This window comes from Sceloporus occidentalis, unplaced genomic scaffold (assembly GCF_023333645.1).
Source record: "Sceloporus occidentalis isolate IW3139 unplaced genomic scaffold, rSceOcc1.0.p SCAF_120, whole genome shotgun sequence".
In the NCBI taxonomy this organism is placed as follows: domain Eukaryota; kingdom Metazoa; phylum Chordata; class Lepidosauria; order Squamata; family Phrynosomatidae; genus Sceloporus; species Sceloporus occidentalis.
The window spans coordinates 1,428,340-1,572,518 of record NW_028317100.1 but is presented as its reverse complement, the minus strand read 5'-3'; the positions used below and the strand labels follow the sequence as shown (position 1 = coordinate 1,572,518).

Genomic DNA, 144,179 nt, shown 5'->3' with positions numbered 1-144,179 from the left:
ATGAACAATAACCAATAAGAATAGAGCCCAAGACCCTATATATGATCAATAGTCCAGCCACTCCTCTTTGCAGGAACAAGCCGGACAGGAACAAACAGAAACCTCCCCATCAACCGAACAGGGAAAAACCAGCAACGAGCAAGATCCACCATTCCGCATGCCTAGATAGCAGAGGACCGACCTGAAAGGAAGAATAGACATGTGAGAGTACCAGGCCAACTGAACACAGGCAAACACAGTTGGCAACAGGAGAGAGGCTGAACCATAAAGAATGGGCAAAGTGATAAGTATGAACGATAATTAACATAACCATCAAATCTACATGAACAGATACCAAAAGACATAAACCCAAGGGAAAGGTATAAAAAAGGGGGGGGGGAAATACTCGCCTCCTGTCTTTAATAAAATGTAGATTAATTCTACACCAAGGCTACATTAATCCCTAATTTTACAGCAAGACAGAAGGCTTCGTATTTTGCAATTTTAATGCCCAGCCATAAAAGCAAAAAGCATGAGAGCGAGTCCGAAACGTGGTTTCACGAGACCAATCTGCTGCCGACATAATGTCAGCAACAGAACTGCCCGTAGAGAACGTTGCCGAAGCAGCCGCACCCCTGGCATAACGGACGAACATATGAGATGAAAAGGGGACTAGGAGAAGAACGATATTGAGTTGATGAAATAAGGTATGATTGAACACAATGTGCCTCACACAAGCGAGGCCTGAGAGGGAAATAGGGGTAGACAACAGAGACCGAATGAGACTTGGTCCTGCGCGAAATAGAAACAAACTCCCTCAGGGGAAAAAAGAAAATGAATTAACGCCAAAAGCACAAACAGCCGAGACACGGTGGAATGAAACGAGACATAAGAGCAGGGCAAGCTTAGCAGACAACTGAAGCAGAGATAGCCGGTCATTGTCTGGCCAACGCTCCAGAAAACTCTAGAACCGTGGCGACATCCCAAAAGGAGTACCGCGCCGACGGAGGTCTGGAAGAGCGAATGGCCCACAAAATGCCTGACTTGAAGACTTGTCTGAGAGATTTCCGCCTTGTTGAGTGAAGTGAACACGGTGACATGGCAGTTGAGGAACTTTTCGCCGAAAAGCAAGCCGTTTGACTCAGCATCCAACTTGAAGAGTGCTGCCTTACGGCGCTCCGCAGAGAGGGCACAGTCGGCATTGCCTAGGAGGCAGAGAGCTGGTTGGGTCTATTCACACACCAGGTGTGCATCCAACGGAGTTCCCTCCACTAGAGCCTCATCCGCCATTTGGAATATATGGGTAAGAGGGCCCGAGCCACCCAGGCGCTTGTCCTGGGTGGAGCGCAGGCCCTGCTTGATGCCCTTCCTGGGGTCCTTCCCGTTTTTGGTGAGGAAGGTGATGGACTGGTCGAATTCCGGCGTATTGGAGACTGACACCCCCCCCTCGGCTCAAAGGCTGACACCCCCCCGAACGTGCAGTGCGCTACGGGAGAGAGGCAGCCCAGGCCTTAGAGCCAATCCTTATCCCTAAGTTACGGATCTGACTTGCCGACTTCCCTTATCTACATTGTTGTAACATGCCAGAGGCTGTTCACCTTGGAGACCTGCTGCGGATATGGGTACTGGCCGGTGCTAGATTTACACCCTCACCCGGATTTTCAAGGGCCAGTGAGAGCTCACCTGGCGCCGCCGGAACCCCAACGCTTTCCAAGGCTCGCACTGCCCTTGACAAAGTAAAGAAAACTCTCCCCAAGGCTCCCGTCAGCTTCTCCGGGATCGGTCGCGTTACCGCACTGGACGCCCGCGAATGCGTCAGTCTCCGCCGCTCCGGGTTCAGGATATGAACCAGACTCCCTTTCGATCGACCGACGCCCTTCCCGAACGTTCTCGCCTATCTCTTAGGACCGACTGACCCATGTTCAACTGCTGTTCACATTGAACTCTTCTCGACTTCGGCCTTTAAAGTTCTTGTTTGAATATTTGCTGCTACCACCAAGATCTGCACCTCAGGCGGCTCCACCGCGGCGGCCCTTCTACTCGTCGCGGTCTAGGCCCCAGGGCTCTCAGTGCTGGCGGCGTCCAGGTATGGACCTGACGCTCCAGCGCCATCCATTTTCAGGGCTAGTTGATTCAGCAGGTGACTTGTTCTACTACAGATTTTGACTTCCATGGCCAGCGTCCTGCTGTCCTTATCAACCAACACCTTAACCTGGCGTTCGGTTCATCCCGCAGTGCCAGTTCTTACCAAAAGTGGCCCACTAGGCGCTCACATTCCATGTCCGGCTCCAGGCCAGCGAGCCGGGCTTCTTACCCATTTAAAGTTTGAGAATAGGTTGAGATTGTTTCGGCCCCAAGACCTCTAATCATTCGCTTTACCGGATAAAACCGCGGAGCAGAGAGAACGCCAGCTATCCTTAGGGAAACTTCGGAGGGAACTAGCTATTAGATGGTTCGATTAGTCTTTCGTCCCTATACCCAGGTTGGACGACCGATTTGCACGTCAGGACCGCTATGGACCTCCACCAGGGTTTCCTCTGGCTTCACCCTGCCCAGGCATAGTTCACCATCTTTCAGGTCCTATCGCGCTCTCGCTCCACCTCCCGGCCGGCGAGACGGGCCGGTCGTGGGCCTGGATCCCAGCTCAGCCGGGGGCCCCAGCCCTCACCTTCATTGCGCCACAGGGTTTTGCTGTGAGCCCTCCGACTTGCGAGCGTGATAGACTCCTTGGTCCGTGTTTCAAGACAGGTCAGGTGGGTCACTGACATCGCTGCTGACCCTTTGGCGCCCCTCTGGTTAAAGCGTGGGCGGGGCGCACTAAGGACAGTGCAGAGGCGGTCTTCTCTCTCAGCCCCGAGTGACGGAGATGCTGCTGCCTGAGGGGGGCTGTAATGCCGGGAGGGGGTCGGCATCACAGACCTGTTATTATTCGATCTTGTGTGACTGAACGCCGCTTGTCCTCTAAGAAGTTGGACGCCGACCGCCAGGGGTCACGTAACTAGTTAGCATGGAGGAGTCTTGTTCGTTATCATAATTAACGAGACAAATCGCTCCACCAACTAAGAACGGCCATGCACCACCACCCACAGAATCGAGGAGCTATCAATCTGTCAATCCTCTCCGTGTCCGGGTCGGGTAAGGTTTCCCGTGTTGAGTCAAATTAAGCCGCAGGCTCCACTCCTGGTGGTGCCTTTCAGTCAATTCCTTTAAGTTTCAGCTTTGCAACCATACTCGCCGAGGAATCCAATGACTTTGGTTCCCAGAAGCTGCTCGGCGGGTCATGGGAATAACGCCGCCGGATCTCTAGTCGGCATCGTTTATGGTCTGAACTATGACTGTATCTGATCGTCTTTGAACCTCCGACTTTCTTTCTTGATTAATGAAAACATTCTTGGCAAATGCTTTTGCTTTCGTTCCTCTTGTGGCGTTCCAAGAATTTCACCTCTAGCGGTACAATACGAATGCCCCGGCCGTCCCTCTTAATCATGGCCCCAGTTCCGAAAACCAACAAAATAGAACCGGAGTCCTATTCCATTATTCCTAGCTGAAGTATTCAGGCGACCGGTCTGCTTTGAACACTCTAATTTTTGCAAAGTAAGCGCTTCGGACTGACGGGGCACTTGGTCAAGACCATAGGGGAGGCGCCGAGAGGCAGGGGCTGGGGCAGGCGGTAGCTCGCCTCGCGGCGGCAGCCAGCTCGATCCCAAGATCCAACTACGAGCTTTTTAACCGCAGCAACTTTAATATACGCTATTGGAGATGGAGGTATTTTATTAGAAAACTGCAACCAGCAGACGTAGAAACAACAAGCAAAAAAAAAACTAACCAAGACATGGCTAACAGACACATCTACCCCCTGTGACCCGTCCCCTCCCAGACTTGTCCCACCCTTGACATGCCCACCCATGTCATTGCTCCAATGTCCATCATGTACCCATTCACAAACACACCCACAGCAGAAACCTACCCGAAATGATGGTAAACAATAAACAACCCCCCCACCCACAACAGAAACCCACCCAAAGAATCCTGATTCTTGATGGTGTTCCGAGTGGAATCCTCTACGTGTTCTACGGAACAAACAAACAAAGGATCAGAAATCATACATGAGAACACAAGTACAAATACGAAAGTATTAATCTAAAACACGTAGTAGCCTTCCTTGAAAAATACGTACACCTTTAAACGACAAAAACAGAATGTTAATTGCATACATAAAATGAATGCCTAAAACAATGGGGGACAGAATATCAGTGCTGGGTTCTTGTAAAGAGACCATGGAGTCAAGGCGGGTGGACCTTGAGGTTTTTCCCATAAGCGTTGCCAATGCTTATCCTCCATGGAAGCCCTCTCTTTCGTTGCGATCGCCACCACCGCTTTGAGGATGTCTTTCACCACCACCTGACAGAAAAGGACCTTTTGTCGGCTGGAAACCTGACATCTAGCGTGCCACGTGAAGTATCAAATAACTGCGCTGACTAGATAAACGGTGCTCAAATTAAACCTCCGTCCCCTGCTGACCGTCTGTCCCGTATACCCACTCCGAGTATGACATGCGGGAGAGGACACCCCCCCCCCCGGTAAACATCCACGTTAGAGGGGCACTCGAGCAGAAAGTGGTCCATGGACTCGACTTTCCCAGAACTTCCCCCCAGGGCACAATTGCCATCTGCAATGTTCCGGTGCTTGAGATTCCCTCTCACGCATAGCCTGCCTTGAAAACTGAGAAACGCCACGCCCTGATTTTTTTGGGCAGTCGCTTGGAATTAAGGTTTTGCAATCCTGAAGCGAGGGTCCATGGCGCGCAGTCTCTCAAGGCTAGTGAAACGCTAAAGTGAGTGGCCAGCACCCTGGAGTCCAAGACCCGCTTGGGTGTATTCCTGACCTCCTCGACCGTCACGTTCCACCGGTGTAAGATCCTCACTCCCAGGGCTACCGAAGTTGGGAGAAAGGAGCCACGTCGGATGCGAAGGCTCTTCGCTTTCCCTCCCAGTAACCAGTCCTGTAAGAAGGGGTCACCACATTTCCCTAGTGTCTGGGGGTCATCTCTTCCGAGAGGCCCGAAATTCCTTTTCAGAAAGCTGTTTGTCAGGACAACGACCAGGTGTCGCCAGGCTAGGTACGTCACTTCCCGCTTGATGAGGTTGAGCCTGTTTCCCCCACAACATGAGAGAGGACAGAACACCCACGAGTGAAGGCTACATGGCTGAAGACAGATGTTACTGACGTGGTTAAACGGGCAGCACGTAGGTTTTAATCAGGCTCTGTAGATCAGTTTCCACCGGCAACACTCGTCTACCTTGCTGCAGGCCATGGCTAGCCGACAAAGTGGTCTCCTGGTCCGAACTTGATCCCCAAGATCTTAATTTGGTCATGGGCCACTCGACTGATCAAGTGCTAGGATGTACTTGTCCCCATCCTCTACCCTGCACCGCTCGATAGCTTCCCTGACCTCGCAGACGGCGTCGAAGACGGTTCTGCCCTTCAGGGTACGGTATTGAGAAGTGGACAAGATCTCGCTAGCAATCCCCTGCAATCGTTTGAAAAGAATCTTCGCCAACACCTTCCTGTCGACATTAAGGAGCGATATTGGTCGCCAGTTCCCCATATCGGCCGTGTCGACGACTCGGGGCTTGGTCAACATAATCACCACCGAGGTTCTCATCGAAGGAGGGAGTATTCCCTTCTCCAGGCTTTCGTTAAACACTTCGGTGAGACCATGGGCCAGGAGACTGCAGAAGGCCAGAATTCCGCCGTAAGACCGTCGGGGCCTGGTGATTTATGTTTGGTCTGCGCTAGAATTGTCTCCGTGACCACCTCTACGGTGATCGGGCTGACCAACTCATCCAGCTTTCTGTGATCAATCTCAGGAAGGGAGAGACCTTGCAGGAAGTCGTCCGCCTGATGCCGGCAGGGTCTCCTCTGTCTGAGAAGTTCCAGATAGTACTCGCGTACGACCTTCTGTATCCCTTGCGGAGTTTCCTCTAGGACACAGAGGGTGTTCCGCAGACAGGCAATGATCTTAGTAGACTCCATCCTTTTGCAACTAAGAAAGGGATCAGGTGAGTGGTAAGCCCCATGATCCCTTTCCTTGAGCAAGGAGGCACACCACTCGGACTTCATCGTGCGGGACTCTGCAAACGTAACCTGGTCGTGGAAGAAGTTCTCGAAAGCCTGCTGAACCCAGCCTTCTGTCAGGATGTCTGAATTGAGTCGCCAAATCCATTTCCCTCTTAGCGGAACCTGTAAGACATTTAACAAACAGGTAAGAATAAGGTGATCGGAGAACTCGACCGGTTTCAGCATGAGTGCCGTCACCGGGAGAGACTCCCACTTGGTCTGGGGGGCATAGATGTTAATCAGATGGAGAGGCTGCCTGCCTACTGACACATCTAGAACTACGCACCTACCCTTCGTTATCTCAATCACCCTGTTGATCGTAATGTCCACGTCTTGCAACAGGATGGCAACTCCCCCATAGCCCTTCGTGGCTAGTGAAAAGGAGTGCCCCCATCTCCATTCCCGTTTAGCGGTGTGAAGTGCCCCCAGGGTGTCCAGGCGTGTTTCCTGGACACGGATGACATACCTGTCCCTGTGCCAGTTCTTGTAGGCTATATACCAAGCCCTGCACATCTTACTAGCCACGTTATGAGTGGAAAATGACAATATGGAAAGAGTTGCCATCATGGGTGATGAGAGTGAGGAGACTTTCCCTTTTTCCTTACGTTATCACCGTTGAAGTCAGAGGGGTACCTCTTCGCGGAGAGCCCCGTGGACAAAGCGTCATCCTCCGGAATCGGCACCTCTACCAACTCGCTGTCCTCCACCTCTGCCAGTTGTTTGTGACCTGCGGTGGCCCTCTTCTCTTCCTCCCCTGCCGCCTCCTCTACCTTCATGCGGGTGCCTCAGTCCATCAGGGATGCAAACCTGTTCTGGACCGGTATGCCCCCGTACTTCTGGACGGCGTTGGGTTTAAGGGCCCCAGAGTTCCCCTGTCCCGAAGGGACTTTCTCCCCCTCTAATGCTGAGGGTGGATCCCTCCAGGAAGTGGTCTTAGCAGAGGCGGAGGATCTTATGCGACCTCTCCAATTTGCCTCCTGAGTCGAGGTCTCCTTCCTCGGACAGACTGTAGTCCACCCCGACCCATCCCGCGTGGTTGCAGCTCGGGGTCCTGATGATGGCTTGGCGACCTTGCCTGTGGAAGGAGTACAGACAGGGTTTAGTACGCTTAGTGGAACGGAAGGTAACGTGATAATGTTACGTACGGAGATGGTGCTGGAGGGGGTACCTGGGACGTCGGGCAGAGCGTTCTTCCTGTGAGGTCACCTTGCCCTTCCCAGATACTTTCCAAGTTGTGCTGGGCTTCGAGACATGCTCTGTAGGAATGTCCCAACACCCCGCACAGGTTGCAGCGCATGGTAGTGCACTCCTCTTGGAGTGTCCTACAACATCACATAGGGTGCACTTGATGACGTCGCACCCTATGCTATGATCCCGGGGTGAGCCACATTTGTGGCACACCCTGGGCTGACTGGGATAGAAACATGAAACCCGGTCAGACCCGATAAAAAAGGAATTTGGCATGTGTTGTAAGAGAGCATCAAAAGGATGTTAACCGTCCAGCCACCGTTCCAGATCCCGTCCTCACAGAGTCTTGACCGGTGTGGTCAAGATCTCCCCGTATCTGGGGGCCCACATCAAAATGTCCGCGACAGGTATCAACTCATTCCGCACCATGAAGTTCACTTTACAGACTTCCTGGCGCGAAATGGCCTGGACTGAATTGGGCCTGTAGGCTGCCCTCGGACTTTGGCACCCCCTCCCTAAGGGTCCAGAATTTCTCCAGACCCCTCGGGGTAAAGAAACTCACGTCTAATTCAGGGGTGCCGCTAACTTGTATGATGGCGAAAAAGTCATAGGCTACAAAGCCCAGGTCCTTAAGGGCCCCTACCACGGTCCCTTCCCCCACATGAAGCAAGCGGACAACGTTCCTTCTCATGGGTTGCCCGGCTGGGAGTGCCGTAGCCCGCTCGCCGTGCGTTGATGTTTGCACTCTGGGGGGATCCGCTGCCCAAGCGTTAACGGTGGGCATAACTGGGGCCACCATTGCAGTGGGCTCCATGGGTCTCCTGGGTGTCGGGTGGATCGACATATGCTTCTCTTCATCCAGCTCGTCCATGGAGAACATTAGTTTCTGGCGTATTACGTACGGCCGCTCCTGGGCCCTGCTGTCTTGTGGTGATCGGTCAGGGTCCTCGGGTGTTGGAGGGACCACCATGTCTTGTGCCTCCTGCTCCTGTAACTTGGTGATGTATTGTAACCTCTCGGTAGTGTGTGCAATAAGACGTATGATCTCAGACTCTTTTTCTTTAAGGGAGCTGATCTGCTCCCTGATGGGGCCCTTCTGTTCTTCCCAACCTGTTACTTTGGTATCTGAGTTCCTTCAACTGGCTGGAAAAGGATTCAACTCCCCCAGGGTCTGTAGTTCTTGTGTATTCTTCTCCAGGGCCTGCTGGAGGGGGTCCCGGGCCGCATCCTGGGGTTGTGCAGACTTGGGGAGTCCCACCTTAGCTTCTTGTGCGTAGGTGTCCTCGGCGATCCTCGGTGTGCATAGGTGTATCCTTGGCGATCTCCAAGGCCCTGGATCCAGCATCCCTGAGGGAGAGGGCATGCTGGTGTAGGGCCCCTAGCAACAGGAGGGTAGTAGGGTCAACCCTCAGGTTGTGGGGCAGACCAACTCCCTTTTTAAACATACTCAACTTGGCTTGCAAAGCAGATGAAAACGCCTCTAATGCAGCGATGTTACGACGTATAACTATGCACACACTTGCCTTGTCTGTATATTGTTGTTGTTGTTGTTGCGATTAGACTTGTGCATTCGTCTTCGGGCGAACATGGAAACGAACACGAAGAGTGCGTTTTCGTGTTCGTTCCGAAGACACGCCGAAGAGAAGACGGCGGCGGTAAAACGTAGGCGAAGACGAAGACACACACCACGAAGATCTTCGTGATTGTCTTCGTCTTCGTCTACCATCCCCCCCCTTCATCTTACCTTGTCTTGGCTTCGCGGCATCGCGGCAGTTCCCGGAAGTGGAAATCCGCAGGTTCGCCGTCACGGGTTACAGGGCAGTGCGAATGAGCCTACTGGTCGCCTACAGGGACCTCCTCTGGCATCAACCAATTGGTTGATGCCAGAGAAAGACCCTGCAGGTGACCAATAGGCTCACTCGCACGGTCTTTGTAGCCCCTGACAGCGAACCTATGGATTTCCGCTCCCGTTAACCCCTTCGATGCTGCGTTAACACAGCATCGAAGGGGTTAACGGGAGCAGAAATCCATAGGTTAAAGGGCCGTGCAAGCGACCAATAGGCTCACTTGCACGGCCCCTTAACCCTTTAAAAAAAAAGTTAACCCCTAACTAATTGAACAGGGAGGGAGACCAGTGGCATCGGCAGTGCCGATGCCACTGGTCTCCCTCCCTGTTCAATTAGTTAAATGTCCGTACGAGCGACTTTATTGGTCGCTCGTACGGACATTTAACCCGGCACAGACTAACTAATTGAACAGGGAGGGAGACCAGTGGCATCGGTCTCCCTCCCTGTTCAATTAAAGACCAGTGGCATCGGCAGGGCAAGTTGCAGCATTGGGGTTTTAAAACCCCAATGCTGCAACTTACCCTGCCGATGCCACTGGTCTCCCTCCCTGTACAGAGTTAAATGTCCGTACGAGCGACTTTATTGTTCGCTCGTATGGACATTTAATTAATTGAACAGGGAGGGAGACCAGTGGGATGTGCCGGGTAAGTTGTAGCATTGGGGTTTTAAAAGTCTGCATGAGCGACCAACAGAGTCGCTCGTGCAGACTTTTAAAACCCCAATGCTGTAACTTACCCGGCAGATCCCACTGGTCTCCCTGTTCTATCAGTTAATAAATTATAGAACAGGGAGACCAGCGGGATCTGCCGGACAATTACGGCACCAGGAGTATAACAGTCTGTACGAGCGACCCTATTGGTCGCCAGCAGGGGGCTCGTCTGCCATTGGTTGATGGCAGACGAGCCCCCTGCTGACGACCAATAGAGTTGCTCATACGGACATTTAAACTCCTGGCGCCAGAGCGGCTTTAACCCCGTTTTAACCCCTTAACCGGGGAAAACGAAGAAAACCCGAGCACGAAGAATGTCCGCGAATATTCGCCCGAAGAGAAGACAGGACCAGGCGAATATTCGCGGAATACGAAGTTTTTTTTTTTGTCGAAGACGAGCACGAAGACGAACACGAAGAGCCCCCTGGTGCCCAAGTCTAGTTGCGATCCATCTTCGTGGAACTGCAGCTTGTCGGTAATGGTATTTAAACAGGACCTCCGCTCTTCAATAAAAGTGGAGGCCATAGCGATCCCCCAGGAAGGTTACAAGCACCTTCCCAGGCGTGGGACACACAATGCATGCTTGTAGAGAGCTCAGAAAACGCACACCCTCACACTGCAAACTCTCAATTCAGTGTGCACGAAAGGCAGCCACACCCAGCCCTAATTGGAGCTGGAGTTATTTTATTGTAAGGGAAACAGCAAATGTCAAACAAGAAGCAAAACAAAACAGACAAGCAGCACAGCTAACAGAAAACGCCTACCCCGTGACCAGTCTCCACCCGGACTTGTCCCGTCTTCGACATGCCCGTCTTTGGCTCCCAATGTAATATACGTTCCACTGTCCATCTCGTACCCGGTCATAGGTACGCCCACTCCTGCCCACAGCGGAAACCCACCCTGTACAGAGACCCCGCATAAGGTATAAACAAATCCAGCCTACCCCCACCCGCAACACAAACCCAACCGAAATGACAGGAATATAATGATAACCCGTCCCCATCCGTATGAATTCTGAGTCTGGACGGTGATCCTAGTGGAATCCACTACTTGTTCCACGGAACTATGATTGAAACAGAGGATCAGACATGGTATATAAGAAAAGAGGTATGCATACAATAAGACAGCGACAAGGCAAGGTACACATCTAATGAGGTTTTCCTTTCTTTCTTGCGTTCTCGCCGTCCGAAGGGTACCTTTTTCACGGAGAGCCCCGCCGGCAAGGCGTCTTCCTCCGGAATCGGCACCTCTACCAACTCGCTGTCCTCCACCTCTGCTAGTTGTCTGTGACCTGCTGTGGCCCTCTCACCTTCCCCCGCCGCCGCCTCCTCGACCTCCATGTGGGTCCCCCATGTGGGGTTTAATGGCCCCAGAGCTCCATCCCAACTCATCCCGCGTGGTTGCAGCTCGGGGTCCAGCTGACGATTGTGTGGTGACAGTGCCTGGGGAAGGAGTACAGACAGAGTTAGATATTTTCTTAAGACGGACAGGCAACGGGGTAATTGTTACTTACGGGGTCGGTGCTGGAGGAGGTACCTGGGGCGTCTGGCAGAGCCTTGTCCTGAGCGCCCTGCACAACTGGCCGTTCTTCCTCTGTAAGGTCTCCTTGCCCTTCCCAGATGCTTTCCAAGTTGTGCTGGGCTTCGGGACACGCTCTGTAGGAATGTCCCAACACACCACACAGGTTGCAGCGGATGGTAGTGCACTCCTTGGAGTGTCCTACAACACCGCATAGGGTGCACTTGATGACATCGCACCCAATGCTATAACGCCGGGGTGAGCCACATTTGTGGCACACCCGGGACTGACCGGGATAAAAACATGACACATGGTCAGTCCCGATGAAAAACGAATTGGGCGTGTGCGGTAGGAGACCCCGTACCTCCTTCAAACGGATGTTAACCGCCCAGCCACTGTTCCAGATCCCGTCCTCACAGAGAGTCTTGACCACGGGGTGGTCAAGATCTCCCCATATCTGCGGGCCCACACCAAAATGTCCGCGACGGGTATGAACTCATTCCATACCATGAAGTTCACTTTACGGACTTCCTGGCGCGAAATGGCCTGGACATTGAATCGGCCCCATAGGCTGCCCTCAGTTTTGCGAGAACCGGGGTGACCTGCCAGTGGAGTATTGTGACCCCAGTGGAGAACAGCGGAACGGAAACGTCGTGGCAATATAGGCGTCCGGGAGGTGGACGTTGGGAGGCAGTGATGTGTGCTTGCTGCATGCGGATTTTGCACATCAGGGTGAATGATAATGTAGAAACGACGTGTGTTTGTGGGATGATGGGCTCCTCTTGGTTCACATCTCGCTGACTGTGAAATTGACGAGAGAGGGCATCTGCTTTGATGTTTTTCGAACCGTGTTGATAGGTAATGAGATGGTTGAAGCGGGTTAACAATGCCCATCTGGCTTGTCGAGGGTTTAGACGTCGTGCCGCCTCAATGTATTGCAGGTTTTTGTGGTCGGTCATGACCAGGGCGGGCAGTTTGGTTCCCTCGAGGAGATGGTGCCATTCCTCGAAGGAGCGTTTTTGATAGCCAGTAATTCCCTGTTGCCGACGTCATAGTTGCGCTCCGCCGGCGAGAAACCCTTCGAGAAGAAAGCACAGGGATGTTGACGGATTGCATTGTGACAGAACCGCGCCTGCTCCGTTCTCCGACGCATCCACCTCAAACGTACTGCAACGCAGGGTCTTGTTGCTGTAGGATAGGTGCTGAAACAAAGGCTCGTTTTAGCCTCTCAAACGCTTTGATAGCTTCCGCTGACCAGATCTGAGGATTAGCCCCCTTTTTCGTGAAGGCTATGATGGGAGCTGCAATGGAGGCGTAATCACGGATAAAGCGCCAGTAATAGTTTGAAAACCCCAGGAATCTTTGCACTGGTATAGGCCAGTCGGTGATCACTTTAACTTGTTGGGATCCATCGCAAGGCCGTCAGCGGATATGACATACCCGAGAAACAGCAGGTTTTGTCGAACTCACACTTTTCGGCTTTAGTAAACAGGACGTTTTCACAAAGTCTTTGCAAGACAGAACAGAGATGTTCGCGATGGGTCTCGAGGTCTGGTGAAAACACAAGAATGTCGTCCAGATAAACGATGACGTGGGAGAGTAGCATGTCCCAAAAGACATCGTTGACGAAGGCTTGGAAAACAGCAGGCGCGTTGCAGAGGCCAAAGGGCATCACCCTATATTCATAATGACGGAACGCTGTTCTCCATTCGTCGTTTTCTTTTATACGAATTAAGTTATAAGCGTCTCTAGCTTGATCTAGCTTGGTAAACACTGTGGCCCCTTTTTAACCGGTCGTAGATCTCAGTGATCAACGGGAGAGGTTATCTATTCTTCACGGTGATACGATTGAGGCCTCTGTAATCGATACAGGGTCGAAGAGATCCCCCCCCCGCGAATGGTGTAGTCGCGATGGCAACAGTGCTAACCACAATACATGCTCTGCCTGTGCTACCTCCGCGGAGGCACCACACAGGCACAACCACCCGATCGCCGCAGACATGCCGCCGCGGTCGATCAAAGTTGTCACTGGGAGGTGGGCGTGCTCCTTCGCCGCGCACGCCCCTCCATGTACGTGCCAAGCGCCCACCAGAGACGGGACGTCGCGGGATGCCGGCTGAGCAGGTAAGCGTAACACGCTGAGAATGAACCCTGTATCGCGCAGCAAAAACACCACGCATATGCAACGGAAAACACGTGATACGGTCGCGCAAAATATTCCCAACGCACAGCAAACGGTACGAGGTTCAGAATGTGGCAACCGCAGGCTGCCTTCTATTGGCGGCCGTCTAACGCGGTTAGAGCCCGTTCGGGATCTTACTCCGTGGTACGGCTGGACTTTAAGTATGTCAGTGGAACTGGAGATCAAAGTTGTTTGGTTTTTTTTGTGTATGTGTGTGGCTAAGTTCAGGGTGCCCTGTTGTGTGGACAGGGGAAGAGGTTTTAGGCTTACCTTAGCTCCACAGTCTGCAGCAGAGTGAGCAGTGAAGAGGTTAAAAGCTGGACTGCCCTGATTGCAAACAGCTCTGTATCTTGGACGGCAGACTGACTGACGGAAGATTCTGCAAGGATACTCCCGTGAGCATGGGTTTCAAGCAGGCCTCTGTTCCTAGGCCTCTCACTCTCCTCCCAGCTGGCGTCCTTTTCCTCAGGCATCCAACCCCTAACTCCTCTCCCCAGAACTCCCAACGGCCATTTTTTTCACCTTATGCCATGTGCTTTCTAGTTTGCCATCTGCTGGCCACTCCATGAGAAGTGCAGGCGAGGGGGTTCCGCCGGCGTATCCATATCCTGCTGCTGCTGGAGATGCCGGCTCCGCTTACTGCGTGCGGGGACGATCCAGGTGAGGTCTTGCCGGTGCTCGCTCTCGCGCTGTCTCTCTCTCCCGCTGCTGGCGGCGTGAACAGCCAGAGTGGGCCTGCAACAAAACAATTAAAAAGAAATAAGTAGACAGGCAAGTAAGTAAGCGAGACGGCGAGCAAATGAATAAAGGAAATCCAGGCCCGAGTCGACGTGCCTCGCTGGCAGAGTTGCTCCGACGCCCCCTTCACTAGCTCTTGGCCGCACACGCACCACCACCACCAGACGCATGCCGGCCTTAAGCCCCCGACCCCCGCCTGATGGCCTTAAGCCCTCGACCCCCACTGCTTTGCCGGGCCAAGTTGCGCCCCCCTGGGAGGCCCCCCGCGTTTCCCAGACAAAAGCTTGGCTCAAAGGATGACTTTCGATAGATCGCAGCGAGGTAGCTGCTCTGCTATGCACGAAACCCTGACCCAGAATCAGGTCGTCTACGAATGATTTAGCACCAGGTTCCCCACGAACGTGCGGTGCGCTACGGGAGAGAGGCGGCCCCATTCTGTCCACGCTCCAGTCCAGAGGCAAGCGGCTCTGCCCACCGGCCTTGCAGCCGGCTATCCAGGGCCAACAGAGGCTCCGTGGCGCTGCGGTATCGTCACGTTTAGGGGGATTTTGATTTAGAGGCGTTCAGTCATAATCCCACAGATGGTAGCTTTGTCCCATTGGCTCCTCAGCCAAGCACATACACCAAATGTCTGAACCTGTGGTTCCTCTCGTACTGAGCAGGATTACTATTGCGACAACACATCAGTAGGGTAAAACTGACCTGTCGCACGACGGTCTAAACCCAGCTCACGTTCCCTATTAGTGGGTGAACTTTTCTGACACCTCCTGCTTAAAACCCAAAAAGTCAGAAAGATTGTGAGGCCCTGCTTTCACAGTCTGTATTCATACTGAAAATCAAGATCAAGCGAGCTTTTGCCCTTCTGCTCCACGGGAGGTTTCTGTCCTGCCTGAGCTCACCTGTGTTACGGTTTGACAGGTGTACCGCACTGTCTTCTCTTCTTCATGTCTTCGGAACGAACACGAAAACGCACTCTTCGTGTTCGTTATCATGTTCGCCCGAAGACGAATGCACAAGTCTACTGGTTATATATTACCAGTTGACAAAAACCCTTTGCTTCCTACACGGAACAAAACTGGGCGTGCCGCCCGAGATATCTCCACGGCCGAAGGTAAAGAAACCCCCAGCCGCGGCGTGTAGACTGGCGAGCGATCCCGCTGTGCGGTTTAACAAAGGACAAACCGCACAACAGAAGAGCCCAGCAGGCGAAGGGGCAGAAAACGTGTGGACAAAGTAGCGTCTCGCGGTCACAGAAGAACCATGGCGCGACAGGAAAAAACTCACCCACGTGGTGGACCGGATAATGACAGCGCCGACCAATCGGGTAGAGGTAAGAGGGACAGTAAATCAAAGGGGAAATAATAGCAGTACCATGGTATGACGGTAAAAGACAATGAACAAATGTAAAATAAAACCAGAAACAAAAAAGAAAAAAACTCAAATATGTGATAATAGCAAGTAAATGGAATAATAAACGATAAAAATACAGTAATAATAATAATCAAGAGTAATAATCAATAGAATGATAATAATAAGTTAAACCATCTGAATAAACAAGCCAAAGGCAAAGTAGTTGGAAGGTTCTTACCTGGAGGCTAAGCAGCAAAGAAAAAGGAGTGGTGGCCGGACTCTTAATCATATATAGGGTCTTGGGCTCTATTCTTATTGGTTATTGTTCATTTTTATTAACTGCTTTACTGCTGGAGGTTTTTCAGTAAAGAAAGTTATGCATAATACGAAGCCTCCTGTCTTGCTGTAAAATTAGTGTCAACAATAGTCTTGTTGCAATCATCGAATATGCCCCCTACGAAATAGTGTCTACGAAGCGCATAGGGTGGGATTGCAAGCTCCACACAGCCTCCAAATGCAAATTTCTGCAATAGGTATTGTCCCATTCAACAGACTTTGGGAGAACGGGAGTGGTGAGCACAAAGTATGGGCTAACCCTCGTGTAACATCTGATGCGCCTTTGAGCAAAAATCAGTTTGTAAGTGTAGCAATTAAATGAGGGCACTGAAATATTTACTACAGTCGACACTATATAGTTTTATTTTTATTTATTCTGCAGATGTCTTTGGACACTTCAACTGACCTGGTGGTAATAAAGAGACTCACTTGTTACACTGTGTAATGATTTATTTAAATCCACAAACATTTGATTAGACTGACACTTTTCTCTGCACTGGAACATTTTAGGTTCATCCTCACTGCAGTTTTCAGCTGGTTTGACCTTACTATTGATATATCATCTTATACATATCTATATATAATATACTTTATTATTTGAGCCACCAAAATTAGGTTATAAAACATGAGAAAGGACCGGGCTAAACCAGCCACTCCATCTTTTAACCCCCTAGCCTCCATTCACCAGCTCAGATGGCCCAATGTTACCAGATCTACTGATTATTGCCTAGCTTTTATAGTGACATCAACCAAAACTCAACACCAAGTCTTAAAATCAGGCCAGATCTCCCACCCTTATCCACTCATCCCCACTGCTGTGACGACCACATGCCGATTATAGCGGCTGGAAAGAGTGTTTTGTGTTGTCTGAGCAGAGTAACTGAATCACCAGTCCCCTGGAGGGCAGTTATACCCCGCCACAGATCTGGTGACCATTTAGATGACTAGGCTAGCTTTCTCTGTCCCAACCACCAGGACGTGGTGACCCTTCGTTGCAGAGCTGTCTAGCCTTGTCATGCTACCCTTCTGCCTATATGTCTCCGGGGCTGCCTTATAATAATATATGTAGCTTGAGTGTCTGTATACATCTATACTACAAATGGCACCATCCCCAGGTACTGAATGAACACATGATTGCGTGGATATAAAGTTTAGTTATTTCTCACTGTGTGCTTTTTGTACTAGTATTAGTATTTTTTTTAATTCATTGTGCCAGTGACATCCACTTTAAGGAAAACTTTCTGTATTTTCTTTTTGGTCTCTTTGTAATAGTAATAATGTAGTTTGTACATCTATTAATTTGCCATGTCCTTTTGCACGCCAGGAAACAGATTTTCCTAAAATTAGTGTTTACTGAGTTATATGTGAATTTTATCACACATTTTAATTTTTTTTAATATCTGACATCTGCCCTGCCCCTTAATTCTATAGATTTCACTTTTTTGAGGCTTTATATCATTTCACTCATCCACCAAAGGAACTAAATGCTTTAAATATTTTGCCACTGCCCCATGCCTCAAATCTGCATACTACCCCACCAGGGATAAACATTGTGGATCTAAATGTATAGTGATTCCTTTATTACATATAAAAGGTATATGACTGGAGTCTTGCCTTGGTGGGGGAGCTAGTCCTGTTAGTGTGCGATCTACTGCTTGGTGGCTGAGCTGTTACTCCTAGACACTTCCACCTGACAACAATCGCACTTAAAGTGGACTGGAGCCGATCTAGCAGACATCTTACTTGTGGCAAAGGTGGCATTATGTGACAGTGCCACTATTAAATTAATGGAGCTCTTCAGTACGACCTGTTCTTCTGCTGAGGTTTGTCTATGGAGATGGTTGCCTATGTGCTTCATTTTATACACCTGTTAGCGATTGGTGCGGCCAAAACACCTAAACTTAGTGATTGGGAGGGGTATCCACATACTTCGTCATGTAGCATACTTTTGTAATTCAGCAATACTTATGGTAGGACCCTCATACCTTTTTTATTTTACTCAAATGTTCCTGGCATGACATTGCTGTAACCTACAGTATGCTGTAAAGTCACAAACTGTACGTCTGATGACATGATGGAGGTTTAGTCTGGAGTGCCAACTGTACCCTATCCTGATCTATAGTGCTAAGGACAATGATGGCATTTTCTAAAATATTAGTAACAGTAATATATTAGAATCCTATTCTACATGATTTGTTTTACTTATCTGAAAATGTTAAAACTAAAAAAATTAAAGTTAACAAGTCAACAGATAAAAAAAAAAAAAAATTCTTGTAAAATCACTTCTCATTTATTTTATTCACAGTACATTTCAAATGATTAGCAAAAATGTGTTACTCTGATCCCACTTAGAACTGTAAACAATACAATGTATAAATTCATAAAGTGCAGCAACTGTGTACTTGGAAAGCATGGCACATATTTATTAAGCTGGTTGGTGACGAGAACCAGATGCTCCTAAAGCCCAAAATCTTAAACACGCCACTTTTACATGTTACTTACAGTTGCAACCATGTAACTTGTGAGCCATTTTTTTATTTTTTAAAAACATACATAACCACGTGTTTTAGAGCCAGAAAACACTCCTCCAGCCCGGGAATGAGTATATCTGAGAACTCTCCTAGGTTTAACCTGGAAGGATGCTTCTCTGGGTCTCTTGGCCACTCTGTTCTTTGGGCAGTGGACCATCATTTATCATCAATTCCGACTGTCTTATTTTTCCCTCCACTCTCAACACATTTTAGGCTACCTTGGGCTAGCTACCCCATCACATGGCTATCCCTGCCCCCTCATGTAGACACTACAAATAGCCTAGCCTGAGTATTATTTGTAGGTATGGGTGTGATGAGGGACTACCTGGTGCGGTTTCATATTGTTTGACATGTCTGCACCCAGTTTTTTGTCTTGTGTGCTACATCCATAAGGGTTCCTGTTCCTGTTCCAGGTAAGTGCAGTTGTGTATCATTAAATGTGTAGCTCCCTATAAAGATACACACTTGGAATTGCCACATGTGAAATTTGTGTTTCCCTAATAAGCCGTGTATATAGTTCTTAGTCACCTATGATCATTTTTACCGAGATCTTTAAACACACGTCCACATTGTGCTCGGGTGACCTTGGTTTGGTGACAGGTTTATTCGTCGAACGTTAAGCTCGGATGCAAAAGTTCTGGCTTTCTGGTAAAAATAAAGAGATTTTTCTCGATCGATGAGGAAATTATGGTAGATAACGGCAAGCCTAGTGTAAATCTTCAGCTGAGTCTTTTTGTTTCCCAAATCCATGGCTGCTGCAAGTGCCAAATGGTAGTACCCGGACGCATCAAAGGGATCCTGTAATAGATATTTTTATTAGAACAGCAAAAAAGACACAACCCGCTCTCATGGTGCGATGTCAAAAGGAAAATATTTTTTTGGAACGCAATAATTATAATCTCTTTTTTGCAGTTATTAAATAAACCAAAGTATTTTTTACCGGTTTCTAGAAATGCTGACATTATATACAAAGCCTGTAAACTAAAGTGCAAATCTTCTATGCATAATTTATTTTATATTTTGGTAATTAATATAAATCTCTTTGCAAGTTTTTTGTTTAATATTTAAACACCATAGTTTGGAATAATAAAGGTAGGCTAGCTACATAAAAATACCTATATGCCTTCCTACGCTTTCTCATTAGAAATACTCGCAAAGTATGGGGAAAATTCCCTGAATGTGGAGCAACCACTCTGCACCAGCACCGATGGTTATAAATTTGCCAAAGTGTTCCTTGTAAAGTCATCTGTTTAGAGAGGATTAAAAAACTCAACTCTATATCCTACACTCCTCAGTATAAAATGACTGGTTTCGAGTAGCGGATGTACTGCTCAGCTAGCAATGTACTCAATTGCCCTAAATTTCTTCCTCATCCCCTTTACAAATATACATTATGGACAGTATAATTTAAATATCTTCTGTTCACTATTCTCCTCTCTTAAAGGGCATATTGGCACCTTACCCAAATACGACCTTTTATACTACACTGTCTTACCTATGTATTGGGATATATTCTAAATGCATCCTAACTCCCTGTTCTTTGGAATCTACATTATTCCTACCCAATACGTCAGCTCGGACTGGCCATCTGGCAAACCAGCCCCTTAGTGGTGAGAATATACATGAGTGGTGTGTAGCAGCACATATGTCATTTATATGACGCTGGCCTTAAAGTGCCAGAACTAATTATCCCCAGTCGGTCCCTGCGATCGATTCTTTTTTCCCAAGAAAAACTGTTGATTGGCTCTGGGAGGCTTTGTGAGGAGAAAGGAGAGAACTTTCACAAGGTAAAGTAAATATCTCCAAAATGACGACACTGACAAACAATGCCCAAACTGATTCAGTGTACCTGTACCCTAGAACTGAATCTAGAGCTTAGGGCAGGTAAACATACAAACAATATTAATACTGGGTTCTAACCGTTTCTAGGCTGGGGTTTAGGCAAATGAATTCATTCTAAAGACGTTCAATGCTTGAGCTATATTTACATAAAACAAGGATATATGTAAAACCTGTTTACCTTAAGATGATAGAAAATAATATCTCCTAGAATTAAATACACTTTCATGTAGTATACTGCTTCCTCTTCAAGTTCCAAAGGAGACGGACAAAGAGAGAGAGCTTTCAGGTAAAAATGTTCTGCTAGTTCACACTGACCCAGATGTCTGTATACTCCAGCTAGTCTGTGATAGGCAACTCTTTCATTCAACCTATTTTCTGATGAAAAATAAAGTGAAATTAATGAATTAAATAAAATACCCTTAAGTACTGGGGCTTTTTGTTTTTGTTTTTTTTACACTGAAGGACAACGTTTTTTTTGTTTTAGTGCTTCCTTGTTTTCAGGCATAATCTCTCTTATGGTATGTCTTTGGACGTGGCAGTGTTAAAATGGGATCATGTACATCCACATTTTATGGCATCCTAAATCTATGGACCTGCACGGAGATCATGGATCAGGGGCATAACTAGAAACCACAGGGCCCTGGTGCAAAAATTGTCAGGGGCCCCCAAGTTCAACAACTGGTCTGTGCCATCATTGTCCCCAAACGACCTGTCTGTGCCTTCTTCCCCCCCCCCCGCTCAAACACACACACACACACACACACACACTGCGGGAGCGGGCGGTAATGGTCACAAAATCAGCGGGAGGGCTCTACCCCATTCCTCCCTGCTACCTTCAACACCACCCAACACATGTCCCGGTTTGGACACCCGAAATGTTATGGGGTATGTTATAGAAGAAGAAAATATTTCAGAGGGAAACCTTCAGAATTCTTACATTGTATAAAACTCAGTGATTATGTTAAACTGGATATGTGAAGTGTTTCCCGGACAGCTTGATATAGATATATTGTGGGGTAGTCCCAATTCATGGGCACTGACACCCCCCATACCTGACCCACTGTCCCATGGGGATAATGGGCTGGGTGCAGAGTTCTTCTGAACTTCCTTTACATAGAAACAGAATCTGACGGCAGATTTTTGGTGATGTAAAGACTCGGCACTTAGTCCTTGGTTTTGTCTTAAATTTAGGATAGCCTATGCATGTAATGTCACCCACAGCACTGGTGTCTCAATTTGGACACCTGAAATGTTAGGGGTATGCAACTCTAAGGCATCATTGTTTTTATATTGCTGCCCAAAGAAGAATAAAATATAAAGGCATTAGTCTTACCTAAACTCACACTGATTGCCAGAGATTTTTTTGCGTGTTCCAGACACTCTTCATAATTTTTCATGCTCGTCAATAACTCTGCGAGTTTATTGCACAGCCTGAGCTCTGTCTTCATGTTTCCCATCTTCTCAGCTAGTGGAAGGGCATGATCCTTAAATGTTCGAATGTTCGAGAAAAAAAAAACCAATGAGGTCACTCTTTTTTTTTTTTTTCCTATGCTTGTCTGTCATTTCCTGTGACATCACTCTATATAAATGGGTTTCCCATCTAGCTTTGTGAGAATGTTTGTAATGTTTGTGTTGTGCAGACATCTTTTCGCACTAGAGAAACACATACCGTATCTACAGAAAGACTGGGCACAAATTTATTTTTTAATATGTTTGTCAAGATTGCTAGACGTCTGGATATTGAATAGGGTCTACACGCTACAATATTTCGGCCTCATATAAGCCCTTCACATCCATGGCAGTTAAGGTCCCAATAGTCATACGTTACCCTGTAGAATGACACTGCCTTATCTCTGTCTGTGATACCATTGAAGAATATGTCTCCAGCAGCCTCAAATAATTGCATTCCTAAATTTGGGTCCCCGGTAGAAAGAGCTACGTTTTGAGCAACCTGGGAATGAAAATCATAGCAGTGTGGATATTAAGAAGGAAGGGGGAGATGGGGACAAGTCTTGAAAAGAAAATGGCAATAAGTTTTAGAATGCAAAGGAATATGGATTTCAATGGTGGTCTATAATCTCAAAACATTTCATAACTGCTAGGGTAAGCTTGGCTCTAGTCGTCATTTTATAAGTAATTTACATTACTACACTTCTACATTTACTTACCTGAACGTAAAGGTCCACAAGTTCATTCTGACCAAGGATATAATAAATCTTTCCAGCACAGAGCCAGGCAAACGCCTCCTTTTCCTTTTTCTGAAGATCTATAAAAATCCCTAGACTTCTCTTTGTGTATTCCAGAGCAGATTTGCAGGCCCTGCATGTTACAAATTGTATTAATAACTTGATATTTGTGTGTTAGAAATTAGATTTAATGTCAGTTGCAGTGTCTTCTATTTAAAGTGTCTATACCGTACGTACACAGAATGTGTGAATTGTAGACCATGACATTTCTATATTAAAGGTAGAGCTGCAAATTAAGGACTATGAGATGTAATGCGCAATGAGATGCACGCTTTTTAATAAAAATAAACTATGCGTTCTTTGTGACAGAAGGGATCTGTACAATTTATTGGATTTTATAAATGTTGGTTATCTATACATTGCTTTTTATATGCACATATAACTTACCTTTCTGTGCCTAAGGATAAATACAGTTGACTTATTGTTTCAAGGACTTGACCTTCCAATACTTTATCTGACATCTTCCTGGCCAACGAAAGCTGGTATTCGTTGTAGATAATACATTGTGCTTCATTAATTACAATGGTATTGTAGAAATGGCAGAGTAACTGGGTGGCTAGAAGCTGACCTGTTGAAATGCAGAAAAACATAACTGAAGCCGCCTGATAGCTAATTTATTTGCACAGGTGCTCTTATCTTGGCATTTGAGTTTACAATGAACATGCTTATTGAAGAGCAGCAAGTAGCGTGTTCTGTGGGATGGCGTTCACATAGGTTCTTGTCACAAAACTGACTTCCCTTACGAGGCCTGTTTTTTGTCAACACTAATGAAGACCTTTTAACGCCTGAACGTTGGCAAAAAAACGCCCTATTTGCCTATTGCTTTACTTTGATAAAGTTATGCATTACAGAGGCATTCTTTCATGTACATATCATGTATGCTGCCTGTAAGGCCCTGTGATCTTTTCACAGCCTATATTGTCCTCATGAATAAGTTTCAGCTCATCCTATTACTATACTTATCCTATTCCTAGGACAGGCTACTTGGCGCTCTCCGTTTTGTGAGAGTGTGACTTGGGGTTCCCAGGTATGCTTATAAGGCTATGAAAATTAATAAATAACATCTTCCTAATACAATAAAAGTCAATGCACAGTGTTAATAAAGTGACTTATATTCTGAACATGAAACAATTTTCTCAATGCCTCTAAACGGACGGGAACAAAAAATATTGATAATATTTGTAGTGGAAAAAAGATACATACTTTCCAAATGACTTATTTCAATTGCCACAAGTAATGCCCACTCGTAATATAACCTTCCAGTTTCCTTATGTATCCTGCTCACGTAAAAGTGTCCAAGAATAAGCAGCACATGAATGAAGTCCACACCGCCGTCGGCCTTTGGAACTGTGGAATAAACACTTACTGATTTGACTAAGAAATGCTCTGACAGCATATGGGCATTTAAGTGCAGGCATAATATACCGAAGTTGGCTAAAGCAGCAGCTGTGTTGTGTTGAGCGCCTGTGTCCCTTGAAATTTGCAGAGCTTTGGCATAATGCTCTGCCGCCTCTTTTACTGCACACGTTCGTCTCAAGGCAATGCCCTTTAGGTTATACACGATCCCCAGCTGATGCGGTGTACAGATACATACTGATTCCACACCATTCAAGATATCCAGAGCCAAAGAGTTCGCTGAATCCAGCATACACAACCAAGCTAGTGAAACACAAATATCCACCCTTGATTTTGGCGTCGTTGAAACACTCTCCTCAATGGCTTTCAGAATATATAATTGAGCCTTTTTATACTGTTTATGGCCAGTGCATAATTGGGATAAACCCAAGTATATCGAAGTGGAGAGTGTTTGCTCCTGTTGCGTGGCTGCTGACACCAATGCATTCCTGAGGTAGTGAGCGATCTGTGTTGGAAACGTTTGTTTCCCTCTCTTTATCTCACAAAGCTTGTTCGCATTTTCGATGACAAATTTTGCTCCCTTCAATGAGTCTGTGAAACTACGCGGTCCTTGGGATGCCACTTTAACACAGCTCAATGCCATGTGGGGCAAGCACTTGTTACTATACATATCCGCCAGCTGAAAGTAGTATTCTGGTGCGGAGCTCTGCTGGGATCCCACCGTGTTACTTAGAAACTGTAGGCGTTCTACAAACGGTAAGGCCTCATCATGTTGTCTTAAGTCAGTGTAAATTTGGGCCAGAAGGGAACATACTCGGATTTCACAGCGTGTGTCCTGACTCAGTATTGCTTTTTTCAAGGCATATTTCAGGATCACTGGTTCCATGTCTGAGCTACTGATATAACTTTCAAGTCCGATGATGAGTGAAGCGGCTTTATCAATCATGTGAACGCATTTTTCTTTGTGCTTTTGTTTCAGATATACTGCAGTCAAGTTTGCATATACAGCACCGATGAGGAACAGGTCATCAAAAGCACCATCGATAACCCCCAATGCTTCTTCAAAGTAGACCCTAGCTTGGGAAAACTTGTGTCTCTTGACAGAGAGCCTTCCCAGGAGGAAACAAATCCTCGTCAATGCCCAGATCATGTTGGCTTTCTTTGCTGCCTCCCGAGCCATACTGAGATATCTAACCAATTCTCCCTCTTCACGATATCCATTAAACAAGGTATGTAAAAAATCATAGGAGGTGTCATACAGGTTTTTGAAACTCGGCAGATATTTTTCATTGTTTAAGAATAAAAGCAGCGAGTCCAGCGCCTCTTGTCTATCCTCTTCCTCCCGGATACAGAAACATTGGGCCTTGTGTTCTTCATGGGTGACCTTAGCTTCTTTGGATCTTGAGAGTGTGTGAGTTTGCAGGTTGTCCCTGATATCCGGCACTTGGTTTTCCTTGGTTTCAGCTAAGAATTTTTCTATTTTTTCTTTCAAGTCATTTGAATCGATATTAGTTGGTGGCCTTAGTTCTGAAAAATAAAAAGGTTTAGTTTAGAAGCAAAGCACAATATTGGCATTAGAAAAATAAATCAATTTAGTAATTTCATTGCCTATGGCAGGGTAAGACAGAACTGCTTTCTCCATGGCATAATCTCGACTGCTTGTGGTGGTCCTAGATACATTTGTAAAGTTATTTGCAATTTCTATCTTACCGCTATGCTTGGGATCTCTTATCTCCTGAAGTTCATCTGAAAGAAAAAAAAAATACAATGAACAGAAACCATAAAAATCCAACCTCCTCACACATAATTTGTTGAAAAATTCACTTTCCAAAAACTCATATTTCTCAAAGGAGAAGACAAAAGTTTGAAAGGGACAAACCAAACTGAATCTAAAAATATCTTAATGAGGATCACAATTTACTTGGTTAATTACTAAATATTTATTTTTTTCAAGTGTTTTTTTCTTTTCTTTCTCATAACTCATGAAATGTGAAATCATATTACAAGATGAACTAATTTTTAATATTTGCAGAGTCTTTAAATGAAATGTGTGTTGATAAAAAGGTGTTACTGGTTAACAATACTAAGACAGGATCCATCCAAATACATTCCTACAGGCAGTATTATTCCTGTATATTCCCTTTTGTTACTGCTATTAAAAATCTAAATCATACATCAAATCTCTGTTTCTTACCCACTCTGTATACATTACAAACGTCTGAATAGGATATTGTATGTAGTAATTCCTTTGCATCATTCAAATCAAATTCTTCTTTGCTTCTGTAGAACATGTTTTCTTCACTTGTTAAAAATGCCAAGGTTTCTGGTCTACAGTAAAAGAAAAAAAAAACAGTTCTACAAACCTTGGAAAAGTCTCCTATGATGTGAATATGTGTCCGTCAGTTTCTGTGTTAATATATTTAGATATATTGGGGGGAAAAGTCTAGCTACAAACAAGAATTACATATAATATGTGACTAACACCCATCAAAGAATTACATGTAATGAAACTCCACTTGTGTGTCTAATTATAGAACAGTAAACGCCGTACAGTTGGTAACCAAGCTTCGTTTAAGGATGACTTGGCAGGCGTTACAATGAAGGACATCACTGTTTCCATGGGCATTATTAGCAACATTGTCATGCATTTGACATAACTAATGTCCCACACATGCAGGCAGGTCCACCTAAAGGAAAAGACATCTGAAGTCCCAAAAGCCTGTGTAACGTTACATGTTTTTCTATGATGACCCAATAGAAAGTATCAACTTAAGCCAAAGACAGTAAAAGGAAAGACACGGGCCTTCGTTACATTAATATCACCAATCATAACAATAAAATGATCTGCTGAGGTTTATTTGATTAGCATGATACAGAATGAAATAAATATTTTATACGTAAAACAACAGATTTAATGAGGATGGGGGGGGGGTTTGAAAAAAAAATCCTTTAATGACGTTCAGAATATAAATGCCTCACCCTGAATCTGATAAGGAAAGGTTCACATTGCTGGTCTTCACAAAAGCAATTTGTCCACTTGTCTTATTTCTTCCGAGAAACCACTCCATACATTCAAAAAAAGTACCGTGTGTTTCAATGATATCTCCACTTTTGTAGGTCATCTCATCAGCAACTTCACTTTTATAATCAACAATTGCTTCACACCGGCCTACAGCTGCCATGCAGATATTGCAAATGTTAGATTAGGTCTAGCACTATATATAATATGAGGATGAGTTTTTATTTTAGAATATTTCGCAAATTTATGATGTATCTTGCGAATAAAGTATGAGACTAAGATTTGTTTTGGACCATTGAAATGTACATGTGTGGTCCGTTGGCTTGCAATGAGTTTCTAAGATATATATATTATACATTTAGGGTGCTAGAAATTCCTTAATGGTACACAGGCATGTGAAGATACTTATTATGATTAAGGGGATAGATAAGGCTGTAACTACCAAATCATAAATGTTCTTACCAATTTTATTTCTCAACTTTGATTCAGCAAAATCCCCTAAGTCAGAAGCTGCATTTGTCTTAAGAAACCACCTAATAAGAAAAAAGTAAATACATAAGCACTTTTCACCAAGAAATTTCTTGTGAAGAGAAGATTTTCCTTAGATATGATATGCATATAATATGGTTAGATTTGTTTTATTATTTTATATTTCCAAACATGAACTAGACTTCATTGATAACTTAAACTGTCTATTTTGCATCCACATATTTATCATATAACTGCTTTTAAGGTACTTGCACTCAAATATTTTGTTACAGAAATTAATTGTAAGAATGGATGAAGTGGACATGAATAGAAGAATTAAAATCTTCACAGTGTTAGCGTGAATAGGAGTCATCTTACTATCATCTGTCTAGCTGAAGCACTGGCTGGCACTTTTGTAGGTTTCAACCAAACCAGACTAGTCATTGGGGCTAAATTAAAATATTTTGATGGACCTATGACGTTTACCTTTTTAATTTAAACGTTTAACTTACATTTTAATTTAATTTTGTTTTTTTTGTTTTTTTTATTGGAGTTGATGTCTTACAGACCTATCTGGCTTTGTTCCATTCTGTATTTTTGCTATTTACTTGTGTGTTATATCTTGGGCCGGTAACCAGTTTAAAGCAAGTATACAACATAAAAAAAAAATCCAACAAATTAGTACTGCCAGGTTCTAGCATATGTACTGGTTCCCTGGGCATGATAGGAGTGTGATTGGTGTTAGCAATTTTATATATATATATATAATTACTATTATTGTTATTTAATTTTTCTCGCCAATTTTGGTGTGTTACTTTCTTTTAATAAAAGTGTGGTTAACACACCAAAATTGGACAAGAAAAAATTAGCAATATTTATATATATATATAATTGCTAACAGCAATCACACTCCTGTCATGCCCAGGCAGCCAGTACATGCTAGAACCTGGCAGTAGTAATTTGTTGGATTTTTTTTAAAACTCCCCCTGCTAGGTACGCTACTGAGTACTGCCAATAAATGAGAGGCACTGAGTACAGAAGATGGTTTTCTGGTGAGCCAGTTAGTAGTTCTCAGGACATTTAACTCCACCAGTCCCCCACCCCTTTCACACTTCATTAAAATAAAGATCCCACTCAGCTGTTGCTGACCCAGCCCCCTACTAGTATTTCTGCCCTTTTTGAGGGTACAAGAGCAAGAGGAGGTCTTTAAGAAAGAATGGAGATATCAGTATGTTATTTGTTAAAATGTAACGAAAACACTGGAAGGCAGCTACCTACTCATGGAAAGGACATAAAGGTTCCGCTTTACAGCCAAGTAAGGGGTCAGCCGGTACAGCGTGTCCATCCTGTGTCCATTCAACATTTAGTCCTTCAGGGGAACTGTTTGATTGGAAAACCTGCAGCGCACCGTCTACCACACCAGCCTGCCTTACGTGATTGTCAGCACAGAGGACAAAGAACATCCCTTAAGTACAAGAAGGAAAACAAAAACATTATGTCAAAATGTTTACACTCCATGTCTTTCTGTGATTTTTAAATTAATAATCAATAGAATGTAGGCTTGGAGGAGCAGAGCCTGGTACATCCACATTAAGCATGTCTTGATGTGTGTTAATCTTACTGCTCTTTTTGTATAGTCTCAGTTCTCTTTTACTTTTGAAACAGCACTTGCTGGCATTATATATATATATATATATATATATATATATATATATATATATATATATATATATATATATATATATATATATATATATATATATATATATATATAATATAATGTTGTCTTTTCATTAACATGACCCATATAGCAAGTAAGGCATATTGCTTTAAACATATAAACTAAGAGAAATATGAGAGACATTCAAATCCTTCAAATTCACTACTGAAAATAAGTATTACTTTTGTGAAACAATGTACCCAGTTTAAATATGCAAAAATGTATAAGAAAGACGCCTACCTTCCTCCATTAAAAGACTTTTATAAATAAGATTTAATGTTTCCTCGTTAACAGAGACTTTCATTTCAGCATCACCTTCCTCTGGTGAAGATAGCCAGAATAACTGGTCTTGAAAGATATTTTCCATACAGTGATTTAGGAACCCTGCATTAAAAAGGTATAAGAAGAAAAAAGTCTTAGATTCATTGATAAAATTGGAAGTTGCTTGGTACCCAAAGGGACTCAACTCTACTGCCAGTTTAATAGTCCACCTTTTTCGAAGTCATTCTTTTGCTCCCATTTTCCTCCTCTCCCTGCCTGTACTAAAAGCACAAAGTGATCATATAACATACAGGCATCTGGCTGTCACCACTCCAGCCGTTTTCAGTTTCAATTTTATTATTAACTTTACATTGTATCCTATTGCAATAGCACTGAAGAAAAAAAAAAATACTCGAACTTCTAGCTGAATGTTCCAACTATGCTAGTTTCTTAAGTGTTAATGCAGCTGTGTGCGTAGACATACAGAAATAAGTATTTATTTGTAATTCATAAAACTATTTTGTGGATGACCCTTGAATTATTGTGAAAATTAAAGTCCTACCAGCCTCCACATGCTCTGAAACCATTCAGCGGTCACTTGGCCCTATCCTTTTTATAGCCAACTTTAATATGCAGAGGCAAGTATAGTTACTGTTACCAAGAGAATAGTAGGTGGAGAATTTCCATATTTCTTCAAACGTTTTGAAGGTCACGGTTATCAAATCCTTATCACTCTGAATAGACAGCAGCCGTGCAGACAATTCCTGTATGATATACAAAAAATTACTAAATACTGCTAAAAACAGCAAAGTGCCTTCTATCCTAGACATTAATAAATATTCACAAATGTGTGTCATTAGTTTAATTATTGGAGATTTTTTTGCCTATGCTATTATGTGCATTTTAACAGGATGGTAATCCTTTTCTCAATGTGATAGTGTAGGTTCTGGAGTGTACCTACAATTCTCAGTTCATATAAGCCAGAGGTCTCCCACCTTTAATGAGCGATACTGATGATAATTAAGGATTTTGGGAGTATATATTCTGATGTTTTTTTCCTGCTCACTCGTTCTTCTAGAATACCTGTACAGCATACAGACTACACACCATCCACCTTCTCCAGACGTTACTTCTCCAGCCGGTTTCTCCAGAGCTACTCGGCAGTAGCCAGAGAATTACCGGTCACCATGAGCCACCGGCTGGAGACCCCCGGTCTAGAATAAGGTCGTGAGCTTGTTTGAGCAGGTCTTCTCAACCTTTTGTTTCTGCAAGTCCAAACGTTTGTATGATGCTCTACGAGTTAAGCCTTTTTTACCTATTCTACGGCACTGCAGAATACAATGATGCGATATACTGTAAGCCAACAAAATACTAAATGTATAAGCGTTATCGCTGCAGCTTTCTACTGCGTTATTAGTTAATTATCCATAAGTTCACAATTAAATAAGAAATCACAGAAAAAATATAATGACCCTCTTAAAATAACACTAATTGAATTTGCCCCCGATTTCTTACTTCGTTTTATTTCAAAAAGGCAATGTTTCCTCAGAATCACTTATAATGTACCCCTTTAAGTATATTTCTATTGATTACATACAATCATGAGTGTATATTTATCAATCATTGTATTTGTTAGGTAAGTCGACTTACATTAAATACAGTTGTGACTTCCTTATTGTCATTCTCTAGCAGCCGAAGTCTGTTCCTCAGTTCTCCTTGGAGCTCTGGGTCGGGAAGTCCATTCCTGACCATCACAAGGTGGATGCAAAGATCTGAAAAACAAGTCAATGAATATCATTCAGCTGTCCACAAATACATTTTCACCGGTTTAAACTATGATTTCAGTAAGATGCATAAAAAAAATAGGTATGGCATTTTAATGAAATTTATTTGGTATGTCAAAACTGTTATGATTGAACAGAACTATGTCATGTCAATAGTCTTTTGATATCATCAACATCTGTATAGAAATGTAATGCGTTTATCTTTACTTGTTGGATAAGTATTCACCCCTTAACAAAAATAGCCTTTGGGTTTCTTGCACCCTAGGCAAATGGTGTATGGTGCCCAGGGGCGGGCTGGGCCGGGGGGCAGGGGGGGCAATTGCCCCCCAGGCCGCCCTAAATCCGGGCCGGTGGGCCGGACGGACGACCGGCAGACGAGCATTCAATGCAGTCGCAAAGTTAAAAACTAAGCGGCCGCGAGCAGGATTGAATGCGGCCGTAATGCCAGTAGCGTACCTGGCGGGGGAGAGGGGGGTGGTCCGCCCCGGCTGCCGCTCATCTGAGGGGTGCCACCATGCTGGCACGCCTTCAGAAACGATGTGCGCGGCAACTGTGGCTGTGCGTCGGGACTTGATGTCAAATCCTGGCGCACAACACTGAAGCCACGCCCACTGTCTTCAGCGCTCAGTGCACCGGAAGGACAAGAAGAAGAAGAAGAGGAGGAGGAGGAAAAGTGAGAGTGAAAGAAGAAAAGGTAGGACAAGATTCAGGGAGAGTGGATTAGTAAGTGTGTGAGAGTGATGGGTGTTATGCTGAATGTAAGTGTGTGAGAGTGATGGGTGTTATGCTGAATGTAAGTGTGTGAGAGTGATGGGTGTTATGCTGAATGTTTGTGAATGAGGGTTTCAGATAGCATGGATGTGTAAGTGTTGGGGGATAGCTTGGCATAGGGAGTCCGTAATCACATTCCTTTCATGCCCAGATTCCAGCATGTAGTGGCTGCCTAGGCATGATAGGAGTGTGATTGCTGTTATAAATTATTTTTTGGTCCAACTTCGGTGTGTTAACACTTTTATTGGACAGAATAATTCAATGACAGTATTAACATATATATATATATATAATTGCAAACAGCAATCACACTCCTATCATGCTAAGTCAGCCAGCACATGCTAGAACCTGGGCATGATAGGATCGTGATTGTTGTTATATATATGTGTGTATATATATATATATATATGTTAATATTGTTATTGATTTTTTTGTCTAATTTTGGTGTTACTTTATTAAAAGTATTTTAAAGTTTTTTTTGGTTTTTTTTTTTCAGTTTTGGCCAAGTGAATGCTGAATTTTCAGTTTCAGTCCAGAATTTTCATTTCGGTGCATCCCTACTATATACTTTGCCAGTCACTAAAGTGGTAAGCCTACACCACATCAATGTTTGGCTTAGTATATAGTGATAGGGGTTGTCAGTGTCTGGCTCAATGTATAGGCACACATTGACGGTGGTACCGCATAATCCCTAAGTATATAATAACAATTTTGCTGTACCCCTGTCAATGTTTGCCTAACCATAGAAACTATGCAGTTTTAAAGTGTGTGTGTGTGTGCCACATACAGGATCTGCCACAGGTGCCAAATACTCTAGGAGTGACTGCCGCACGACGGCCGCTTTCAATGTCGCTCGCAGCCGCTTTGATGGTGCAATGGGCCAGTTGACTAGACTTGCCCCCAGGCCTTAGGCTGCCAGCCCTCCCCTGATGGTGCCCTTCCCATGCATGCATGTTACTGAATAACATTGGAGAGATTGTGGTGGTAGCCCCAACAGTTTAGCGTTCAGAAAGCTGCCCAGATTGTAGTGGCATAACTACCAGGGTCATAGGGATCGCAGCCTCTCTAGGGGGGTCCCTAGATTACAGATTATCTACAACGAAAACCCTGTTTGGATTCAGGGACTTTTTCAGGCAGTTTCTGTACAACACAGACCTGTGAGATTAGGGAAACAGGACTCAGGAAAGTTAATGTTTTTGTTTGCTTTACTTGCTTTAAGGCAGGAAATCTGCCAGGATATTGGCTTTTTTGGCATGTCCTGGAATGACAAGACTTTTCACAGTCAGCAGGTCTAACACAGGAATAAGTTCAGTCACCTGACACCAAAACTGGAATAATACAAATATTCATAGAAGTCGCATATAGACTGGACTATAATGCATCAAGGCAAATGGAGAGACGTTTGTAGGAATAGACGCATAGTGATGATATCCCCATTGACTAATGAAATGTTCCCAATTGGATCAACATTGTTCTTTGTACAATAACGCTCAATACTTTGAATTGAGTATTGAGCGTTATTGTACTTTGAATTCCAATACGTTTGAATTATTCCTAGTTTTAAGGTTTAACCCTTATGGTATTCACAATTATGAGATTTGATTATCAAGGTGATTTCAGCATGGACCAAAACAATAACCATTGCTAAGGGATACCTGTATGATTCACTAATCAATCCCCTTAATCATGTTAATGTAAATGTGCGCACATGATTTACAGCATTCCCTCTAGTTCTACATACATAACCTGGTAAATCAATTTTTAAGTTATAGGATATTCAAATATATATGCAAAGAAAAGTGAATATTTTGTCTCAATAAATTTCAGTATTGACAACTGTAACAATTTATAAAGGGAAGACGGCACTCGGATTTTGGTTAAAGTATTACATGAATAAAAAAAATAAATCTATTTATTCCATGCACATTTTTGAAAGACATTTCGCACAAGCTGCTTAATCATTACTTCAATAGAGTTCATGTAAAATTTTTTACGGAATCCGGGTGCTTCCTCCCCTATGTGGATTGTCCTAATAGACTTGGGAGATTGTGTCCAGCCCCGTAGTTCGTAGAGTACCGACTGGCCTTTAGTGGGAGCCTTGATTGGAGTGGAAATGGTTAGCCATCGTGAATATTGAGGACAATTGTAGATTCCATTTCAAATTGTCATCACTGAGTAACAAAAAACAACTTACCTGGTATAATTGTATCTGTCTGGTCAGAGCAAGTTTCTGAACTGTCCTTTAAACAGTCTGTGATCTGAACAAAGTTCTCAATGGAGGAGGAGGCTGTAGAAAGAAAAAATGTTTTGTTCTATAATATAACACACAAAAACAGTAAAAAGAATAATTAACACACCATCGCAACTTTGAAGACAAGACTGCATCCTTATGTTCACCCATCGGCCCATTTAGTCTGCCCATTTAGTTCTCGCGACCCCGGTGATGATTGAACTATCATTTTTATTTTTAATCATTTTCAAATATTACTGATCTAACATCAAATGCATTAAGAATTTCTTCCGGTATTTCATACCTCATTTTTAGTTTAATCTCTGTATATTGCTATTACTATGCAGAAACTGAGTTTATGTTTAAGCTTTTCTGGTACTAACATATACAAAACCTAAAATGTTTAGACTGGGCGTTTTTTAAATCCCATAGTTAACCTTTTGATATCTCTAAAGAATACAATAGTAAAATCAACTGTAATCAGATATTTATATCTGGCGTACACGCAGGACGCAGGACCGAAGCCAATATAATCTATCTGTATTTTGTGTGCATGTATGAAACGGGTGCGTGCTCTTATCTGTTTTCACCCCACCTACTCGCTAACCTTTTTGTTCTATTGTTCATTTAACACGTTTGCCAAAAACGTCTTTCCAAAAACATTCTGCAGACCTATGTCGGCTTTGAAAACAAGCAGCCCCTGGGAAAAAGCTAATATTATACAAGCTGTGTCTGATAACAAGCATACTTCCCAAGTGTCCCTATGTAGGACCCAAATCCTTCTCCCCCTGCCCCCCCTTCGCCCCCCCCACCCTCGGTTTTGCTGTTTTTTTTCTAGGCAGTGGTATTTTTACCCTTGGTACTACCCTAGGCCTGACCAGCTGCCCCCCTCCGTAACTGGCGTCCTCAATAAGTGCCAGTACATGATGTCATATCCCAGTGCTCGGTGTTCTAGACGCACATGCTTTTTACTGCATAGTATGGAGGCTGTGCTCCATACCGTAAATAGGCCAGATGGGGAGATCGAACATCTCCTTTGTAACTGGCCCGGGACCAGCCACCCTATGCCAGAATAAGCCATTGAATGTTGGCTGGGTATGACTATATGACAGTGTTCCCTATAAATGACTTTATTCTTAATTCCTTACCCACTTATATAAACAACTAAGAACCGGTTTAAATGAAAGCACCCCTAAGACAAGAGTGCTGCCTATGGTCATACCCAGAGATTTTAAAACGTGTGACATGTAAACATATACGTGGTGTGGCATACCATTAGAGCCTAGAGAAGAAATGGCCTTCTTCACCGACGCAACCAAGGAGTTTGAGTTTTTGGCAGATGTAGCCTGTCCGTCTGTAGGATTTTCACGTGGGCTGTACTCTTGTTCCACTTGTTTCAATTCAGCCCAATACGTTGAGCCAAGTTCTTGCAGTTCTTGGTGCTCTCTCTCCTCCGATTCATCTTCCTCAATACGATGCAGGGTGCGAAACACAGCGCGAGGGTCGGCGGCCATCTTTTCAATGATTTATAGGATCTCTTATATTAGTGGGCTTGCATTGTAACCCTTCAACAGGTTAGATTTACCTTCAAAACAAAAACAGAACGTAGATAAACGTTTCTTTTTCAAGCGATAGCTTTTTTTTGTTATAGGTTATGCACTTACAGCATAGTATGAAGTTTAATATTTTAATTGGGTTTCTGGCTCAAGCTAATTGGAACAGCAATCCATAGTTAACACATCGGTCAACACTTTAACAAGACATGTTAAACGAATCAAGAAGAAATAATACCGGATCAATACATAGCTATATATTAACATTAAGGCAGTGATCAGTGCACGGTGCGTGCTTGCTACCGTGCCATCAATGTTGCAAAAGAAACATTGTCTCTGCGTGTTACCGGCTCATCTGCACTTGGATCAGTCAACTGGAATGCAGTAAACGTTGTCTGATCCCTGCTGCCATGCAGGGGATTGGACATTTTCGGTTTGAAAAGGCACAAAAAAATAAAAAATCTGCCTAATTTTGGCAGAGACTGGTAGATAAATGGCTGCATGGTAAATCTGCTTTGCATCAAAATATATACTTTCAAAATGCAACATGTTTGGGTTTCTCCCCCGGAACTTCACGTGGGGTATTTCTGTAATCTGGAGATGCAGCTATATGGTGGATTTCTCTCCAGTTGTATGTTATATACAAGAAATGCTAAGCAATGCAGACGTTTTGATAAAAAAAACAATCTCAGAGATATATTAATACAGCTGACATTGGTAGAGTTTGGTAGCCGGATGGCTGTATGACAGGAGCTTCTAATGAAATACCCCGGGGGGGCGGGGGTTCTGCTCACCAGAAATAAACTGTCAAAGCTAAAAAAAAAGTGGGTTATTATCTTAAACTAGAGATGCATCGGAATAGGTTTGAGAAAAAGTCTGTGAAAAAAAAATACTAAACAATGTGGAAACAGCTTAAATTATTTTGGCTAATTTTGACAGAGATTGGTGGCCAATAACTAGGAGCATTACCAAGGGTCCAAATGCTCCCAGTAAAATACCCCAGGGTGTCTGCTTTCCAGTAACATGTATATCTCTTGAGGCAGTAGGCATATAAACAGTCTCAAATGAGATGTAGCGATGGAAAATTAATTGGTTAAAAATGTATGCGCATGTTTCCTTATCTGCCCTGTAACTGCCGGAACATGAGAAAAAACTATGCATTATTTCTGTACATTTTGATGGACTTCTCTGCAGTTGCAACAAAAAAACAAGAACACCGCACATGCTGAAAAAAGCAGAGAAATGTAATAATAAAGTGAACTTTGGCAGAGATTGGTGGCCAAATCGCTGGATGTCAAGTGCCCAAAATGCCCCAAGTAAAATACGCTGGGTTGTCTGCTTTCTAATAATATATACAGAAATATTTTTTTTCTTTTTTCGATTACAAACCAACATACTAACTGTAAAAAAAGGCAAGGCTTTCAAATGGCAACATTTACCTTATAATTTATAATTTCCAGAAAGAGATGAGAATTGCATATATAAAGACACACACACACACACACGTGTATATATATATATATATATATATATATGTATGTATATATATATATATATATGTATGTATATATATATATATATATGTTGGTGAACACTAGTTTAGTGACAATTTTCATAGTAAAATCATTTTTAAATGTATTATTCATACTAAATGTTTGACTATACAGCTAGAAGTGAAATCAAGAGAAAGCCCTATGTTTTCCTAAAACCGTAATAATACGGTAAAAATGCATAGAAAGCTCCAGATTCCATAGTAAAGAAGGGGTTAAATAATGATTTCTGTTAAATAGAACTGGTACAACAGCACCTTTAACCCTTTCCTTGCCCAAATAGTGTGAACTTTATATGTCGTTACGTTCATATCTTTCCTTTCCACGGATTATTATCCAAACTGATATTCTGAAAACACAGTTCATCCAAAACGCGTCCTTTTAACCTAAGCGACTGGAACGGAACACTTAATGGGTTAAACTGACATCAGTCGCTGGAGCAGGGCACTCCTCACCTGTTTCTCTAAGTCAAATTGTTATGTTATTTACTACTTATGTCCTGTACACCCATTGTACAGCGCTACAGAATATGATGGCACTATATAAAACAATAAATAATAGTAATGATCTAACCTGAATTGTTTTCACTTCCTGGTGTGAATTCCTCCACCCAACGAAAGCAAATACAAGCGGTAGATCGTTTACTGAAATTAATCTTTCACACCAGGCGCTTGCTAATATTTTCTGCGTCTAGTTACATTTTAACTATTTTGCAGTGGCTTTACCCAGCCGGTACAACAGCAGAACATATATGTTATATCTGGCAACGTACCTTTATGCCGACAATATATGGAGTTCTTAAGCTACAGTTTCCCAACTTTACTTACGAGGGTTATGGGAGTTGTCACGTGTCACACGTGCCACCAAAAATAGGAGACAAAATATGTGGTGGGCATTTGTAGGAGTGCAATAATACGCAGGAATTACGTTTATATAGCGCCAGCAGATTCCGTAGCGCTGTAAAATTTAAAATCACACACAATAACAAACTAGTCCAAAAGGAGAAGAGAGCTTACAATCTAGAACTGTTTGGAATTAAGAGACAATATAGTGCAAAATTGGTTAATAATTTGGGGTATACTATGATTTTATTCACTTCGTTCCCCTATTTTTGGGGGATGGTGCATAATGCGATCTAACCATTTTAGTAGCTATTTAGTAAAAGTTACATTTTATATACCAATTTATTTTTCTTTCAATTTGATGCTTGGTGTAGACAAAGCCAATTGGTAACGCTTTATTTTGTGAAAGGGTTTATCATATAGAGAATTATTAATGATATGAAAGCATCATGTTTCCCTATCACTTGTTACATTTTTCCATCAGTTTTTATTATAGTTTTTTTTTCTAAAATAGCCATTTGAATGAATAGCCCGTAACATATAGTATGTGGTTCTGAAAGGCGATTATAGCTGTTTATACTATAGCGAAATAAAAAGCAATGAGAAATGGTTCCAGCGCTTACCTCCGTGCAGCACGCTTACTCCTTCTAACACCGTAACGTCAGTCAGACTCTGTTCTTTGTTGGGTGCGGAACTGCCCTCTGATACATCTTTTCCTCTCTGACCTCTTTACCTTTCCTGTTGACTGAACAACCCAGAGCCCAGCTCTGGACTCTCTAAACCAACAAAGAGTTGACCATTAACAGTTTCTTTAACAGAAACTTATGTTTACAGCTACAGTAGACATGCTTTTTAACAAAATTATTGTTCTATTAAAATGCTTTATGGTTAGTGTAATGGCAGTGAATCCTTTTATCGGGTTCTTAATAAGAATAGAGTTTATAGGTTTGTTAGCAATCTGATTTACACGTCTCATGGCATTTGAGTCCCAAAGTACCCGAGTCAGTGGGTCTGGGGTGAGTGACCACATCAACCAATTATTAAGGAAGCATATCAATTTGACGTGTTCCTGATCAGCGTATGTAAAGTGCTGCCGAGTATATTATACAGTTCGTATGAATTTACACAAGAGAAATTCGTTAGTTATACATTACACATACATCAGAACCGCATTTTGTGAATTGTATAGGTGTCCTGATTAGTCGATTAGTATAACATGATTCTGGGACGACTCTAGGTTTAGTTTTCTTGCCCCTAATTTATGCTTCCTCCTCTTATAATATATTATATCTATCCTCAAAGTATGGTGGAGTCCCTTGCGCATGGAGATGCATCATGGACTACTAGTCCACAAAGTCTACTCATCATATTTATCAAGGTGAAATGCCAAATGTGGAGCAATTACAGTGGTAGTCAATGAAATGATCCTACTGAATGTTCCATAACACTAAGGGACTCATTTCAGGCATAAATATTTGCTGGGTTATTACTCCATTAACAACAAATGCAGATGTATGTGTAACGGCCACGATTTAACTTACTTATAACGCTGCTAGCAAGATATCAGGCATTGCACATATCATACTCTTAACGTACCCCCTGGTGAGTGTTCATGCAAATTATTAAATGTGATCTTTATTTTAGTTCTTGATTTAGGGGAGTTGTTAATATTGAACAGTTTATTTAGCTATATTTAATAATATTTTGGTTATTTTTTTTGCAAGATAATTAATCAGGCTTTCAGTCATTGCCAACTAAACTTGTGGTAGTTCTATTTTTCCTGTCTCTATACACGTTACTTAATCCAATCAGAATAATTTTTCTCAAATTCCGTTTTACTGATATATTAAAAAGTGATATTTATTTAACTCTTTGAAAGTTTATGTAATATTAATTATTACATTATAATCAGGGACGCCATACTCATAGCAATACATTTTGTTATTTTAATGCTCAAATTCTACCCATTTTTGGCTTATTTTGAAGTTTTGTAGAAATGTGACATATTTAAGTAAATCTAAATGTTTGGCAACCCTGTCTAATATCAGTTAGTAAAATAGATGATTGTTAATATAAAAGTGCAAATACAAAGCTTTTATCAGTCATCATTATGCTGAATATCCATACATTGTTCTCAAAGCCCTGAAGTCAGCAAATAAGCCAGAATTTGCAGTTTAGGACTGGAAATATCTTCGAAGTTAAATAAACAGGAAGGCAGATCATCTGAGCTACATCCTATGTGTGACACGCTGTTCCAAAATATGCAATCCAGGCAGCTCAGCCGGATTAAGTTTCCAAGCATTACTCATTTGAATATGGTGAATGCCCATCGCAGAAACTAAAGTTATGCAAACTGGTGAAACAAAGCAACAAAGTTCCTTTAACTTATTGTCACCCCCATTGATTAATCTTAGAACGCCAGCAAGTATGGTGCAGGAAAGCTGATTGGTCCCCTCGCCCCTTGAACCCCCTTGCTAGTGCATACTCAACATCCACACTGGTACACACTTTTATGCTAACACTTACTCTATCACACCATTCAAACCATCACCCTTACATTTACTGCAGATATCTATGCAGTATTATGTGACCTCATTCCCTCCACCGCGAATGGGCCTCTCTAAATGCGTACAACCAAAGGGTTCACTTTTTATGCAACTGTAAGGAGTTTTGCATCACAGAACAATTTGGACTTGCAGAACACCTGAATGGTGCAGATGAACAATAAGTGGGGAGGGGTGTTAGTAGAGATAAATCTGGAAGCATCATGTGTGATGGATTGTCAGGGAGCAAGATGGGTATGAAGGAGACCAGTTAAGTTACAGTAGTCATGATGGGCAATAACGCATGAAAAAAGCTTTATTTGCATCTTGTTAGGTGTGAAGACAAACAATGTTTTTTTTTAAATGTAGGCCACAGTTGTTGGAAACAGATAATGTGAGGGGTTAATGAGCAGTCAAAGGCAGTAATAACAAGCAGGCAGTAGACATGGCCTAAGGATACGTTTGCACCATTGACATTATGGAGACGGTTGAAGGCATGTTCGCATTGGAGGGAGAAAAGGTAAGAAGTTCAGTGTTGACAAGAGTTTTAGGCATCATGCAGACATCCTGTTAGAAACAAAGCATGGCGATTAGTGGCACAATCAAATAGGAAAGATAAAACATGATATTTTCCTATGAAATAATTTTTAAATATCACAACAGTGGGCTAGGTCATGATATTTATTGCATGAATTGCTAATTACTACTGTTCCTTTTGTATTATAGAAAAAAAACATAATACAGTCAGTGTAGATTTGCTTTAATCTGAAAAAAAAATTATTTCCATGTGTAAATTGTTGGCTCTGTATAAATACAACTTATTATTATTATTATTATTATGTCTATCAATGGAGATGGTGTATATTTTACACTTTTCTATATTTCCACTAGATGGCAGCCTTTTACTTGGAAGTTTGTGTGCGAGTTGCCACCGATTTCTTACGGTAAACCACAAAGTTACAACAGTCTTCCGTAAATAGTAACCAAAATAAAATAGCCTTATACCAGTATGTGAATGTCTAAAAACAAACCTGCTTTTAATTCACAGTTTCGAGAGCACTCAACAGAGGCATGTCACTTTTTGAATCCTTACCCATTGTTACATGGGCTCCTTTATTTGCTTGCAGATTTAGACATATTTATTGGCGTAATTTTGTAAATAGAGATATTAGTAGCCAGTTGCCTGGGGTGCCCGAGCCAGGGCGCCTCTGTCTGTCACCCCAGAAAATGCCCTCAGTGTGTAGAAGTAAGTCGGTACTTGTCAGGGGTGCAGCAGAAGCCTCCACAAAGTCTTGGGGACATGCACAAGTCATCTATGTCTTAATTGACGTTCTAAACGTATATATAAAAAAAATTGCCTGGGGTGCTAATTGTTCCAGGTTAGTACTTTAAGGTGATCACAGTATGAGACAAGTATTGTAATGGAACAAACAGTACAAGTATTATTATAGGAGGCACTAACATAATTTTACTTATGGAAAATATTCCAAAAAAGAAAATGTCATCATTTGTGGGAACAAACCCATTCTCTGCTTTGCTATCTTTACAGGAAAGGAATTCGCTCCATTATCTGGGTCACTGTGGAAGTGGAACGTAAGAAAGGAAATCTATAGTGTGAATACTATGAGGAAATCCTGACGATAGTCTGAAACTCATGTATGTGAACCAAAAACATATATATATGAGCAGTATACATTTTATATATTATATATATGGGACATTTTCGATATATTTAAATAAAATAATCAGTCCACAAAATGAGTGCACTCACAAGCAGGGCCGGCCCAAGGCAAAATGCCGCCTGGGGCGAATTTTAAAATGCCGCCCCCCCCCTTATCTACCCTTCCTCTCCCTCCGTCCCTGCCACCCCCCCCCATTATCTACCCTTCCTCTCCCTCCGTCCCTGCCGCCCTCCCCTCCCTTGTACTTAACTTTCAGCAGTCCTGCGGCGAGTCTCCCTGTTCGGTCTCGGTGCTGGCTTGTAATGCTGAGCGCCGGAAATCTTCCAGCACTAGGCATTACAAGCCGGCACCGAGACCGAACAGGAAGACTCGCCGCAGAGGAGAGAGAGAGGGGCGCCGAGCGGGTACTGACAGCTTGGTAAGCGAAAACCACTCGGCGCCCCTTTCTCTCTCTTTCGCTTTTAAAAAAAAAAAAAAAAAAAAAAAAAAAAAAAAAGGGCTTGGGGCGGCAAAGTGCCGCCCCTTCAAAAGTGCCGCCCCTTCAAAAGTGCCGCCCCTTCAAAAGTGCCGCCCCTTCAAAAGTGCCGCCTGGAGCGGTTGCCCCACTCGGCTCCATTGTCGGGCCGGCCCTGCTCACAAGTCTGGTATCATTAGGTTAACCATAAATTCTTTAATTCACTGATCAGCAATCATATCAATGTTTAGGAACACGTCGTGACCCTTTGTCAAGATAATCACCTTGTCAGGAAAATAGATATCAATGTGCTGGTCTAACTATAATATGGGGTATTCTAAACGTGTAGAATACTCCATTGCAAAAAGAACCACGTCGCTGAAGGAAACTATACAGGACTGTGCTGCCCCTCCATGGTATTAATGGGCTGGTTGGGGAGAGCAGTGATCTTTTTTTTTTCTTTTATCAGCTTAATGGGGTGATCGGGGTCCCTGTCATGCGGCAGAGAGGCTGCCGTCCCCCTGGACCTGCTGCCCTAAGCCTAAATATATTTATATTTATTAACCACTTTTTATGTTATGATTGTGAGGTTGAATAAACTGTGTAATGTGACAGATTTCTAACTCTCTTGCACCCTCTAGTGTTCAATATATGACACAGCTTAGGAGAAGTTGCATAAATAAAGGCACTATGACTTATATGTATAATTCATTCACAAGTGTAAAAGTGTAGGATGGCAGGAACTCTAGTGCAATAAAGTGTTATAAAAACTGTTATGTTTTCACTTTGTATTAAAATGATTTTCAATTCAACATAAATATAATTTCTAAAAAGTTGTTAGTCATGCAGTTTTTTTTTTTCAGCCATTCATACAGTATCTTGGAAGTAAATTTTCAGTAAAATAATAAATTATAGACAGTTAATATCACCCAAATGGCATGAAAAAAAAGTAGGGCCATACAGGCCATTGTTAAATGATGCCCTTGAACCCTCATCTTTAGCCCATTAAATTAAATTAAAACAATATATGTATATAAACAAAAAACTACCTAATGAAAAGAATACTAATCTGACAGATTCTAGTGCAAGAGGGGTGTGGATTTTTTGCTCTTGCATTGATATGGTAAATTCAACGCACCTTTGCTCTATTATTCTGTTACTAGAATATATGCCCGTCATAACATTTTCTGCAATTTTTTCTTTCTATTCTATCTTCCGAACCAACTCCCTCTTTGTTTCTTCCATCTCCTTTACATTTTTCTTTCATTTTATCTCCTCCTCTATCTTGCTTCTCTCGTTCCCTTTCTTTTCTCTCTCCACCTCTCTTCTATCCCTCTTTCTTCTACCTCCCTTTTCTCTCACATCCTGTCTTTTTTTATCTCCCCCACTCTCTTCTCTCCCATTCTTCTCTCTTGTCTATGTACCTCTTCCTTCTCTCTCATCCCCTTTTTCTTCTTTCTATCACATCTCCTTCTCAGCATGTACACTCTTATTGGACTTTAATCATCACCAAGGGTGACCAACAATTCTCATGGTGACAAAACTATTATCTACATTGACATCTACCTATTTATGCCTGGAACCAGTCTAGTGACCGCATGATGACATAAGTCACAGTTGATTCCTATGTTTGATAAGTTTTTATGCTCACATAAGGTGAAGCAGTGCATATCTTGTGCCCAGTGTGCCAGATGGCCGGTCCCGGCGTGCCTGGAACCCATAAAAAAACATCTGTGCTTAGCATTGTCTTCTGTGTGTAAACAGTGCACATGTGTGCTCCACCTGTCTCACTTCAAGCCCTGCTTCTCCTTTATTCCATAACAACTGAATGCCCATCAAAATTATTGAAGACTTAGCTCCACATCTGGCTACGTAACCAGTGTGAACGCATGTGGCTGGATGAACAAAATCTCCTCCACAACTAACCAAACAACTCAGATTCAAGAATTTTATCTAATTTTACTGAATTAACCCATTCAGTGTCCCCTGACCCTTAATCTGGCCCTAACACTAACCCTATAATTTGACACCCCCCCCCCCCCGCGATACCTAACCAATTTCCTAAAGCCCTTACTGTTCAGGCACCAGAGAAATTACCAATAGGTCATGCGTATGTAATCCTCCCAGCACCCCTAACATTGGCTGCTGTGCCTTCGTGATGGTTCTGCCGACTTCCATAATGGCCTCATCAATCTCATTGCTTCGGATGCAGTAATAGAATTTCCTTTTAAAAATAGTTTGCAATTAGTGGTTATATACTCCACAAAGAGCAGTTAACATGCAAGAAAAATGGGGCAGTTACCATAACAACTGACATAAGAAAGAATCTACCTTCTTTCACCAGAATTGCTTTACATTATCCCCTATTTCTACATACAATCCCAGAGCAGACAGTCTAATCCCGTGACACGCAAGTAATGCAGTCTCTCTGGAGAGTAGTTTTAACAACTGCAAATAAGTAGATATCTAACTATTATATGATAATATTTTTGCATACTTCTCACTGTGCGAATACATACTGTACCCTTTCATCATTACAGTGTTATCTCGTATTATCGCTACCCGAAATCTATTTTCGCTGCAGCGCTCTATCTTGTGACATTGTGTACGCACCCATCCCTGCTGTGGCATCTAACACTCTGCCGTCTCAAATACTTGGCATGTGACGACAACTTTACTGCGAGTAATGATGGTATGCCGAGTAACCGGACACCATGGAGAGCTCATCTGCTGCTCTTAGACACTTGGGCTTCTTCTAAAGCTACTAAGGATATCCCTACTCGACTTATATGTTGCTAAATATATATTTTAAAGACGCTCAGCTTGGGCCTTCTCATGTTTGCTGTTTAACTTTTCACTCTCTGTGATAAACAGCTAGACTTGATGATTTGATCAAGAGAATCTCAAGGGTTCTCCACTAGCAACTGTGTTCACCAAAAAACCCAGTGGTGCCATGTTGTGCCACCGGCAAGCCAATGAATGCAAACAATCTCAGGTCACAAGGAGACTGAGGGACCATTGGACCTTTTTTCAGAAATTAGATGTAAAAAATAGGCAAAGTAAAAAAAAATAAATAGATATATAGATATACCTTTAAAGACTGCCAATGCCCCAAGAACCACAAGACAGCCCAAGAAAAGCACCTGGTGAAATATTTAAAAAGTTAATCAAAAAATATTTATCTAAAATGACTACTGGGTAGGTTGGAGCTGACTTGAACCAAGCGCCTACCTGAAAGGCATGGGGAGGACCAGTAGCTAGAAGCTCCTTTAATGATTCTCTATGACTCTGGTGGTAGATCATTGAATTCTAGTGGGACTAAGCAGTTGGCGTGTCCATCCACCATTACTACAAAACAAACAGAGGTCCCAATAGAAATATCTCTGAAGATATATTGGGGATTATGTATAATAAGTCATTCTGACATTTTTCAAAAGTGGTCCTGTCACCATAGCAACTAATTCAATGTTCATGCTGACTGGAACATCCCCTTGGTTGTTATGGCGATAAGACCTCTCATCACACTTCTCACCAGAATCACTTTTCCACATTTCATTCAGGTTTTTCAGAGACAAAGTCATTAACGGAGACCCGAATTGCAATTATAACGCAGGGGAAGCTGACCAGGGGTCATTGATTAGAAGCCACCGAGAAGACTATAATACAAACAAACAAACCAAGAAGCATATTTTTAACCATAGGCATCTAATCTGCTTTATGGTACAAGATTCTCCCTACAGATATCTCTGTGTTACACCAAACGCTTGCCTTCACATGCATTTTGGAGCATGTGTGATGTGACGTCCACCCCAGAAAACATGGCAGGTGGCAATAAATATACCATTGGGTATTATGTGCATTAAAACACCCAAATCACACCCCAATTCTGAACTGCGCATTCAAAGGCTGTCGGCAGCAGGTTTTTGAATGAGCCTGGATGTCGGGACTGTCCAAGCAAATTTAAGACTGTTGGAAGTTTTGGTCTGTGTCATATATATAATATAATTATATACTGCAATGTAAGAATAAAATGTTGCAGTTTTATGTTTATTTGCATTATTTACTCATCTCCCCCAGTATTCAGCCCCGGGTAACCTGTCTTATAACCGGTTACTGTGATGGCATTAAGCGAAGTCAGAGGTAAAGCCATTAAGGTGGAAGAGCTCCCTCTAGCAGCTTTCGGGCAAGCAGTGTGTTCACCGGTGCATCATGGGTAATGTAGTTTCTATTGCGTTAATCCTCTCGTTCAAAATACCCGCAGGTGTCACGTGATAAAACTACAATCCCCATGATACCGCCTGCCTCCTCTCCCTGCGCTATAGCTGTCCCACAGTCATTTATCAGCTCGGTGCTGAAGCTAAAGAGGAGGGGATCGGGAGGAGAGGAGATCAGGACGGGGCTCATCTGCCTCCCGTCTCAGTTAGGGCAGAGCTCTTGAGGCTGCTTGGATGTAATAAGAGGGTGACTGCTGGTCTGATGAGCCGGGGATCTGCCCTGAGCTCCGGATTACCTGCTGCAGCTGGATGAGTGCCAGGGGCTAGCGGATCCGGCATGAGTGCGGGTGAGTACCCAGTCCATTTAAATCAACAGGCACGGCACAGGTGCTCGGCTGGCCGTACGTGCCGCGTATACACAGCCCCCTTCATGCCTTTTCACACATCTGATTGCAGCGCGTTTGAAGGCTACTGATTTGCGTTTTGCGCAGCTCTGAAGAGGTTAATCATCATCATCGTGCCCTACGTTAGATTTAAAAGCCCCACTCTGCCGGAGTCAGGGTGGATCTGCCCCTGGCGAGCGGGATCAGCCCGTGTGGGTGCTGCGTCTTCTTTTCGTTGTGTATGCGGAGGTTCCTTATGGATCGCATTGGGAGTCTCATAGCTCATCATCACTGAGACACAGATGCTTATGTATGAAGGATGCCGGGGACGGGGCCCTAGTGCCGGGCAGATGGGCCCCTCGGTGTGCATCAAACGTATTGGGACCTAAAAGTGCGAACTCAGTGACAGGTCAAAGCATGAGACTTCTTATTGATGGGAAAAGCTGTCCCAGTTTAACCAGCACCACCCATTTGCAGATCCAGTTGAGATTTCCCTTGGCTTTTTGCCCTCATCTGGTGGGTATATACACACAGGAGCGCATCCATCCTCTGGCTGCTGTCATTGAAGAATCACGTGATCACTTCTCATCATGACTTCTAGGTTTTGCCATCTACCCAATTAACCTCTTAACTGCCAATTTTTGAAAAATGTATAATGTATGTGATATTTGTCACACTTATTAGTGATGGTTGCCTTCCATGCACAGAACACTTCATTAGTTTCATATTCCTCTGACAGTATGCATATGCTTATCACAGTAAGGGTTAACTGCAGTTTGTTACTTACACCCCATCCATTACTGGACGTACCATAAGGATGATGAGACTTGTGGCCCCAAAAAAGCATTTGACAGACCCAAAGATCTTCTGTCCTTGAGCATCTGCCAATTAGATCGGTTTGGGTTTGGCTGAGGATGATAGGCAGCTAGATTCAGAGAGTGATCGGTTTAGGCTACTAAAGCCACATAATAATCTCCATTCTCTCATCTGGGCATTCCTGTAACGCAGACACAGCATGACAGAGACATTACCTTCATAATTAAATGGGTTCTCTATTCATTTACTGGGGGCGCTGGGAAAACGCAGTTTATTGTCAGACAGATTTCTTAATGGTCGACGTGTTCCAGTATTTAGTTTACAAGTGTAATTAACAAACCAGGTTTGATTGGATTTAGATGCATTCCCTTTGGAATTTTTATATTATACCGGAGGAACCTTTTGGCCAAACGTTTTATGTAATTTTCTCCAGAAGGACCACGGCTGTTGAATGTCTGGACTATAGGAGAATGATGGATCTGGGTCTTTTTATATTCTAAAGGTCAGTCTTAGCGCTCACACGGATGTGATTTAGCTTATTGAATGACGTACCGCTATCTGTATTTGTCGATTTGTTTGGCTGAGTAACAGGGGATGACTTTTCAGAAGTAAATGGGCTCTCAAACCAAGGAATGATGGAAGCTTAATATAAAATTACTCTACAGGTTCAGGGTCTGGCCAGGTTCTAGTAGGTAGGACTTCGCTACTTTCGGATACTTTTTGGGTTTCCGAATTAGCTGGTATGTACTCCTGAGGTTGCGTTCTACAAATTGAGATTCCTTAGTCTTGACCGATCATTTTTATCCTGCAAACCATTCACCATTCACCCTCCTCTCTCTCCAATGTGTCAATATCGTTCTGGAGATGGGGTCTCTAGATGAGGCCTGACCAGAGATCTGTAAAGAGGCAGAACCACCTCCCTCTTCTGCTCCTGATGCCACTTGCTATATCCACCAACACCCTGCTTGCTTCTTCTGATGCTGTATTGCATCCTTTGTCTGCTTATCTTTGTCATCAGAAATGATTACCCCCAAATCCTGACAGAACTGTGTCCCAAATTTTGTATTCTACTTAAGGATTTTTACATCTCAAGTGCATTTTGTTAGATTTATCAACATTGAACTGCAGCTGCCACCCACTCAACCATTCTTCTAATTTGATTCTTCATACCGCATTTCCAAGGCATATCCGGGAAGTTTATACTGTTAAGTTTACAGGCCCCTGGGCCACCAGAGGACATGACTTCCTGCATTTTCATGTATGTCCCGGATATACAGTACACAACCTGCTTTTTTCACCTTAACGTGATGTAATGTTGTATTTCACACTAAACGTGTCATTTCACAGAATATTCCAGCCTGTGAATCACAGACGGTGCATTTAGCTTATCTCTTACATACCACGCGAGCGGCTGCATGTAATGCGAGGGTGCGTACATTAACACCGAGCTGGTACTTCTGGGGGATAATGTGAAATGTTTCTTCAGCGTGTCACATTTCTCTAGCAGGCTGCACTTTGACAGCTGATGCATTTTTATTCTTTGACTTGCCAGGTATAAATATTTTAAAATCCAGAATAAGAATAGAGTAACGCGCCTCCCCGATGTATGACGGGGGCATTACTTCACTAAAGAGAGCGTTCACAGGAGAGCGGGAGATTCAACTCCCTCATTTACCTATTCATTGTCAAGAGTCAACACTGGCAGGTTTCTCCAGGAGGAAGTAGAGAGCTGGCCCTGTATTATGTATAATTCAATGCGTAAGGAAACTAAAGAATTGGTTTAACTATACCTTATACACTTTATACAGCACAAGCTCACGGTGGTTGGTTCTTTATAATGTATGGTGAAGTCAAGGAGCTGAAAAACATCTCTGCTGTCAACTCTCCCTCTTTCTTCGTCCAATTCTTCCCTAGTATCGGCTGTGTGTACCAGGCCTCCCGCAGTACTTCTGCAAAAGGGCGGAGCCACAGCATGCACCACCTGGACACACTCTTCCTCCAATCAGGGGAAAGGATGTGTGCAGAGGCTCCTCCCTTTTGAGGAAGAGCTCCGTGAGGCCTGGTCAGCAGAGCTGATACCGGGGAGAACTAGAAGTAAGGAGAGGCAAGAGAAGAAGTGGTTGGCAGAGAAGGTAGGGAGACATCGAGAGTGTGAGTATGAGTAAGCGTGAGTTGGTGAAAGTGTTGGTGTTTTTACATTTTAAAATTGGGAGGGAGGGTGGTGCCAAAAATAGGATCCATCCAGGGTACCAAAAACTCTAGGTACACTAGTGCTTTAAAGCGATGCAATTTTACATTTCAACATCAAGCCAAAGTTCTTTATATTAAAAATAAAGTTCCCACACTCATGTAAATGTGCGGGGAGTGTACATATCTTATCACAAATTAACAATATAACAATATTAATCTGTTAAAAAGCAAAGCTACTTACCTTTTGATTCTCACTTTCTGCAGCATACCTTCTGTCTGTCATGGTGGGGAGGGTTGGTCACCGACAGTACAGGTGCTGGCAGTGTCCATAAGTATGCTTTGCTTATTTTATAAGGACTTTGATGTTTATAGTTTCTAAGTAAAGAACTTGGACAGCTTTAGCAGTGGCCCAAAAAAAGGATCTCTGTTGATTAAGTACAACAATGAAAGTCTGCCTGGCTTAGCTACTGGCACGTGTAACTACACAAATCCTAATAACCGTGACATTTTCTTGCCGTTTTCAGTTTAATAGAAGCACTTTGTGTTAAATTTGCATTTTAATCTACGTGTCTGGTAAATGTGGAATTAAATTAGAAGATATTTGCTGAGATTCCAAAGTTTAATGACACGGTACATTCCGTCTAAGACAGGAGAAGGCACCAGTAGTGCTTTGGCTGCTGCTGACTGATTTGCCAGAAATAAAATATGACATCAAAAAACAACCTGTAAAGAACTCTGTAGGAGTAGCAGAAAGATCGACTGATCACTCAGCTCCGTCCAGCGGTCGGATCATGTTCTGATGCTCTTTAAGAGTGCAAATGAGTGACTGTCTCCTTAACAAAAGCACTCAAATTAGAGTGGAGGAGATCATGACACTGCCCCCCTCTGGCAGAATTGCAGTATTCCAAGCTGACCCAAATTAGGATTTGGTTTTCTTTTGAAGTTTTTGAAAAGCTTGCATACAATGTAACCGTGCAAGTTTCAAACATTTGCCAGCCACGAAGGTCGTGATGCTTGTGGGGAATCTAGATTAGTAAGTGACAGCTGGGGGGTGCGATGTGTCTTTTACAGAAGAGCATCAGAACTTTACTGTAATTACTGTATAATTGGCCTGTGTTGTATTAAAAAAAGACTATGATCGGTCCTATGTACAGGGTTGTATCCTATTTGCAACGTACCATTTCTGGTTTAACAGTACAAATAGGAAACATTTTGGTGTTCTATTCTATTGAACCATTTATAAAGGGACTCAATAAGGTTTTGTTATTAGGGAACTACTTGCCATGACTATGTAGGAGTCCTGATTATGTGCAATGAAAACTGCATATTCACAGAGATCCGTAGCCAGGCTGTTGCTTGTGATAACCTGTTTTACAAAACTGATGTAATCTGTGTACAAAGGAACGGAATAAATGGCCAAATATGACCCCGTTTGGTTTTGGGGTCAGGCTGGAGGTCTGGCTTGGGTATGTAACCGAGTAAAGCATACAGAAGGACAATATGTTCGACTTTCACAATTCTGTTGAGCAGAAGACCATGTAGAAGACCATGGAACACACACTCATACACTCATAGCCACCAAACATTCTGAGCTCCTAGAAGGAGGACATTTGGGAGGTACGAAAAGAGTGACTGGTAATGTGGCGTTGTGTTTCATGGAGATTGCTGGGGATCTCCAGAGGTTAGTTCTCACGTTCCATCTGGTTTAATAGAGGATTCCTTTCATACCTCACTGCACCTCATGCGCATACTGCTTTTCAGCTTTCCCCCTTTCAACTATTATTGTTATTTATTGATTTATATAGTGCTATCATCTTATCTTAGAAGATGCAATCAAACTGCTGGGAAACCTGTGGGCGAGAAAGGGATGAAGCACTATAAGTCTCAGAGGGAAAAATGATTTGCACACTACAGGCCTTTTAATCTTACAGACATAGCCAAGATGATTAAGCTACAAGCTTCACACTCGGCCAAGTGTTTGCTTGGGACCTTTGGAGCTGGGAAGCTACATGTTGGGTACCTCTGATATGGTAGCTGAGTGGTCCCTTTAAATGTTCACATGTCTTTTTCTCCAGCACCTAGGCTAGCAGGAGATACCGTAAGTTCAGCTGAACACATCTCCTGCAGCCTTCACCCACGTGGCATACTCACCTCCTGTCAACTCCAGCAATAGTTTAGTGAGCATTCGGGAGAAACTCTTTCTCTGATTTCCTGTCACTTATTGGCTACATAAGCAGCCAATCAGTAATGGGGAAATGGGATCACGGGGGGGGGGCATGGCACTGTAAGCTCTGCAGCTTCTCCTAAAGGATTTTTTTTCATGCAGGGTGCAGAATGCGTACTAAAGTACTTGCATGCATTCTTTGTCCCATTTAATTAACAAAGTGAGCTAAAAAAAAGAACTATATCACAGTTTCTTATTTAGAACTAATCCAGAGCTATGGCATTAACAAAATAACTGTTAGAGATCGTTCAATATGCGCGTATCTTTTGGCAGCCCCTTTAAAGAGGGTAACTTTTGATCATAACACTTTGTATGCAGGTTGGTGAGTAACACATTTAAAAGATTAAGATGTAACATTTCGGGACAATCTGTAACGATTTAGTCGTAAGTCACACTTGTCTAAGTTCTGTCTGAACAAGATGTCCAAAATAAAATAACATAAGTAAGCCAGTGACATTTGTAAACTGAATAAAAAAAACCCAACTTAATTACTTCTGCTTAATTGGATGCAGCTAGTGATATGCCACAGGGCTGCGGGTATACCAAAATAGATTCCAGAGACCGCCCATGTAGCGTCTTTTGCTTGTTATATGAGAGGTTTTACAATGAACAGAGTACAGGGGATACACGATGGTGGCACAAGATGTATGAATTCCCACCGGCAGGCGAGATCTCATCTGCTATTTTATAGAGTTAATGTACTAAACCAAAGGATCCTCGCCTACAGCTTATCTATCATTAGAATTTCTCACTATTGTCAGGGTGGGTGCTTAAAGATTGCAGTTGTGTGTTTATTGAAGACTGGAAAATGAGAGCCTCGTAAATGAAAAGTATAATTCAAGTAGCAAAGATTATTTTGTAAACAGGGTTAGGCTGGCCATGACGAGGTGGCCATGTTTAAGACCTGCAACCAAATGATGATGTAAGTGTGGCCGATAGCTCCAGTGCTACCATTTTATGATCACAGTGTGCCACCAGCGTATCCAGCTGCTGCAGCACCCGAGCTGCAGTGGCAAATTAGATGAGTATGTGGTGCTGTCGTCAAGTGGCCCACCAGGCATTTGTCCGGTGTACCAGATGGCCAGTCCGAGCCTGGTTGTAAACGAAACCCTCATTATGCTTACAAATTTGACGGTGAAAAAGAAACTGGAATCTAGATATGTTATATTTTTATTATTTAATCGTTCAATTTCTTCTGATGCTCAGAGTATTGTATAATTTTTAAGTGGAAATGTCACCTACACAGCTTCTAGCATCATTACATTTATTTGTTTAAGGAACGTTCCAGCCATATTTCCCGGGGAGCAGTACTTCTTGTCCATGGAGCGTACTCAAGAATACTTCTTGCTTCTTATCCCGCTAAAAAGTGAGAATGCCTGCATAGATTTCAAAATGTGAAATGCACATCTTTGCTTTAAAATAAAGAAATTATTTTACCTTAGTGAAGATCAGTTCTGTGGCGGATGATGTCAAAATTAGTTTATTCCCAACAGAAAGGTTCTTCCTTCTTCAAATCTGCCAGAACATCCAACTTCCACCATAAGTGAAGGAATATAAATCATGGATTTGGAGGGTAAGCTCGCTGTTGTACACATAAGCATACTTGGGAACATCCAAGATACCCGTATGGCAGTGTTTTTGGGAAGGATCAAGGCTAACCCCATCAACGGGAATAGCTAGTAACAAGTAACAAACTACTCCCTTAATCTGGACATCAGAGGCTACCCCTGAAGCTACTCATTCCACCATGATACGAACAGATTTGTTACTTTTCCTAAATCACTTGGTACAAATAAACATACATACCGTATTGGCCCGAATATAGGCCGCACTTCCCCCCCCCACTTTAAGTCTTTAAAGTGGGGGTGCGGCCTATATTCGGGGTCTAGCGCCCGACGCCTGGGACATGCAGTTCCGGGCGCCGGGCAGGCAGCAGGGTTAGGATACAGATCCCCCGCAGCGGACCTGCATCTTACTCTCTGATACGCTCAGACAGCCTCCCCTGCCGGCACCTTCCACGTGCGGACGTTCACCGGCTGCAGCGATGCGCACGTAAACGACCTCCACTACTGGCACTTCTGCTCGATGTGCTTTAACAATCTCCCTTGCCGGCACTTTCTATGAGGGGAATCCCGGCAAGGGAGATTGTTAAAGCACATCGTGCAGATGTCCCGGCAGTGGAGGTCGTTTACACGCATCGCCGCAGCCGGTGAACGTTCGCACGATGCGTTTTACTTCTGCCCCGAAGACTTACCAGAGCAGACTCCCGGGTGTCTTGCGGGGCCGGCGGGGGACATCTACGCAATACGCGTATACAACTTCCGGTGCCGGCACTGGGAGTTGTATATGCGTATTGCGTAGATGTCCCCCGCCGGCCCCGCAAGACACTCAGGAGTCTGCTCTGGTAAATCGGGGGGGGGGGCAGAGTGGCAGCATATCTCGGGGGTGGGGGGACAAAGTGGCAGCATATCTGGGGGGGAGAGTGGCAGCATATCTCGGGGGGGAGAGTGGCAGCATATCTCGGGGGGGAGAGTGGCAGCATATCTCGGGGGGGGAGAGTGGCAGCATATCTCGGGGGTGGGGGGGCAGAGTGGCAGCATATCTATTACAAAACTTTTTCCTTAAAAAAGCACCAAACTTTAAGGGTGCGGCCTATATCCGAGCCAATACGGTAATTAAGATAAGCAAATTATGGGTTAGAACCCACCTTGTGAGAATAGTATTTGTAACGTTGTTTTCTCAGGACCCGCATTAATGTCCCTCCCCGTATATTACCTTTTCCCTATTGATAAGTTGCTGATTGCTATTAATGATTGGCTGAGGAGACAGGAGAGACGTTCAGGAAAGGAAATTGTTTGGAAGAACTAGTTGTGCCAACAAATGCCAGAGTTCTCCGCTTCCGAGTTCTCCCAAGTACATTTGGTAAACACTGATAATAGCTTCATTGGTAATTATCTTTTATATATCACCATCATATTCCGAAGCGCTGTAATTAAAGAATATTTTTGAGCTGTGTGGCATTATTGAAGAAGTGCTTGGCTCAGACCACTTATTTCCCACTCTATGGAAATATGAAATTGCTAAAGCATGCGTTTGTGTATATTTACCCAACATGAATGGTAACAATGTTGAATTACTAAGATGTAGAGTATAAAATAAATACAGCATGGTGGGCACCCTACAGTTCAGCAGATATTTTTTTGGCCAAACCTTTCATCTTTTCGCATGTGAACATGTTGTAGATGCACGGAGGCCTCGCAGAACATTCCTGTCCCCTCCACACCTTTTTGGCCCCCTTCCCAATGGCTGTTGAAGAAACAGACATCAAAAACAGGACTTTCCCAGAGGTAAAAAAAGTAGAATTCCTAACAAATTAAAAACAGTGCACATAGAGATAATAAAAATGCATTTTATTTTTGTAAAATGACTGAACATCTGTTTTGTAAAATGCATTCGGATAAAATCAGAACTCTATAGAGAAATAACTTCATAAAAGTGATTGAGGGGAGTCAAAGATAAGAAGTCCTACCTCCTAAGTATGGGTAATCCCAAACCCCTAATATCTGCCTTTGTAGTTTAGACATAATTCTAATTGTCTGGACAGGAACTGAAAATTGCAACACCTTTAACAATTAAACTACAACTCAATTATCCTCGCGGCCACATCAGCTTTCTTGACACAAAAATAACACATCACCTGCAAACCAATGGAAATACCAAGTTACGCAATAGCAACCACCCAAAAAATCTATCATCTGGAGCCAAGCCATAGAATAGTATTGCACTTATTCTGATACAAGGAGACAAGGAGATACAATATTCACAGATGGACTAAACGCATAAAAAAACCACAGGTTTGGCTTATCTGTAACCCACAACTTGACTTTCAAAATAACTGAAACAAAATTATATGAACAGATGGTACTTTACCATGTATTTGAAAGAGGTATGAAACCTGTGCACACATTCATTGACGGAGAACCACTACCTTATCTCCATCATGAATCAATGGCACCTTCTCCGAATCACCCAATGTGGTTGAAAGAATCATGTACATACCATATACCCCTCGTCTTAAAATCAAGGTTGTCTTCTAATCGGACCTCAAACAGAGGTCTGACTATGAGAGTAAGATCCAGATCCCCCGCAGAACTGCAGGGGACCTGGATCCTGAGCTGCTGCCGGCACTTCCAGCGGGGCTTCTATCACCGAGCGCCGGCGAAAGCGTGGGCAGCAGCGAAGGTTGTCTACGTGCGCTGCGTGGAATTCTCTTCTCTGGGAGCCGGTGAACGTCTGCTCGATGGACGCAGACAACCCCTGCTACTGCTTGCACCTCCACCAGGGCTTCTATAACGGAGCACCGACGTCACATGACACATGTGATGCCAGCCTCCATCTGCTGCCCCCACCAGACACCAGGGAGTCAGAAGCACTGGTAAGTCGGGGAGTGTCATATGGGGGGTGGAAGGCTTTTCTGCCCCATGATAACCCCCTTATGCCACTCTGCCTCCAGAAATGCCTTTTAACCCCCTGTATGCCAAACATACATCCAAAATATACTTTTATTGGTATTTTCTGTATCTATTTTTCCAATCAGTGTGTTTTTGAAAGACTAATAATTGTTCTTGGGAAAAGTTTGATTAAAAGGAGTGTGAATAGGGACACAAAGAGTGAAAAGGTGAAATTTTTATTTAAAACAAAAAATTTATATATTTTCCTACAACATAGGAACTAAAGGCACTGGCTCCAAAATAGGGCTGAAACAACTAATCGTTTTTCATTATCGATTAGTCGAATCGATTTTTATCGATTATAAAAAGAGGTTTTCCTCTCCTTATATAATCCGACCTCAGAGATCGTATTATAACCATAGAATCCAGATCCCCCGCAACGCTGCGGGGGACCTGGATTCCCCTCACTGTCGGCCGGTCTCTCACTTCCGTCTCTCTCCCCCCTCCCATACATCACTCTGCCTCTCTCCGGACTCCCTGGTGCTTTGTGAACCTCCGCTGCTGACAGGCACTTTCACTGCAGCTTCATAGAAGCCTCAGCGTAAGTGAAGGGCAGTAACGGAGGCTCTCTGTGCGCATCGCGCAGACCCCCACCGGCTGACAGAGCATCGAGGTCTCCTGCAGAGGATCATCCTCTCTGTCAGCCGGTGGGGTCTGCATCGCACAGACAGCCTCCGTTACTCACCTTCACTTACGCTGAGGCTTCTATGAAGCTGCAGTGAAAGTGCCTGTCAGCAACAGAGCCGGGTAGAGAGGCAGAGCGGTGTATGGGAGGGGGTTGGAGTCAGAGGGGTGTATGGGAGCCACCCTCCCATACACCACTCTGGCTCCTCCCCCTCCCATACGCCACTCTGCCTCTCTACCCGGCTCCCTGGTGTCTTGTGAACCTCTGTTGCTGACAGGAGGCAGAGTGGAGTATGGGAGGAGGGAGGAGGCAGAGTGGAGTATGGGAGGAGGGAGGAGGCAGAGTGGAGTATGGGAGGGGGGAGGAGGCAGAGTGGAGTATGGGAGGGGGAGGAGGCAAAGTGGTGTATGGGAGGGGGAGGAGCTAGAGTGGTGTATGGGAGGGGAGGAGCCAGAGTGGTGTATGGGAGGGGAGGAGCCAGAGTGGTGTATGGGAGGGGGAGGAGCCAGAGTGGTGTAAGGGTGAGTTATAGTGGTGCATGGGGGGGTATGATGAATTTCAGGGCATATAGGGGGTATAAGGCATATCGATATTAGGCATATCAGGGGGGCATAAAACATATCTGGGGGTAAAAGGTATATCAGGGGGCACAGTGGAATCTGGCATATAAGAGGTATAAGGCATATATGGGGGCAGAGTGGCAAGCTGGGGGTCAGATGTGCATAACTGGGGGCAGTTTGGTAAATAAAAGAAAATATATAAGCAAGGCTTTTTTCTCATAGTTTTTATTAAATATGAAAAATAGTTAACATATGAATTAATATTTACTAATAACTTTGTATTAAAACCTAGTTTGAGAAACACTGTGTTTGGGTTCTTGTAGCTTTTATTATTATGTCAGTAAAATAAGAAGGTGAATAGAGAGAGGCCATTGTGATAAAGAGATAAAAGTGTAAATTGTACATTTTTTATTACATTATTTTAAATTTTAAAAAATTGCATTTTTTTTTATCCGATTAATCGAAAAAATAATCAGCCAACTAATCGATTATTAAAATAATCGTTAGTTGCAGCCCTACTCCAAAACTATACCCACAGACAGGATAGGCCGATACCCATCCAAGTTATTACCGTATTGGCTCGGATATAGGCCGCCCCCGTATATAGGCCGCAAAAAAAGTTTTTTTCTTTAAAAAAGCACCAAAAAAACATGCTGCCACTCTGTCTCCCCCCCCCGAGATATGCTGCCACTGTCCTCCCTCCCCGAGATATGCTATCAAAAGCATCAATTTCGGGATCCCATCACATTATATGGCCATGTATTGCTTAGTCCTCGCACTATGTCAAATTACCCCAGTCTTGGCAAATGCTAATATATATTTCTTACAATGAAGCGGAATCAGCGGTACTGTATTACTGTTAACCCACTGTGACTCTCCTTCAATTTAACACCGTCTATGGACACAATTAAGGATTTACATGTGTGATGGGGAGGGTGTTAGCCCAGAAGAATAGTCGGGACCTCAAAGTGTACACACAAATACTATAATGGGGGTACTGCTGAAATATGTTCATACAAATCATTGAATCAGTGCCTACCCAGCAACTATGCATAAGTAAATTAATTAACCTCTATCTGTTAGGGATCTGTTCCATGTATCTACCACCTTTTATATGACCTAAAACTTCCTTACATTACATCTAAGCCACTGACCTCTCGTCTCTAAATGTTTCCTTCTTTGAAATGCAATTCCCTCTTGCACTTTAAGTCCCTTTTATACAGTATATTGCAATGCTTCTATCAAATGTCACTCTCTTCTGTCATCCAAGCTATAGATATTGAGATCCCTTTGTCTTTCCTAATCGATACATATTATATAGAGACATAACATTTTTTTATAGCAAATGACCTATACAACAGTGTATCCATGCTCCCAAGATCCTTATCCAAGTGTGGCATGATGGAGTGGTCAACCGTATATGGTTTCCAGGGCCGGACTGGGAATGAAAAGCAGCCCTGGAAACATTTGGAGACCAGCCCCATATAGTTTATCTCGCGGTCGAGCTCTTATACCCACATGCACCCCTTATACATACCCGAGTCACGCTATTTGCCATACAAACAACTATAAAACATTATTTTTAGCACATTATTTGTATTAAAATACCAGAAAGCAAAGGTGTGAAAAGGTCCTAATAAATAAAATAAATTAGACATAATGGAATCAAAACATTTGCTACTGCAAAAAATTTTAGATGAAAAAGTTCCATTTTATTCAGTGGAACAAAACAGCGATCACATTTTTCTTCACAATATTCTTGTAAAACTTTTACCCCTCTATACCCCTCTATATGCCACTCTGCCCCATGATATGCCCCCATAGGGGGTTAAAATGCATTTCTAGAGGCAGAGTGGCATGAAGGGGGTTAAAAGGCATATCATCGGGCTCTCTGCCTCCAGAAAAGCCTTAAGCCCCCATATAACACCCCCCCTCCCCAACTTACCACTGCTTCTGGTGTCTGGTTAGGGCAGCGGGTGGAGGCTGGCCCGGCATTCATGAAGTTAAAGGGGCCGGTCTTCGCGCACCGCGCCGCCCAATGGTTGTGCCTCAGCTCTTCATCCCACCCCTTTAAGATGTGGGACAAAGTGCTGAGGCACTGCCATTGGGCGGCGCAGTGTGTGCACTGGCCCCCTTAACTTCATTAGGAGCCGGCGGCGGGAAGAGGCGCTTTCAATACCGCTCGCAGCGGCTGTTTTTGAAGGTTTGTCTCCCGTGACCGGCCCACGGAGCGACTATCCCGGTGGGCCAGTCCGGCCCTGATGGTTTCCTGTCTGTCTTACAGCTAAACACAATCTCACTAATGACGAGCAACCTCTCATCTCAAAGTTACATTAATATTGAGCAAGACATGTGGAGGAGGAAGGTAGGAGGTGTGTACAGCGTCACAGCAGACAGAAAAAACGCAGATGTGTGGGATGCACACGGTGACTGTGTCTGTGATAAGTTGGAATAAGAAAAGAATTAGCGAAAATATTCATCATGCATACAAAATATTGAGTTTGCTCTTAGAATTATTTTTTAATGGAATGGAACCGTTATCATATTTTAGTTTTCAAAATTCTATAGCTATTACGTGTGCACATTCCTACATTCACTTTGCTCCCCACCTACAAAAGGCTCGCTGATGCTAGCCCAATCCTCATGCACAGCTAGCCCTACCTTAGGCAAAGCCACTCCCCAGAGGAGCAAGAACTTCAGGTAGCCTACACTAGGAAGTTACCAAGTATGATTTAGTGTGTATCTCGTAGAATTATTTTTTCTTGCAACAACTACGGCACCACCCTATAAATTCACTCAATCCAAAAAACCTTAACATGAGTTCCCCCTTTACAATAAATAATCTTCATTTTCCATAGACTCATCCTATTAGAGTTGTGTTTCATATATTTTTGTTTGTTTCGTGTTCCAGGTTTTCCTAGACCAGAAAGGGGTTAATAGATTGTGTATGCTAATGCAGATAATTATAGTCTTATGAGCAGGGAAACTGATCACAACAACCCACATGTAACTTAACATCAGCTGTGGGATGTGAATGCAAGACTTGTTCATGTTAATGTTGGGGGAAAAAAAAGGTTACTCAGCTGGGCATGAAAAAGAAAAATTCTGCATCCCTACCATCCATTTAATGAAACCGTAATGCAATTGCGTAGAATAATATCAGAGCTTTCAATTAACTTTGCATTTCAGTGACCTACATGCACTTGATTAGGAAGCTTAGGGTTCATTTGAGGCCACTACAGCTGTTCTACAAAATGAACCCCTTTCCATGTTTGACCTTCATTTTTAAAGGAGCAGTCACATAAAATTATGTAGGTGAGACAACAGAGCCATATGAACTCTCGTGAGGACCAAAATCCTAAGCAAGGTCTGAGCTACTCTAAATAAAATGGCAATTATTCCATGTTTAAGCAATAATCTATCTCCATTGTAAAAGTTGAAGGTGGTATTTTAATTGCTTCATGTACATAAACCACTTAAACAGCAAGGTTTAGCGTCCCCAAATATTATGGCCTATAGTTATGTTTGTTGTTACCTTCTTGGCCATTAGGGCGCACTGTTAGGGATGGAAGTCCACTGGTAGAAAAGAGTTCACAGGGCCTGGCTCAGGGCAACGATATTGTCCATGGAGATTAAATCCCCAGGCACCAGTGCTCTAATTCCAGACACCAGTAATAATAGGGAGGGCACAGGATGGAAACCGTAACTGAATGGTCCAAGGGTAGGAGTAGATGGTGCTATAGTCAGGTGCAGATGGTGAAGCAGGCAAGACAGACTCACCGCAGCATGAATGGGCATAAGCAAGAACACAACAGAACGTTAAGAGACGCGCACAGGACTAATGAGCCTAGTCACATCTGATGGCCATGGCTGCCGCCTCACCAATATACCTTTATATAGACAAGTCCTGCTCAGGTCAATATAACATACATACATACATACGTACGTACGAACACCAATAAGAGGACTAGCTGTAGCAGATAAAGGAGGGGTGGGGGACTGGACAAACCGATCACCTGAGCAAAAGTGCATTAAATACCTGAATATCAGGCACAACAGCAGAACACAGAAAATCAGACCAAGAACAAAGCAAAAGAGCACAGAAAACTGGATGCAAACCCCTGCAGCAGCATAGACCATAGCACGGTCTAAAGCCAGGAAGATTAACACGACCGTTCAAAAGTTTTGTCCATTCAAATAACATGAAATGAATGAGAAATCCAGCGCAGACTTTTTTTAATGGAATCGCTTCATAGGCGTACTGAGGCCCTTTATCACTCCCATCACTCCTGTGTTCCAATGGCCTTTTATCACTCCCATCACTCCTGTGTTCTAATGGCCTTTTATCACTCCCATCACTCCTGTGTTCCGATGGCCCTTTATCACTCCCATCACTCCTGTGTTCTGATGGCCCTTTATCACTCCCATCACTCCTGTGTTCCAATGGCCTTTTATCACTCCCATCACTCCTGTGTTCCAATGGCCTTTTATCACTCCCATCACTCCTGTGTTCCGATGGCCCTTTATCACTCCCATCACTCCTGTGTTCCGATGGCCCTTTATCACTCCCATCACTCTTGTGTTCCGATGGCCCTTTATCACTCCCATCACTCCTGTGTTCCGATGGCCCTTTATCACTCCCATCACTCCTGTGTTCCGATGGCCCTTTATCACTCCCATCACTCCTGTGTTCCGATGGCACGTTGTGTTCCCTAATCCAAGTTTAAGTTATTTAAATGATTATTAGAAAACCCTTTTGTGATTATGTTACAGCAAAAAATGTCCTTTTTTTCCATGAAAACAGCTTATGGACTCCAAACTTTTGAATGGTAGTGTATATATTATGGTGTTAAATTTTTAATTAAAATGTTAGAATTTTATTTTTCTGTCTGTTAGTTGAATTAAGGTGTCCTGCTTAATAAAGTATTTAATAGCATGGTTATTTCTCTACGGTTGTTTTAGAATTGAAAATATTCCAATATTTTCTTGTCCAAAACAGAAATATTGGCTTATATTAGTTTAGTTTTTCCATTGTTCCTGATAAAATAAGTGCTTAACTTTGCATAGGATTTTTCTCGTTCACTGGCTCAACATGCAGGAAACATCTGCACTTATAAGGATCAAACTCCTTTGTTTTTGTTTGAGACAGAATAGAAAGAAAATTTAAAAATGTCCATTAGTACTTGAAAACCTAAAGGAAAATTATGATTTAAAAATAAGTTTACGCGTGACTCATTTTATTGAAATTCAGCGTGTGGACTAGTTGTTTCAGATCTATGCGGTGTACAAGTTAAAGGATCTCGATATATGAGAGAAGGGAATTGTGGATTTAACAAAGTACAGGAGGGAAGTTTATTTCAAAGAAGCAGAGATGTTAGAACGAGAGGTCATAATATAAAACTATAGGGTCACTAAAACAGCCTAATTAACTCCTTTAGGACCAAGAACAGTCCATATATTCTATACAGCCATTATTAAGAAGGAGATGCCTACTGTTTTCAAACAAGCAGGACATCCAATGAACAAAAATATATCTGTGTGTAATACTGCTATTACTGGTAAATCCAATAATTTTTATGCTATGACACTATGCACGGCATGTCGATTCGCTAGAACTTTTACTGGTGTGGAAGACCCGATCTGTAATAGGAAGGTATATCGGTAACGGGTGTAAGCAGAAGATCCGGTGTAAATATTAATAATGCAATAATATCTACAAAATGGAAATGAAGGATGCTTTTTTACAGTTATTCATTTTATTAGTCTATTAGTTTGAAGCCAAAAGCTTAACTAAAGTTGCTGTTTTTGTAATTGGCAAGTTTTATAAGTTTATATTTAAATCCTATGGGCTAGGCTTCATTTGGGATATTCCTTGTATCCATCAGTAATTCTTATACTTAGCATTTCTTTCAGCATCCACGTGACGTCTTCTCCTAGATTTAATTTGTGGACTTGTTTTCTCATTTTGGGTCCTTTTGATAGCGGAGACGGTAAACTTGGTGTGTGCCCTAGATATCCCGAAGAAAATATGGGCTCCATGACCGACAGGCTGAAATGTAAAATATAAAACTATATTTTAAGTCAAAAACCTCTCCGTTCCGTAAAATAGATATGTTAAAAAGCACGCCCATTCATTGATATACTTACCTGTTGTGGATGATGAGATAATACAAAGCTCGCACTTTGTTTCCGGCTGATCAAGTATTCTAATCATCCCTGGGGTTCGGTGCTTGTCAGACCCAGTGTCCTCTTTCGTCCCGTATTGAAATTATCTTTTGAAGTAAGATCGTGTAATTCATAGGGGGAAATTCAGTACGACCCCACGGAGAGGAATCCATGCCTTTCACAGACTAGCATTTTGGGAACAGACAATGTGTTTGTCTGAGTCACTATATTATCTGTGTCCAAGCTTAAAAGGAAAACAAAGAAACTTTTCAGTTCTGAACATGGCAATATCCTGGCACAATAACAGAAACAAAAGCTGTTAAGAAACGACTTGTCATAACTCTACTTTAACAAAGGATGCTTGTAAAGAAGAGCCATGGTTGGGGCTATTTTAACGAATGCAGGTTTCGATAATGTTTGTTTCTAAACAAATTTTAGCATTGACCCATCAAAAATAATGTCTTATAGCATTAAAACGGTATTTTAAAATGTGTTGACGTTGGTTTAAAAGTTTCGGTGATTGGTGATTCTTTTTAGTTGCTTTAGGTAGTATAAAAAATGGAATAAGGGAGAAAAAGTAGATATTTAGAAACTTAAATATTATTATTGGGTATATTCACCAGCTCCCTACTGTGTTTTGTGGAGTTAAATTGTTGAGATGCCTTTTTAAGTGCCAATAAACTTGAAGAATAACTTTGGCTTCTTAAATATTTGAGATGGCAGTTTGTACTTCAGAAGTTACACGTTTTTCTATGAGGGCAACTGGCATTGCTTACTTGCTGACAGCCAAGATTTCTACCCAGACTGGTAGAGAGGATCTTACCTAGATCCCCTCTACCATTTGTGAGCCACAAGAAGTGATCCTCACTGCAGCACTCGGTCGTAGCTCATTGGCTGAGATGCTCGCTGACATCATCTACAGCCCAAGAACTATCAGCTGGACAGCTACAGAAAATGAGGTGTTTCTCTCTAGATATACATTGTTCTCTGAAAATACCAACGCGAGATGAAGAATAACTTTGATTCTATATGAAGCTCTTTCACTATTGCATATTAGCTGAAGTAGACATGGAGCTAACATGGGATTCGAATCATATTTTTTTCATTTAGTCATTGTTATTAATTACAGAAATGGTCTGTCAAAGGCCCTCCAGGCCTGCGCTTTGAACCTCCTAATGAATGTCTAAAAATGCACTGTTAAAAAAGAAATTCTTTGATCTATGACATGTTTGAGCCATATGATCATTTTGGTATTAAGTTTACCATCTCTGTATTCCATGCAATAAATCTACAGTAACTATATAATTGCAAGAAAAGAAGGTATTCTGCTGTATATTGTGTCTCCACATATTTCCAATTAACATACTATGTTAATGTTGTGACATGAAAAGGTGTTCAAAAACATATAGGCGGTATGATGTTTAGAAATTTATTTAAAACATATGAACAAGTCGGCCCAATAAATGCAAATTTAAGAGAGAAAAAACTCAAGTAATGCAATTTTATATGACTGAGGTAATAGGGCAGACGCTCTCGGTGTTGGAGCAGCATTGCAGATGTTTAAGGGTTAACAAGACATCTTTCATGAAAAGGAGAAAATGGTAGTTTTTTTTTTTTCTCAGGCCACATCCTGCCATAGTTGTTATCTGGAATCCTGGCCAGAACCCCATAAAGTTAGTGAAACATGAAGAGCATCCAAGCAGGGCATCTTCAAAGGGTGCCAGATGTCCTTTCTTGGGTGCCATAAAATCCTACAGGGACCAGGCGCTGGGGTCACACAGGGGGCGACCATCTTCTGAGTTATGATTTGAGAAATATGGTGAAGTTTCCATAATAAAATATAAGGTGAAGAAGGCGGACAATGTGACCTCCAGAAGGTTATGAAACCTGACAGGAGAGGGTCTGAGAAGTAAGAATAGGTCAGCTAGCTATCGGGTTAATAGCGGGTGTTTGGTATCTGTATGCTTGCAATGATATGGATGATGAGATCACCCCAGAGTTATTAACATACAAGGTACCATAAAAACACAATACAACATATTAACATATCAGTTTGCTGGCAGAGTGTAAGGCCCAGTTCATTAGGAAGTGCCTGGGCTACGCGCTACTCTCCCCATGTGACAGTGAATGGCCGTCTCCCAGAGACAAAGGAAGAAGATTCATATAAGAATGGGAATCTGAGAGAAACACTTTGAATTCGAGAGTCAGGAGATATGCACAGTGGAGCAGCAGGTGAAGAGTGATTACTCTGGTAGTCGTGTTCAGAATGTCAGGAGAGGGTGAGGCCAAGTACTAGAAAGTTGCAATAATCCAGATCCTCTGATCTCCCAGCACTCCCTACTCTCGGTCAAGGCCCTCTGTGTCCTGATTTGGCAGCAGGATTTGGTGAATGACTGAAGGTGACGGGGTAAAAGAGATTGGGAATGTAACACCAAGGCAGCAAACTTGGGTTGTTTGGTAGATTGTAGAATTATCATCCATTATGGAGATATCGGGAGCTGGGGATAGAGAAGAGGATTATGATCAGCAGCGCAGTATTTGATCTTCAACTATTAGGATGCCATCCAGAATGTAATTATAGAGAGATAGTTTGTGAGATTAGTTGAAAGATGGTGTGAGAGGTCGGAAGGTAGGTTAGTTTTATCATCACCATAGATGTTGTACTGAAACCCAAAAGCAAGAATTATCTTTTCGAAAAGAGGAGTACCAGCCCCGGAACAAGGAATGCTCAAGGATGAATAACTGCTAAAGTCTGCCATGTGTATTATTCTTTTTCATGCCAACTACTTATTACTGTCTGCTTTTATATCCCATGACAATTAGACAACAAGATATTAATCAACTGAACATATTTCTTGGTTCCATGTTGACTAAAAGCATGTTGTTGGATTTTCATTCAGTTCTGTTAGGCATCTACTAAAGTCATATTCTTCAGTGATAGATCTCACACGTGGCATTTGGCTTATCCATTTATTTCTCCTTTTAATTCTCATTTTATTTTGACTAGTACAACCTTGTGAAATCAGTATTACTTGCATGGAGTACCCACTTCACTAGATTACCTCCTCAACGTCTGTTTCTGGAAGTCCAAATTGTGATGTACTGCTTGTTATGTCCTGTTTACCCATTATACAGCGTTGCAGGATATGATGGTGCTATATAAATCATTCGCTAATAATAATTTCATACGAATGCGTTTTCGTGCCGAATCTTCGTCCATTCGGTGGTTGCCATTTTATTTATATTAAGAGGCGGAGGCGCCCATATAATATTATATATATTATAATAATTGTACTGGAAGATACCTTGGTCATTGTTTATGCTGCTCCGTTTTCCACTGGAGGTCCCATCTATCGTATTAGCACCCTTAATCTTATAGCCCGTGGCGCCCTAGTTTGTGCTTTCTAGTGGTTCACAGCAAAAGTTTGATAAGGTTTATCTATAAAATTGAACAGCCTGACTGCTGGAATTAAGCCCCATTAGCGTCACAAAGATTCTGTCTGAATTTCAATTTCCTTTCCTTAACACATTTCTGAGAAACTCCATTCATTATTAATTGTGAAATAATTTATACAGCTGCGGGTGATCATGCCAAGATTTCTCCTGGGTTTTTGCTATTATGATAATAATCTGGTACGGCATATCGTTACCATTGCATTTCACATTTCTATTATGGTATAATCCTTGCCTGTTTTAAGGTGAAAGCATGCGCACCTGTGGGGTATAATCAGAAAAAAGGCCGGGAAATTAAAATAATGGCAAAATATAGGATCAAAATACCCCATTTCACTAATCTCACTGGCAGGGTTAAAACACTGTCCGGGATAATGTATTCTGAATTATTTAGAAAGGAGCGTGATTGATTATATTTATAATGTATTTACTACACAGAAAAAACAAATGCAGTGCAGTATTAATATGTTTTTAAAAAATATTTATGTTTTTTTCCTGGCTTTGTGTTTGTGTAAGAATGCATTTTTCTGTTTATATGCACACTAAGGACGTTGGCCAACCATTTATGTGAACCATAATTCTTATTAAATTGATACAAACTGTGAATAAAAAAGCTCTTGCTGTTAGCTGATGTGTGTGATGGTCATGCAGAATAACACCGTGTTTAATCATGTATGCAAAGTAGCTAAGAACAAAATAAAAAGCAAATCTTTTGCAACTATTTCTTTTTTTCCCCCAGCATTTGGCCCTTGAATCACGGGAAAAGCAGTTCTAAACATATCAAACAGGATAGCTTTATGCCTATCCCATGCATGTTTAAATTATCTTACTGTGTTAGCCTATACCACGTCTCCTGGGAGGCTGTTCTACTTATCTACCACCTGCTTAGACATAATGTAAGGAAGTTTTTACTTTCCTAATCTCCTTACCCAAATCTGATGCAAAATATCAGAAGAATTTCTTGTGAGACCAGCATCTACTGGTCAGATTTTATCAAATGGCTACAAATGTCATACTGAACCCCCCAAATTTTTTTAAACACATGATAAAAATTTGTAAACTTTGAGTACAGGTTGAGTTTAGTCAAACATGGGCAGTGCTGAAGTGGCTATTAATAGGACCCTGCCAACATGTCCACTATGGCATGTAAAAGGTGGGAGAAACGTTCCTAACCTCGTTAACGGAGTGCGGTAACCTACCAGCTATACCGGTAATACATGTCATCAGCGAGGCGCTCCTAGGCTCTCTAAATGCCTTGTGGGTCAGCGGTCTTCATCGAGGTTCCTCTCAGCTCTAAGAAGTATCACGATTCCCCAGCATTCATCATTACATTTGGCATAAAGTAGAAATGATCGAAAACATATTTTTCCCATAAATATATATATATATAATTATATATTTTTTTTTTGCAATCTCAATCAAACTTTAGGTAATTTAAAAAAATATTATTTAAATTCCAAATGTAGGCAAAAGCTGGATGTACGCTGAAGCAGCTGCAGACTCTGATAATACTCAGGCAAACTGGCTGAGATTGCTGGGATTTAAAGTTCAGCTGCGGTGCCAGAGATTGCATATCCCTAGTGGGAGGCTAAACATATTTTAAAAACGGTTGACTCTAATATTAGAAAGTTGGCCGAGCCTCTTCTCGTGTGTGGGAAACGTAGGAGTCGAATAACCGTCTGCAGCGAGGAGAGGACCACAAGCAGGGTTGCTGTTACTCCGTTAGTCTGCTGCGAGTGACCTTCCAACGGGCTGCCTCCATACGCCGTGGCATTCGCTCAACTTCGAAGGTTGGCTGCTGAGGTTTCTTGCCCCTTGCCAGCGCTTTCCGTGATAACGACTGCCAAGGTGTGTCTGGATGCCGGAAGAAGATACAGGTACTCTGCGAAGGGTATTTCTTTTCTCAAATGTTTTGTGTCTGGAAACCAGTAATTTACTTTAATATAATAGAATATTGGTTAATGGTTAGCAGTAGGTAGATCAGTAAATCATATATGTCATTGATTTCTATTATATAGATCGCATACTCTCACATCATCGGTCAGCACATGGCACCAGAAGATGAGAGGATTGGTAAAATGAATCAATCAGAATTATCTGTGACTGTGTTAATGGAAATTAATGTGGGGCTATTTACCCCAAGTCTATGAATTCACCAATTTTGTTCATAAAAAAGGAGAATATTAAATTAACAACTACATAGAGAACAGAAAATAGTCAGAGCATGCTAAGAGCGCAATATCCGGTGATTTATTGTGGAAGGAGCAAGGGGTGCGATGGCATCACATGTTGGAAAAGATTGTACTTTTTAATGGCTAAGTAAAGTATAATAGATTGCAAGCTTTTGAGACTACCTACGTCTTTTCTCCATTCATTATGAAGAAGACACCTAGATAGATTCAGATAGATTCAGAAGCTGGCATCCTATGATACTTCAGTTAGCCAATAAAAGTATCATCTTTAGCAAATTTACTATTTTTGTTTTAACGGCTAACACACTACAGCTCTATTCTTTGTCAACGTGTGTCCTCTGCCTTCACCATTGTGGACAGGCAAGGGTATTAGTAAATAGAGCTCATTGCCTCCAAAGGCACAGATGCCCTGTCACTAACGGTGGTTCAGGCTGTAGATCCTCGCTGCAGTACAAGGAAAGGCGCCCCAAGCGGTGATGACGAGTAATGCAGGAACAGATGGTATAGGAGCAGACAATCGGATAGTCGGGGTCATGAGCAGAGATCAGGACTGGCAGCAAACACGGATAGTCGGGGTCACGAGCAGATGTCAGGGCAGGCAGCAAACAACGGATAGTCAGGTACAAACTGAGTTCAGGTAAAGGCAGGCGGCAAACAACGGGTGGTCAGGTTCAAGCAGAGTTCAGGCAACAAAAAGGCAAATAAGATACAGGAACGCTAGTGTAGGCAATAAAGGCTCTATCACAGGCAAGGTATAGCTCTAAACTGAGGGTTTAAATATCCCTCCATCCCTAGATCCTCCTACCCACCTAATTAAGGGGGAGGAGGAAAAAAGATAAAAGGTCTCTTTAATCCCCCTAATGAATATTCATGCGCGAACGGCTCTCATGACGTCTCGGCGCGCGTCCCGTCTAGATCACTCGATCCACACGGGGGCGCGCGTCCCGCAGCAGGACGGACCTCGCCGCGTTTCCCGCGAGGGGGACGAGCCGGGAGCTGCCGGCGCGAGCTGCGTCTCGGTTCCCCCGCACGAGGACACCGCGGATCCGCCGGCGAGGTAACATGCCCCTGCTCCATGGCTAGACCTCCAGGGCTCTTTGGTACTCAAAGGTCACTTCACTGCAGTCCTTTGACGTTATGACGTATCTCTCTATGATATATTTCCTTACAGAGTCTCATGAGCTATAAATACATTAGATATCAGTCTATAATATATGACCATTATTAAATGTATTCCATAAAACATGTAAGAACATGTATGGTGATTTGGCTGGTACCAGTCCTGTTTTTCATTGATTTCACAGATTAAATTGAAATAAATCCTGAATGTAAAGAAACATTATCCTGATTTTACTAATCATTTGTAGGAAAAACCTGCATTAAGAATATTGTATTTCACCCAATGTTCTATAAGATCTGAGTTAAATATAGCATTTATTATTAAAGTGTTAAACACGAGCTAAAAATACAGTTGTAAGTAACACTAAATAATCCCTGAGAAATGTTTATGACAATTGGAGAAACAGTGTTGTTCTCCCATATTAAGCTTAAATCTATCTATTTAGAGGACATGGGCTGTTATAGGAAATGTAGCTGCTATTTGGGGATAATCTGTTTACCGTTGGAATGGCACGTTAAGAAATGTCATCTGATTTATGCAGTGACAAACAACTTGTTTACGTGCAAGTGGCACGAAATTTCTGTAGACACAGAGGTTAAATAGAAATAGAGAAGAAGAAATGAGAAGTGAGTCAGAAGTAGTGAAAGCTCTGTCACCGCATACAAATCAGGAAAAGAACTACTAGAGGAAACCGAGGAAGGTGATGGAATTATACAGAACGCATTCTTGTCAAAGAAATCTCTACCAAAATAGTGTCAAAACTGGAAGATCTGGATACAGTAGGTGACAAGAGCGCTTCTGGGTTCCACGGCCCGTGGCAGCTGTGGCAGCCATGGTCTTGGTGTGCCCCAATTTATATGGCGATCGAGGGCTGGGATCCATGGATCCCCCTGAATATTTAGTAGAAGACAGCTTGCTATGCTTATAAGACCAGCTTTCAAACTGAAATTACTTTTCTACAACCCCGATGTTACCAATCCTAGGACACATTCAGAAAGTGGTTATTGCTGAATTACAATCAGTGCTTTCCTGCATCAAAAATTAACCATAATTGTATTATTTCTTATTTGTCTTTTGGTGAAAGTTGATGCCTTTTATTAGACCAACATAAAACATATGTAAAGTTACATACATACAGACTTTTGGGACCTCAGATGTTTCCATCGGAATAAGAGACCTCTGAGGTCACAAAAGCTTGTGTAACTTTACATCTTTTTCTATGTTGGTCCAATAAACTTTGACTAAAGACTCCATATTCTTTTGGGCTGTGTCCATTTCCCTGATTATTATCTATTAAAGGGGCCATCTGGTCACCGCAGGTCAGTGCTATGTAGCAGGACCATGAAGGCTTGTTTAGTGAAAATTAAGAAATAAAGCCTTTCTTCGCCAGGGCTTGGTTCTGTGTATGCGCACACGGAACATAGTTGGAACACCATTACAGTAGAGACCGATGGCTATGATGATGTCATTTGGGAGATTAGAATGATGGGCAGGACAGTGTACACCAAAAACTAAGGAGAGAACTCCTGCATTTGCATGCAGTAAAATGCATTGAAGTTCATAGAAAATTGACTGCATTTGACATGAAAACAGAGCTGGAGTGGCCCTTTAAGCTGTCTGTAAATTGGATAGCGTTCTGTGCATTCCCACGGCTATATCTGGGAACCTTCCAAGGCCAGGCTCCCCCTCTTCCAGGGGTGTGGCTAGTCTTAAGGGGATGGGGAGTGGGTGTGGTCAAATGCAGCTGTCCTGCTTGGAAAAAGAGTTACCACGAGACCCCAGGATGAAGGATTTCACCCGAAGACTCTGGGTAGTGTTCCCAGGCTGGGGAATCTTGTTAGACCCCAGTTACAAGTCAGATTGAGCCATAATGTTCAGCTGTGGTACCAGGCTAAAGTATCTCAGTACAACTCCCATCATGCTCACTTAGCCTTTGTCCATTCCTGAAAAATATAAAACATTCTCTTTAATGCATGATAGTTTTTCTTACATACACAATTATTCTACCAGCACAAGATCGGTTTTGTTCTGTGGCCCAGCGATATCTCGTGTGATACTAACATGTTAACATAACATAATTTTAGAGAAAAACATCTGTTATGGACCACTGTTCCCATCATGCCTCGGCCTCTTGGCCTTTTGGCTAAGATCAAATGAGTGCCTGTGAGAGAGGAAAAGCAAGTTTTTTTGACCTTAAGGTCAAGCAGGTTTATGAAGCCAATGGTGCATTTTTGGACCCCCCCCCCCCCAGTTTGGGGCTGTCTTTGGTAGGGGCCCTCTTCAGTAGGGGCCCTAGAAGATCCAGTCCTTTCTTAGTTTCTACCAGGGCAGGGAGATAGGAGCTGCATATTCCCCTGTAGGTACTGTAGCCCCAGAAGAAGAACATTGAGACTTTGTTACTTTCATTGATAATATGAAGCACAAGAAACGATGGGCTTCAACAAAGAAATGTCTGTCTAGCTAAGCGTGATGGGATCAGTTTGAGCAACAGTAGTTACCAGTCCCTTTTTATTAGCATATATTTATGTGGCCTTTCCCAGTCGCATTATAGCAGTGCCAGATCTCAGCGTGTCGAGTATCTGGCCAGTTCAGATGACAGCTATTTCTTCTGGAGCCTGCATGACTCCTTGCTCATGTTGCCTTGTTACTTGTGGTTACCTTCTCATTCAGAAACACAAATACATTCCCATTCTTTCAGTGAATATTCTCCTGCTATTAATTTGAAGGGTCCAGCGGTTTTGTACATTCAGATATTTTCTCTGGCTGCTTTCTGATTGCATTCTGTGCTCAGATATCAGGAAGTAATCACCATGCGAGTTACTACAGCGAAGGATGATTGTGAATTATTCATTTCACTGCCCATCCGTGGTTTCTCAGGTTTTGCTAGCACAAGGGATGTTCCTCTCTTTATTATTTATTAAAGGGAGAGTCTAGTGTCCCATAAAGCCCTACCAATGAAGAATGCATTGTAAAGTACTTAAAGTACATTAATATGCACTCTTTAGTGCACACAGGGGCTCACATGAGCCATTACTGGAGCTGGCTGGTGGTGAGTGTACCACTTGTGTGATTTGGCTGCACACCTCTCCTGGTAGTCTGAGAGCAGGGAAAGAGGTGAATGCATAGGATAGGATCCATGAATTTGCAAGAAAACCCTACTATAGATTTCATATAATAGCTGGAGTGTACCTTGAAGCTTTAGATACATGAACATCATGTCGCAATTTGGAAACTATGTAGTCTTATTTAGAAGCTAAGATGTTCTTAGGAGCCCTGGATATGTCCATTTGGGTCTATATACAAATCTTCGAAAAAATCTAAACGCTCCAGATTTAACAGATTTGCGGGCCATGCTTAGTGGTTCATTGAGACTTTTGAAGTCAGCCTTTAAGCTAGATAGAGATATGTTTATTATATGGTGTGGTTTTTTTTGCATGTGTGTTGTGTGCGGTAGTAATTTTTATCTTTATGAAATTTGCTATGGACTCAAACCCCATATCTTGTGTTTGCTAAGGGGGAGAGAATAGGTAGATCTTGGTGTCATCAGCATACAGGTAGGATGTGAACCAGAAGAGCGCAGTGTCCCAGAGACCAAGATCGTGAAGAGTTTCAAGGAGAAGAGGGTGGTCCACAGTGTCAAATGCAGTAGAATGTTTATAGCAGAATCCAAATTGAAGAGGGTGAAGCAAAGTGTTGGAGTCAAGAAACTTAGTTGGGAAATTGAGAAAAAAGAAGCCCAGACTTTGAGTATTATAAGTGTCACTTTGGGGTGTACCATTTGAGAAATAACCCATGAGACAAAGGAATTCACCCATCCTGCTTACCTTCATTAATTTCCTGGTAAGTTGCATATCAAAGCTTTGGCTTCTTTTCTAGAGTTTTCAAAAGCATGTTTGCTCTAATCCAAATGTTGGGCATATTGCATTAGATGGTCTTATCCCTAGACCAGAGAGAGCAGTAACAGTGTGACAGAGCCTTACAAGTCAAATTGTGTAAAAGTCAAATTGTCCCAGAGCGGGAATGAGGTAACCCTGGCCTTTATGGGCAACGACCACCTGATGACATAACTGCTGCCGGCAGCTGGAAATGCACGACCGCATCCTCCGTTATTATTCTCGTGTATTGTGTGGCCAGAAGTATCCGGCCGCTGGCCACACACTGAGGGAAATGTGCCGTTGTCAGGCAGTGGCCCACTGTGCTAGATGTCCAGTCCGAGCCTGCTTTAAAATCCAGCTACCAATAAGTCACATAAAAGGTCTTAGTTAAGCCCCACCCGCTGGTCATGCCACTCCCCTTAAAAAGTAATGTCCCTTTTTAACCATTTGTAGTAACGGACGGAAGGCAGTGACTAACCCTGTAAGAGTAAATGTTGTAGGAAGCAAAATCCGTATATAACACACACACCAGATACTACTGGTATCCATGACAATGGGATATTTTGTTTGGCTCCAGATCTGACAAACAATTAAAATACCAACCTCTGTGAGTCATTCTACATGAATCCAAGTTGCCAGTATGAAAATTAGACAGGTTTGAGAGGAAAATTGAAAATAATCATAAATAAGTCAAATTATGAAGTAGTTATTAATTATTGATTTATAAAAGCACCATCGTGTCCTGCAGCGCTGTATAACAGAACATAACAAATAGTACATAACATAAGTTTTCACTTACAGAAAGAAACGGTAAGTGGGGCCCTGCTCCAAGAAGGGGCTAACCTCTTATTAAATAGAGAGAATATTACACAGGAGGTAAATGTGCCATTTGTTGTGATAGGCTGACAACATAAACACTAGATTAATAATAATTATAATGTATAATAAATAATATTGCTGGCCATAAGTACAGTTCTATTGCAGGAGAGCGATTGGGAAAGGTGAGCTAGAGGTAGGCAGGAGGAAAGGAGTTAATCAGTAGATAGACGTCAAACAAGAAAAATGATGTCCAAATTACCGTAATTATTTGTTCAATGTGTTATGCATTAGTAATAAGAATATCCAAGACCATAAATAGTCCTTTAATGTATAGCTGTGAAAAGTATAACTAGAATTCCTCATTTAAATGGTTGCTTGTAGCAGTTTCTCAATTTAAAGAGTAGACAGAGAGAGAACTCGTATAAAGTTGAAGAAAGAGGTAAAGGGCAGAAGAGTGTAGTAAAGCACCGATATGGAGCAGGGAATGGTTCGGCTCCAGTACAGGGAACGAGTAGTCTGGTATGGGGCAGCATGATTATTCTGTGGGCTTGCTTGCTGTCTCTCTATAATGCTATCCGTACAATGCCCCCGCACAATGGCTCGGCTAAGGCCGCTTCTTACTTGTTGTGACCCCCAGCACTCCATTTTGTGTGCCAGCCTGTTCCCAGGCCATGCTCACCGCAAGTCTGGTCTCAATAGATGGGGAGAAAAGCTGCTTTCATTGTGAATCCTCTCTCCCGGACACCGTCAGTGACGGTGGAGTTCTTGCTGCTTCCTTGGCTCTGCCTCATGTTAGCCCCGCCCCTTCCTTGGCTCCATCTGGTGTTACTTTGTTACCCAAGTCTGTCTTATTATGGAGATTCTAGCAAAAAAATTATTTTTTTTCCTTTCCACTGCACAATGTATTTGCTCAAAAATACTTAGTTGCCAGTGCACAAGCAAGCAAATATTTTCTCATACGCACAGCAGGAATACCTGCTTACCTTACCTAGCTGGTAAGGATTCTTAAGTAATAATGCAAACTTGCAATTTTTATTTGCCAAAAGCCTTACAAATGAAGATTTTGCCCATCACCATATCAGTGAAGCAGAATAAAGGGACAGGTTACTGTTCCTGACACCGCATCTAAAGAAGAATGCATATCTTTGAATTCTTCCAAGAAAATGAACGTTCTTAACGGATGTAGAATTTACAGCCCTCCTCTCTGGGTGGACAATTCTTGGCACTGATTGGCTGCTTGATCTCAATGGGATTGCTTTCTGCACATGCGCACAGGGGTCTGAACCCTGGCGGCAGTGTTCTCCGAGCCAGTGCTGCAGCTGACCGAAGGTGAGTATATAAGTATATCCTATACAGAGATATGTATTCAGCCGAAAGCATCCCCTGCACGTCAACTATCTGAGATAGCGGGGAAAATGCGTATGGGGGGATTCTGTAACATAAAAATGTAAAGGGGTCACGCAGCTATCCTATGCATTAAAGTTCATGTAATGGCTGGAATGCCTTTTTTAGGGTTCTTCACAAAATCAGTTTAGCTCTTTGAAGAATGAGAACATCGGTGATACAAAACATGCGTGGGCGAGGAAATGAACATCACTTAACCAGCAATCTCCAGAATAGCTCACGATGTGCGAGTCACAATGGGAGGCAGGGTATAATTTGTCACGACACACCTGTGCAATGCTTACGGCAATAATCGGTAATTTTACCATTGTTACAAGCTGATGTAATAGTATGGTGAAGTAAGAGAAGGTATAGATATTAGTTTGTAACAATGCGCAGAGGTTCTCTATTTATAAAGACATGGGCCACCATATGTCATTGGAGAGTGGTAGAGTACGTGCTTGGGTGTGATGCTTGCCTTCATCTCTTCCTCTGCTCAAGAGATTGAGAACTACAGGAAGAAACTTCTCTATGGAACGAGTTCATCTTAATAAGAAAAGGATTGAGTTATTTTCCTATTTTCCTCTAGATGGGATCTGTAGTCAAATTTGACCTTTATTGGACCAACCTAGAAGATGTAAAATCACAGAAGCTTTCAGGACCTCAAAGATTTGTTCTCCAGATATGTTCAAAACAATATTTTTCTAGTTTTTTAATAAGCTGTGTCCAAAAGAATTTTTTTTTTTTCTTTTCATCACATCACAAATATCTTAGACGCTCGATGACCTATGATAACAATCAAGCAGTCATGTTCATGTTAGCGCAGGAAGTTACAGAAAACGGGTGGCCGACTAAAATGTAATTTTACATTTTAATAAAATATGCTACAATTTCAAATATACAGTTTAAATAGCAACGCTCAAAATGAACATCTATTATTTAAATATCAAATTTAATCCACTCCATATTGTCGACACTCATTTCTAAATTACTCACCTTCATTATTCTGAGCGGCTTGTAGAAAATTGCTGTCCCTTTCCTGTAGGAATTAATGAAATGTTTCTATTTTGGATTCTTGGAATTGTCTCTGATGAATTTCAATATAACTATTATGAATAATTTGGTTCAGGCTCCCCGACATTTGTGTTTCATTTTATTGCTGACTTACTACGTCCGTTCTCCTAGATTTGTTGATACGCTGTCCTTTCCTCAAGGTCAAATAAGAATTCAAGGTTACCATGAAATGTTTTTTAATGTTTAATAATATTTTTAATGTCCTTTAGGTAAATGTGGTCAGATTACATAGAATGAAACACCACTCCTCTCCTCACCACTGCCCGTTCTCCATTCTGTGGGGGGCAGGGGGGTGGTCAAGGTAGATATGTGTGATGATCATTCCCAGGGTAGACTACCCAGAGCCCTCCTTCTTCTGGGTGAATGCCTTCATGAGGGGTATGGCTAGTCATGCGTGGGGCAGAGAAAAGAGCTTCCCGTTGCAGTTCACAAATGCATATTAAAGTACTTTGAGATGCCTTTATATTTGCTCAGGCTGCATGGGATTAATCCTTTCACAGGTGAACAAGTATAACCTTTTGTCTATGAATAAGTTGGCGAGTGCCCAAATTGCCCATGATATCTCTGTTGCAGTTATCAAAAAAATTTAGACTATTGTTAACATCGTTTATATTCTATTGAGTCGTTTACTGTTTTTTTTTTCCCCCCAGTAAATGCTGGAATTGTCAAGTAGTCACCCAAAATCTGAGCTACCCGGGGTGTAGTTGCCTCTTGCCATGCCTACCCTGTTGATCTCGCTTCGTTACCCAAAATTCACTTTCTAGCACACATTGTCCTTAGATTGTTAGATTGAATAATTTGTAAAATCCATTAAAAGTAAATAGTAAATATTTCTCATATCTCTCAAAATCTCATATGATCTATTATGTCTATTAAGACAACATTTAGGTAACATTTATGTTATGGTGAATGATCACCTTGCTAACAAACTTCTTCTTGTCTTTTCTTCCTCCAACAGTGTCCCAGCACCAGGCTGTGCAAAGCCAGCTCGACAAGCCACCCGGGAATGCGATCCTTTGCACCAACTGCGGAAGCCCCTGTAAAGGGGAGGTATTGAGAGTGCAGAATAAATACTTCCATATCAAATGTTTCACATGCAAAGGTAGGCACATCTAATAAACATATTGCGTAATAAGTTCAAAAACTATTATTGCCCCCCCTAGGTTAATCCTTGCCCCCCCCCGTTGCCCCCCTGCCGAATTTGGAATAAAGTCGCAACGCAACTTTATTTTTTTTTTAATGCGGAGGAGAGAGAGGGGCCCCTAGCAACCGCTCGGCGCCCCCCATTCTCCTTCACGAGGCCTCTACCTCCGTCGCGGTGCCGGTATTTCATGCCGAGCGCCGAAATAGGACGTCATATTTCGGCGCTCAGCAGTGAAGCAGCGGCCACCGCAGCAGAGATCTATACCTGCTATCGGCAACTGGGGCTATATGGGCAGCAGGGGCATCAATACACAAGGGGCAAAAACACTAAGGGGGGTATAAACGACAATGCAGTGTGAAAAATCCATCCTGATGTAGACGTCGTGACGTAGATTATGTCCTGCTGTTTGTGTGTTCTTGGTTATCAGTGTAGCAGAGCCTGTCCTGGTGTATGTATTTGGGTGTTGGTGTGGCAGAGCCTGTCCTGGTGTGTGTTTGGGTGTTGGTGTGGCAGAGCCTGTCCTTGTGTGTGTTTGGGTGTTGGTGTGGCAGAGCCTGTCCTGGTGTGTGTGTGTTCGGTTGTCAGTGTGTCAGAGCCTGTCCTGGTGTGTGTGTGTTTGGATGTGGGTGTGGCAGAGCCTGTCCTGATGAGTGTGTGTTTGGATGTCGGTGTGGCAGAGCCTGTCCTGGTGTGTGTGTCTGGGTGTTGGGGTGTGTGTTTGGTCATCTGTTTCCTGGCACTTAACTTACAGTAGGAATTATTTAATTTATATTTATCCAGAGATAAAATGCCCTCCTGAAGTTGTAGTGACTTCAGGGGACAAAATGTTCAAGGCCCTAAAATCATTTAGTGGAAAAGTTATTTATTGTGTTATAATATTTATTTCAAGGATTAGTCGCACTCAATTGTGGCTTCAGGCTTCCCATGTTGAATGATCAAGTATTATTTTAGCCTAATAACAAAAGTATAATTCCATAGTACATTACTTTTGGAAATTATGAATGCCCCCCCCGTTTGACTGTGGTATCTTGTGTGCCCCCCGTTATATATTGTTTCTAGAGTCGCCACTGCAAGCAGACCCTGCTTCGTCATCTTCCTCACGTTGCTCTTATTATAAAGGCTGGGTGATGCCCATTAGAACTTGGGGCCATCGTGACACTTTAGTTGCTGTGGGCTGTGGACAAGTCTGGATTAAGGAGTTTTGGGCCCTGGAGCAATTACACAGGAAGGGCCCCTTTTCTGGATTTCCTGCCTTTTCGCAACATCTTTTTTTCTTTGCTTTCTGTCTCTATCTGTTGCACCTCACTTTTTTCTACCTTTTTTATTTTATCTTGCTTATCTGCCTTTTACATTTTTCATCCTCTTTCTAACTTCCATTCTGCCAAAAAAGAAAGTACACCCTCTTTGAATTCTATGGTTTTACATATAAGGATATAATAACAATGATCTGTTCCTTAGCAGGTCTAAAAATTAGGTAAATACAACTAGGGCTGAAACAACTAATCGATAAAATTTTCATTATCGATTAGTCGAATCAATTTTTATCGATTATAAAAAGAGTTTTTTTCAGAGCAAATGCTCTGAAAAACTCCTCTCCTTATATAATCCGACCTCAAACAGAGATCGGATTATAACACTAAAATCCAGATCCCCCGCAACGCTGCAGGGGACCTGGATTCCCCTCACTGTCGGCCGACGGGTGTCCGTGCGATACGCACAGACAACCTCCGTCTCTCCCCTTCACTTCCATACACCCCTACGACTCCTCCCCCCTCCCATAGACCGCTCTGCCTCTCTCCCGACTCCCTGGTGCTTTGTGAACCTCCGTTGCTGACAGGCATTTACACTGCAGCGTCATAGAAGCCTCAGCGTAAGTGAAGGGCAGTAACGGAGGCTGTCTGTGCGATGCAGACCCCCACCGGCTGACAGAGAGGATGATCATTTGCAGGAGACCTCAATTCTCTGTCAGCCGGTGGGTGTCTGCACGATGTGCACAGACAGCCTCCGTTACTGCCCTTCACTTACGCTGAGGCTTCTATGAAGCTGCAGTGTAAGTGCCTGTCAGCAACGGAGGTTCACAAGACACCAGGGAGTTGGGAGAGAGGCAGAGCGGTCTATGGTAGGGGGGGAGGAGTCAGAGGGGTGTATGGGAGCCACCCTCCCATACACCACTCTGGCTCATCCCCCTTCCGTGGAGTATGGGAGAAGGCAAAGTGGTGTATGGGAGGGGGGGAGGAGGCAAAGTGGTGTATAGGAGGGGGGAGGAGGCAAAGTGGTGTATAGGAGGGGGGAGGAGGCAGAGTGGTGTATGGGAGGGGGAGGAGCCAGAGTATACTATGGGAGGGGGAGGAGCCAGAGTGGTGTATGGCAGGGGGAGGAGCCAGAGTGGTGTATAGGAGGGGGAGGAGGCAGAGTGATGTATGGGAGGGGGAGGAGACAAAGTGGTGTATGGGAGGAGGCAGAGTGGTGTATGGGAGAAGGAGGAGGAGCCAGAGTGGTGTATGGGAGGGGGAGGAGCCAGAGTGGTGTATGGGAGGGGGAGGAGGCAGAGTGATGTATGGGAGGGGGAGAAGGCAGAGTGGTGTATGGGAGGGGGAGGCGGCAGAGTGGTGTATTGGAGGAGGCAGTGGTGTATGGGAGGGGGAGGAGGCAGAGTGGTGTTTGGGAGGGGGAGGAGGCAGAGTGGTGTATGGGAAGAGGCAGAGTGGTGTATAGGAGGGGGAGGAGGCAGAGTGGTATATGGGTGAGTTATAGTGGTGTATGGGGGGTATAATGAATTTCAGGGAGGCAGAATGGCATATCTGGGGGAGTTAGAGTGGTGTATAGGGGAGGTAGAGTGGTGTATGGGGGGTATAATGAATTTCAGAGTGGCATATCTGGGGGAGGTAGAGTGGTGAATCAGGAAGTATAATGAATTTCACGGTGGTGCAGGGAATTTATGGGGGGGCGGAGTGGCATATCAGGGTGCACAGTGGCATATAGGGAGGTATAAGGCATAAATGGGGGGCGAGTGGCATATTGGAAGGTATAAGGCATATAGGGGGTATAAGGCATATCGATATTAGGCATATCAGGGGGGCATAAGACATATCTGGGGGTAAAAGGTATATCAGGGGGCTCAGTTGCATATCACTGGCATATAAGGAGTATAAGGCATATCGGGGGCACAGTGGCATATCAGGGGACACAGTGGAATCTCTGGCATATAGGAGGTATAAGGCATATATGGGGGAAGAGTGGAAAGCTGGGGGTCAGATGTGCATAACTGGGGGCAGTTTGGTAAATAAAAGAAAATATAAACAAGGCTTTTTTATTAAATATGAAAAATAGTTAACATATGACTTAATATTTACTAATAACTTTGTATTAAAACCTAGTTTGAGAAACACTGTGTTTGGGTTCTTGTAGCTTTTATTATTATGTCGGTAAAATAAGAAGGTGAATAGAGAGAGAGAGAGGCCATTACAATAAAGAGATGAAAGTGTAAATTGTACGTTTTTTATTACATTATTTTAAATTTAAAAAAATTCATTTTTTTATCCGATTAATCGAAAAAATAATCGGCCAAGTAATCGATTATTAAAATAATAGTTAGTTGCAGCCCTAAATACAACCACAGATGAGCAACAACACATGAAATGTTACCCCGTGTCATAATTTATTCGACAAAACTAAAACCAAAATGATTGCAATTCTGTGTACTTAGTTTTTCACACATGGCTTCTACATTTTGGCTTTATTTTTGTTGATTCAATCATGTAATGTATCATGTGTTGTTGTTTTTAGACCTGCTAAGTAACAGATGATTGTTATATTGTCCTGATATATAAAACCATAGAATTCAAATAAGCTGTACTTTCTTTTTGACACAACTGTATATATGTACGTATGCAGTAAATTGCTGCAGGTTTCCTCAGAACGCTGGAGGCCCTGGAGCAATTTCTCCATGTGCTCTGCCATTAATCTGGCCCTGGCTGTGGAACCCATGTTACTCTGTTATCTGTTAAGTATCACCTAAACTGATTGCATGTCATCGCCGTTCTACTCTGCATTCTCAGTAGAAACAGTGACGTCAGGTTATCAGAGGGTCCAGACCCTTTTTGGATGCAGTCGGGTTGCAGTATTCCCTTTTGAGACCGCTGTATATATGTACGTAAGATGGTGGCCACACCAGTAACTGGAATTGCTGTTCCACGTATCAGGATCTGATAGAGAAAACAGAGAGACGATCAAATACTATGTCCAACATTCATTATATTATGTGAGATACATCAAAAAGAGTATTGAATCAGAAACCGTAATTTATAGAAAAAAATAACATAATTTATTGCAAGTTCATGTAAGTGTAGAAAAAGTCCTCACACTCAAGGTAACTCAACCCACTCTTAATAACCCACGGCTTAAGAAAATCCAACAGATACAGATGTAGCTTCTAAACGAGGTGTTCTAGCAAAAGACTGCGTCACCATTAAGGCAAGATGGTGGATGCTGCACAGCTGTCTTAGAGGTAGATGCCTCTTAAGAATTTCTGACACATTACGCATTGTGAATTCGAATAATGGCTTATACACAGCACACAGCATCTCAATAATAAGCAGCACCCCCTTCCAACACTTTAGTTACATTAATGCAGGACTTATAATAATTCATCTGATTAATGAATCCACTCAGAAGCCTTAGATGTTAATACTTTTATAATCTGGCGTTCACAAACAAGAAACGGTAATTGAAACAGTTATTGACTCTGATGCTCTGTGTTTGCCGGACAGGCGGTGTTTTCATTAGACTTGTGCATTCGTCTTCGGGCGAACATGAAAACGAACACGAAGAGTGCGTTTTCGTGTTCGTTCCGAAGACACGCCGCGGAGAAGACGGCGGCGGTAAAACGTAGGCGAAGACGAAGACACACACCACGAAGATCTTCGTGATTGTCTCCGTCTTTGTCTACCATTCTCCCCCCCTCTTCTAACTTACTTTGTCTTCGCGGCAGTTCCCGGAAGTGGAAATCCGCAGGTTCGCCGTCACGGGTTACAGGGCAGTGCGAATGAGCCTATTGGTCGCCTACAGGGACCTCCTCTGGCATCAACCAATTGGTTGATGCCAGAGGAAGACCCTGCAGGTGACCAATAGGCTCACTCGCACGGTCTTTGTAACCCTTGCCAGCGAACCTATGGATTTCCGCTCCCGTTAACCCCTTCGATGCTGCGTTATCTAACACAGCATCGAAGGGGTTAATGGGAGCGGAAATCCATAGGTTAAAGGGCCGTGCAAGCGACCAAAAGGCTCACTTGCACGGCCACTTAACCCTTTAAAAAAAAAAGTTAACCCCTAACTAATTGAACAGGGAGGGAGACCAGTGGGATCTGCCGGGTAAGTTGCAGCATTGAGGTTTTAAAACCCCAATGCTGCAACTTACCCTGCCGATGCCACTGATCTCCTTCCCTGTTCAATTAGTTAAATGTCCGTACGAGCGACTTTATTGTTCGCTCGTACGAACATTTAATTAATTGAACAAGGAGGGAGACCAGTGGGATGTGCCGGGTAAGTTGCAGCATTGGGGTTTTAAAAGTCTGCACGAGCAACCAACAGAGTGGCTCGTGCAGACTTTTAAAACCCCAATGCTGCAACTTACCCGGCACATCCCACTGGTCTCCCTGTTCTATCAGTTAAATGTCCGTACGAACGACTTTATTGGTCGCTCGTACGGACATTTAACTGATAGAACAGGGAGACCAGTGGGGTGTGCCGGGTAAGTTACAGCACCAGGACCCTAAAAGTCTGTACGAGCGACCAACAGAGTCGCTCGTACAGACTTTTAAAATCCCAATGCTGCAACTTACCCGGCAGATCCCACTGGTCTCCCTGTTCTATCAGTTAATAAATGATAGAACAGGGAGACCAGCGGGATCTGCCGGGTAAGTTACGGCACCAGGAGTTTTAACAGTCTGAACGAGCGACCCTATTGGTCGCCAGCAGGGGGCTCGTCTGCCATCAACCAATGGCAGACGAGCCCCCTGCTGACGACCAATAGAGTTGCTCATACGGACATTTAAACTCCTGGCGCCAGAGCGGCTTTAACCCCGTTTTAACCCCTTAACCGGGGAAAACGAAGAAAACCCGAACACGAAGAATGTCTACGAATATTCGCCCGAAGAGAAGACAGGACCAGGCGAATATTCGCGGAATACTACGGTTTTTTTTTTGCCGAAGACGAGCACGAAGACGAACACGAAGAGCCCCCTGGTGCCCAAGTCTAGTTTTCATTATAGAGACATACACCTTAAGTACAGATAGAAGAAGTAATTTGGCCATCTGCTCAGTTTAGCCATAGCCGTGAGCTCTAACACTGGCTCCCACTGTAAGAGTTCCTGGGGGTCTAACTAGACCCCTTGTTCAAAGTAATATTTTCTGTTCCAGACTGGTCTCTTCAAACATACTTACACATAACTTTAGTTTGCTTTCTTTGTTAATGAGGCTGAATTATAGATTTGGAGGTAATTGGCAGCAATCGCCCAGCAACCCAGGGTAACATCTAAATGTTCCCAAACCAACTGTACGAATTACTGAAACGCTCCAAAACAGGATCCATCTGGGAAGATTCTGACCTTTCTCTGCTGCTGTTTGGCAGTATGGTGCTTCCTCACCTCTACGCCAACAATAAAGCTCTGTAAAAACTGTGATAAATGCCATTATTTTCTTACTGTTTTCATGAGCAATAATACATATTGTTTGTGCATGAAAACCACATCACCGATGAATCACCAAGAAAACGTGTTTTTTTCATATTTTTCCCTTCTGACGCAGGGGTTATTATTGAAATTGGTAGTATTTCTGTATACACACACGTATATAATATGTACACGCATAGTGAAGCGTGCTCTGTCTAGTCACGAAGTGGTATGTTCACGTTTGACATAAAACACGCAACTGCAAAGTAAAATATATATATATATATATATATATATACATATATATCACTGTTTTGTAACATATGCAGGATAGCCAACCACAGAAGTAGAGAGACTCTTGAGTGGAGAGGGCTCTAATTGTGAGCTAGGCTTTTACTTCATTATTATGTTTTCTGGGTATTTATTCAATTGCAAGTATTAAAGCACGGTTTATCAGAATATGGCGTTCTGAGCCATATTGCCTTAGATGACCATGCTTTCAGACCCAGGAAAAGTGACTTTGCTAAGGGATTTTGTTAAAATAAACAGTATATATAAAAACTGATATACCATCAAATAAGATTAAAGACTAATTTTATTAGCGCTTCATCATCTAACGTCCTTTTAGCACCATGGAGTGAGCCATGCTTTAGAAAGGAAAAACTGTCGAATCAGAAACAGCAAATTATACTTGACCTAAATGACCTAACTGTTTCTTCCCGCTGAATGCGACACATTTTATGGCCGTCCTAAATTTATCTCTGACGTCAGCTTTGGTCCCTCATATTTTTATCCGAATGGAAAACTCAGGCTCAGGGGAGTGTGACGTGCACCTGAAGGTACAGATTAGGATCGGCGCAATAATTTGCTACGGTTGGTTTGAACATACTCCATACACAAAAACAAAAAAAAACATTCAGTCTCCTTGTAAATCTATGTGAACACATACATATGGTCAGTGGCATGGGGATGATCTGGGATTTTCTTGGGGCAATCGTCAGTCTGTCCACACTTACATGTGTGCCTATTCACTAAGAAGGTGATTGCTCAGTAAAGTTAAGGGTTAACTCAACTGACCCACCTCAACTTCTGTCTCACAGTGTTAGGACCTACTAGGTCCCATTGTTGGAGAACTTAGGGTGCTGAAAGCTAGCAGATGGCTGGATGCTGGCAGACTGCCGGATGAGCAGGTATACGGCAATGTGATGGCAGATGGCATGAAACCGGAAGGGTACAGGAAGCCAAACAGACAATATCAATCAAGCCGGGCAGACTAGTAAATGAGGTCAGGAGAAAAGCCAAGGTCAAGATAGGAGATATTATCAGACCAAAAGGCTAGGCAAAACTTGTAGTCAAGAACAAGTCAATGGTCAATGCTGAAGGGTCAAGCTAGAGGTCACAGGAACATGATACAAGGGATATCCTTGCTGTGGATGCCCCAAAATCCATCCCCATTCTCAATACGTGATGAGCTGGACATGCTATGAGAGCGATCTGGATCTAATGATCCTCATATGCTTATTAAGTATTCTTAGGAGAACATTTTCCTGAGCCGCAATACACTGTTCTGGAGTTATTTGGCTGTCGCTGTGTACTGTGATCTGACAATCCCTTTCTTATTTTTAGCCTTTAGTTATATATTATAACAGATACTGATCTCTTTTTAATGACTGAGCTATTTACAGGGCATTTTATCAAAAATAACTCAATACTTAAGACAATCCACCTTAAATATAGTATTTATGACATATCCCAGATCAGTTTCCTGGAAACCAGATCCACAAAGGCCTCAGGAAACAAATCTTATACCAGCAGCTATTCTTAATTTTATGTTTGCAGTAAAGGCTCTTCGTAATATTACAAATAGCTTATTAAGTCCAGACAAAAGAGACCATAAAAAAGGAGTAACAAAGGCTGCCCTAGCATTGCTTACTGAAAATTGCTAGAAGAAACTGTTCAAAACATAAACTATTAAAGACATTTTTCCCCACAAAAGTTTGGTCAGTGCAGCTTCTAGCCCTCTAAACCATTTATCCGGAATCCACACTTGTGAGGCAGACAAAACAAACAAAACCTGCGGGAGAACAATCATCTTCACTAAACTCACTCTATCTGCCAACGATAATGGGAGTTTAGCCCAAATCTCCGCCTTTTTTTGTATCTTTATACCTAATGGGATAAGATTCTGCTTCATAAAAAGCTCGACTTTACTCGAAATTTTAATCCCCAAATATTCCACAGGATCCCCCTGACTCAAAATCTTAGAGGAAGAGTGCGTATGAAATATGCCAAGCTTACATCACCGGAGGGTGAGGGTGGTTGGGCATTACCCCATTTCAAATTATACTTTCTAGCTACGAAGATTCAGAATTTGAGGTTAGACGAATATGGAAGATTAATACGGTTTCTTTTAGAAACTAGTGGGACCTCTAACCCCATTGAAATGTTGGAGATGGATTTACAAGTGGATGGGGAGGTTGGTTATACAACTTTGGTGAAATTATAAAGGAAAGTATGGCAAGAAACTAAACGTATTTGTAAAATTGAGGGAAGTTTACCCCATACACGTATATGGCACAATTTAAAATTCAAGGAGTTTCACAAGGGTTTAGGGAGAGACTTAAAAAAGGTATTAATTTTGTTGGTCAGTTGTTTACTACTGGCCATATTAAGGGCTTTGATGAGCTTAAATTTGAATATGGTTTGGATAATGGTCATAAATTTTGGTACAATCAATTATTACATGCATATAATTACACGGAAAATAAGAAGTTTTTTGTACTTGAGACACATGATTTGTTTGAATTTTTACAGATAAGGACTATAGGGAAAAAGACACTTAGTATTATTTATAAAATGTTGCTTGGAGAAATGGATATAAGGTTCCGAGATAAGATTAAAAGGAGGTGGGAAGAGGAGATCGCCCCGATTGACGAGGCCTCATGGAACCGTATTCTAATTAACACAGGGTGTTGCACTTTAAATAAACAATATCAATTCACTCAACTTAAAATTATTTATCGGCTATACTACTCTCCGCATCAGCTATGGAAGATTAATTGTAGAGACAATTCAGATTGTCCCAGATGTGGGGCCCTTAATGCGTGTTTATTGCACTTATGGTGGCAATGTGATATGATAAAAAATTTCTGGGACGACATATTTAATTTTTTGAAGATTAAATTTAATTGTAATGGTGTAATAGATCCAAAGGTTGTAATACTAGGTGATGTAGAACAGTTTGGCAGGTTAAACAAACTCTTCAAGAAAATCTTTTTTTTTAGGAAGATTATTGATTTTGAGGAAATGGTTTGATAAAGGAGCCCCCGCACTACCCCAGTGGTTAAATTTGATTGACCAAATTAAAAAATATGAACAATATAGAAGTGGAGAATCCAAAAATAAAAAGAGGGACTTCCAATTTACTTGGGGTCTATGGTGATATATAATTATTTATTTATTTTTATTTTTTTTTATTTTTTCCTTGCAGACACAGGGCGGGTTGGGAGGGAGGTTATAAATTTGTGAATACTGTTTTGTTTTTGTTTTTTTTTTAAAAGAAGAAAAAAAAAAAAAATTTTTGGTTACCTAGGAGTTCAAATGTCATCCCCATTTTGTAATAGATCAGTAAAAAGCAATGTATGAGATACAGTTTGTACTTAGAGGGGCAGGCCGCTCATTTAGTTTATTGTTATTTCAGGACGTTATTTATTATACATAATATATATAACATAAAAATAATTTAGCGCACACCCAGGTAATACTATTCAATTAAAAACCCTTCTGAGGCATATATAGGGGATTCGGTCACACTATATGCAGTGGCATCTCCAGCTTTCATATTTAGGGGGGGCACATGGGGGGCCAGGGACCAAAGTAGGGGGGCCGATTATAAAACGGTACATATACACTATATATAAATATATATATATATATATTTATATATACACACACATTAGACGAGCATTTTTAACTACATAATATGTACTTAGTTATTTTTCAATCTTTAATATTAGCCTGTGCTGACAATATAAATATATATATATATATATATATATATATATATATATATTAGACCCTGCTGCCGAAATATAGAAATATTACACCCTGCTTCCGATATATATTGATACTAGCCCCTGCTGCGGATATATACTTATATTATGCGCTGCTGCTGATATACATAAAAATTATATCCTGCTTCCGATATATATTAATATTTGACCCTGCTGCCAGTATATATTAATATTAGCCCCTACTGCCGATATATATTATTAGTCCCTGCAGCCAATATTGTCAAATATTAGCCCCTGCAGCCAATATATATTAATATTATCACCTGCTGATATATATTAATATTAGCCCCTGCTGCCAAAACATATATAAATATTTGCCCCTGCTGCCAATATATATAAATATCAGACCCTGTTGCCAATATATTTTAGAGTGAAAAAATTGGACCCTACCCAAGCATTTCCTTGGGCCCCGCTCAACGCTCCCTTGCATGCAATCACTCTCTCCGCTACCACTCCAAAAAAAAAATATTTGCCACACTGACTGCAGATCAGGGGAAGACTGTGAGAGTCTGTCCTGCACCGAGAGGTCCTCTCCCCTGTAATCATCCCCAGAGTCCCTTTGTCCCCTCATTCACTAAACCATACCGCTCTTTTACTTACACCCTGTAGTTCATGTATAGATCAAATAAACAACACATGGAAACAGCACATGCAACTGAGTAAGATAAAAAAAAAAACTTGTATTTGCAGGTATACATAAATAATGTATGGAAACATAGCATTGCAGGTATAAACCAAAAGAACACACAAACCCAGCATTGCAGGTATAGATCAACTGGAAATCACATGTACACTCAGCACTGAAGGTATAGATCAAATAAACAACACATGAAAACAGCACTCCAGGTATTGATCAACTGAAAAAGACATACAAATCCTATCTTTGCAGGCAAACATAAATAATGTATGGAAACATAGCCGATACAGATCAACAGAATAACAAAAAACCCAGCTTTGCAGGTATATATCAATTGGAAATTACATATAAACTCTGCATTAAAAAGGTATAAACCCCCCTAAATTACAGGCATAGATCACTGGTCGCACACCCCAAAGCCAACCCTGGCGTCCACATTGCCCACATAGAACCTGACCAGCACCTAAATTACACATACATAGGACGTGCCATCTTTGTCGCCAAACAGCCCAGCATGAGTCAACATTGTCCCCAAACAGCTGAACGTACGCCATGTTTGTCCCATAAACACACTACCTGTGCCATCTTTGTCCCCAGTGCTTAAACACCTTGCTTATACCTTCTTTGCTTTTTTGACAAATCAATAATATACCTATGATTCACACAAACACTTTTACAGCCTCGCGGGGAACAGTGAGAGGCGCCGAACGGTTGCTGAAAACGTATTCATCAACGACCGCTCGGCGCCTCTCTCTCCTCCGCGTCCAGGGGAGGGCTGGCAGCCTAAGGCCTGGGGGCAGAGCCGGCCTTAGGCGGTGTGGCGCCCTGTGCGGACTACTCCTCTGGCGCCCCCCCCTCTGCCCCTTCAAACTACCCCCCCCTCTGCCCCTTCAAACTACCCCCCCCTCTGCCCCTTCAAACTATACCCCCTCGGCCCTTCAAACTACCCCCCCTCTGCCCCTTCAACCAACCCCCCCTCTGCCCCTTCAAACTACCCCCCCTCTGCCCCTTCAAACAACCTCCCTCTGCCCCTTCAAACAACCCCCCCTCTGCCCCTTCAAACTACCCCCCCTGCCCCTTCAAACTACACCCCCCTGCCCCTTCAAACTACACCCCCCCGCCCCTTCAAACTACACCCCCCCCTGCCCCTTCAAACTACACCCCCCCACACACACTTACCTTGTTGCCGGAGTCCTGCGGTGAGAGCGGGAGGCATCCGCCTTCTCGCTCTGCCGCGGTGCCGGCATTTCATGTTGAGCGCAGGAATAGTCCGGCGCTCAACATGAGATGCCGGCACCGCGACGGAGTCACGGAGAGTAAGGGGCGCCGAGCGGTTGCTGAGAACTTCACGAGCAACCGCTCGGCGCCCTTGCCCGGGACTTAGATTAAAGCATCGTTTTTTTTAAAAAACTTTATTTAACATAAATGATGTTAAATAAAGTTTAAAAAAAACCCGATGTTTTAAGTTAAGTCCCGGGCAGGCGCCCCTGTTACCATGGCGCCCTGTGCGGTTGCACAGGTCGCACACCCCTAAGGCCGGCCCTGCCTGGGGGGCAAGTCTAGTCAACTGGCCCATTGCGCCATCAAAGCGGCTGCGAGCGACATTGAAAGCGGCTGCCATGCGGCAGTCACTCCACCAGCGCCTAATGAAATTAAAGCGGCCGGCGTGCACGCACCACGCCGCCCAATGGCCGTGCCTCAGCTCTTCATCCCACCCCTTTTAAATGTGGGACGAAGAGCTGAGGCATGGCCATTGGGTCAGACTGCTGCATGATGCAGGGGCGTACCGAGAGTATTTGGCACCTGTGGCAGATCCTGTATGTGGCACACACACACTTTAAAACTGCATAGTTTCTATGGTTATGCAAACATTGACAGGGGTACAGCATAATTGTTATCATTATATACTGAGGCATACATTGATGGTGGTACAGCATAATTGTTATCATTATATACTTAGTGATTATGCGGTACCACCGTCAATGTGTGCCTATACATTGAGCCAGACACTGACAATACTGCAGTACAACCCCTATCACTATATACTAAGCCAAACATTGATGTGGTGTAGGCTTACGACTTTAGTGACTGGCTTAGTATATAGTAGGGATGCACCAAAATGAAAATTCTGGATTGAAACTGAAAATTCGGCATTCACTTGGGCAAAACCGAATTCTTCTTCTTCTGGGTCCTGTCCTTCCGGTGCACTGAGCGCGTAAGACGGTGGGCGTGGCTTCAGTGTTGTGCGCCGGGATTTGACATCAAGTCCCGACGCACAGCCACAGTTGCCGCGCGCATCGTTTCTGGAGGTGTGCCGGGGTGGTGGCACCCCTCAGATGAGCGGCAGCCGGGGCGTACCGCCCCCCCCCCGCCAGGTACGCCCCCCTGCTGCGTCTATTACAAAACGCGTCTATTACAAAAAAAAAGACGGCGTTTCAACTGGGGGCACACGGGGGGGCACAGCATGATGTAGGGGGGGCCATGGCCCCCTCTGGCCCCCTGCCGACGCCACTGACTATATGGCCATGTATTGTTTAACCTTTCACCTAGTCAAAGTACCCTAATTTTGGCAAATCCTATCTAATTTTTCATGGCTATATTGTGTACCAGAGTAGCTTTTCTGTGTATTTTTGCTTAATATGTGTGTATGTGTATATATATATATGTTTACATATACCATTATTTAATATGAAAAAAATTGGAAAAACTAAGAAAAAAACACACAGTACAGTATAGCAATATCCACATGCAAGCATATGGCATGTTTTTCAGAACATGTGCATTTCACTTTTCTGGGCTCATGTCTTATTTGAGGGGCAATAGAGGCACCATATTTCAATGAAATCACACAAAAAGCATGGAATCTGATGAATGGCATATTCATCAAAGTTATTTACTTGTATTTAGCACATCTCCTGCACGAAAAATAGCTAAGGGAGCAAATGCAGAATCACCCCATGCATTTCCCAAAGGGACACAATGGTGATAATAAAATGTCACCCGGTACCAAGTGAGACAGAAGGCACTGGCCAAAGCAAGGGCTGTAAAGCCTTATAGTAACTATGGAGGTGGAGAGTGGAGACTGCCGGTACCATGGAGTCTTTAAGGCATTACCTGTGTTCTTTTTTCATGACAGAGTATTCATTTGGTGCACATGTTGATGTAAATAGGGGTTGATCTGGGTAGCATTCTATTCTGTATTTCATGAAGAAATTTCTCCCACTCGTGCCCAATTGACGTGAATGTAAGAGTAGTGTTTGGTTTTGGGATCGATGCAATTAGGAATTTATTGTTGAGGTTGAACTGGAATCCATACTATCTACCATACACAGGGCCATTAAACACTGCTGCAATCCATCAGAAAGGGTTCCTCTGACATGGCCGATAGCTACAAAATGTTCAGGTTCCAAAGACTAAGTTACAGATAACCACCAGTGAGACTGCCTATATATAAATCAGGACATCTTCTTCAGTAGCGCCTTGACTACAAACAATTTGTTCTAGCTTCCTATTGATTTTTGATGTATTATTTTCTCTCTTCCTTCTAGTATGCGGCTGCGACCTTGCCCAGGGAGGATTTTTTGTAAGACAAGGAGATTACATTTGTACTGTAGACTATCAAAGGCTGTACGGCACCAGATGCTTCAGCTGCGATGAATTCATAGAGGGAGAAGTCGTTTCCGCTCTAGGAAAAACCTATCACCCAAAATGTTTTGTGTGTGCTGTTTGTAGGTAGGTTTCCTTGCGTGCCCGTTGTGTTTTTTGGGTGCTGTGTCTAGGGGTAACTAAAGATGAGTGATGTCTTCGTTCCTATGGTGTCTTTAGGAAGCGACTTGGAGAACGGTGGTGTTTTTGTTGATAGGTTACAGAATGTTTCTTGAAATGAAAGCACTGTAAATCTTATAAAATCTGATATTGGTCTAATAGCATCCAAAGTATATTTGATGTAATATATTTTTTGGAAACCAGATGCACAAGAATATAATTTCAAAAAAATCAAAAGGAATTGTGCAATAAATATTTTTAATTTTGGGAACATAAGTTTATTTTCCTTTAGTTTTTGATACAGTTTTTGAAATATTAGCGTATTTATTTATTTACGCATGCATTTCATCTCTTCCAGAAACCCGTTTCCACCTGGTGACCGAGTGACGTTCAATGGCAAGGAGTGCATATGCCAAAAATGTTCGCTGTGTCCGACAGTTGGCAACACTAACTTCAGTATCCAGTCTCTGAGAAGTAAGATGATATCTTCCTGCTACGCTGTTATAGTACGACCTTTTAAATGCTGAGAAGCTATTGAGGATCTAAAACAACAGATTACAGTGGATATTAGCAAGTAGGATACTGAAAATAGTCTTTACAGGGTAGGCTTTTCATAGAGAGACACCAGCTGCTATCCCTTTCTACGCACACCTAAAATATCTGAAATTCTGTAAATGAAAGATCATCACAAAAATAGTATGTCTAATGTGTATATCTATACATCTATATATGTGTGCATATATATATATATATATATATATATATATATATATATATATAAAAAGATATAAACAGATGTTTTGGGTTTTAGCGCAAAATTGATCCCACCACAAAGGCTGGTAATTCTGTTTTGGGATATCATTATTATCGTGCCTATTATGCACCTGGGGTACCTTTATCTATGGAAAATATATATTTCCATATTGGTCCAAGAGATGATGGAAACGGTTAATACATTTAATTGGAAATCAGATAGAATCGCATGAGCATTTATCCCTCTAGATTTGTAAGCTGGTTTGAGCAGGACCCTCCTCCGCTATATAAAACAATAAATAATAATAATAATAATAATTTGAGGCTTTACATTATTTCGCTGTGTAGTCAGAGGAGGACTGGCACCTTATGGCCTGGGGGGGCAGGCATGGCTAGCCCTCCCCAGTAAAATGTATCAATTTGGGGTAAACCAAGCTAAATGTGCTGTAATGTTTGTAATTATCTCATCCGTTAAATAAATGCCTATCATTGGAAAATGGGATTTAGAGGAGAAAAGAAAAAAAAACATTTTTGGTTGTTTTTCTTCTGTTAAACCAAGATTCGATGTAGGATGTCATTGGAATTCTATGGTAAGATAAAAAAATAACTATTCCCAATGATATGATTATTAACTACTAAGATAAAATGTCAGGAGACAACATTTCAACAGTTAGAAGCCATTTAGCTAAATAGAGCATCTTGGACGTAATAGTATAATATATAATATAATAAATAATATATAATATGATATAATGGACCGTAATAATGGCGAGTAGACCCGTGCTGGAAGGCATTCTACATGTTTGTTGGACACATAATTAAAGCTGCATATTTTTTTTATAATGACTCATAAATGAAATAGATTTTTATTACTATATTTATTTCAGACTGCGGGGGCTGCGGATTAGAAATAAAAAATGGACAGTCGCTGGTAGCGCTGGATAAACACTGGCATTTGGGCTGCTTCAAATGCAAAACATGTGGCACGCTTTTAAAGGCAGAGTATATCAGCAAGTAAGTGAATCCATATCAGATGAACAATCATTTGTAGTAACCATAACATGGAGAACAAACACACAAAACACTGATCTATGTGTACAACGCTGTGGACTATGATGGCGCTATGTCGATCAATAAATTATGGGATCTGGATTATATCATTTGTATAGCCTGTCTGCAATGTTTTGTTTCCAGAGATGGGATTCCGTATTGTGAGACGGATTACCACGCTAAGTACGGCATCAAGTGTGATCATTGTGAGAAGTTCATCACGGGCAGAGTGTTGGAGGTAAGCACTTTCGTTCGGTAAAAGGGTTTTGGGGGCACATCCGAATGGACCCTCAACAAGGAGTTTAGAGAAAGAATAAGAGTTAATAAATAAAAGTATAAAGTCATCTCCTGCTTCCCTAATTTCCATACCAATAACATAAGTTATGGTGGGTAAAGGTGAAGGAAACCCCTTCGACTTAAAATTAAGACACCAGGCAAGCCAGAAGGCTTGTTTTTTCCCTGCCACAACCACAAGGGATTCTGGGTAGGCGCATGCAAAGAAGGTCAACAATGATCACCTTTTGCCTGATGCGGAAAATGATGTACAGCGCTATGGAATATGATGGCACTATATCAAACAATAAATAACATGATGACAATACTTACAGAGGTCATAGGAACTTTGTCCCATCATCACCTATGGAAAATATCCTAGGGGGTCCCAAAGGCCCTGGGATCTCAGACAATAAAGGAACTTCAGAGACCTTTCTATGTAGACGTTAGACAAGAGCAAAGCAATCTGTCTGCTGGGTTAATAAATTAATGTGTTTTATAATATGGAAGTTTTGTGAATCAAAATGTATTCTTTTCAGCAAAAGAAAAATAGTTATAGGTACAGAAGAAAGGGGAAACAGGGAGGTAAAAATGGGAGGGAAGAAAGGGCAGGAGGATAAGATGCCGGGAGAGGAAGGGGGGAGTGGAGTAAGGTGAGACTGTGAGTAAGGCTCGTGACGAGGCCTCAGCTATGAATTGGGACCAATAAAACCATGTTTGTCTGTGTTTTTCATTAAGGGCGTCTGATCTGGCGACCAGATCTTCAAGGACTTTTATGTTCTCCACTCTCATAATCCATTCCCAAAAAGAAGGCAGGGAAGCTTTGCCCCAATGTAGGGGGATCAGCGCCGTAGCCTCGTTTAAAAAGTGCCTGACCTCCGATTTTTTTTTCTATAAACAGAAAGCGGCAGGGGAGTGCGGTGCAGCAAACAGCTAGCGGGATGAAATGGTGGTGGATGGTCGGTGGAATAGAAATATTATTTATTTAGATTACTCTACAAGATGGAGGGCTAAAAAAAAAAAAAAGGAATATATATGGGCATTTGGTGTCACCTGGAAACACTCCTCAGATCTCAGAAAATATGACTGGCTATGGTATAAACGGAATGTCTGGAAACAGGATCATGGACAGACAAGTTCCGTGATACTGATGGACAAGGTAGAGTAGAGCAGCTGGAGGGTGAGAACGTTCTTAGCGCCTGGAGTGAACACAATCACCATTTTTTTTTTTCCAGGATTCATATAATGTTCACATATTTCGGCAAAAGGAACCCACTGATTCATATCATGAAATGTGATGACTTTTATGCTGAGATAACGGCCAAAGGGGGCTTGGAGTAAAAAAAATAACTTATTTAAGATTGCGTGTGTCTTTTTGCTTTTTTTCACCTAGTATGTTGCTCTGCATTTAGTTTTGGAAGCTCTTACCTCTCTCTCTCTCTCTCTTATTTATTGTTATAGCTTTAGTTATTCTTGGGCAGATATAGTTAAATAACAATAAGCTCGGAACACTGATGATTCACCCTTTCCTTCTTTCTATGATGTTTGGAAAGAACATTTATCGGTATCTTCAGTACAAAGATTGTTGTTGGTTTGACAATGATGAAAAAACATAAAATGAGTTAAAATATAAAATTACTAATAGAGATACCGGGACAATCCTGGCTGGTCTAAGGCAACCGCAGTAATGTCCCACACCCAAATGTTAAGCATTAGGAAGTAGATACAGACTTCACATCTCAAGGGTCTGGGTGTGACTGTAATTTGGGAAAAAAAACAATTTTGTTCTGCTTTTCCCAAAATAAAGTGCCTGCCATGATCTGAGACGTTGGTTGGCTCACTAGTGTCCAGCAGAAAGTTACTTAATCCAGTAATTGATGTGATCAGCTTTAAGCACCAATGCATCATATTTATTTCCTCCCATTCTCGGTGATCACAATCTTATTTAAGCAGGTTACATGGAAATTTATAGTTAAAGACAGTCAAGGACTGGCCAATGGGACAAATATCTGGTGGGTCGTGCCAGATGGCACAGGTCATTTCTTACTGTTGCCATTTGCTCAAAGGATCTGATGCGCTAATGTATGGCCACGGGCTGGATACGTGTGACCGCATGATGTATGAGTGTAAGAGTCCTTGTACTCGTTTATTGGCCACTTGCCTTAAAGTGCCAGGGTCCCATTTCTTCCCACGTCTGGCCTTAATGTTATGACTGTAGACCACTATGAACATTCTGAGCTCATAGAAAAGAGGGGCATCAACAGATGAACATAGGCTTAAAGGAGGGTCTCGTGTGCCTAAAAAGGCGGCACTTGGGAGGTATGTTTTAACATTTCATACACTATTTTAAATATTTTGATACATTTTATATTGTAATACTTTGGGTGCTTTGTTTCATTTATTTGGGCTAAAATTTTGTGTTGTATGCTTGCTTTCAATAATAACATAGTCATATAGCAACATAGTAATTAGTAAAAATGTCCATCAAGTTCAACCCTTCTACCTATCCTTCCTGCTTTTGATCCAAAAGAAGGGAAAAAAATCAAATTCAGCTATTTTTTGTCAGAGTTTGCCGCTTGAGGGAAAACATCATTCTTGACTTCAAAAGGCAATCGGATTTCTACTTGGATCTAGAAGCTCTGAAATATTAATGTTTATTCTATATTTTATTGCCCAGTATATTCTGCTTTTTCTAAGAAAAATAATAATAAAAAAAAATATCCAGACCCAGAAAATCTAATTTTCTTTTCAGTAAGTGCTTGCACACGCAATACTTCCCCCATTGCGTGAAAACATTTGTTTATGTATGATTTTCAGTGTTTCAAAATGATGTAACGATGGAGAAAAATACATTAGAATTTACTGCCCTTCATAGTTACTGCTTTTAAGCAATTTATCAGAAAAAAAGATTATTATTTGCTATGCATGATGTATTGACAATGAGCTCTCTAGCACGTGGCCTTTATGAAGCAGCACAGTATGAATTATGAATGTTTTACTAATGGTGTCATTATCTTATTACCGCGGTCGTATACAGTATGGTTAGAGTGGTAAATGGAATAATGAAAAGCTCGCTTTTCCATTGATTTACTTAAACTACAACAATATGAAGCCGTAGCTTTCCGGACTATCATACCTCACCATTTTTTCATTACTAGAATTATACCTTTTCGTTATATTTTGGAGTTTTCTTTTTTAAAACACTTCTAGTTTTTCGCATTATATGATGATATCAGATAGCTACATATTAGCCTACAGTATGTGTTCTAGCTCTGTTATCTAAACCCAACCTACTAGACAAACACCCGAACTACTGTCACCAAAACCTATGTAAGGCATAAATATTGGGGATTCCGTCACCCTACATGGCCATATATTGCTCAGCCTGCCGCTACGTTAAAGTTCCACTATTTCGGAGAGTCCTAAGTTTACATTTCTATATTGCTTACCAAAGAACTGTACTTTTTTGTCATTATTATACGGTATTAGCAGCAACGTGGGAATCTGACTGTTCTGCCTTTTATGCTTTTTAGGTTGTACGCACCCCAAGTTCTGACCAAACCTTAGGGTTGAGCCGCCCCTCCTGCCACACAGGCGCCTCGTTAATGGTCTCGGTGGGGTAAAACGCAGAGCAGTCCCATTGATTCAGCTCCTTGGCGAGCAATATAGCCATGAAAAAAGATACGACTCACCAAACTTGGGGTGCTTTGACGTGGTGGCGGGTTAAGCAATATATGGCCGTATAGTGTAACAGAATCCCCAATATTTATGCTGTAAGTTACTGTATACAGCACTGGGTTTTACACTCAAGGAGAAAAGTATTTTTTTTCATAGGAGTTACCCTTTAACTACAATTATTTCAATAAAATATGTGCTTTAATTGGGTTTACTGTGCATATTAGTAAAGTTTTGTCAAAATACTTCTTTAGTGTACACAGCTACAACTGTAGAAAATGTTTGTATTTTTCACTAGTGTTGGATGTTTTCTGTCCTTCTTCTCCACCCTACCATGTTTGGACACGATCCAAAATGTTTGTGGTCATTTTCTGCGTCATCCTCCCTGTGCATTGTAGATCTTTGTTGAAGGACATGGGAGGACAATTCTGCTCTATTTAGCCAAATTAGCCCCATTGTAAAGAACCACCGCAGCAATCATTTTGGGTTCTAATATTTTTCATTTGCACCTGGTATTTTTTTTAAACGAGGTACAGCTTCTTTTATGCAGCTGTCTAGATGACAGATGATGAGGCTGGAGCCTCAAGCTGATGCTGTCAACAAGCATCTTAGCTGAGGTTGCTCCTCCACCGTTGTCCACCGTTGTCCAGCGCTGGTCCAGGTAATTTTATTATGAACAAAGGCATCCCATCCCAGGAGTCAAAACACGTACCTTTGACTTAATGTTAAACCTTTTTGCCGTACTGGCCACATTTAAAAGAACCCAGTGATGTTTGCTTTTCTAATAAATGCTAATGCCAAATCCTGTTCTTCTTGTAGGCTGGAGAGAAACATTATCACCCAACTTGTGCGCGGTGTGTCCGATGCAATCAGATGTTTGCAGAAGGCGAGGAGATGTATCTTCAAGGTAAACAAGCATCCAATGTTTTGTTTAAGTGACAAAATCGCCATACATTAATATAAATCATGTACTTATAGAACAAACTTCCTGTAGGTCTAGGTCTTCGTACTATTAGCTCATAGGCGTAAATACAAAGGACAATTAATGGTACAATTAATGATAAAGATCTGGGTGGTGCTAATGGCTCTCTATTTCCATTTTACATCTATAGAATAGTGCACTGTGGATAGCTGGGAGATTCAGCTACTTGGAGTAATACATTGTTAATAATCATAACCTAATGTATTTTAATCAGTGGTATTATGGAATAGGAATGGGGAATTACTTGTATATAGGCTTTAGGCACATTATAAAAACACATGTTGCTTTAAATCACCTTGGACGAATAATTGGTAACGCCATTGCGTGTTCTCTTAACTGTGATTTTATTATGGGAGTTACTGGTTAGTGAATTCATTTCCCATGATTAAATAATCACAGGGTAAATAATCCACAACATGTGATGTACTTGCCATGCCAGCGCATGTATTCAGTTCTGTTCAGTGAAAATATTAAATGACTCTGGCCTAAGAATGCTGTGCTTGCTGCAGGTAATTCAATATGGCATCCTATATGTAGACAAGCCGCCAAGACAGAAGAAAGGAATAAGGTATGTACCTTCATCTATCTAATGGAGATTCTGGATATTTCTACTCAGAATATGTTGTCATCACCAGCTAATAAACGGATTTCCATGCATTTTAGAAAAATGCGGGGGCTGATATTTAGGGGGAACGTGGCTACAGACCAGTCAATGGAAATAAAACAATAAACAGTAAACAAATAGCCCTTTGTCTACTCTTGTATTGCCCCACCTAAAGCATGCTATGGTATTAGCTGTTGGTGAATTGGATGTGGGTTATGCCCACTGCTTGCTTCCACTTCTTCCCATCTTGCCTGTGGGATTAAGGGAACCCAAGTACTATATATTTTATTGGGTGCTTCATGTCTGAAAGTTAAAGGGCCACTGCCCTGGTCCAAGCACACCCCAACCCACCTAAAAAAAATTAGGCAGTGTCCTCCCTCCTGTCCTTAGGTCCAAGGTCCAATCATCCAGTATTATCCCATCGAGTGTTAGGTGAGTCATTGAGAAGAATTGTCTACCTGCCCAGCACTGACAGAGTAAAGAAATACGATCCTCCACTTTGTTTAAACGTCCAATACTTTAAAATGATGACCTCTTCTCATCATCCAATAATACTCCCCAACAATAAATAAACCCAAATTCCAGACGGAAGGTTAAAAACTAACCGACACATATAAAACAGATACAAAACATATGATACTCTGTACATGGCTATGAATCAGCCCCGCATATAATAAGTGTCCTGGCTGAGCAACCGGTGAATGCTTTATTGCACAATTTATTACATTTTATTCTATGAGAGATTCTGTGGTCCTTAATTGATGATGGGATTCATGGCAGTTTGTATGTAACACGCTCACATATTTTCTGTTTTGTGAACAGAAAACATCTTTACTTGTTGTGTCGGTTATAGTTCGTTGGACTTGTTACCGTACTTGACAGCTCTGTTTTACTGAATTTCCCTACAGGAAACAAGGACATCTTCAGAAAGTATAATTTCGGTTCCTGCATCAAGTACTTCTGGATCCCCAAGCCGAGTTATTTATGTAAGTTTTAACGCTCAGAAATAATACTTAAATATAGTTCCCAATTCCCATTAAAAATAACTTAAAACCTGATCAGGCAACTTTAGTAATGGGATGGCATCTGAATGAACCGAGTGTGTTTCATTCATGATCATGGAAGTGATCTGCAAGAATGAGAAAAATGTCACTGTATACTATTACATCAGTCAGGTCCTAAATGCTGTCCTTTGTAGTTTTACATTGAAGGGATATATAAAACTACTTTGAGAGGTTAATATACTGCAAATTGAAAAAATTGACCACGGGTTTAAGCAGTGCACACAAATTGAATGAAAGTATATCTAAGAACAGAGAGCACTTATTGATGTACTTTTGTCCTTTTTAATTGAATATGAAGATCCTTACCTGAGAAATAGAGACTTTAGAGTACCTAGTATAGAGTTCTATTCCTTAAAAAGATAACCCTAAAAGATAATGCTTCGAAGTGGGAGACTGATACACTATGGATATACAGAATGTTCTTGGAATTTAGACAGGGGGCTTTTGCTTCCTGGGCAGCTTTGGGTTTAACATTTTGGGCCACTTCCAGAAGCATTATTTTCTTATAGTTCAGCGCATGAGTGTCTAGATTAATATCTAGATCCTTTCTGTGCTTCTATTGCAGTGCCTGGTTCTATGGACCCCTCTTTTGGTAACTCTATGTTGTATTTTACTGAGAGGGTGGCAGATAAGTAAAACAGCCCCCAGCAGAAGTGGTAGATTAAGGGTTAAGTCTTTACAGCAGGCTCAGTAATTAGAAGCACTCATCATGCTGATGTCTTTACAAAACATCAGTTGTCAGTTGCCCTTGGCTTGAAGAATTATAATTTTTTATAGAATGTCATATCCTGGTGTTCCACAGTGACGAGGGCCTGATTTAGTTTATTCAAGAACTGAGCAAATATTACATACAGGCAAGACAATATACAGCAACACTAATCACATCATACGTCAACAACATTTAACAGTTCCAGAAATAGTGACGTTGCCGCATGAAAAACACCTAAAGATGGGGGGGAAGGGTTCATGACAGAAGTTACCTTAACCTTCGTAAGACTGTCAATGATGGAGTAGTCTCTTAGCAAGCAGAGAATTAGCCTACGACAGTCTGAGGTGGCTCCTGGCAAACCACAAACCTTAACACATTAAGTGCCAAGCTTCTTCTATGGCACCCTCCATGTGAGTTCCTGGAAAGAGTCCATACAAAACAAAATGGTAGGAGAGAAACTTCCGATCCTCTGGGTTTCCAGGGATCTCAACAAAGCTGTGACTGCACAGAAGGCAGCTGTCGAGTAAGCGCCTTCTGAACAAGACCACGCTCCGGCTAGCTTTAGCTTGGCTACCGCAAGCGAGTCTCCTATATGTGACAGAAGTCTCCTCCGATACGATGCACCGTGGGCAATATCTGCACACAGGCCTTGCATGCGTAAATGTCCTTAGGGGAAGGCTTCCCTTAATTGCCATCCATGCCATGTTGTTAAGTCTATTGGTCAGCCTGCTTGATGCCACATTAGCCCAAACCGTCTCTGCTATGGCATTGGGAAGTCCTGGTATCTGCTCCATTGTAGCCTTGGCTATGATGAACTTATAGATCACCTTCTTCAGTCTCCTCCAGGGCAAGTAAAACGTGGAGGCACCTGTGAGGAAAGAGGCAGTTGGGTGCGTTGGCCTGGGTCACACTTAGGGCAAAGCCAAAACTAGCAGAGTTGTATCAGCGGCATATACTTTTATTAAATACTACTTTTGAGATCAATGAAAAACATTTTTTTATATTTAAAAGTACAGTGGGTTTTTCGTTTGTTAAAAGTTTATTTGCTGATAATGAAAAACAGGTTTGGATTTTACGAGTGGACCGATTTTCTTTGACTGTAGTAAATATTTACCGCAAACACTTATACACGGCCTGTAATATCAGTCATATTACTGTGCATTGTTATGGCTGAGAAAATCATATTAGTACAAAGTAAAAATAAAATGTAATTATGTATTTTTTTCGAAAAGGTTGTTGATAAAAGGGCGTCATACATGTTTAACCTTCTAACAAATCCTTAGTAACGGCTCATCATGTTATCCTGGCGATGGTATAGACCTGGCAGTGGTTCAGAATTAATGAAACGTATGGGAAACCGTAATAGCTAAATTTAGTGAAGGTATTATTGTTCCAGGGGAAAAAAAATATGGTTGTCTTGGTAAATACAAAATATTTTTTTTTGATTAGAGGAAATAGAGATTAGAGGAAATAGAGATTGGAGGAAATAGAGATTAGAGGAAATAGAGAAAAGTCAGAATAATTTTGTTCCAAAAAAATCAATGAAACGGTTGAACTGGATGTTGATTAGAGAATAAAAAGCTGGGGAATGGTATGATGAGACAATATTGAATTGGATGGTTATGTTTTTTTGGATACAGTGTAATTAATATTTTATAAGTACCGGAACTGAACTGACTATGCAGATAATTTACTCATAGGGCATAATAAATGGGAGCCAGTGCACTTGCGTTAACATTTTAATGTGTAAATGTGGTAAATTCAGTGGTATGGCGGTCTAAAGCAGACATTGTCTGATGGGAAACAGGAAATTGAAGTACAGACTGAAGTGTGTGATTTAATTATCTAAATTGGGAATACATGGCATCCTATTATCAATTGACATACTCGCAGTCACTTCAACAAAGAGACCAAATTGGTTGTTTAATTCAATATTTTCCTCAAAACAACTATGGACAGCATTAAATCTCATGAACTGTAAACTCATACTCATACTCGTCACACTTTGTAGTAGCGTATCTCCCAAATATCTAATTTGCAGAGCATCTCCTGGCTTCCGAAAGATGTCCAGGGTTGTGTTTGTGTCACCATTGATATTGATGGGGAATCAACTCAGCCTGTGAAGAACTTTTTGTTCCTGGGTCCATTTCCATCAAGTTAAACAACTCAAGAAAACTCAGCTCTGAATTATGAGACCCTCCTGTTACTGAGACGCTGATTGACCGTGATTTCTCTCTACAGCGGATGGGCCCTTGAAATACCTTAGTAAATAGCAACGTGAACATCATGTCAGGACACAGTAAAATGATGACCACTGTCCATGAGTTTTCTATTCAGTATGAGGCTTTTTGAAATTTCTTGTACTTTCTGAGATCTGTGCTTTGCTTTTCTGCCGCCTGTCTTTCAATCCTTCTATTTCCTGTCTTCCTTAGGCAAAGCTTGGGGATGAAATTCTTGACTACAAGGATCTGGCGGCTCTCCCTAAAAACAAAGCCATCTATAATATTGACCGTCCTGATATGATCTCCTACTCTCCATATATCTGTTATACTGCAGATGACAGGCATAATTATGGGGAGGTACTGAACACAGAATTTTGATTTTTCTTGCAAAGTTCAATTTTCCATGTGAATGATGTATACTTTATATATTACCTGGGTGTATTCTCCTGAGCGAAATTCTTAAACGTTCTTACAGGAATACCGATATTTGGGTGTATTAAGAATTAAGTTGCCCTAAGAACCTTGGTTATTCATGGCTGACAACACAGAATATTCACTTAGGATATTTATTAACATGTATTCAAATGCCAACTTCAACAAAATACATTTATTAAAAAATGGTCCTACCAACATAGTTATGGCGCAGTCTTCCTGAGTTGAAGTCAGTAGGGGTTGCAGTTGGGACATCTAGAACCATTTGAGGTCACATTCCATCTTATGCTGACTGCACCTGAGTTTAAAGACAGCTCTGAGGATATTAAAGATGCATTTTTTATGTTACACCACTAAGGGTTTCTTTTTTTGGTAAATCATTTTTATTAAGACTGAAGGTTGTATAAATCGCATGTCACCAATATCATAACAGTCGGAATATACTATAAAACAGGAATAGAACATCAATATGCTGAGTATGTTCCAATAAATTGTAACGTATTGTGACAAAGAAAATCACATAGGAAAAATGTCCACAGTCTAAAAATTTTGTCCAAAGGAAACAAAAAAGAAAATGAAAAACAAACAGTTAACCAGTCTCACATTCTCCCTCTCATTTTGTAAGTTGTGGCATTAAAATGTTAATTTTGTCCATCTGAAGTAGACTGTCAACTGTCCATACTTCCGGCCCCAACAGGATCGACTAAGGGTTTCTGAGTGGGCTTTTCAGACCCTAGAGAAAATGGAGAAATTACTTTATTTTTTTTGTCATAATTTGCAAACATCTGCAACTATTCTTGCCTAATGAATCACCTGATAAATCTAATTACGGAACCAAGGCACCGGGTCATATAAAAGCCTTTTGTTTTACACCCGCTAGTCGCAGACACTGACCCTTTTTATCTTTTAAAAACAAGGAAACTTACTGGGTTGGGCATAGCTGGGAACGGATGATGAGGAACTTTAAAATGTATCATTGCAAGCAAAAGGGCAGACTAGAAGAACCACTTGGAGTTTTTCTAACTTTACTCTTTCTCTTTCCCTGTGCAAGAGTATAGTTTTACTTATAGCCAGGCCCGGACTGGCCATCTGGCACGCCGGGCAAACGCTAAACACTATATAAATACTATAAGCGTGATATATCTGTTTATACGATTAGAAATGCATTTCATCCAACTACAGTCTACATGCTGCCACCAAAAGAAAAATTACACGCTACCTACTCGATAAGCGAATCAACCCCCAACGTTGGGAGAGAAGTACTTACCGCTCAGACATACCTGGAGGTTTAGCAAGTGTAACTTCTCTCCACAGCTAGCATTGGCGAGATTTGTTCTCCAGTGGACCATACCAATTATCAGTTTGTTGTATACCGATGTACTGCTGCCATAACATCGCTAAAGCCTGGCATGAGCTTAATCCATCTCGAAGCAGTCATACCACCAAGGGGACATTGGTTGATTAAAAGAGCCATCCCTTATAAAAACTTTTATTTATCACATTTTTAAGTATTTCAGCAAATATTAAAATAAAAATACCTTACAGTGAAATCCATACAGCATTGAGTAAGAGAAAAAAAAAGCTAGTAGGTAACTACCTACCCTACTAACGGGGATTATTCTCCCCATTAGATTATCTCTGTCCCGTTGTTAAATTGCTGATTGTTGTTGATTGGTTCAGGTGCCGCTTTTAGACACGGATCTCGGCTGCGTGAGCAGTAGGTGCTTTTGGTTAATGAGTTATTATAAATCGTGCTGCTAGGATCATGCATGGGTTCTAATCACTAATTTTCCTATTTTGTGTTGCTGTTTGCAGTCACCTCTGCTGTTTTCTCCAACACCTACCGAGGTAATGGCCATATCCGATTTATTCATCACAAGCCATACATTGAACGACACTGGTTTTTTTACATTTTTTTAATCCTTCACGCTTAATTACCCACCGCAGGGAGTTCAGCGATATTATTTAGAAATAAATAATATTTACTATGTTTCACCACCTCATTTACATCTAATGGCATACATCAGGTTGAGTGAATGAGTTGAGTGCGGTTCTCCCACCCCAGCAAGGAACTCCAACAAGAAGTATCTTGAGTGGGCATTGAACCGTGTGCCAACAAAGATATCTGGAGACTGAGGATGTAGTCAAGAATAGTGTTTGGTTATTGCAGAACCCTGCATCCAGAAATTACTCTATTTTTATATTTAAACTTTTATATTTAAAGCTAGAACTGTAGGTGTGTTTAATAGAAGCTAAAATCTGAACGGCTCACTCATCCACCTTTTTAAGCAATACAATAGTGTTTGCTAGGTCGGGTTTTATAAACCACCGAGCTCACGTTTTGGAGTTTAGGATAATTTCTAGCTCTTCCGTTTGCCTTTTCTGTACTTACACTAACCTCAGACGTCAACCCATTTTTTTATTTTTGTTTTAGGGAGACCAAGATGACCGGTCGGTCAAGCAATACCGGGCTTCCAGCCCAAGCTCAACTGGGTCATTAGGCTATGGACGTTGCACCCCGACTTCCCACTCTCCTCAGCACTACAGCAGACCAGGTAAAGGGAATTATCCATGTATTCTTGCTAACTTCTCACTAGTGTGTGTTTGGTCAACAATATCATTTATATTTGGTCAATTAAAGAGATTAACATTTTGCCATTTTTAGTACAACCGGCTTTCAGGGGCTCTTTTAGGCTATAACAGACTATATTTTTCTGTGGTCCTTGGCGTACTTGTAGGTTAACCATTAACAGTTTTGATACATTTCTGAGCTTTATGCCAAAAAGAATCTCTGTTCAACTAAAATATCCCCACCAAAGGTATGTATTAGTTGTACGTTTCTCAGCAGAAGATCTATCATGCACTAAATTAAAGAGAGCAGTAGGGTGTGAAAGTCTGGACTAATATATCACACATGGTACATTTTTTAATGTAATAAAAAAAATGTTTATTATGTGTTTTTCAGTTATTATCAAATAATAATAATAATATCAGTAGCATAAATTTAGTGTGTAGTAATGAGAATGCAGACGCTGAGGTTCGCATATCATTTAAAAACATCTAGTTAGTGTTAAATAAATATCTGAATGTAACTGTTTTGTTGCAGGCTGGTTCATTGTTTTGGTATCTTTAGGCATAAGAGCACAGAAATCACCTCTGTAAATTAGATGTTTTTTTGTTAAGTAGATTTAATATTTTGAAAATGCTCCTTCCAGCATGAGAAAACACCTCCACCAAAAGTCTTATCTGATATTATTTTTTCTGCGTCAATTGATCATCTGCGTTATTTTATTGCGGCCTCCTGGTTTGATGGTCTCAACAACACAAATGGATTGATTATGGTCTGAGCCCTTCTATTTGGTGAACTGGGCAGGCTAGATCCATAAAATTCTTTGTTTCTATGTAAATAGCTCATATTCCCAATGGAGCTTTGTATTATGTATGTGGCTAGAGGCAGGCAAGCTAGTTGGTGGCACAGCACAAGCCAAGTGGAAGCCCAGATCGAAGGACCAAACTAAGTGCGAGGACACGTTTAAGCATACTTAGTTCCAGCTTTTACTTCTCCACTCTTCACAAGCCGGGCTCAAGCTAACACTGGCTCGGTTGGACATGTCTTCATATGACTCCCTTCCTTACAGTCATTACTTGAAAGATAGCCACGCTTTACTTTTCTGTTTAATCGCAAGCCCAATATTTCTTAAAATCCTGTAAACCCACTGGGATAAGTGATAGCGGAATATTAATATATTTTCTAACGTTTTGGCTTGTTTTCAGCTTTTTTATTTTGTTTTGGTTTTTTTGCTTTTCCATCTTTCCTTTTAGAAAAGAAAGGTCATTGCTTTTTCCAATTTTGGCTAATTATGCATGAATGTCTATGATTTTTGGAAAGCTGCAAACATATGCACATCATATTGTTTACAATGCTTTGTATATGACGGCTGCTGGTAATGGCGCATGGGGTTTGATAAAGAAAAGGCCCTAAACATTTGTTTTCGTTTACTTTTTATTGGCTTATCAGCTGGTACTGAGCCTTTTGGTACCAGTAGCTGCTTCTTTCTATCCCAACACACAAGTCCTACATCTACATTCAGGCATCATTACATCCCGTTCTTCAAAGGTAAGGACAGGAATGTCATGTGTCATGTGATTCCTGTAGTCGGCCTGTCATTTTTTGTTATTTTTATTAAATTATGTTTTTTGTCTTTGTATTTGTAAGCTTGGTTGCTTTATGAAGCACTTTTGTGTAGCTTGGGGGTAGCCAACCTAGGACTCCAAATGGCTTATTGGGATGCATGTCCAATGCTATTGTTGGAAGATGTAATTAAAACACAAATTAAATCAAGGATTGGCTACTCTTTGTGCTAACATATGTATTTTTTGTCCACCCATGTGTCACGTTATCCTTAAAGCAACATTTCATATCAATGGAATAATAGCTATGCTCTTTGTAAGCATGTTGAGACTTATTGACTCCTAGTTTTGCCGGACACTGGCTTTTGGGGATTAAGTACGGTCACTTTGTTCTTTCCCACTCTATATTTTCTGTATCAAAAATAAGAACGTAGTCACTGCACTCTCTACAACAGAAATAAAAACAACAGATCCAAAAAAGTATTATTGAAAATAAAAGCCTCTGTTTTCCTTAAATGTTCTTAAGATGAACAACAGGTATTTTAGCTTTATGAGGACAGCAGATCTCTCACCATAAGTATGATAAAATAACTTTAGATTTCCAAATAAGAGTTGGTTATTAGTTTCATTATTACATAAAGATTCGCTGCATCCACAAAAACTGGGAAGATATTAGTTTGTGGAGGTGTCTTCTCGTCTTTTTGATGTCTTTGTCCAATGTGGGGCATCCCATTACAAGACAGATACAATGATGCCTACAGTGTCTACACTAGAGTTGGAGAAACACATCCGTTGTGACATTATAAAGAACGATTCTAATGTCATACCTCCATGAGTTCTTTTTAATTCCAGTTGTCCTTAGGTGAGTTGCCTGTGCTTTTCTCCTCCTCACTCTCTATAAAAAGTAACGATATATCTGTTATTCCTGGAATTTTAGCAGTTGGTTACCCGACTCTCCCAGGACCTTGGAAGTCGTCATTGCAGACAGCGTAGTGTGATTTTTTTTTTTTTTGTTACTGGTCATGAAATGCTGCTTTAATCGTGTTTAACTGTGTAGCGTAACCAAAGCGTTAACCATTTGTTATAACCTTTGCAAATGTCAGTGTGCTTTATTATTGATCTGGACATGTAAATAGCAGTTTGTATTGTTAAATTATTCTAATCTTAATTAGTCTAATCTGTTTGTTTTCCATTCCTCTTTGTAACTGTATTTGTGGGGTAGCTGTGTGATTGGGGGGGGGGGATTAAGGCTGACGAAAGATCGATTACTTATCTAGTATAACAACGATGCTCAAGACCTTTCAATTAAGCAGAAACTTGGCCAACCGAGAGTGAGTGATGCTTTCGGTAAAAAATTAAGGGTTTTTGCTCATGACGGTAGCTGGAGCAGATCACCAGCATATAGCAGAATAAGGGTGCTAGGAGGTAATAGTAATGATATCTATGTATCTCCACCCCATACCACTAGTCTACCACGGAGAAGCCTCTTCTCCTAGGAAAATGCCGGAGACACATGGGAGTTCGGTGGCCAAAAATTTTGGGACTGGTGGGTGCTGCCATAAGTTAGTCCTACGGGTAATATTATAATGAAGACATCCATGCTAAGACAATTATACCTATCTGTCCAGTTACTGGCACCCATTAATCGTTTAAATAATGAAATCCTTTACACATGTTTTGTTCGGAGCTGCCTAGAAGTATCATAAAACTTCTTGGCAGTTTCCTCAAGTCTGACAGTAAGGACAAGCCTTCTTATTGTTGAAGATGTTTGTATGGTGCAATAAATCTTATCTACGCTTCCCTGATTAATGCATGAGTGGAATCTGCATGACAATCTCGGATAGCATCTGGCTCATCTCATAACTTTTATCAACATGATTTCCAAGAGATGTGGGAAGACAGGAGAGAATAGGAAGGAATGAATGGGAGGAATGGGGGAGATGGAGCTTAAAATGGTATGTTTCTTTCCAGCAAATGTCATTATGTTTGGTTTAGTGGTATAACAGATGCTGCAAAGTCAGATAGATAAGGCAGATTAGGTTTACGTATGATGCGCCATTTGTGTTGGAAATAAAACGAAGGGGCTAAACCTATTATATAATTATTCTTTTCATGCCATAGCCATTTGCCACCGATGGACTTCCTACAAAGTCCTGTGTGTTGGGACAGGGGTGCTAGAGCTTGAGTCTAGGGCAATATGTTTGTGTGAGCTACCTATACAAAAACATGCTCTAGGATCCAGCTATGGCAAAGTTGACCAACATTTGGAAAGATTTAGGTATCATTTTATATATTCACATACCCATTTACCACAATATGCCATGGAAAATCCCGATTAGTGGAAAAATATCTTACTGATAAAGCCAGGAAACCCTGGATGTCATGAAAAAGTTATATAAAAAAAGAGACTCCGTTTGTCCACATTCCATCCAAAGCATGCATCGGTAAATGTCTACATTTTCTGAAGTTCCGTTGTGTAGTCATCCTAATGCTAGATTCCTCAACAGAATTTCATGTATGTTGCGGTTCATGAGATGTGTACGTTTCTGCTGAATAGTTCTAACGTTGGAATTCTGCTTTTATCCAAACCAACAATGGCTGAATAATGCCCTCTTATTCAGTGGTTTTCACTCCTTCACAGCTAGTGAGGTCTCATGAGATCCTGATGGGTCTCAGGAGGTCCTTCTAGCGCTGAAGAGGACAACGTGCTTTACTCTTCTCTCTGTCTTTGATTTTATGTGCTATCTTTGCTTTTCCCTCTGGAGGCAGTGAAAGTGGGCGCAGCACCCCAAGCTTATCCATGTGCTCAGACAGCAAATCGTCATCTTCTACTTATCAGCAAGCACCCAGACATTTCCACGTCCCAGGTAGGCTGGAATCTCCAACAGCTTGTCAGTCCACCGCCGGAGTGCTGTATCTCATACATTTTAAACCTCAGATCTTTTTCTGATGCCGTCAACTCATATTTAATTAATGTCGCATGTGTCTATGTTTAGAAACGACAGATTTTCTCATTACAGAAAATGCCTAAAATTCAGTGCACATTTTGAAAAAATATTTCCTTTAACCTAAATATATAAAATATTTGTTTTGCTCTTGAGAGCAATAAAGGGAGTATAATAATCATATAATTTGTAGCATTTAATTTATTGTTAATTATTTTTTTTGCTGCTTTTTCCATGCTAACTAACCTTTTGGATGTAGGCCATTAATATCACATTATCTATGTGATATCTCACAAGCATTTGCTTTTGCTCCGATTGAAAAATATAATTAGCTGCGCCCTATATTTTCTCATTCTTTTGTTTTTTCCTATTTTTCTTTCTTTCTTAGACACTGGACTTAACGATAACATCTATAGGAAACCCCCTATCTTCAGACAGCATGGTACAGTCTGCTTTCTGCTTGCTGCTAACAATCTCTTGCATGCCCGTTCACAGATAAACCCTGTTTCATTCTCATGCGTTAATTCATTCTCATGCGTTAATTCATTCTCATGTGTAAATTCATTATTCACAAAATATTAACAAACCAAGGGAACATTTGAAAGTTTTTTTTTTTTGTAATATATTTTTTTAAATCAAGTATAAATGGAATATATGGGTATATTGAAAATAACCCATTAAGTGCCAGATTGCTGTTGGCAGTTAAAGGGTCTTGTCCCATACAGGGACAATAATGCACAATAAAGTACTTTGTAAATATATGAATATGTGTTCTTCAACCTTACAACTACTTACCTTAAGTAGAAGCTGCAGCTCAGAGGACGCTTAGCTATCATATGCATTAAAGTGCATGTGATGGCTGAAGTGTCCCTTTAGGGACCAGCCAGACACTGCCTCCACTGGTCCTTGAGAATTCATGAAATCTGAAAAAACATGTTTTATGTTAAAAAGCCAATTCCATTTTTAAATCTGGAAAGGCAATAAATATTTAATTAAACAGCAAGGTATGTAAATATAGAAACATCGGCTCTCTATGGAATCTCATGAAGAAGAGCTAACTAGAGGCAGGGAGAGAATGATTGGTGCAGTGATCTAACGGCTAGATCACGATGACTCCGATGGTGTTAAATGTCAAAGCTAATTGTTTGGCAGCTGCTTCCTAGTTTAATGCCGTGTGCAGGTATCATGCTTCAGACTAAGAAGCGGCTCTAGAACTACATGTAAAATAATCTTTTCCCAGCTTGTGCCAAGCAAGTGGCTAGCTGAGGGCCATGTATAAAACATCCTATACACGGATGTGAGATGGCTCTGTAAGCACTTTAGTATCACTGGGAATCCACCATAGTCTGGAAGCTCGGCCGTGCTTGGTGATAGGTTGGAAAGTTAATGTTAATTTGGTAAAGATGATGCTTTTATTGGTTAGCTGAATTGCATTAGATTGCAAGCTTTTGAGACTACTTAGGTACCTTCTTCAGGCAAGTTACGTCACCATGGCCCTCTGCTTCATAATGTCCGAGCAATGACCAGCTGCAAATGCATTGTAGCGAGTCAGGCGCTTGGAGAGATTAAACCCATTAAACTACTCAATGTCTTTCTTCTAAGTCTCATCCTGGGCCCTTATACCGTATTTGCTCGATTAGAGGACAACCCCCCAAAATCTGAATATTAATTTAAGGAAAAAAGAAAAAGCCTGAATGTAAAACGAATGTAAGACGACCACATCTGCCCCCAGGCTTGCCACTCTGCCCCAGAAATGCCTTATACCCCCTATATGCCACTGTGCCCCATTATATGTCCTTTAACCCTCTAAATGCCACTGTGCCCCATGATATGCCTTTTAACCCTCTATATGCCACTGTGCCCCATGATATGCCTTTTGACCCCCTATGTGCCACTCTGCCTCCAGAAAAGCCTTATACCCCTATATGCCACTCTGGCATTAAGGGGGTTAAAAGGCATATTATGGGGCAGAGTGGCATATAGGATGGTATAAGGTAGGCAGAGTGGCGTATAGAGGGTTAAAAGGCATTTCTGGAGGCAGAGTGGCATTAAGGGGGTTAAAAGGCATTTCATAGAGCACTCAGCCTACAGAAATGCCTTATGCCCCTCATTTAACACTCCCTCCCCCTCCCTCCTCCAAACTTACCGGTGCTTCTGAGTCCCCGGTGTGCAGCCGGGGCAGCATGTAGACGTCTACGCGATTCGCGTAGGCAACTTCCGCTGCAGCTGGAAGGAGGTGCGGTTAGCAGCGGGGGTTGTCTGCGTCCATCACGCAGACCTTCCCCGACTCTCAGAGAGCAGAGTTCTGGTGTGGGGAATTCTCTCTGAGAGTCGGGGAAGATCTGCGTGATGGACGCAGACAACCCCCGCTGCTAACCGCACCTCCTTCCAGCTGCAGCGGAAGTTGCCTACGCGAATCGCATAGACATCTACACACTGCCCGGACTACACAGCAGGGAGTCAGAAGCACCGGTAAGTGTGCTGCGGGGAATCTGGATCTTAGTCTCATGGTCAGACCTCTATTTGAGGTCTGATTATAAGATGACCACGATTATAAGACGAGGGGTATTTTTGGGAGCATTTGCTCTGAAAAAAATCTCGTCTTATAATCGAGCAAATGCGGTATATATGTATAGAAATATATACCAACTATTGTGACACTACCCTATGAATTTATCTTAGCATTAATTCTCTGATAATTCTCTTATAATTTTAAACCCAGGTGTCAGGGCTATTTGTTTCTATAATTTTTGTAATTTTCAGGTTGGGGTTAAGAAATTGTCTTATAATACCGTGAAGAATTGCTTTTGAGTTTATCTTGTTAAAAGTTCAATCTCATAGTAGTTATTCTAGTGAATAATGTGTATCTTTACATGTGAATAGGGGGGTAGAGGATCAATGCGTGATTTAGTCTTTTTGGCCACCTGTGCAAATGAAGGAATCACCTGTGATCATGTAATAGTTCTGTACTAAAATCTATTTGTTGGCTAAGATTCTAATGACCAAAAAGTATTAGCGCCGCCTAGTGGTGGAAAATATACTACTATACAATTTAAACACCTAGAACTAGGAAATTGCCCATTGCATTTTTATATTATTAATAATATTAATATATTTTTATATATTAACCGTTAGCAAATTATGCGGTGGTGTACAATTTAAATAGGGATGTTAACACATAACAAATACATTATTTCATACATTAATACATACAGACATAACAGGAGATGAGAACCGTGTCTGTGAGCTGCTACCTAGCCTTATGGTGCTTTTATACAAAGTTTCTGGCAGGAATGGTGGGCTTTTGGGGACCCCGCTCGTGAGCTTACAATCAATTTTGATCCCTTCCCTTCCATGATCCAGACTGATGTGATAAAAAATATTAGGCTAAGATTTTGAAAATTTGCTTTAGAAGAAAAAAGTAATGATAGTTTTGCCTTTGAAGTTTAAAAAGCACAATCTTATGCATATTCGGAGGTGGCAACCCATTCTTTGACTGTGAATATTTATGTTAGGTAATGTTTCACTGGTACCCACAATCCACAGAATGATTAACCTGTTCCTGTCCAGAAAGTGGTCTGATTGTTCATTAACTAAACGTAAAGGAAGCAGATGTTAGGTTAAAAAGAAATGGCCATAGGTCAAGATAGGCGCCTCCTGAGCGCTGCAATTCCTCAATCCTCGGGGACAAACAACAAGCCCGTCTGTGAATACAAGTACAAAGCATTTACATGATTGGTCCGAAAGAATTCAACCTTTTTTGGTGGAGGGAATATTTTTTTTTTAACCTAATCCTTGAGGTTTTAGAATAAAAGTATACATTTTCTGACAAAGTACATACAACAATTTCAGTTCAACAAACACGGCAGAAAATGATTACTGTGGGTCATCTGCCGTGGATATAAAAACACACATAGTGGAAACGCTCTGACTTTCCAAAAAAAAAAAAAAAATGTCTGAAAAAAGGGAGCGGATTCAGCAATCTGAACCTGCTTCTGGTTATTCTTCATTTTTGCTCTATTACATGTATGAATCATCAGCCTCTCTATTAAAGAACCGCTGACTGATGCGATACATATGATGCTGCGCATGTCGCCATATGACCCTGAATAAAAATGACTAATTCATTTCTTAAATTTTCTTTAAAAAGGATTGACGGTTCTCTTATGTTATCATGTTGAATGGCATCTCTCTTTTCAAAGATGACAGGAAAATGACTATTTTGTGCATATGTTACAATACTTTATTTATACTGCCTTCTGTAATACTTTGTTAAAAAAAAAATAACACTCATATTTTCTGTGGCATCTGTTTCTTTTCCAACAATAGTTTGCACATGAAAATGTATCTTTTTTTATTTTTTTTTCTTGAAAGTTACATGCGAATCCTGTTATTTTTGGAGGCAACCGGTTCCTTAATGTGTTTCGTGGTGGCAATACATAAAAAGGCCAGTAGTGAGACCTATAAAAGTCAAATATATTCATTAATTTACTGACAAATGACGTAGGATGGCAGATCAGTAGTAGTTGCTGGAGCCCCCCCCCTCCACTTCTAAACCACCTTGGAGAATATTTTACTTGCTTGATTTGTAAAAGGACTTCCTAGAGTTTCAACAAACCAAAGTCAGGTTTAATCAATAAGAACTCTGCAGCGGCCAGACCTATTCTTCAACCTATTATGGGATCCAAGTCTACAAGAGTTAAAGCCAAGTCATGTAGAAGATACCCAAACTGGCAATTTTCCAAAACGCGAAGAAACTCCCAACGCGAATGTTCATTAAAGGTCATAGTGGCTGACGGAATTTTATAAGATGTTATTGTTTAAGTGTTCCGTTTAAAGACAATTAATAGGTTAATTGACAAAACTCTATTATTTATTTTTCTTATTTTGTATTTTGTGATATATATATATATTTTTTTTTTTATAACCAAAATCAAGACACATCCACCACTAGTAGATCTCACTTCATTCTTTATTTTCTGGTCCATCTGCATGAACGTGTGCGTTATTTCATGTGACAGTACTTCTCATTGTGTTATGCATGTCGCCACGCGAGCTTTACAGATGAGTAATCTGCTAAAGAACACGCAGGGTTTTGTTCGCTTAGGGTTCTAAAACACATGGGGCTGGATTCTATAACCCAGATTAATATATGAACAGTAACTAAACCCCATCTTTGCATTGACTGCAATGGAAAAATATTGGCCCAGAATAATCAAATAAAATATTTTTTCCCCTACTATTTGTGCAAAGATTTATCTCCGGCATTGATTCCTACCCACGTAGAAATAAATTATACAAAAGTAACTTAAGGAATAAACAATTTACTACCCAACTTTCACTTTCAATTCTCTCTTCTCTTTAGGTATGCCTTCAAAGGAAACTAGGCTCAGGAACTCAGCCGAAATTGAGCTGATTGCCCGTTTTGTGTTGGGCTTTATTTACTAAAGAGAGTTTGTAGGAGAGTTGTGTTTTATCTCCTTGGTTTACTATACATCATGAAGGTCCAACCCTTGTGAGCTTCTCCTGGAGGAAGAGCTTGGCTGGCCCTAGTTTTATTAAATCGGTATTCTCCAAAGTCTCATCGCCCATTGAATTATGCATTATGCAGGGCCAGCTCAGCTCGTTTTGCTTAAGAGCCTTGCCAGTGTCCTCAGCTTCGTAGTGAAGCTGAGGAGTTCAAACCATAACTCTCCTGCGGACTCTACTGCCATCTATTCCTTTAGCGAAAATACCCCATATATTTCGGTTCCTGGATCTTTGGGAACCTTCAGTATTCTGTACTCAAGAAAGCCTGAGCTGAGTATTTTTGGTGAATGCAGGTTTTCAGGCCAGAATTACCATTATTCCTGTCTATATTAGCAAACTCATGATTTAGTGAATATACCCTGCAGTGTTTATGCAACACAATGCAAAAACATATTTTCATAGCCAGCAAACCACATGATTAATGCCATATTTTTTTATTAACCATTTAGTGTATAATTAACAGCTTAAGTTAAGGTCTCTTATATGGAACTGGATTTTTTATTCTTTTTAATTCACCAAATGTTAACCAAATATTATTCCTTTACTGACAGTGGGGCAAAAAAATAGAAATGCAAAACAACTCATCTTTTCCCTGTACAGAAAAAAAAATATTTGTTTATTTTATTTTATTTCTTTATATTTTAATTTCAGCATCAAGAAGATCTGAAGGAGATGATATTAATATAGATCCAGATAGTAGGAAGGTAAAGTTCAATTGTGGCCACATCTACGTGTAGATAATTACATTTACATTTTTATTAAAGATTTCAAGAATTAAAGATGTATTAAATATGTTTACTGTATCTGTTCAATGCCAGATTTATTAATTATAATTATTAGTTTTAGACGTCAACAATCCATATTCGAGATTATCTGGATAATTATTGATTTTTCATATTTTATTGCACTTTATTAAAAGGTAAAAAAAAATATGTTTTTCTTCAGGATACATCCAAAACAGTATAGTTTACCCTTTTTATTTAATTTAAAAAAATAAATAATTTTACTTTTGTGGTCAAAAATCATAGTAGTAGCGCGAAGGCATTATAATCTGAATCTAAAATGAAGGACAGGTGTGAGTGTGAATTGCTGTAAGTTCAGTAAAGTAAGTTTATTTTAATATTTTCCTGTTCAGGTGAAGACAAGTTGGGTCATACTCAAAGGAGAGATGGATGCTCAGAGTAACTCCGACCTAGATACCCGGTCATTGACACACAGCTCCGGCGCCTATAGAGACGGGTTAAAGGACACTCCGGGGGACGGAACGTACTCCAGTGAGTAATGTTCAAAAGGTTGCTAGTTGAAAAGGTCTTATTATTATATTATTATAATATATTATATGTCTAATACTATGTTACATCTTAACAATACTGGGAGGGTGGTAGATAAGTGGTACAGCCTCCCGTTAGACGTGGTAGAAGCGAGTACATTACTAAAGGGACTTTAGTAATAAAGATTTCCTGATTCTATGTTTCCATGTTACAGGGTTGCTGTACTCCAAATCTGCGTCCCTGCCTGGCTATGGTAAAAACGGTCTGAATAGAGTGAGTATGTTACTTTCCGCAAGTAAGAAGGGTTTGGAAAATCATGTACGTTGTCATGGGCCGTGCCCACGCTCGCAGCGGGTCTAGCTGCTGTTGGTTTGCAGTCCATAGACCCGCGGTAACATTTGTATAGCAAGCAATTTTACTTTCTTTTTTCATGAATTTAGAATAAATAATTCAACATATGGTGATTATTCACATATCTCTGTTTTACTACAATCTGCTGCGCTCCCTCCTGGGTATATTAAAATACTAAAAGAGAGAGTTTGGGCCATCTGTTCGTTGTCATTTTGTTTGGTATATTCCACTAAATGAGCTGAAAGAGACATTGTTTTATTACGTTTTCTAGCAAGATCTCAAACTCTGTAGATCAGGGAACATTTTGGGAGAAAAAAACCCCCACATAAAGCCAAGGAGAAACTTGCCGGGGTTGGGCGTGTATAATGCAGACTCAGGGACAGTCAAAGACCGGTTGACACCCCAGGCAAGACTACTGTCATAAGGTAAATAATAGAATGACTCAGTCTTATTCACCCAGCTGGACACTCTGACTAGTGAAGGTCTATGGAGGAATGGACTTCATTTGCATTGCCATAAAGAGCTCAGCGTGGTGTTTGGGCAGAAAAATATCACATGACTGACAACGGTGGCCTGCAGGACTGGAGATAATGGGAATTTATGGGTGCAAAAAGAAATGAAACCAGGTTTTCTGCAACGCTGATCTGAATTAATGGGCTGTATACTGCGCTGTATTTAGTGCTCAAAGAAAATCTTACATTTTCCATCTAAGGGTTGGGTAGAAAAAAAGCCTTTAACGTACCAGTCGACACTGACGGCCGCCTGGTGTCTTGCCCCTTATATTCACCGCACAAGCCGGTCTCCGGCAGTACAGGAGCTGGCTGTGTCCAAAAAGCGTGCAGACGGCACTGGTTAAAATTAAGAGCTGTCAAAAATATTAACTTTATTAAATAAAGCTCCTTCAATGCTGAATCTAAAATAAGTGGAAACATTATTTTTCATTCATATTGGTTACAAGCATGAGTCCAAAAATACAATTCAAAGCTATATTAACTTCTCGGCGCAGTGTAATTTCAAAAAAATGCTATTTTACAGAAATCATATAAAACAGATTGAAGTAGAATGTCAGTGGTGTCAAAACTGTAATCCCCAAGAATAGATTCTCCAATATTAGTACATTTTGGGTCACTTGTGGCAAGTTGCGGATCTTAATTCTGTTAATGTGGTGAGATGCTCGTTCAGCAGTTTAGTGAGTCAGTCCCTCGCAGGACGAATTCTTCTGAAAAACTATTTTATCCAACTGCAAATAGAAGGTAGAACTGATATCATTATTTTTGATTATTATTATTCCGTGCGTCACACTATTTGGTTTTATTTTATTCATCTATGTTTGTATATATAATAATACTATTTTTTTTGTTTTCTAGGCTGCCAACTTTGGTCAATTCACTTTGGATGACGATTCAAGCTGGGGAATGAGAGGTACAGCATAATCGCAAATGCACAAATCATTATTAACCTTCTTATTTTAACTTAGTACCTGTCATTTTACTATTTATCAAAACTACACTACAATTCAAAAGTTTGGGGTCACTTAGCAGTTATCATGGAAAACAATTACATTTCTAGTTGTAACGTACTTGTCGACGGGTTTCCTAATGACTAATTAGCCTTGAAACTTATTTATTGAACACAATGGGACATTAGAACACAGGAGTGATGGGAGTGGTAAAGGGCCTCTGTAAGCCTATGAATATATTCCATTAAAATCAGCTGTTTCCAGCTACAATAGTCATTTACAACATTAACCCCGTCTGAGCTGTATTTCTAATCCATTTCACGTTATTTTAATGAACAAAATTTATGTTTCTTTCAAAACCATTTATGTGAACAGTAGTATATGTTGGCATTGTGTGTATTGCCAGAGTAGATTCACACATGTAGTAGAATAAAACAAAACTAGCTAACCCTTAAGTAGTAGACATGTGCAAACGGGCCAAAAACTATTCTGACAAATTTTTCAATTAATTTCTTGGCCAATTTGTTTTCAAGCAACAAATTTTATCCTCTGCCTATTTGGTTCGGCCGATAATTTGGGGTCGTTTTTAATTGGGGAACAAACACTCTCTAAATGTTTGTCTACCTTCTCTGCCGACCACCTATGCATCTTCTTATTGATCTTCTATCTTTCATCTTCTCCCTTCTCTTCTCTCTCTCCTCTTCAATCTGCTATCTTCTGCCTTCATCCGCATCTCCCCAGACATAACCCAGTGGGAATTTCCACCAAAACGGTAACGTTTGCAGGGACGTCCCCTCACCGATCCTCCAATTGGGGGAGAGGATGTCACCAAAAACACTTTAGGTGGCAATCTCTCCCCGGAAAGGAGGAGATCTTGGCGGAATTTGCCAACGGCTTATGTGTACGGAGATGCAGACAAAGATAGCAGATTCAAGGTAGAAGGGAGAATGCAAAAGAAAGTGAATGAAGATGCCCAAGTGGTCAGCAGAGAAGGCAGGGAAACATTTAGAGAGCATGAGAGAGAGAGTGAATGAGAATGAGGGTGTGTGAGAGTGAATGTGGACCCATGAATTTCGGATGAATCGGAATGCTGGGGAAATAGCAACATGAAGCATACTTGAGTTCAGATGTCTCAGGGACACAATTGGCTGAGACATCCTTAAGATTACGTTTCCTATTAGTCTGATGAGATTTGTAGATTAGATATAATGATATCTTCTTAAATTCAAATAGACTGATTTTGTGGATAGACTGATTATGTGGCTTTCATAAAGATTATGCTTTTTCTTACAGATTACAAGGTAAGAAGTTGGAGTCAATCACAAAAAGATTTTTCTGTCCGGCACAAGGTTAAATCTGTCTCTTTCCTTGTATTGATCACACAATGTGCTAAGTTATATGCGCCAAAAACTGGTATGTACGGTTAAACCCACTTGGTAATAATTTTAACAAAGGCCAGTCACATTACTGAGAACTGCTTTGTGTTCTTTGAAAACAGATTTATCCGTATGAAACGTTGATTGTCACCAACCAAGTGCGAGTGAAGCTGCCAAAGGATGTGGACAGAACCAGACTGGAGGTAAACCAAAATTTACATTAAAATGTACAACTTGACAGCAGGTAACAATCATTTGGACCCCCCTGTTTTCTCACTTCTCCACACATATACATATACAGTGATATTTGCAGGTACTTCACTGGATTAGCAAGCTAGACAAGAGTTTCATCTTTGCTTTCTTTAGCTTTTTGGTTACTCTGTCTTTAGTCCCGGTATACCAGGGCTTGACAAATCATCATCAGCCCACTTACTAAACTCACAGCATTTGACCTGGAAGCACCCTGGACTTTTAGGTCAGTGCTGTTTTTTTTTATTATTATTTTTTTGATTTTTTTTTTTCAAATCTTTCAATGCTGATGTTCCATTGGAGCACAGCATTGACTGATATTTAACCCCCACAATGCCACGAATGTGTCATACACAATTGTGGCATTGAAGGGGTTAACGCTGCACTGTCGCTCTCATGGAGCGATCAGGCAGCAGGGGGGTGTTGGGGCTGGTCTCCACATGAGACTCATCTCCCCTGTCCCTGAAGCTGCCTCTAGCAGCTGGGACGCAATTGCTGGTCTATAGACCAGCCATTGCAGGGGGAGTCTCTTTGATGACTGCTGTAGGCTTCCATGCCTACAGGAGTCAAAGGGCTTATGGAGGCTAATTTTTGCTGTTGCTGGTCTGCCTGGGCTTCCAGGCAGACCACCAGCAGCAGAGCCCCATACAAAATGGGAATTAACCCCTAAAATGCCGGTAGGGGTAGGGGCCTGGAGCTGCAGCTTCATCAGCCCCTAAATCAATCCGGCCCTGCCCCGGGCCCGGTCGCAGTTGCTGCTTGCTCCGGCAACAAGGTAAGTAGGGTGAGGGAGGGGGGTGCAGTGAGAAGGGGCAGAGGGGGGTTAGATAATGAGAAATGGGGAGAGGGGATAGATAGTGAGAGGGGGTACATATTGAGAAGTGGGGAAGGGGGTACATAGTGAGAAGGGGCAGATAAGATGGGGAGAAGGGGTAGTGTGAATGCGTATGAGAATGAATGAATAAATGTGTGGATGAATTGTGTGAATGTGTATGAGAATTAATGAATTCATGTGTGGATGAATTGCTTGAATGATTTGTGAGACAGCATAAATGAATGTGTTAATGATTTGTGTGAATGAGTGAGTAAATGCAAAGATGGTACATGAAGGGTGGGCTTTAACAATAAATAAATAAATAAAAATGGGCTGCTCAGGCTTAAATGCCCGGGCCTATTTTTTGTCCCAGTCCGGGCCTGCATACATTGTATATATTATTGATAATAAATTCATTTTTGTCATTTAATCTTTGTTAAAAGTATTGTGTTAAAAACACTTTTGTTCTGGCGCATGGGGGGGTTGACTGTTTTCATATACATAAAATATAATGTAATATGTAGAAGAAGCAGGCCACTTGGATACTGTGATAACTAAAACATACCAAGCACATCCTGAATTGAACACTAGGGGGCACTGTAGAACTTAATTCACTTGAAATAGTAAAGTGTTCATTTTTTGGTTTGATGCCGGTTTACAAACAATGGATTTGTTAAGATTTTATTTTTAATTCCAGTACCGGAAATCTTTAAAATAGGTGGGGGGTTTCTGTATTATCTGAGTACATATTAAACTAGTCAGATTCCCAAAATATTGCCCACGGCCAGCTTCTGGACTTTAGGACATTCCCCAGATACCTTGAGGTGTACTAAAGCTATTGATTAAGAATTTCACCAGGTGTGGATTGCCTTAGGCACGGTACATTACTGCAGAAACCTAGAATTTAATGGCAGATAAGAACCATTCAGCCCGTCTAGTTTGCCAATTTTTCCTGATATAAAGACTTAGACCTTAATCAGTCCTCAGTCTCGTCTCAAATTCAGGAAAGCTTTATCCCTATCCCATGTATATATAAAGCCCCCTAGTTGTAATAGCCTCTACCACCTCTGCTGAGAGGCTGTTCCATTTATCTACCATCCCTTTCAGTAAATTAAAACGTCCTTACGTTACATCTAAGCATCTCACTCTCTAGCTTTAGATTACGTCCTCTCCCGTATACAGCACTATATTGAAGTCTCAAACATAATGCTTGATTTTTTTTCCATGGCATTCTTTTAACATACGTGTGTTCAGATAACCCCACCGCTGTGGTCATGCCTGCTCTTTAATTTGCCTGGAAAAGACAGAAGGGCTGTACTGATTATTATCTTTTATTTATATAGCACCAACAATTTCGGCAGCATTTCTTACAATACATATATTCAAGGGGTATGACAAAACTAGAACTGACAGACAAAGACAAACCGATACATTGGGTTACAGAGGTCCCTCACAAGCTGACAATCTACAGGGTTGGATGGGGTATATATTGGTATATATTAATATCATCGATTACTGATAGGGTAGCCCTAATATGTTTCATTATAGGCATGTCTAAGTACTCATTATGTAGACTATAATAATTGTATAATTACGGGAGAACGGATGCCCTTCGTAAGGACATTCAGTTTGTTTTATTTATTAAGAAAATTCCACTGGAAGACCTTCAGGTGTGCAGGAGGTGGGAACAAGAGAAGCCAAATGTTTCTTATCTGCTGTCACATTCTGTGTTTGTGTGTCAATAAAAATAGTCACTTATAAACCTCTTACAATGATATTTCTTCTATTTTTTGTTGCGTCTGTTGGAATTGAAGAGACACCTGTCAGTGGAGGAGTTTCGGAATGTCTTTGGGATGACCATTGAAGAGTTCGATCGCCTGGCGCTGTGGAAGCGTAATGACATGAAGAAGAAAGCCTTGCTTTTTTAGCATCGTCCAAGACACTCGATAGGGGGACCTCTGTCTGCTGGGACTACAACATCCTACCGCTAGGAGTTGTACAGCTGAAGAGAGGGTGCAGAGATTGCCCGCGTCAGTGTTTATCCTTGTTGGGACTGACAAGAATAAACACCATTGCTCGTTATCGCTCTTACTATTTTTTAAAATTAATTTTTGAAAAATAAGTGACGAAAACTGTGTGTAAGCCAGAAAAGGTGAGGAACGAGCCAGAGCCTGGCTGCAGAAGCTGGCGCCTCAACCAAGAGAGGAGCCTCTGTTTGCCGGTAGAAATATACGCTGCGTTGGCCATCTGCCGTAGAGGGGAACGTGCTTGGCTGCCAGTTCCATCTTCAGCTTGGCTCTGGCTCTTGCTCAAGTCTTTAGGCATTTGACTCAGGCCTACACCATGCTTCCCGGCCTAGTGGGGAGAAGACATTTCCAGTGTGACTATGAAGTCATCGCATTGTCCGCTGCGTCTAAGCCAATGTCTATCATTCTTTATCAACTGTACGTCCTGCATTTAACCAATCCTGAAATACATATATGAATACATATAAAAATACTATAATCAATGGCAAATCTGTCCCGCAAGAAAGCAACAGTATGCATAATTCAGTTATTTATTGCTGATAAATTCTCTAAGGGGAGTACATTCAATAATTTGAGTGATTTATGGGGAAAAAAAGACCAAAGAATAGTGTGTAATTCAGTTGTAAGACCATTTTCAGGAGTATTATTTTAGAAATGGAATACAGACTGATAATAACACATTTATTACAACTAAGAAGCTCCCATTCACTGGCGTCTCTGACAGTTATCAGGTCGATATTAGCCTATCATACATTAGTAAAAAGAAAAATAATATTTCTGTGTCATTTACTAGATTAAACAATACAATTTAAATACCGCTACATATAGCTGACATCATTCAAATCAGCCAATATATAGTTTTTTTTTTAATTAGAAAAATGTATTGCCTGGTAAAATAACACACTCGATTATGCCAAGTAAAACTGGAGAATTAATTTATTTTTCAGGGGAAAAAAGTATTTTTGATTAAACTTTTATTAAATTGAGAAAGGGTTAATTGAGGAATGATTCATTTCCTGTTGGTAGAGATGCTGTGTGTGTAAAGGGACAAAATTAAGTTAAAATCCATCATGTTCAAAATGTGGGTTTCTTTAAGCCTCGTTAGAATTCTAGTTATTGGGTGCCTTTGCAGCGTTCTGGAACTGTAATACTTCTTGTTATTCGGTGTAACAGGAACAATATCTGGAACTTGACAGCAGCTTAACCAGAATCGGGTATCAAGGGGATTAGGGAAAACGGATAAAGGCCTATGGGTGTTAAGTTGCATATCACTACTCAGAGTCCCTGCGAGCTCTACATATACTGTATTCATCAGTTACTTCAGACATGCATGTTATTGTATTAGCTCAATTGCAGTGATTAAGACCATTTTACAAGCTGCATCATTTAACCCTTTCAGTGCCAACCCCATATTAGTGTCCACGATACCAACCATGTTATCGCTTACGTGAATGCACACAAGGGTTCTCTCTCCCTTAACATGAACAGTTCTAAAAAAAAATAAAAAAAAAATGATGGGGAAAATCCTTTTCAGGGGCTGCCAGTTGGCATTTGGGCCAATCTATACAGTTGTTACTTTACATTAATGTTATTGTCTTATTCCCTGATGTTAACTTATTTGCATATGTCAGGCATGTACTTTTGTTGTACGGATAAGAGGTTCCTGCTGTTAGATAGAGGTAATATCTATCAATGTCCATTATAAATGAGAACACGTTTACCTATATATTTAGACATATTTTTTCAGATTGAAAAAAACAAAGATACGGCGTTAGTATGGCTGTATAATGTTTTTTGGGCTTTTTTTTGTATGTCAGCTGCATACAGTGAATAGTGTATCCTTAGAAGGCATAGAAGTTAGATGATACCGTATTTGCTCAATTTATAAGACAAGGTTTTTTTCAGAGCAAATGCTCTGAAAAATACCCCTCGTCTTATAATCGGGGTCATCTTCTAATCAGATCTCAAATAGGTCTGACTATGAGACGACTAAGATCCAGATCCCCCGCAGCTGCAGGGGACCTGGATCCTCCTGTCTCCCCCGCCCCACTTACCGGTACTTCTGAGTCCCCGCTGTGTAGCTGGGGCAGCGTGTAGATGTGTCCGGGATTCGCGTAGACAACTTCTGCTGCAGCAGGAAGGAGATGTGGCTAGCAGCGGGGGTTGTCTGCGTCGATCGCGCAGACCTTCCCCGGCTGTCAGAGATCTGATCTCTGACAGTCGGGGAAGGTCTGCGCGATGGATGCAGACAACCCCCGCTGCTAGCCACGCCTCCTTCCGGCTGCAGCGTAAGTGCGTGGGATCTACACGCTGCCCCGGCTACATGACAGGGAAGTCAGAAGCACCGGTAAGTTGGGGGGGGGCGGGGGAGTGTTAAATGGGGGGCATAAGGCATTTCTGGAGGCAGAGTGCTCTGTGAAATGCCTTTTAACCCCCTTAATGCCACTCTGCCTCCAGAAATGCCTTTTTAACCCTCTATACGCCACTGCCTCCTGAATGCCTTAAACCTCCCTATATGCCACTCTTTCCCATAATATGCCTTTTAACCCTCTAAATGCCAGAGTGGCATATAGGGGTATAAGGCATTTCGGGAGGAAGAGTGGCACATAGGGGGTCAAAAGGCATATCATGGGGCACAGTGGCATATAGAGGGTTAAAAGGCATATCATGGGGCACAGTGGCATATAGGGGGTATAAGGCATTTCTGGGGCAGAGTGGCACATAGGTGGTCAAAAGGCATATTATGGGGCACAGTGGCATATAGGGTTAATAGGCATATCATGGGGCACAGTGGCATATAGGGTTAATAGGCATATCATGGGGCACAGTGGCATATAGGGGGTATAAGGCATTTCTGGGGCAGATGTGCATAACTGGGGGGCAGGTTGGAAAATAGAAGGAAATAAAACCAAAATATTTTTCTCAATCATAGCTTTTATAAAAAAAAAAATAGTTTAGATGAATTAACATTTACTGGTAAAACTTTTTTCCTATAGGGTTGTCTTATATTCAGGCTTTTTCTTTTTTTCTTAATTAATATTCAGATTTGGGGGGTCGTCTTATAATCGAGCAAATACGGTACTTTTGGCAAAATACTGCAGGGTTATTAGTGAGATAACCAGAGGGAAAGATGAAGTTGGACGAGATGATTCTCATCTGGATTTGATTAATCTGTTGACTAAGAATGTTTGCTCATGGAATGCCAGAGCATGTTAGTGAAGGGTATAGACAATGATAGGACGGGTATACACAAATAAACACAATTACAATAATACATTTATTTGTATAATTAGACTTTGCGGTAATTGTGCAGCTTCATTAATGCTCCCCCTTGTTAACTATTCTACATTCAAAGGCCAAACAAAACAAACACTAGAAAAAGTGAAAAAAAGAACAGACAATTAAACTGACAACAGGTCTGTCCTGAGCGCGGGGAGATTAGGATTGTAAAACAGTTTTAGTTTATTTGGTTAAGTGAAATAAACTGAATCAGCAGTTGGTGCCTTTTTATACGAATGTAATTCTAAAAGGCTGATATTCGTGTAAACATGTTTTCACGTTTTTTGGCCCCTTTCCTCTGCATAGTTCTCGCTGGTTTGGTAATATTGTTTACCCTCATCGGTTGTATCGTGTGGATGCTCCATTTGATGGCCTTTTTGTAAATGGAAATAGTTGTTTTTATCACTTTATCATGTTGGAATGATTTAAAGTATACCTGCTAAATGAAGATATTCTCAGCTTGAAGACTTATTACTGATTCTTCGAGTCTTGCTGCTTTGATGCCCTTTCTTGTCCTCTATCCTTATCTGGTAGTGTAGGAACTTTATAGAGTACATGAGTGATCAAACTTGTAGCTTAAGGGTATAATGACCAATTCATTGTATGGGGTGTTAACACCCTGACCATTTTCTATGATGGACCTAAATAGGGGAGCGTACAATATCCATTTTCATAACTTATAGAGAAGGGCGAGAACGTCTTCTCCAGTTGGCATCAGCGTTTCAAAAGTTCTGGGGAAACCTTATTTTATATTTACAATAATATTACTAACTAAACCATTTCTTATAGATGATAAGTTAAGAACTCGCTGTGAGCAGGGAAAACATAGTTCTAGAGGTCGCGTTTACCCCCTCAGACTAAATTATGCAGCTTGTGGTTAACAAAATAGCTTTCGATGTACGGTCACTACCCACAATATATCTTAATTTGAACCCATAGTCTCAAGCGAAGCCTTTTCACTATAAAGTACAGATTCTTTGTGGTTTTTGATTCTATAAAAGCATTTAGATTTTTTTTAATTATAGCACATATATCCCAAACCTTGCATCTAGAACAGAGCAATGAGACTGCATCGAAATCATCACAGACGGTTCATGTACGGTCTTTATTGTATGGATTCACAAGTTTCATTCTGATGTAACTGTCCTTTTTTGTTGTTTTTCTTTTTAGGTTCTATAAATGCCCTATAAATATTGTCTCCCCTAAAGTGGATAATCTGTGCTGGTTTATTTTATTTTTTTCCGACATACATTTTCTTAATCTATAAGAAAAAAAACCCCTATGTTAAAGATGAATTGAGATCCATACCTGCTTTTTTATACTATGCTTGTGCAATAATTATACAATGCGTTAATTCACGCCAATGCATAATGTTATTGGGATTCACAAAACAAACATCATCCCCTAGAATTCGCCTTCATTATTATTTTATGATTTAAATTATAATGACACCCGTAGAAACAAGTCAATGCGATCATTTAGAATTTGGGTTAAAATGTACTTGTGTTGCACATAAAAAATAATATATATACACTAATTTGAATTGTTTGAAATATATATTCTTGCGATTGATAGAATACTACAATTATTAAGGTCTGTAATCTTAGTTAATATTGTATATTAGACACTTCTATTGATATATAGCCTCAGAATGGCATAATATTTATTTTTTGGGATATACAGTGGCAAGAAAAACACAACGTGCTTAAGCTAATAAGACAGAAGGAATGATCATCATGCTGCATCACCCAATTTCTACTGAGCTTCAGCTGGCGGACAGCCACTCTGAAATTACCCTGTATGATACCTTAATAAACTTGAGAATTCATTGCCCCCTCGATGGTGGCAAGCTGTCCAGGCCCCAACAAAACAAAGCAGCCACAAATCACGATGCTCCCTATGCCGTCCTTCACCGTTGTGATGATGTTTTAAAATTGGTATGCTTGTTCCTTTTTTTACACCATACATAATTCTGCGTTTTCTTACCAAACAATTCAACCTTAGTTTCACCCGTCCACAAAACATTTTCCCAGAAATGTTGTGGTGTGTCAAGGTGTTCTTTGGCAAACTTCAGGAACGAAGCAATATTATTTTTTGGAGAGCAGCACCTTCCTCCGTGGTGTCCTGCCATGGACTCCATGCCTGTTCAATGTTTTGAGTATGGTAGTCTCATGAACAGCACTGATGACCAGTTCCTATGATTCCTTCAAGCCTTTAGCTGTTACTCTAGGGTCCTTTTTTTACCAAGCATTCTGCGTTGTGCCCTTGGCGTAATCTTGGCTGGGCTCTCACTTCTGGGGACAGTAGCCACAATACTAAATTGTCTCCATTTATAAACAATTGGTCTAACTGTGGACTGGTGTATATGTAAATTCTTTGAGATGGCTTTGTAACCCTTTCCAGCTTTATGCAAATCAACAATTCTTGATTGTAGGTCTTCCGAGATTTATTTTCTTGTGAGGCATGGTTCACATCAGCAGATGCCCCTTGATAATAGAAAACTCAAAATATTAGTGTTTTTTATGTCAAAATAGCTTTAAAACTAACATCCAATCCCATTTCCTTGATTGCACTGCAGGTTTGCTAACTCTTGACTCCAATTAGCTTTTGTTGAAGTGATTAGCCTAAGGGTTTGAATACGTTTTCCAACCTACACTGTGAATGTTTGAATGATGTATTCAATATGGACAAAAGCAATACAATAATTTGTGTTATCACTTAAACAGATTCGTTGTTCATTATTGTAACTTAGATGAAGGTCATATCACAGTTTAATAAATTTATACATAAATCATGGTAATTCCAATGGGTTCACTTACTTTTTTCTTGCCACTGTAATATCTATGATAAGTTAATGTTATTTGTTAATCATTATAAAGGCTGGATCATGGATCCTAGGCATTGTATTACTAAAAAGCTAAAGTTTTTCACAACTCTGTAGGTGGTGCGCCTTGCTTCTCACCTCTTTCTTAACTTTCTGACACACAACGATGTCTGTTCACCAAGTTGAGAAACTTGTGTCCTAGATCGGCTGATCTAGTTTGCTTCTTTTTTTCTTTATGTGAACACTCACACCTTAATCAGTCCTTGGTAGTGTAAGTATTAATGGAGACAACCGGTTTTACCAAAATACGGTACAACTTTATGCTGATGCGTTATACCGAAAAATATTTTATTTCATAAGAACCTAAAATATATTTATTTATATAAAACTATAAGAATAAAAAATATATAATATTGAAACCTCTATTCTCTAAATCCCAGCATGCAGCGTTTGAAGGGCATTGTGATGTTCTGTTGTGTTGAGCAGTTTGATGACTGGCCTGGGTCTGAAAATGCGTGAGACTCTGAGGTCTATCTACTAAGGGGAGAGCTTGCAGCACAGTTGGGCTTTAGCATGACTTCACAATACCTTTTTGATATACCAACCCCAGTGAGCTTCTGTTGTATGAAGAGCTTGGCTGGACCTATATAATGTATAGATTAAGTCAGTGAGATTTCTTCCTTGCACATTAAACAAGGCCTGCTCAGTCCTTCAGGCTGCATAAATAATATGGTAAGATATAATAATAATAATCTGGAAGGCTAAACAAGAATGGAAAGCATGATAAACATTTAAAAAAAAGGAAAAGTGCCCAACATACAACTGGATATTAATGTATTTCTCTACTCAGACCATCGTCCTTAGTCAACCTATCATGTCTACCATGACCCATGTCTCTTGAAGGTATGGACAGAGTCGCTTTCCCTATAGAATGTAGAGACTTGTCTTAGTGTAAGATAAAATGAAATATTGTTTGTATCCTTTTTCTAGCGCTTTAAAAAAAAAGCCACATGTTTGACTATTAAATGAATTTACCCCTTCAATGGGGTACTGTATGTTATTTTTAAAGAATAAGTTGAATGTATACAGTTTCATAACACTGTGTCCCAAACATGAGCTCTGTAATAAAAAAGTGTCAGTTGTGTTCTTCTTTGAGATATTGTTTCCAATCATACACAATACACAGGTACCGCTTTACAACCTAAGGTATATAATCCCACAATATGTCTTCGGTCTGCACCTGCTTCAATATAACCTGCTTAGTTAACTACAGCTGTACAGAAAATAAATGGGGGGATTAAAAGCCCTACATTGATTGTTTTGTGATTTCTCATTTTGTTGCAATGGAGATAGTGACAATGTGCTGAAATAAAATATATTTCACTCACCAGTTTCTATTGTTATTGTGCAAAATGACAGTCTATATATGCATGTATATATGTGTGTGATATTATATATATATATATATATATATATATATATATTTATTACAGCAGTTATTGATCTATTTATATATAATGCAGTTATTATTCTAACCTGCACACTGCCAAAAGTGGAGAGGAAAGCTAAAAATGTTATGTATTTAAGGTGATTTTGGTGCAAGCCCTAAAAAGCACCAGAACCAAGTCCTAGGTCCAGGATTTACCTCTTGATGCTGGGCGAGTGCCCATGTAAATCTGTGTTCTGCGGGGTGAGGGCAGGGCAATGTTTAGCTGTTTGTAGCACTCGACAGGGCCCTGAAATGCGCATGTACTGTGCAGGACAATGCTGAGTTACATTATTGAGTGCTGAAGATTTGTAGACTTTGCAGATGACCCACGTCTCTGTCAGTGTACATTCTGCAGCAAGTAGACGGTGCTTGACACTTTCTAGCGCATTAAGACTGTAAGCCGGCGTTGCTTCTTTGTAATATGTATTTTTTCTATTTTACTAAGCTGGAACTAAATGTCATCACCCCAGTAAAAAGGGGGTTTCCCTCTTCCCCTTCACTCATTTTGCTCTTATCGTGTTGCCATTTTCTCTCCTTTCTCCCTTCTCTCTATCCTCTTTTTCTTTCCCCTTTCTTATTTCTCTCTTATACATTTTCTCTTTCGCTTTTCTCCATTTCTGTTCTCTCCTTACCTTTCTTTCTCATGTATCCTGTTCCCTTCTTTGTCTCTCTCACTACTTTTCTGCTTTCTATTTCCTCTTAATGTTATTACGTTCCCTTTCTTGTATTTTCTTTCCCTTTTCTCTATACTCTCCTGGACCAAACATTTTATCTGTTACTAGTAAACCTACATCCCAGTAGTCCTGTTACAATGTTTTCATTTAATTTATTAATAACAAAAATTCATTGAGTATCAATATGAGCATGATTATAAAAATGTCATCATAGTGAGTTTTTTTCTTAATTGATGAAGCATCTAAAACTAATAGTATCTATCATAAAATGGAAAAACCAACATATGGGATTCATATTTCTTGTTGACCTTTTCACTGAAGACTCCTCTTTAATGCGAAAGCGCTGTCTCAGCAATCTCAAACAAATAAAACCAATCCAGCTTATTTGACAGAAAGTATAAATTCCTGTTAAAATATAGCAGTTGGCACTTGTGTGTTTTACAGGTAAGGAGACCAATGTTTGGGAAAGCTCAAAAATGTATTTACATTGGATTATTATATTAGTTTTTTTTCCCCTTAGGCTATAACACCCACATTTGTGCGTAAATGATTTTCATGATGTTTATGTGAATAACTTAAGTGTCAAAAAAAGCATAGTCTGGAGGCCACTGGAGTGATTATATAAGAGTTTCGGAGAGATCCTGATTTGTTAGTAATATATAACACAGTCGCCAAAAATCGACGATTGTGCAGACTAGTACCGTCCCAAAGAGCTGGCACCATGCAACCAGCCAGAATGTCAGACTCAACAAAGAAGGTATTCCAGACCTTTCAAGACACAATGGGCTTCTTGATATATATATCATGTTAGGAAAACGGCATATACTATCATGTATACACAGATCTAAATGCATTCTACCCTTTTCCACTTTTCTGAATGTATTGAAGTCGAAAATAAAATTATAGCAGCACAAGTAGAGCTACATTTGCATAAAGAATTTTAATTTGGATAAATATTCTTCAAATGTTTAATCAATATCACTACATGAATCATGCTTCGTACCATCCAGACCTTCTATCACGTGTTTACAAAAATTGCTGATGAGAGCTATTCAGCCAGTGGATTCTAGAACTTCACAGTTCTCTCTGTAAATAATAATATTGGCATTATCTGGTACTTTCTGGAAACCTCACACATAGTCTTTTGTGTTCATTTATTTAGCCAGAATGTTTTCAAAAAGGGCCCCAACACCTCATACTAACTACATGCTGCTGCTTTATAAATCAATAAATAATAATAATTAATAGTAGTTCTAGCTGCACCAGGTGAGATTTCTGAATAGTGATTTCAGGTTTGGCAACCTGAAGCAATCCTCATATGAAGTGTAGACCACAGAAAATGTTATTTAATCCATAAACATGACATAAATGGAGGGGCAGAGGCAGAAAGATACAAAAACACATTTGAGCTGCCAAATAGCTTAATCGTAGATTTCTGAATATCCAAGGATATATTTTACAGGTTATATCTTCTTACTCTTATTTGGTCTTATTTGGACAGAAGACAGACGCCATAAATACGTGACCTATTGTCCTTGATATATAAAGAAATTCTCCAGTTTTGGCCCAAAGTCTCAGGGTGAAGTCCGGCTTCCCTGGGTCTTTGGATACGTTTCTTCTTTCTCTGGGCACCGGAGCGGTGCTTGGCCGTTTACCCTGGGGAGCTCCCAACTATTGACACTTTGTTATAGAACTCACTGTACAGAAATATCTTAACTAAACCTTAGACTATAGTTTGTATGGCCTACTTTTAATATATGTTGCTTTATTTTGATTCTTTTTCCTCATTTTGGGTCTGTCTAAGGGAAGCAAACAGATTAATTTATTTTACTTAATAAAGCAGAGGATAAAATAATACGGTCCATGCTAGCATCACAATTGCAGTATAGATTTAATCTGATTAAAAAAACTATCACCAAGGATGAACTGGTCAACAATAACCATATGACATGGAGTCAGCATCAAAGACTTAATTTATACTATAGACACAACCAGATGGTCAGGGGTAAAGCAGACATCCCAGAAAACAAAGAGGTTTCATTTAGAAAACCTGCTTGAAATTATTTCGGAATTCCTAACCTTCTTTATTCCTTTGAGAACAATGAAATAACCTCATCCTTCAACCTGTAGTCTCATCTATCCAAGGTCTATCATCTATCCATATCACTCACCAACCCATCCAACATTTCTTTTTTCACTCCCTTTCCATTGACTTACTTTTTTTCTCTTGAGTAACTATTATGTATATGTGGTGCAGAAACCATGATGGAGGATGAAACACAAGTCTTAAATCCCATTGCTATGCCCTTATGATTGGAGGAAGGGTGACATCTGTTATTGGAGATAAAAAAAAATATATATTTATATATTTTTTATATTTAACATACTAAAATGTTGACTCTAGCTGTGAAAATAGAAACATTGTGACTGGGGTATTAATATATAATACCATCCAAACTTGATGTTTCAACAGTTTACAGTGCAGAAGGTCTAGGCATTGCTGTACAGCCGTATACAATGTTTATTATTTTAAGTGTGTTTTTCATTTTCTGTGGAAGAGTATAAAAAAAAACCTTGCAGGTCTCCTGTTTATGGAAATTTTTTTTTTTACTTCCTTTAACTAATATATTTGTAAAAGAAAAAAGAAAAAATGAATGATAAAAAATGTAAACACAAAATCTAGGAGTAGAAGTTAAAGAAGAGGATTCGTGATGAGCACGGTAAAGAAATAAAGACTACATGAAAGAAGCCTGGAAACATCCAGACCTAAATCAAAATACAGAGAAAGCAACATAGTCTCTATATCGCATATCCATGTAAAGTTCGAGTCACAGACACAGAGGACGCTCTGGACTTTCCATGATATACCTGCTTCACACCAGTAGGCCAGACATGCTTCTGGAATGGTTAAAAAATCATGTTTGAAGTTGGAAATCCATTGGGTCCAAATGCCAAAGAACAATGAAGGAGGCTCATGGATCCATGCGATGAGTTTCTCCATTGAGACTACTTGGTTCTAGGCATGCCTATGCAATAGATGTGTGTGACCAGAACTATCTTCTGTATTAGTTTATTTTCCGATTCAGTGAAATCTGGAAACAGTCTGAACCAGTGGTTCCTAACCCAGTCACGCTAACCTAGACTGTTGGTTTGCCTTGATGACTGAATTTAGAACCAGTGGTCTAAACAACCAAGCTAAAAAAACACAGGGGTCACAAAACAAGGTTTCTCTCTCAAGTTGTGGTGTCATTGGTAGCACATCTCACAGGGGTTCATAAATTGTGTGCATTTGTGGTAAAATGTAATTTGTATTAGTATATGGCTAAATAGTGCTGTAAGTAAGCAAAAGCTAAGCTCTTTCTTATTGCCCCCAAACACTCCAATTTTCTGCTGCCAGGCCCGTGTGCTGTCATCATGTCTTTCAATCTGTACCTCAATCCTGACAGCAGGTGGTCAAGAACCAAGCTGAGCATACTCTTACCGTTTTCAGTCCCAGAATAGAAGAGTGACTCATTGTTCTGGGAGTAAAGGGTTAAACGGCTACTGCAATCCGTTCTACCAGATGCAGACTCCAGACACTGGAGCCCATACAGGATTTTGAGCAACCGGAATCAGGAGCAGCCACCTGTGCAAATGAGCATTCCATCATGGAACAATCAGTTGACTTGGGTGTTCCTGCTCTCCACATACCATGTAGGGACTGGTTTCTGAGAAGGTATGGTGTTTTGGTGCTGCTCTGGAGGGTCCTGTCTTTGTAACCTGTAAGGGCTCCGGGGGTGCTCACTTATTCCTCTACATTTGATGCTACTTGTAATCTTGGAAGGAAAGAAGACTAAAAGTTTGTTTTAAACAAAAATATATCCAGCCATGAACAGCAACACTATATAATTATTTAAACAAAATTTATTTTAATTTACTTTTAATAAAGAAAAAAAAAAGAAAATAACTGTATTAGTTTTAATTATTTCCTGTTAAAATAATTGAAGTAAAAATAAAAGAATATCAAAATGAAAATAGTGACAATAATATTTCTTTTTTCTTTTTGGCAGTACCAGATAAAGAAAATACATAGGGAATCAATGGTTACTAGAGGGGTGTTATTCTACAAGGAGAGTCATGTCTAAGATGAAGTCTAATTGAATGAGTAAATCTTCTAATCATTATCATTTTGATTTAATGTTCTGTTTCTCAAGTTATTCTGGTTTATATAACCCATCTCTGACATTACATCTGACACCACTTAAGAACCCAAGGCACAGTCATGCAAATATTTTGTTACTTCCCATGATCTCTCTGTGAAAATTGCGTTGGAATCTTTCTTTTAACGAAAGACATAACCTACATCCAGTGTTCCCTCTAAGCTGTGCGCTTGTGCGCGCGCACATAACTTTTTGAGGGAGCGCACACGTCCTAACATTGTGTACCTAACTGTGGGGGCGGGCAGTCCGTCCAGGGTGCCGTCCAGGGTGCCGCTGGAGGAGCAAGCTCAGTTGGGGAGATTAAAAATCTCACCCCAACCGGCTTAAAATCAATCAAGGGAGCAGGAGGTCTGTTAATGCAGACCTCCGATCCTGCTCCCTTGCGATGCGCGCGGCAACTGATGCTGTGCGTCGGGATTTGATGTCGGATCCCGGCGCACAGCACTGAAGCCACGCCCACCTTCTTTACTGCACCGGAAGGACAGGACACAGAAGAAGAAGAGGCAAGAGGAAGAACGAAGAGGAGGAGGAAAAGTAACAGAGGAAAGGTAGGAAAACATTAAGTGAGAGTGGATTAGTAAGTGTGTGAGAGTGATGGGTGTTATGCTGTAGTTTATGCTGAATGTTTGTGAATGAGTGTGTGTGTGATAGCATGGATGTGTAAGTGGGGGGGGATAGCATGGCATAGGGAGGCTGTAATCACATTAATATGATGCCCAGGTTCCAGCATGTACTGGCTGCCTGGGCATGATAGGAGTGTGATTACTGTTAGCAATTATGTATATATATATATATAAAATTGTTGGGGTTTTTTTGTCCAATTTTGGTGTGTTATTTTTAATAAAGTGGGGGGTCATTTGAATGCTGAATTTTCGGTCCAGAATTTTCATTTCGGTGCACCCCTATATACTAAGCCAGACACTGAAGCGGTAGGCCTACACCACATCAATGTTTGGCTTAGTATATAGTGATAGGGGTTAGGCTACATTATTGGCAATGTCTGGCTCAATGTATAGTGATAGGTGTTGTGCTGTGCCTCAGTATATAGTGATAGGTGTTATGCTGCCCCATCGTCAATGTTTGCCTCAGTATATAATGATAGCAGTTATGCTGTACCACCGTCAGTGCGTGCCTCAGTATATAATGATAGCAGTTATGTTGCAACACCGCCAATGTCTGCCTCAGTATATAGCGATAGGTGTTATGCTGTACCCCAGTCAATGTGTGTCTCAGTATATAGTGATAGGTGTTATGCTGTACCCCTGTCAATGGTTGCCTAACGACAGAAGCTATGCAGTTTTTCCCAATAAAAAAAAATTATATATATATATATATATATATATACACACACACACATATATATATATTGATCCTTTATGCAGCCCGGAGCCCCCGCTCGTGATTCACTCATAATTAAATTTTGCGGTGAGAATTTCACCTTTAAAATAGACCATGGAGTCAAAAGGGTTGGAAATATATAGCTCCCCCCCTTGCAATGTGATTTTTTTTTCAGCTCCACCAACTTTATATGGACTGTAGAAGCATATTGTGCGCACAAAATTTTGGCTCTGGGAAAAATTTTGCACAACAGAAATTTTCTGCGCACATCACCCAAGAAAAATTAGAGGGAACATTGCCTACATCTATGACTCAATCTGCCCAGCTGCCAACAATCTTGCATTTTTCCAGGGCACTCCAGTTCATGTTCTTGCTGACAAATGGCCTGGACTGGCCATCTGGTACACTGGTCAAATGCCTGGTGGGCAACCGGCTGACCCATACTCCAGGGGCAGATCAGGAGCAGCGGAGTACGGCTGGACATACCCGTCCTACATAAGCATAAAACCGCCAGTCCGGCTCTGCCTGCTTATTTGGATTGTTACCAGCTCTGTACGTGCAATGTCTAATTTAGGCACTATCAATGTAAAAAAGACACAGAATGAGAGAGTGTTCCATGGGGTGGATCACTAAAGGGACGGGCTTGCGGTAGGTGTGAACCTGCAATGTTTTAGAATGCTGCAAAGTCCAACTATAACACTGTTTTCATAAAAACTGAACGATGGAACCATAACACATGATCCACCAAGATGGCAGCACTAGATACAACACATATTATCCATTTCTATAGCTAAAACTATATATAGTTATATAGCTAGCTGTATTCAAATTTTAGTGAAAACATTAGGGGGTGCAAGATTCATTCTCCAATGGGACATAGACCACCTCGCTTATTAAAACTGTGTAATTAAGAGCAAATTTAACATGTGTGCCAGTTTAGACAACCACGGACTGATTCTTTACATGTTATAAAAAGGTAAAATATACAATAGGATCCTTTTACTGTCAACATTTTTTTTTAAATAAAATGTTGTAAAACAGGACTATACAACCTATAAACAGGGCAAACCTTATGATTTCTAGCTTTCTCTACTTCTCTAGCTTTCTCCGTTTCTGATGCCCTCCTCTTGTATCCATTTGCTCCCTAACCAAAACCCTATGATGGCGCCCGCTACTACCACCTCAGCGCCCCAAGCTCCTAGCTTGCCAGTACAGCATTATCCCCAAAAAGAACTTGACATACCCACTCGTAAGTGGCATTAGTGGACCTTGTCTGACCCATCGTCTTGTGGTTAAGAGCACATATTTGATAAAATATACATGTATGGCGACCCGCCTGGGGGCTGTCCTACCTTCCTTGGTACACCCAGATCAAGTGGCATTTGTTCCCAATAGAGAGGCCCCAGACAATATTCGTCGCACGGTCGATCTGATTGCAGCCGCCAAGCTTACAAACCAAGAATTCCTGTTGTTGGCTTTAGACGCCGAGAAAGCCTTCGACAGGGTCGACTGGACGTACATGTGGGAGGTTTTGCGGCGATTTGGCTTTAGTGAGGGCTTCCTGAGAAGTGTCCGTACGCTCTATGACCAAAATTGCCCTGATGGGCTGTGAATCCTCTCCTATCGACATTAGGAATGGTACCCGTCAGGGGTGCCCTCTATCCCCGCTTCTGTTTGCACTCTGCATTGAACCTCTGGCAGCGGCCATTAGACAAGACCCAGATATTACGGGGGATTGAAATCCGGGACACACAGTACAAATTAAGCCTCTTTGCTGACGATGTTTTGCTAACGCTTACCAACCCTGTGGTGGGAGTTTTCCCAGATCTCCGGCTATAAAGTTAATGAGACCAAGTGCGAGGCGCTGAATGTCAACTGGAAGGATCCGATACAATCGTCTATTGCGGCCTCCTTTAAATTTACGTAGCAACCCTCCAGGTTGAAGTATCTCGGCATTCACCTCACCAATGACTTTCACTCACTCTACAAGACTAATTATCCTCCGCTCTTCACAGCCCTACGGAAGGAACTCAGGCGTTGGTCCCAATACCCTGTCTCGTGGCTGGGACGAATCTATGCTATAAAAATTAATCTCCTGCCCCGTCTCCTATATCTTTTCCGAGCCCTTCCATCACCAGTTAGGCGAGACGAGATTGACTCTTTTCAAGCGTCCTTATTTTCCGCTATATGGGGATCCGGGAGAGCGAGGATCAACAGATCTACCATGTATAAATCAAAACACTCTGGAGGATTGGCGGTCCCCAACCTTTACCTGTATTACCTGGCGGCTAGGATATCCCAACTGGAAGCCTGGTCCCTTCCACCAGGTACTCTCCCCTGGATTGACATAGAAAGGGGATTTATGCCTTCTGACCTTCACGTGGTCCCCTGGCTGGATCCTCTGGTACCCCCGCATGCTCCCACTTTGCCGACGATAGCCACTACTCTCACCATCTGGCGCAAATGGAGGCGTAAGCTATCCCTCATGGGTCCCGTCTCCCAGCTGACGCCTTTGTTACACAACCCCCTCTTCCAGGACGGTGTACACACGTCCAAATTCCAGTGGTGGCGGGATGCGGATCTGACCAGGCTCGGAGCACTGGCCAGGGGGAGAAAGGTGTTCTCATTTCAGGAACTTCAGGAAACTAAGCATGTCCCCAATTCGGAATTGTTTCGCTACTTACAGCGGTGGCATTTTGCTCAATCACTGCTTCGTGCCAGGGATCTCTCGGCCCTTACGATCTTCAAACAGCGCTTTTTACTTCACAAGAGACTCCGAGGTTCTATATCGTTGCACTATGCTCACTTTGTGTTTGTGCTCTATCCCCAACCACTGGCCTACAGATCTCTATGGCACAAGGAACTCCAGGAGGAATTCCCCGATGACACTTGGGATGAAGCCACGGAGCACGTCCACAAACTCACCATCAACACGATCATTCGTGAAAGATCTTATAAAGTTATTGCCCACTGGTATCTGTCGCCTGTGAGACTTTCGCGCATGACTCGGGGGGGCGCCCACAGTTGCTTCAGAAATTGTGGGGAACCTGGTACTTACCTCCACGGCTGGAGGTCGTGCGAACACCTTCGCCCGATCTGGTCCTCCTGTTTTGACATGTTATCCCAAGCTCTCGGCTTTGTCATTACACCATCCCCTGAGCTAGCCCTGCTATTCATGGACACAACGGACGCCTTGTCCCCCACCGCTTCTCGTCTTATCTACCGCATATGTGCGGCGGTCAAACAAGCAATTGCTCGACGCTGGAAGGGTTCTCCTCCCACTAAGGGAGAAATTAACGCTAACATCTGGCATATTTTCACTATGGAAAAAATGACAGCTACCCTGCGAGATGAAGTGCCGAAGTTTGAGGCGATCTGGGATCCTTGGATATCCACCTATCTAGGCGACTGGAGACACACTTTTATAATATATATATATATTTTTTTTCTTCTTTTTCCCCTCCCCTCCTCTCTTACCCTCTCGCCTTCTCCATCCCCCCCCCCATTCAGGAATAGTCTTTTGACGTTTCTGTATAAAAATATAAAATTGCTTTGTTGTCACGACACTATATACATGGTCATTCATACATTGCTGTGGTTTGTCCTTACTGGTCCTTTTCTGTGCCTCCGACATCACATACCATACTCAAATTTTGCTGTCATGTACATTCAATGTATGTCTCTGACTATATGCGCTGGATGTACTCGTTTATTGACCGTGCGAATATTGTATTCTCTTTCATTTATTTT

General features: G+C 41.5%; 2 protein-coding genes and 1 pseudogene across 2 annotated transcripts; 1 reads left to right on the top strand and 2 right to left on the bottom strand.

The window, feature by feature from the left end:
* Nucleotides 1-1,560: 1,560 nt before the first annotated feature.
* LOC149282260 (28S ribosomal RNA) lies at nt 1,561-2,711 on the bottom strand (annotated as a pseudogene).
* Nucleotides 2,712-14,082: 11,371 nt separating this feature from the next.
* Nucleotides 14,083-35,709, bottom strand: LOC149282259 (SH3 domain and tetratricopeptide repeat-containing protein 1-like). The gene is made up of 18 exons (XM_089498445.1): nt 35,469-35,709; nt 34,160-34,252; nt 31,061-31,182; nt 30,069-30,174; nt 29,390-29,533; nt 28,708-28,894; nt 27,424-27,494; nt 26,922-27,117; nt 26,137-26,270; nt 25,653-25,688; nt 23,790-25,469; nt 22,974-23,154; nt 22,509-22,659; nt 22,169-22,291; nt 21,674-21,824; nt 20,519-20,715; nt 19,061-19,296; nt 14,083-14,278 (listed from the first exon to the last, which is right to left on the bottom strand). The coding sequence occupies exons 1-18, from the start codon at nt 35,707-35,709 to the stop codon at nt 14,083-14,085; spliced, it is 4,245 nt and encodes a 1,414-aa protein (XP_089354571.1).
* Nucleotides 35,710-79,455: 43,746 nt separating this feature from the next.
* On the top strand, nt 79,456-126,527 carry LOC149282258 (actin-binding LIM protein 2-like). The gene is made up of 20 exons (XM_089498400.1): nt 79,456-79,525; nt 94,494-94,677; nt 95,069-95,139; nt 95,850-95,875; nt 96,326-96,477; nt 96,658-96,751; nt 101,281-101,368; nt 101,953-102,011; nt 102,956-103,033; nt 106,253-106,399; nt 108,290-108,322; nt 108,909-109,029; nt 113,939-113,992; nt 119,731-119,783; nt 120,215-120,353; nt 120,565-120,623; nt 122,069-122,123; nt 123,454-123,461; nt 123,659-123,739; nt 126,414-126,527. The coding sequence occupies exons 7-20, from the start codon at nt 101,335-101,337 to the stop codon at nt 126,525-126,527; spliced, it is 1,035 nt and encodes a 344-aa protein (XP_089354526.1). The 5' UTR covers nt 79,456-79,525; nt 94,494-94,677; nt 95,069-95,139; nt 95,850-95,875; nt 96,326-96,477; nt 96,658-96,751; nt 101,281-101,334.
* Nucleotides 126,528-144,179: the final 17,652 nt, after the last annotated feature.

Excerpts from the sequence above, each read along its gene's own strand:
- LOC149282259 (XM_089498445.1), bottom strand. The coding sequence starts at position 35,709 with ATGGCCGCCGACCCTCGCGCTGTGTTTCGCACCCTGCATCGTATTGAG. Across the intron at positions 31,183-34,159 it reads GACAGATACAATTATACCAG|ATCTTTGCATCCACCTTGTG; the intron begins GTAAGTTGTTTT and ends CTTGTTTTTCAG. Across the intron at positions 25,689-26,136 it reads TTGTAATGTATACAGAGTGG|ATGAACTTCAGGAGATAAGA; the intron begins GTAAGAAACAGA and ends TTTTTCTTTCAG.
- LOC149282258 (XM_089498400.1), top strand. The coding sequence starts at position 101,335 with ATGTTTGCAGAAGGCGAGGAGATGTATCTTCAAG. Across the intron at positions 101,369-101,952 it reads CGAGGAGATGTATCTTCAAG|GTAATTCAATATGGCATCCT; the intron begins GTAAACAAGCAT and ends TGCTTGCTGCAG. Across the intron at positions 123,740-126,413 it reads TGGACAGAACCAGACTGGAG|AGACACCTGTCAGTGGAGGA; the intron begins GTAAACCAAAAT and ends TTGGAATTGAAG.